Source organism: Nuphar pumila, chromosome 10 (genome assembly GCF_984573655.1).
Source record: "Nuphar pumila chromosome 10, dmNupPumi1.hap1.1, whole genome shotgun sequence".
NCBI lineage: Eukaryota > Viridiplantae > Streptophyta > Magnoliopsida > Nymphaeales > Nymphaeaceae > Nuphar > Nuphar pumila.
Window position 1 is genome coordinate 75,360,120 of NC_143258.1, and position 144,179 is coordinate 75,504,298.

Sequence of the window (144,179 nt, forward strand, 5' to 3'; positions counted from 1 at the left end):
TCAGAACATGAAAAATCTTTTTGAGCTAGTCTTTTTTCTTTTTATAATGAGTTGTACTAGTTTGTAGCATCTGTTGATGCATTATGTGTTGTTTTTGCGCCCCATCATCAACATGACACCTCCAAGCCTGCAATGAGTTATACTAGTTTGGAATTTCCTTTTGTTCGACCCGATATCCTATATAATTTGCTTTAGTGAAGTTCAAATTGGGTAACAAGGACCAAGATTTATGAAGTTGATAGCACGCCGAATATTTAACATTCAAATATACGGAACTTCAATGTATTCAGTGAGTAAATAATTGAATTTAATTGGACAGGTCCTTCAGAACTTGTGCTAGTTTAAGAAACCGTTGATGCCGGCTTGCACGTTAATGGAGCTTCACCAGAGCTTGCATCTTCTGAACTTGACAAATTCCCGTCAAGAGCGATCTACTAAAATTCCACAAATTTGCCATCTACTGTGAATTTTCTTATCCATCTGTTAACAGTTGTTGTCACTATGGCAATTACTGAGCCAACTGTTTGAGCCACATCCTCTGCTGGTTAGTTCATCACGGGGTGAATCACAAGATGTTGAACTGATCGTCTAGTCTTTGGATTAAATCCATTATCGATTGGAAATTAGAATAAATGATTGGCCTCTGTGTGTGTATAGAGAATCGCAAAGCAGGTTCTGCAAGTCACTCGGAAAGAACTACATCTGATATTAGTACAGCATATTCACACCATTCAGATTAGCTGTTTGCAAATCAGACTGGCTGGCCAACAACACATGACAAGAGCTGAAACCGGTGGGCAGAAAAAAAAAAAAGACAAAAGAGAAAAGATGGACCACCAACAATACACACACATTACACCCAAGCACAGGCTACCATGCTAACCCCAAACAAAAGACCTGACCCAAAAACATGCCGATCTTGAGCCGCCTCCACTTCTTTAACACCGGGCAGACGTGAGCTAGCGAGTATGACCAATTAGAGGAAAAATAAAGAAATAATTACGTAAGAATGAAACAGGGCAACCATACCGGCCGGCCGAGCCAGGATTGAGCCACAGCAAGGCTGATTGGTTACGTATTTCGTGTGCTCCTGTTCACAAAAAATATATATATACATATTACTCAGGCATTACATCTTAACAAGAGTCGGGAAAAAAACAGTACAGCACAAACATATCCAAACTGTTCATGATAGGTTGAGAAATGGGTTCCCACCCGATCATTGGGTTTAATCTTCTAGACACTAATTTTTCAGTTAAATGGTTATCGCATCTTCCACACAAAAATTTGGTGCTTAGGTTAAAAAAAGAAGAAAAAACATGGCTGTAGCAATGAACAAATAAAGCACAGAGAACAGTGCTCAGTGCTGTGGACATGGTGTCAGGGTCTGCTAAATGAGCTCACACAGCAATTTATTGCAAACTAGTACTGCGCTGACACAGAATAGAACTCATAACTCCAGCTTCCATCATGTGGGGCTGCCAATTGTAGAAAATCAGAAGTAAAACTTGGAGATGCAGAGAAAACCATTAGATGATTTTACAGGTAGCAGAAGGCAACTGTCCATACTTCAAAATGTCATTTTCCTCTAGTATGTGGTACAAACTCTATTAACAGTCATACAACCAAATCGGGTATGACGTACTCTTTATGGTTGGAAGCAAATGGGGTTTCCAAGACCTTCATTGGCTACAGCCCTTATTCTCTTGCGATTCCGCTATTTTATCTAAGCTTTCTGTTGAGCTCTTGTCAACCTTTGCTCATGTATGATCTACCCTTACTGAGTCTTTTAATGAAACGTTTTCCTTTCCCTCAAAAAAAAAGTCATACGGCCAAAGGTACAGCTCCACTTGAGAAAACGATGATATGCATTTGGAACATTAGCAGGTGAGGCACCATTCTGGTTTAATTTAACCAATGAACTTAAACACTAAAATCTTTATTTACACATCTTTTCAGTTTCACAGACAAAATGGAACTCCTGAAAATTGTTAAAAGTCCTAAACATTAAATCATGCTTTTGGAAAATTCTTTAAAACGTTTCTAACAGACAATACAAATTTGTATGTTTTCCATAACCACCACCTGACAAACCTAAAAGTAGAAAATCCGTTAAGGAACCAAAAACGAGAAGAGAGAAAAAAAGGGGGGAAGAAGGAAAGAGAAAAACTACCTGGGTGAACCAAATCATAAATGTGTTCACTACTCACTAGACCTTTTCAGGTGAAAATCAGAAAAGTTGTATGTTTCCGTAACACTGAAATGTTAAGGGCCTTACAGTGACAAAGCAAAAGGTCGACATCAAAAGAAAGAGCAAATGCTCAAACAGAGCAAAAACAAACAAGCAAGAAAAGTCAAAGACTCCTCAAAGCCCAGCATAAGGAACTAAGGATCAGACAGGATAGCCATACATATGCAATAAACTTGCAGGTGAAATGTAAGTGTCAGTTGACTCGGTTCACTAGGTACCTACACCCTGTTCAACTATATAAAGACTCCACCACCCAACTTATTTATCCATCGACATGATTGCTAACATTGTGTTATGGAATTCCTAAAGAAGGACAACTATGTCCTTTTCTCATACAACTTCAAGAAGGGGTAACCAGCAATTAAGACAGGGCTACACAAGGCCAGGTCCTGATGGAGGCATTTTTCTCAACTCTAGGCACCATCAACCATAAAATTGGGCCCACCTGATGTCATTTCTCTATCAAGCTACTGATGCTGGAGGGAGCAGTCAGTTGTCCATCTCCAACCTAATGACATCTACGCAGAGTCAATAATTTAAGAGTCAATAATTTAAAAGGATGTTAAATAAGTAACAGCAGACCTCTATCATGTACAGGTAGCGAGGATCTCCAACCTGCCTCTAGCTGCTTTAATGGAATGGAAAGAATAGGCTTTAAGATCTAGTTCAGAGCCTCTAAATTTGACCTGGATCAACTACGGTAAGTTGGTTTTAAAGATAAACAAGTTTCCTGATCCTGAAGTAAATTGTGTTTGGACAATACTAATTGGATGGATAGCTTTTAGGAGTCATTTTACAGCATGTCTTAGATCCTGGTGGATAAGCACCATGATATCCTAAACAAAGTAGCTTGTTCAGGAACTGATTAGATCCGACAGATGTCCAACATGATTTAAAGTACCTTGAAGAATTAAAGATGGTATGACATTTTAAGTATAACACAATTATCATGCCAATTCCAGAAAAATGGAGGGAAAAAGAAATAATACAAATAAAAGGTGGGAACATTAAATTTTAAAAATATATCCCTATATTTTGGAACTGAAGCATGAAGAGCACTTGAATGAAAAATGGCGCAACAGCAATATAAAAAGCTCAATCTGACATTCTGCAAACAAAAAGAGACAAGTTGACTGGCACCATCATCCAACAAATAATAAAATGTATGCTAAAAAAGCCAAGTATTTTTGTTACATAAACACAGCAATTCATAAAGAAAGCTACGACCTATAAAATGAGGTGAATACTTTTAGACCAGTTACCTGATGATTGCACATAAATAAGTGAATGAGTGGCTGCTTCTAAAACCCAATTGTCCAACTAGCAATCAATAGGATCACAGGTTTACACTAAATCTACTCATAAACATGGGGATAACTGGGGAATTCTACGGGATAAAATTTCTTAATTGGACCAAAAAGCCTATTATTACCATGAGAATGAAGGAATTCACGCATTTAACAAAGTGGATTCAATTATATGGCCAGCATGGTAGTAAATTGTACCTTCCAGGAAGCAGCTGGGAGCTCATTACAGGCCCTTTTGAACTACTAAGGCGCCTTGCCCTTAAATCATGTCCCTTCTCCACTCTCATTGCAGCCACTTCCTTTTCCATTGCAGCTACCTCTCTTCGCATTTTCTTGGCCTCAACCTCCATTGCTTTCGTCAAAGTCTCCACCTTTTTAGCTAACATCTGTTTGAAGATTATGTCCATAAAATTCAACTTCAGGACAAAGAAGATACACCAGATGGGGAAAAAATCCACGCAATAGAACCAAAATAATAACCTCAATAGCATCATCCTTGTCTTTAAGGCTTTGATCCTTCTCATGGCCAGCCTTCCTCAAAGCTATGACCTCTTTTTGCAGCATATCATACAGTAACCCAGATACATATTCATCAGAATCTGCTTTTGCAGTTTCACTTGGTTTACTGTCTGGGCTGTCCTCCCATGTGGTATGCGTCTCATTTTCTCTAACCCCATCAACCTTGTTCATTGAAGAGTTGGACCTTGTAGCATTTGCAAAAAGCTTGCTTTGGTCCAATGACCGACTACCACCATCAAACGACCTTGAAGAACCCTTAGCATGCTTCAATACCGTGCTGGCACTGTTTGAAGTTGCAGATCCATATTGTGGTGTAGGGGCTCTCCTTGATGAAAAGCCATTTGACGATGTTCTGGACAAATTGTCTGCTCCACCAAGTGACCGTCGTCGGAATGATCCATTACTTGCACTTCGTTTATCAGAGGATGTGCGGGCATTACCATTTGATGATGTTCTCAGGCTTTCTTCCAAAACTTTGAGTCGCAATAGATATTTCTCCTTAATAATCAACATAAAGAAGAAATAGTAAATAACCAGAGAAGCACATGCAGGAGACTATATAAATGCCACTTATTTGAAAAACAATTCTCACCTTCAGCTGGGCTTCAGATTTTGCAGTTCTTTCAACTATAGCAAGTTTGTCCCGAAGCTGCTGCATTTCTCCCTAAAGGCAAAGATAAATTTATAATTCACTTGAGAAAAAAATGAAACTTGCAGGAATTATCCTTCCTCAAGAGGGCAAAGAAAGTATTTAGAAGGGAAAGATTTTGAAGAAACCATTTTAGACCTGTATAAATCTCCTCTCTTGAAGCCATTGTTTCACAGGCATTACTTTGTCATTGGCATCTTTCCATTCATTTGCAACTACAACTGCTACCCGATTTGCTGTAACCTTTGCACGAGCTAATTCCCGGTCAATAGTTTTCCTCTCTTCCTGAAGAAACAGGAAAAAAAAAGAGAACCACTTAGGCATTCCAATTAACTTTTTGTATCATAATAAGAAGGGGCATTCATATGCATAACATTTCAAGAGTGATAAAAGTCAAAACATTCTTACACTCATCTCCTGCACTTTCCGTTGGTAATCACGCACAGCATTTGCAGCTGAGCCTCCAGCAAGAACAGCCTCCTCAAGCTCTCGAACAGTTTGACTCAGTTTTTCAACCTCCGAAACCTTCTGCCGGAGCATTTTATCCAGAATCTTGTTTTCCTCCTGGATCAAGGCAGGCCCAGAAGAAGCAACAATGTGCCACAGGTTCAATATAAATGGACTCTGCTAACCAAAGTGAATAAATTGATAGTCCATACATAAAAGGAGGTAAGACGAACACCTGGCATATCTCAATCTGCTTCATCAGCTCTTGGTTCTTGTTTTGCAAATCATCAACTAAAGAGGCCTTTGCTAATGCCAGCTGGACAGTTCTCTCTGCTTCGAGCAAAGCTGCTTCTTTTGTTTTTGTAAGTCGGTCCAATGCCCGATTGTCATCCTGCAGCTTGGCAGCCTGGAAAGACATAGTTAACCAATACATCAGAAAAAATCTTTTTGGGTGCCAGACTTGGTGTATCGAGAACATCACTGCGATGCGACCCACCTCCAACTTAGCAAGCCTAAGCTCCGCCTCCAGTGGTGTGATGATGGCCTCAATTGGAGGCATTTCATCATCTTTCTGAGCTGCATGAACTCTCCGAAGAGTTGCTTCTGCTGCAAACTGTGCTGCCAATGCTGCTTTCTTCTCATCATTTATCTTCTTAATCTCAAGGTTCTGCAAGAAATAAATGCATGCCATGTAGGTTTGCACATGAATTAAAATATTCACTCGAATAGTTAACATATAGTTTTCAACAAGAAACAAACAGAAACCAAAGATTACTTTATTTTCTAGAAGAGCTTCCGTTGTCTTCAGCTTGTCCTCCACTTTTTTTAGTTCATCTGTAAGCTATGTGCCAAACATGGACAAATAAAATGGTAAGTGTGACAAATATTCACAGTTAAAGATGGAAATAATGAATGAATCAAGATTCAAAAAGGAAAAACTGGACAACAATTACCTACAAAATAACCAAAAGTGTCTCTTCACTAAAGAAATGCAATTACCCACCATGCCCTTGCTCCTTACTAAAGAGAATTAATAGAATAAAAATATTCTGATCATAAAGTTCTCAAATAAAAGAGAGAAAAGGCAAAAAAATCCTTGAGCTTTACAAAGGTATTCGGGTGTATTCAGTCTTTCTCAAATATGATAAAGCAAGCAATAATCCCTGATAATCAATTACCATCTTCTGTGGCACTCTTTCAGATGCTAATGAAAAGTTCAATGGAATGGACAAAATCTGTGCTTCAATCACAATTTGCTAGTCTGATCCTATGCATTCATGGTAACAGACATGGTCCATCTCAAAAATTAACCAATAGATTAATTATTCAAAAAGATTGTTAATAGGTAATAAGATAACAATAGTAACAGGATTCTTCTTTTCTTTTCTCTCCTGGACAAAGAACAGTAACAGAAACAACTTGATTTTCCAAAAGAAATATAGATATCTCGAAAATTTAAAATTTTTAAAAAAATAGAGAAATTTATTGTTTTCTACTTCTACCTATAATTCTATTCTTCAGAAAAATGATAATACTAAAACAAAAGAAACAATCATGACAATAACGATGATAATGATAATGATAGTAATGGTAATTGTAGTCATTATACTAGCATCAGCATCAATCATAATAATGATAATCATGGTTGTGATAATAATAGAACCTACTTCTTCAACACCTTTTTCCTTTAGACGCTCTGATAATTTCAATGCCTTGATTTCTGCCTGGGCTTCTCCTAACTCTCTATCCTTATCTGCACAAGGAAAGCCCAAGACAACAATAAAATTAGGCGTGAAATACACATACACACAGTATGCGTGCATGTGTTAACAGCCCAAAATAACTGCAAACTATAAAGTGTAACAAAGAAAGACGATTAATGTTCATTATCAAAAGGGACAAAGGAAATTTTGATGACCCAGAGATCTTCATCTGGCAAGTTGATCCAAAATCTGTGGAATGTGACGCAGACCAAAATTTGAAATTTTAAAGACCAAGTGACCTTAATCCATGCGAGTTGATCCAAAATCTGGACAACCTGACAGGAGTGTCAGGTCCAAGAATACCAGTCTAACACAATGGACCACCAAACGCACCAGACATCTTAAAATAACATCTGTCTTAGTTTACAAAAGCAAGAAATAAGAAGCCAATTCACCCTTAACACAGGAACGTCATTTCACACATAACAAAAAGAAAACCAACCATGAGCTGACCTAACCAAAACTGCTTTCGAATCCATTCAGAATATCGGTTAAAATATATCTTTTGTAAGCCCATCTAATTAAGATAGAAACAGAAAGGGGGAATAACACAACACTAATGTATCATGAAAACTTTCTCGAAACTAGATGCCCAAAAACAATGATCAAATCATAAGTTAAATAAAGTTATTAATGTACCAAGTATAACTAATCCAGCTTGAATTTTTCTCAAGACAATACACATAACCAGCAAACCTCATTCTGAGATGAAAAGAGAGAGAAAGTAAAGAGAAACCTACAGATGTCAAGAACGGAACAACAGTCTAAAATTTTAAAAAGACTAAAAATAGCTATAATTCACTGAAATCTTCTACAAGTGTGAACCCTAGATATCCGGACTGTAAATGGGAAAAACAACAGCAAGCACGATTATAACCCAAAATAGCAATCCCCTCCGTCAAAATAGAAAAAACTAAAATGCAAAGCAAATAAAACGTAAAAAACTTGACTTTGACTCAAATTTCAGCTCGATGGAGCTGATTTCAGAAACCCTAAAATTTCGCTACTGACTGGCACTGAACCTCCTAACAAGGGGAAAAAGAGGCTGCATTTTGACGAAGATAAAACCCTCAAATCTAATCCATACAAAAACTGCATGAAAAAACGAATCCACAAGACATATTTCAATGTAACCAGGAAAATTAAAAGAACATTGAAATCCTTCAGAAGAAGAAAAAAAAATCCGATAGGATACGTGTGAAGCAAGAACACGACGAAAATCGCACCTTTAACTTCATTCTCGAGCCGATTGAGCTCCACCTTCACCGGATCCGAGCCGTGCAAGAGATTGATGAAGTCCTCCGTCTCCGAGCCGGATCTCAGATGCTGAACCTTCTTCTTGCTCCTACTCTCGCCCTTGAACGACGCAGAAACACCCAGGAACAACTTAGGCGTCTCGAAGCCCGTATCATCCCCGCCGTTCAGCAAATCCGCCATCGGGAAACCCACGCCGGACAACAAACAAATCCGAAAACCCCTCCAAACTCACGAGATAATCAAAACCGCGGAAAAAGAACCCGAAACCCAACAAATCGCAGCTAGACGAAGAACGCTACATCATCCACAGCCCCCGAACCGTCATCCTGATCCGCCGCAGCGCGGAACCCGACGAAAAAACCCGAAACTTCGAGAAACCGGCAGGAGAGCGACGAAGAAGGCGGTCGCGGAACACGAAACCCTAGACGATCAGGAATAAAGCCAAGAAGAATCCGGCAATCGGATTCCGCATTCCACCGGAGAAACGGAAACCCTAGAGAAGGATTCCGGCTCGCAGGTGAGAATGGCAAAATGCAGGATGGAGAAAAAAAAAAGTAGAAATTTGTCTTTTTTTTATTTTATTTTTCCTCTGCAAACGGAAGAGGGGGGAGAGAGAGAAAGGACGGGGAAGAAAAGGAAGGTGAGAGCGTGCGTTTAGTACTTAGCGGGGGAATTTGAGCGAGGTTTAAATTGGCGTTTTTTTCCTGCTTCTCCTCGTTTGTATTTATCTCGCTATGCGTTTACTTTTTCAGATCGCGCGCTTAATTCACTGTTTATTTTGTTTAAATGGTTTTAACTTGCGAAATAATTGTTGCGAGGGAATTCGCGGAACCCATGTGAAATGACAATGTTAGCCTTCTGTTCTTTTTTTGTTGGAAATTACGTAATTACCCTTTGACGGTAAGAAAGGACAAAAAAAGATTTCAATGGTTTTGGACGGCTGCGTTTGACTGGATCAGATTTGTGAACCGATGATTTTAGAACGATGGATCTCTGACCCGTCTCCCACAGTTCGAGTTGAATCTGGTTCTTGTCCGATTAAAAGTATATAAGATTAGTTTAGACTTAAATGGATCAACAGGTTTAGGTAGTACGATGGGTCAACAGGTTTATGAGAGCATGAATTGAATCGGGTCCTGTTCAAGTTGACTGTGGACTGGGTCGGGTCTACAATGTTTGGGTAAAACAGGTTTTGATCCATAAAGAGTTTGGATCTCATTTCGGTTGGGAACAAACGATTTGGTTCACTCCATAAAGGCATTTAGGGCCAAGTATAGTTCAATAGAAATATTAAAATTTTTATATAAGTAAACAAGTGACAAGAAAGGACTACCCCGTGTCCTCCCTTGAAAATCTCTATATTAAATATATTTTTTTGGCAAATTTACAAGGAATTTTTACAAGGTTCCAAAAATTTTCATGTTATACAAACTTAACTATAGATTAACCTTGTTTCAAGTTAATCCATATATTTTCAACAATGAAGATCACATTCATACTATCAGATTTACCAAAAAAAACATATTTAAGATTGAGATCTTAAAGAGCAGGACAAGGGGTAAACCATTTATTGGGTCAACAATTCGCCCTTCTCGCAAGCCGCATCATAAAGTTATCAAATAAAAAGCTCTCTCTCTCTCTCTCTCTCTCTCTCTCTCTCTCTCTCTCTCTCTCTCTCTATATATATATATATATATATATATATATATATATATATATATATATATATATATATCTATATATATATATATATATATATATAAAGCGTATGATCTGGTTTAAAAAATCAACCGTTCAAAGCATCAAATATCAGTTTTTTCATATAAAAAACATTATCCTGATGTCAATTCCTAAAAAATTGACCTTGCAAGCACATCTATGGGGTTGGAGTTGAAAAAAAAAGATCAAAAAAACTAAAAACACCATTTGGCATTTTTTATCATTGATATATATAGAGAGAGAAAAAAAAAAAGAAAGACATACATGATCGAGTTAAAAAAATCAATAGTCTAAAATTTTTGCAAACGTCTGAAACTTCACCACCATTCTTTTAATCAAAACACATAGTAAATTGTTTGTGTCAAACACATCTATGGGGTTGGAATTGGGAAAAAAAATTATGTTCACATCACTAGTATGACTGCCAAACACTTCTATAGGGATGTGATCGTGAAAAAAAGAATAAAAAAATGAAAAATGATTGTATTTTTATTGTAAAAATGATCATGTTTTTTTTTAAAAACCATACAATTTGTCAAAATTCATCCGATAACCCAAACTGCAAATAGCCAACTTTATTAAGACCTTTTTACCCTTCACATATGTGCAACTCACGAAGTTTACATGATATATCATTGCGCTCTCGTAAACTTTCATTTAAAAGGAGGACCACACTTTTTTTTTTTGCGAAACACATAAAGTTCACATAATAAAATTTGTGAACATCCTTTTAAACTCAAACCTCGAAACTTTTTAAATACCTAATTAAGTGAGCATATATATGGAACTTCAAATATGTGAAATTCTTCACAAATATGTGAAGTTCCTCCTAGATATACGAGTTTTCTCTCAAATATGTGAATTTTCTAAGAAATCTTTAAATACAAATCTATCTACCAAATTTTTTGCATGCCAACCTCCATAACTTTGCATGCTTTGTTAAATCATATATAAAATTATTTGTGTTCATTTTGTTTTTTTTGTGTTTATTTTTTAAAGAACTGTAACTTTTTTTTCTCTAAAATCCTAAGCATTTTTTCTCTTCCTTGTGGCAAGTCCCTTAAAAAAATTTTACTACATTCCATTGAGGTTGCAGTATCATCATTCTCATTGACTTCCCTGGTTAAGTCAAAACTTGAGTTCCATACGAACTATATATATTGTTATATTTTATTATGAACTTTTTTCTCTTTTTGTAGATATAAGCATTTAATAGCCTCATGTATATTTGTGTTTGGTTGTTGTTGCGTATATTTTTTGTATTTTATTTAATATTTATTATCAAATTTATTGCTTAGGGTTAGTTATGTTTAGGGTTTTCATATATACATATATATGTTTGCGTTGTACCTGATTTATGTTTGTTTACTTGTTCTTTAGTTAATATTCAATGTTTTTGTGTTGGTTTACTGTACACAACCATTCAATAGGGGTTATTGTAGGTAGTTGATTTTCATAATGAATGAAATGAATGTAATGTATGAGCATATTTATTTTTAAATGAATGGATCAATGAATGCAATGTATGAGCAATTTCATTTTTTTTTGTAAATGAATTAAATGAATGCATTGTATGAGCATGTTTATTTTTTTGTATGAATGCAACGTATGAGAAGGTTAATTTTTTGAATGAATGCAATATATGAGTAGGTTCAATTTTGAATGAATGCAATGTATGATCATATTTTTTTAATGAATGAAATGAATGAGCAGTTTTATTTATTTTTTTAATGAATGAAATAAATGCAATGTATGAGCATGTTCATTTTTTTGAATAAAGGCAATGTATGAGTAGATTCATTTTTTGAATGAACACAATATATGAGCAGATTCAATTTTGAATGAATGCAATGTATGACCAGATTCAGTTTTGAATAAATGAAATGAATGCAATGTATAAGCAAGTTTATTTTTTTTAATAAATGAAATGAATTCAATGTGTGAACATATTCATTTTTTTAAACAAATGTAATGTATGAGCAAATTCAGTTTTGAATGAAGGGAATGAATGCAATGTATGAGCAAGTTCTTTTTTTTAATGAATGGAATGAATGCAATATATGAGCAAGTTCATTTTTTTAATGAATATAATGTGCGAACGTTTTTTTTTAATGAATACAATGTATGAGCAGATTTAGTTAAACTTGCGAGAATAAGAATGTTTGCATAAAATATAGGCAAATAATGATCAATATTTATAAAGATAAGAAAGTCTGCATAAAATATAGGCGAATAATGAATAGTATTTGAGAGAATGAGAAAGTCTGTGAGGTGTATGCAAACTTTGTCTAGTATTTGCATAAAATATATACAAACTTTGTCTGCTATCTACGATGTTACGTGGTTTAGTTTAACTTCACATATATTTTCACAAAATTCTCATATATAGAACGAGGTTCTCACAAATGTATCTGCAAACTTTTTGTAACTGAGACATATCAAAACTTTGCAAATAGTGCACAAGAGATTCATAAATTTAATAAAAACTTAAATGTGAACCTCCTCATATTTTTGTGAAAGTTCTTACTAGCACTAATTATGATGTTTTAATTTTTACAATTATGCTTCGATAGTAAAAAAATGATGGTTCACATTTTTGGGTTTGTTTTTGCCTTTAAAAAATTACAGTGAAGACAATTTTGGAACAAGGAGAGGATGTCATGATTGAGGTGGACAAGATTTTTGATAATGTAAAAGGTAAAGAAGCTAAGGTGGTAAATGATGTAGATGGTCCTCAGCAAAATGAGTTGGCCCTGATTGTAGAAAGTGCGTAGAGAAAATAGTTTCACCTTAATCATTTGCTCGAGAGAATAGAGAGTCTACGAACAAAGACAGTAAATAGATTGGCATTAAGAAGTCAAAGACTAAACCTTCAATATGGAGCTATGTATGATTCAAAATGCTCCGGGTCAAATTACAGATGAGGCAGTTTCACCTCAATCATTTGTTGGAGAGAAGAGAGGGTCTAAGTACTAAAACAATAACTCGACTGACATTAAAAAGCTAATTAATGACCCCCTGATATTGAGTATTTCCCTATTTTATCAATTAATGATCATGTGCGACGTAGTTCATTGAACCCTATAACGTTGAGCTATATACTGTGAATATTTATAACATGTTTATTTTTCAATGAATATAATGAATATATATATATATTGTAACGCCCCAACTTTTTATAGTAAAAATTTTGGAGTATTTTTTTTTTTGAAATAGCGGAAGTGACAAGTCCAAGCGTCGAGCGAGTTACAGGTAAGCCAGAGAGGTACCGAAATCATTTCATTCATTTATTAAAGCATTAAGTACATTTTATACATGGAAATACAAATCTAACTATTCAGAGTTTAAACAGGAAACACTGAAAAATTGAGATCTCTTGACTACTTCCAAATACGATGCCACGATGCTCCAATTATGCTTTACCTGAAAAATTTTAATGCAGAAGGGTCAGACTCCCTTGTCTGCGTAAGAAATATTATATTTATATGTTGTGCTCAGTGTCCTGTGTACAAATATGTGCAACATTTGCAAATATAATAATTGTAAAGTTTCAGGCAATATAACTTGCTAAGAAGGAAAATTCTACTGGAATAGGCATGTTTTCTACTTTGCTATGAAACTAGAAAATACCAGGTGTGTGTTCATTCTTACATGCACTATGTGTTTTCATCATTTACAAGATCCACTACAAGGATTATAACATTTATTCATAAACATCTACGAGAACAATGTAAACTTTTTATGTTTATCTTTCCATTACCCTATGGGTACGCATAAGCATTCGACATCGTATCTGACCCTCTCCAAGGTAGATCATGGGTCCGGTAACATACACCGTTCTCTCAGGTGTACCCAGAGCCCGAAGAATCCAGTAACATACACCTTCTTCCAGGTGTACCCAGAATCTCAAAGGTTTTTATATTTATGTATACATTTAACATTTCTTTAAAACCAGGTGCGAGTCATCGCACAACGAGGGGTCCAGTAACATACATCGTCTTTCAGGTATACCCAGAGCCTCACGAACCTCATGTTTGTGAATGCATTTGATTTCTCAATTGTTTTTCTGTGCGAGTCATCGCACCACTGAGGATTCTCAAATTCTCGAACCCGACTTGGGGTTCACACACATAGTATGCATTTTTGAGCCAGAGTGCCATAAGTACCATCAAGGTAGCATTTCTCATAACATGGCTTGACTCGGAGCCCATATTTTTAAATATTTGTTCCCGAGTTATGGCGTACACATTCGTACCCACTAATTTTGCCATCCATGTGGCATATTGTCTCGATCCCTTACCATATATATATATATATATATATATATATATATATATATATATATATATATATATATATATATATATATATATATATATATATATTGAAAGGCTCCCACATGGTTTGGTGAACCGTAGGCACTCCCTCGGTTCAATGGGCTCTTAACTTGACATGGCCCCAACATTGCCACCACGTAGGTACGCAACCCGCAACAAGTGACCTCCTAGTCGCCCCCGTTTTGGGTGGAGCTGGACCACTTTGTCAGGTTCATTACTCTCACACGTGTGAGACTCCAACAACCACTCTGAGAGGAGTCGAGTTTTGTTGGATGCATTGCCCCCAGGCTGTTTGGCATCCCCACGTAGTCTTTCTTGGCCACAACAGATCCTTATTGGTCTGCTGCCATGTTCCAGTTAGTGGCTTGCGACATAGTTGCAACACCCGCACCTTGACCACCTTCCCTAGCCGACAGTCGTGCACCCAGATCGTACTGGAGCAGCAAGGTAAACCCCCAGCATTCAGCAGGGAACGAGGGCAGCAGGTTGCTGCCAGCCTACCATACGCACCATGGTTCCAACCCAGCAGAGCCCACAATGCTGCTAGCATAAGTGATGTCTGACGGCTCCCATGGAGAATCTCTCCATGTGTTACTGTGTGATCTGTGTTACAACCCATTGTTTTGTTCAATTCATTTTAACATTGATTATCCCATTGTTTTCTTCATGAAGTGTGCATTCAACAAGAGCTACAACTTTGTTTGTTTTTTTTTTTGTTTTTTTATATACATCTGGATTCAGTCATCAACATCTACAATCCCTATGACTTAAATGAACAAAGATGTGTATGATCTGTCAAACTAGTTCTACAACACACCGCTTATTTCATTGTTCAAACAATTAGTACACCAAAACTCAACAAGCAATATTTTTTTTTTTACAAGTCATGCTCTATGAACGTGTGCCAACCCATCTTTATATGCCCATTACGGTTCTCATGTATGACACATTAAACATGACCAAGGGTGTTTAACAATACTGCAGATGTTACTTCAAACCACAATCTAATGTGATATTTTTTTTTTTTGGCATTATAGCTACCATACCCAAAAGGGCTAACATCATTTTCCAACATTTTTGAACATACAACAACAATAAAATCTAATGTTTGCCTTGGCATTTCTGTACACTAACATGTTGCATGTGTACCAGGCTCACACTAGCATTAAATCTAGTCCTATAGTGGCATGCTATATACGTTTTCTTTTCTCTTATCTTTCTTATCCAAATTTCTCAAGACATTATGAAATAACAACAATTCAAAATTTATTTCAAGTCATACAGCATGCTCCCAATGTTAGTTCCAGTTATGACACAGTAAGACAACATGAGTAGTAACAGGTTGACAACGTTCAATGGCCAAAACACATACTTCATCAAACGACCAAAGACGTGTAATACGTTTGGGTATTCGGCTGAGTGGTGGACTTAGAATCCAATAAATTTTTTTTTAAGCAATATACCCATCGTATCTCCACCATGAACATCATAGTGGTGCTTTACAGCCCAGCACTAGCCTGCGTGCTTGCTCAAAAGAAAATGTCATGGTGGCCTTGCGTCTGCCATGGAAAAATCCATTGGCTAAACTTTTCGTATAACCATCTCAACAACTAGAAGGTTCAACCCCTAAATGTGTGGGCCTCAGGACCCCAACACCCACACCAATAGATGGTGCAAACGCGGTAGAGTCGATGCTACAGTAGGGTTGTGCTACGGGACATCGAACACCTACATACAAAAGTAATACTCCTTACCTCTATGGAGCTTCTTGTTGGTGGCCCTCTTTCTTTCACGTTGGAGCAACACACCACTTCGGCGATGGAGGTTCACACGTCCAGCAAGGAGATCGATCACCACAGTGGTAGAGAAGAATAAGAGAGAAACGTTGGGAGAGAGAAAGAGAGTGAGAGTAGGGAAGTCCAGCCGTTTCCCCCTCTCATCCTAATTTAATTTCCTTCCCCACTTAGGGGAGTTTTGATTTTCAAAACCCTAACCTCCAGCCCACGTTTTTAGTGGGTGTTTAGAATTTTCCAAAATCGCCCTCATCTTCTCTTTAGCAAAATTATCTCAACTTTCCAATTTTTTTTCTTTTGATGGTACCCTCTTTCCATGTCACATGGGATTCCCTTTATTCTTTGAAAAAGCTAAGTGGAAAAGCCTAAACTTTAGGCTTGTCCAACTCCCATGTTTTTGCCTTCTTTTTTTATTTTATTTTATTTTTTTTCCACTAAAGTAAAAATTGTAACATTTGTGTGTAAAAAAAAAATTTGTGCACATGGGGTTTTGAACTAGGGTTTTCAACCTAAGGGGTAACAAGCCTCACCAATTGTGCTACATTGCTTTTCGTTGCAAAGTGTGTGGATTAAATTATATTTAACCCTTTCAGTTTCGTTCCGGATTTCATGAAAAAACAATGTTTTTCATTTCTATGTGGGCACTCCAGGCTTTGAACTTGGGATGTGGCTCCACACGATCGTGCGTCCTACCACAACACCACACCATCACTTGGTGTTTACTTTTGCAAGAAAATCCTTTTTATGTCATATTTGGACATTTTTCCTTGTTGATGGATTTCTTCCATTTTCAAGTAGATTTTCACCCGTTTGTTTTAAACTTGCACTCTCTCACCATAAACGTGCTTCGGATCTCACGCTATCATCTCTAAACCATCGGATTTCTCCACTTGGCCTCGTGAACCAGGTCAGATTATCAGATCTCGCTAAAGTTCGGATCCAAGTACCGTTTCTAGTATTCATTACCGGGTTCGCTCTACTGGCTCTCAAGTCTCAAAATCATATTGAATATTTCATAAACTATATTATTTCACATAAACACACATTTTTATTTCATTGAAAATTCCTTAAAATTCATGGGTTTTACATATATATATGACCATATTTAGTTTGAATGAATTAAATGAAATTGTATTGCACCCTCTAACCAAAGTGCACGAAGTTAGCATAAAATATAGGCAAAATGACCAATATTTGAGTGGATGAGCAAGTTCGTATAAAATATATGCAAGGATGAGGAAGTCTACATATATTTTATATGAATTTTCTCATCCTCTCAAATATTAGTCATTTTTTGCTTATATTTTATGCGAACTTCATGAGATCTTCTTGATAAAATATATGTAAAATTCTTCATTCTCACATAAAATATATGCAAACTTGTTTGCATTTATTTTATTGTTTCACAAAATGCAGACACTCATACATTGCATTCATTCTATTTTTTCATAAAATGAAGTTGATCATACATTTTATTCATCTTATTCTTTCACAAAATGAAGCTGCTCATATGTTTCAATCATTTCATTATTTCACAAAATAAAGTTGCTCATACAATGCATTCATGTCATTCTTTCACAAAATAAATAAATAGTAATGCATTGCATTTATTTTATTCTTTCACAAAATGAAGTTGCTCATACATTACATTTATTTTGTTCTTTAACAAGAATGTTGCTTCTCACTGCCTTTTTTATGAAGAAAAAATATAGTATGTGCAAATGTACTTTCATCTCTTAGGCTTCATAAATGTTGCATATCACCACTTCATATCCCATTCATACCATTTGATCGAACGTTGATTGTGAGATATATCGACTCTGTGTTGATAGAGAGAAAATACAATATACTATCGATTTTACATCGTTATCATTCACGTTTTATATGATAAGAATGAATTGTTGATTTTATTTTTTATTCCACTCATGCCATAAGATGCCTTTATCGAAAAAACTTGTCATTGATGATTTTTCACCAATGAAGTGTCATCAATCTTCTCATTGCTAATGCTTGACCTTGAAAAAATGACCATAATTTTTCATTAGTTGGAGACCACATAAACCATAGTTTCTGTGAACACTATCTTTGCTTTTATACTATTCTCGTATACAAATACATATATTTTATAAGAAGATCACATATCTAATTATGCAGAGAGACGCAAATATGTCACGTCCCAAAAATTTTTTATGTTCGCAACACAAAATAAGTGTTTTTCTCATAAAAATCACATTATATAAGTGTCAAATATATGCGATTTTGCTAAAGTAATTGTGAGGTTACAATCATAAAGATATTCACAAGACTTATTTTTGCACGCTTCGTGAAGACCACAAAAAAATATGTGCACACATACATTTAAGTGAGGGTTAAAGAAATGAAAAATGAGGTTTGCTTGGTATCTCTTGATTTTGGTACAAAATATGCAATTTTACTATGGTATTTATGATTTTACGATGTATGTAAACAAAATGTGCAGGCTTCCATTTAAGTGGGAGTTTGTGATACTCGATGAGCGGAGCGATATAATGCATGAAATTCATGAGTTTCACATATGTGAAGAGTAAAAAAGTCTTAACAAAGTTGACTATTTGTGATTTTGGTCATCAAGCGGATTTAGCAAATTATGTGGTTTTTAAGAAAAACACGTCATTTTTTATACCCCATAGAACAATCATAAACAAACCATTTAGCATGTTTGCATCACTCATGCAGTGTTGATATTTTATGTTTCAAACCATGTGTGAAAAATCTACAACTGCAGTCTGTAGATGTATTTAGAAAACTCCATTTGGATAGGAATCTATTTTTGATGAAAAATATGACTTTTTTGTCTTTAAATTTATAAAAATCTTACCTGCTCACATGTCATAATAAGATTGTCCAAAAGCCTATCTATACTAAACAGATCATGCATATTGTATCGATATATAGAGAGAGAATCATATTAATGTTAGCAAAGTTCAACTAATTAAAATGACTAAAATATCTTCAATAGTGACAAATTTGAAAGTCTAGACCAACCCCAATCCATTTACACCCAAACCTTGGTTTGGTTCTAGAAGAGCTTTGAAAGCTACCAACATCAGTAATCATCATCAACATGCTTGTCTCATTTAAAGTTAATCTACTTACTAATTCTCCATCTTAAAAAAGGTCGTATGAAAAAAGAACTATAGTTCACATTGATCCTTTGCTCCAAGAGAAAATGAATAAGTATTTCATCCATATTAGGAACTCAGCAAGACCAATTTGTCTTGTTTGCAACGTTAGCGATGGGGTTTATACTCACACTATCTTGATTGAGTGGCTCCTCCTCGAATTCCTTGTTTTTTTTTTTTAGCTTTTTTTTTTCTTTTTTATTTATCAAGGGAAGCCTCGGTTGAGGTGGTGGAGCTTGAGAGTTGGGAGAGATCGACACTTTGATATATGGCCAACTCTTAAATGGTTAAAACCAATGTTGTCAATATCCGAATCGGACCTGTATGGGCCGATACCTATTCTCAAGTAAATCCTTCTGAATCGACCAAAAAATAACTAAAAAATATTACGTGTCAATCATAATGCATGTGACACGTGTTAAAACTATTAAGATATCATAAAAATCAATTTTAAGTTGTTTTTTATATTTATTAAAATAATAATCAATTCAGGTTAGTATCATATCGATTTTCTGCCAATACAATACGAATCAGCCGATTCAGCCCAATTCGCACCGATACTGATAACATTGGTTAAAACCCCTGGACTGCCCTCTTTGCCCACCAAGAAGCCTGCTGCTTTAGCAATAATGCAAAACACACACACTCTAGATAAATCCGTTTTCATGACTAGGAACCCTCATCGAGAACCAGGTCACTTAATGGACTCGCTCTTTTGTGAAGAAACCTTAGGTAAGGTCGCCGACACCCAAGCCCTAACAGAGTCCAGCAATTAAAGGCACTCGCAGACCTGGTGGGAGTAAACTTATGATGAAAGGGTCAACACCTTCTCTCTAGGCTCGCTACCACTCGACCCGGGGGAGTGTATGCTTGCACAAATCTTATAAAAGAAGAAAGGAAAACAAAGTTTCTGCGATCCATGGATAACATAAGAGCCACATTCAGTGTGGTTTAGCGTTTCAAAGTGCACGTAGAGGAGGCGCATACGTCGATTGGTTTTAGGGCCTGTTTGGGATCTGCAGCTGGGATGGGTGTTTATGGAGTTTAGGCATTTCAAGAAGTGGCAGCTACCAAATCCATGATTTAGTGTAAATACAAATGAGAAAGGGCCTCACTTTCCATCCCAAATGCATAAACGCCAATCCCAGTGCCGAGATTCCAAACAGGCCCTTAACCTTCTACATGAAGTGACTCAAACTTGCACCTTTGCATAACAACACAAGCATGTTACTGTTGCATCATAGATCAAACAATGGCCCTTAGCCTTTGAGTGGCATGTGTAAATATTTGATAATGTCATTTTAAATAGTTTTTTTTTTTATGACAAGGAACCCTCATCAAGCATCGAGTCACTTAATGAGCCTACCCCTGCGAGGTAAAACCCAAGTGGGGTCACCGACATCCAAGCCCTTATGAAACCCACCAGTTAAAGACACCCGCACTTGCATCTGGTGGGAGTCGAACATGGCACGAAAGGGTCAGCACCTTCTCCCCATTCCTGATGCCACTCGTGCAACGCAGGCAGGCGTTTTTGAGAGGCTTGTGTTATTCATCCAAAAGCGAGGGGGGCTTGTGTTTAAGGTTGCACACTTGAGCTGTTTAAACTCAATTGAAACAAAATATATCTTCCAGCTAAGCTTGAGTCAAGCATGAGCAAGCCTGAGTCATGATGGCATCAGATCAAGCTTATTAACTTGTAAAAAGAAAAAGACATTTTTTTTAAAAGGCAAAGCTGGGGTTAGGCAGACCCCCACCACACCAGTTCTTATTCAACCAACCATTGGGTTTGAACCTGCAACGTCCCACCACAAGGAGAATTGCACTGACAGCTCCTACCAACCACGTGGAGCCCCGCCCCCTCCCCCTTATAAAAATTTTTAAAAATATTATAAAAAGAAAAAAGAAAAGACAACTAAATGCTTTCGAAGAGACGCGATTAAAAACTGCGACCTCTTTCAAAGATCTTATACTGATAATTAGAACTTTTTTTTGTTTTTTTTTTCAAAAAAAAACTTTATGAACTAACAAATCAATGTATACATTTAAAATATATATATATATATATATATATATATATTGAAGACTAAAGGAACTTTAATGGATCAAAGGTCCGGGGCGTCTAAGTGAGTCTTAGACAAAGGCTCAAGCTCACCTGTTTATCAAGCAAATGAGCCGAACCAAGCTCGAGCTGCTCGGCTCATTCTACACCATTCTATTGGTCAATATGAGAGAGGGATATGTTCGCCATTTTTCGTTACACAAGGGTAGCACATGAGAGAGAGAGAGAGGGAAAGCCCCCCGTACAGTGTCATACGAGTCAGGGAAGCTTAGGATGCCGTTATATGCGGGGCCCACTTGATCCGCCTGGATCGCACCTGCAATCACTGTGAGACAGCCATCACACCTAATATCGCAAAATTAAGTTTTATTCGCTTTATTTTTAATAGTAAATTTGATTGTAAATTTAACACAAACAAGTATATAAATATATATATTTTTCTAAAAAAAGTATAAATATAAAATCCAATATTCCGTTTTTAAGGGCACTTCTATGGCGGTACACACTTGATTTACATATATCTAACTGTTTGATCATGTTTTGTGTGTTCTAATTATTATTATTTTTATGTGTTAAAGTTGATTCAAATATGATATAAAAGTATAGTTTTAAAACCATCCTTATTTTCATGGATTTTGAGCCGTTAATTTTCACCTGGTCAAAAATAACATCTTAAGGTGTATTAAATATGATAAAACCTTATATGACATCAATAAACTATGTTAAACCAATGTTGCCAATATGGGAATGGAACCTGTATCGTTTGGCCAATGATTTAGGAGAATCGTCATTTTGAATCGACTAAAAAATAATTAAAAAATATTACATGTCAATCAAATCGTGACACATGTTAAAGTTATCAAAATAAAATTTAAAAAATACCGTATCAATTTTCTGGCGATACGATACTTATCGGGCCATTAAGACCGATACGGACCAATACTAACAACACTATGCTAAACATATATGAACGGTTAGATCTACCAATTGATGGTTAGATCTATGCATGCAAACAAGAGTGTCTACCACAGCATAATATCATGATACTATATAACCACCATATATTTTCACTCTTCTTATTTGTATTTTATTCTATGTACTATATACACACACACAAAAAAAAAAAAGAGTGGGAAAGTACACAAAGGAGGTATCGGAAATGAAAATATCAGGTTAAAAGGTAGAATTTTTCCAACAATAGACACTTTTTCCCATTTCTAGAGAAAAGAGTGACAGGAGAAAACGGAATGAACTTTAAATCAAGATCCCGTTTCTTGTGCTGCCACCTGTAGGATTAGTTTCCGATTTTTTTTAAAAAGGGATATGGGGATTTTGGGGAAAGACCACACATCTTCTGAACCACAGAAAATTGCCATCGTGACTTAATTTTTGAAATCACTTGCGGGTTACAGAGCATTTTCCTGCACAAAGGCGCGGATCCGATGAGGTGCATAGCTGGCAAATTCCTGCCACAACTGATAAAGGGGTCTCGAGTTCAAACTTTTGTTGTCAGTATAGGTATCGGCCCACCGATTCAGCTGTATCGGCCCGATACCGATACTCATGTGAATCATTTTGTATCGACCCAAAAATAATAAAAAATTATTATATGTCAATCATAACGTGAGACATGTTAAAATTATTAAAATATTTTTAAAATAATGTTGATTTTTTTTTAATTTTTGATTTTTTTTTATATTTATTAAAAATAACCGGATTCAGGCTTGCAGCGTATCAATTTTCTGCTGAGACAATGCATATCGGCCGATAAGCACCGACAGGGATAACATTGGTTCAAACCTTGGGAAGGCAAGTAGTTAAAGATAGTGTTAACGTGAAAGCCAACCAATGTTTTTAGAATCAGTTTCAAATCTGAATTGATTTTCAAAACAATGCAGACTCGGCCAATTGGGATTAAGCATAATTCATCAATTTTATATTTCTTAAAATATAAAAAATTATAGATCAAAACATACAAAATATATTAAAGAAAAGGGCCGATTCAGCCCCGAATTGAGGTGAATCCGAGTGGAATCTGCCAATTTTTTAAGGGCGCCGAATCAGCTATTTTATTGAATCGATTTTGACCGATTCGTTACGATTATTATGACAAGATTGGGGTTAATGATAGACATTTTTACTTCCACCCACCTGTCCTCCCCTTCAAAATTCTCACGTAGGTATGATGTTGAGAAGATCTGACCGTACGGATGTGATATGAAAACCTACACATAGGGTATTGGATCAAAATTTTTGATGTAAATTTTGGAACCATTGATTTTTAGATCTTTGTAAAATCCTATCTACACATAAAAAAGGCAAGGTTTGATCAAAGATATTATTTGTAGGTTTTCAGTCATGAAGATCAACATCCATGCGGTCAGATTTGCCAAGAAACTGATCTACATACAAATTTTGAAGAAAATGACAGGGGGAAAGATCAGCCCCTTTCTCATATATATATATATAGTCACTAGAATATGAGAACTAACGTGTGAACCACAATCCATGAATGTTTTTGTTCTTTTCTCTTGAATCTAATCGTGATCTGCATGCTTGGTTTTATAAGAACATATTCTTGAAATCATCCGATTTTGATGCACAAACAAGATTTTTTTTAAGGCTTTAAAGTCAATGGCTTATAATCTTCATAAATATTCAAGCATTCAAAAATCATTTTTTTTCATCAAAAATACGTGATCCAATGGTTGATTCCTAGCAAATTCACCGTACAAAAAAAGAGGTGGGAATGCCCATATTTTTAGTTCTCATATTCTAGTGACTCTCTCTCTCTCTCTCTCTATATATATATATATATAAACAAACTGTTGTAAACGCTTGTAAAAAAAAAATAACTGCACCCATGCATGTGTGCGTGGGATAATCGAATGAGTTCAAAACTCAGATTTGGCATAAGGCCCACATCCAAGGATATTTGCAAACATGGATCCTTAACACCCTTGTATTCATGTATCTTTGGGAGGGGTTTGGGCCAGAGATACTTTAACATGAGGTTCACGTCTCTCTCTCTCTCTCTCTCTCTGGGCAACCAATTCAATAAATTATTTGCTCAAGTACCTTAACACTGTAAAACAGTAGGAGCAGCAAGCTCCAAGGGACTTAGCTTGGGTCCACTAAACCCCTACACCCACCCCACCCCACCGACCATTTGGCAAATGTCGGTGATAATTTGGAAAGCAAAAACCAATTTCCAAAGAAATATTTTATCAGCCTTTTGACATTTTAAGAATCACAATTGCACTATTGAATTGACAAATATCATGGTTTCATCACAAGATTTTGCTCAGATTATATATATTTCTCTGCATTTCTAATTATTTTATTTTTCCAAGACTTTTATGACATACGAAAAAACATATTAGGCCTCATTTATCGTTCTGCCCTTTAGGTTTTAAGTGTTATACGATAGATCTGAACCGTTAGATGTGTTTAGCATGATCAATTTAGTGGGAATCAGCTCTTGGATCATGTTTTTTCGATCAAAAATATGTTTTTATGAGCCGGAAAAAGCTGGTTCTTTCATAGCCATTGATTTTGAATCATCGAAAAACCTGTATACGGGTAAGATTCCGGCAATCCAAAAGCTTGTTCCCACTAAACAAAATCTATAGATCACATGTACGGTATTAGACATGAGAAAAAATAATTAAAACTATGGTTTTTGAAGGGGCCTAACGAAAAAAGAGGCCTAAGAAACACATAAAACACACACACACACACACACACATATATATATATATATATGAAAAATATGTGCGGCAGTTACAAATGTTTTTTTTCTTTTCCTTTTCCTTGGTTGTTTTTCATGAAACCAACCTTACACTTGTTTTCAACTTGCACCATAGAGTTTATACCAAAAAAACTTTTGTAACAATTTTCCATGTATACAATGAAGCCTGAAATGGATCATACCCGATTAGACATGGAGCCCGACTGACAGAGACCTCACAACGAGTTGAATCCAAAATTGTTTGGTAGGGACTCAAAATTCACGGCTTTCAATCATCACAAACCCCACTTAGTAGAACCATCTTTTTCCTTTTTTCAGCTTTTCATAAAGGAAGTGCAGGGAGTGACCTCTTGGTCGAGATTACACGTGTAAAAACCAGTGAGCCGTGGGCTAAGGTAGAGACAACTCCCACTGATCCAGGCAATCCAGCTATCAAATTGGACTAGGTCTGGTAAATGAGCTCATTCTTCTGGCGAGCCAAGCTGAGTTCAAGCTCACAATGAACCTGAGTTAAACGAGCCAAGTTCGAGCTGACTTGCTTATAGAAAAAATGCATTGGTTTAGAGCTGGAAGAAATAGGATTAAAAATGTACATGTGAAATATATTTTTTACTACTTAACTTGCTCATACTAGCCAAGCTGAGCCAATTGCCAAGCGTTCATATTCAGCTTACCGAGCCTACTTTACGAATTCGACCCATGGCCAATTGTCCATTATACCGAGGCCCTGGGTGAAGAGGAACATAAACTTCCAACGGTTAAGACACCCAATATTTTCAAATACAGGACTGCATCACTGCAAATAACAGTGGTCCAACTCCGAGAGAGCCTGTCATGCTCTGTCCATCAAGGGTGTGTCATATTCTTACCTCTTTCAAAAGAAAACACTCAACACTAAAGATAAAGCAATCAGAGGACATTTTTGTCTTACTGGAAACAGTTGGAAAGTACTGCACCATCCTTGAAGTCACCCAACTTTAGAAAGGATAAAAAGCAGGCAATCCATTACTTTCAAATTTTCAAATGTGCTTCCAAGATGATGAAAGATACCCTTCAACAAGGCAATTCATAGTTCTCATCCAAGGTTTTTTTTTTTTCCGTTTCTTTACCTTTTCTGTGGAAGCACGTTGCTTCTCCAAGAAAGTTTTTTGGGACAGTGCTTTAATGGGTAATAGGTAAATGACTACATCCAAAGGAGTTATACATTGACTTCAGGCTAGATTGAATCCAAGTACACTGTCACACCATGCCAAGATTTACATCTCACCACACTCCGCTATGACACAGGCAAGCTTTGGTCGGTTGTTGGGACCTGTTGAGACGTTCTCAATCTTCCTGACAACCAATAAACCTTCCCCAAGCACTCTCTGCATGAGGCACAGATTAATAAAATTTGGTATGCAGGCAAACGATACCATGTGCAACCAGGCAAAAGTTCAGAGAGAGAGAAAAAGAAAGTACCCCGAAAACGACATGCTTGTTATCTAGCCAGTCACATTTAGCGCATGTTATGAAAAACTGCACGAGACAAAACAAGGTTTATTAAGCTTACCCCCAAAAGCAACATGCTCAACCAATCACATATAAAATACAGTAACAGGTGAAAGAGTAGTAGTTAAGGTTCAAGCAAAATAACCATGATATACTTGTGGAGTTAACTTTAAACCCAACAAGAATTATATGAAGAAAAGCACCACACCCTTTAAAACTTTATTGCAATGCATCATATCTAGGATTAAAGAGAATAAACAAGTTAACTTGAGAAACACCTCATGAGACAAGAAGTACTTGCTAAATAAAAGCTAAAAAGTAAACAAATAAATGACATTTATTTTTATGAGGCAAAAAAACAATGGCATTTATTTATTTAGTTGACACTTATTTAGCTTGAAATAAAAGCTACTACATGTTTGTAAAACAGGAAATATAAAATGACAAAACAATTTCATTTAGTTCAAATGGGACAGGATTATCACAATTTTGAAGATGCTTATGATTCTCAAAGTACACATGAGCAGAGTTCCTTGATTTTTATAAGACATTGGGAAACAAGACGCTATGTGGTTTCAAAACAAATCCAGAATGGAATTTCAAGAGGGTACTCTCAAGTCTATGCTGAACAATGTGTGCTTAGTGCATAGAATGTCAAATGAAGCAAACGTGATGGTTCAAGTGATTCTTGAAAAAGCACACATTCTGCAATTTCAGAAGCAATTCTTGCATGCATTATTAATCCAATAGCAAACAAAACAGCTGAAAGAACTGGACCCACTTAATGTACCCAGGCCCAAATTGAGGCTTGGGATGTTTTACCCAATTCATATTTGTCTGGATTCAAGCAGCCTGACAAAATTAAGCAATTATTCAAGAGGGAAATCTTCTTGCCAAGGGAGGCTCAGCACAGAAATTAAATGAAAGAAGCTTTTGTTTCAAATAACAAAAACATGAGAAGAAATGCATGATGGTGATACAAAACAAATATTAAATAAATTTTGTCTTGCAAATTGGGTTTTTTTGTATGTTTCTGGTGTTAATTTTCTATCTGCAAAGATTGCCGAGTACTTGGAGATCTTTTATTTTCTAAGTCATAGCCATTAAATTGCATGTCAAAGGTCTACATCCAAATACCAAGAATAATCCAAATTTAAACTTTAGACTCTGAAGCAAACTCTCGTAATTAAAAGAGTACCTGACATCCATTTGTGTTAGGTCCACTGTTTGCCTGAGGGAGAAAAAAAAAGAGACCTTAATCTTTGCATGCAAATACAGGCAAAACACACAAAAACATGATTGTTTTGCTGAGAACGTGCATGTTGCATATCAACATCTTCAAAATAAATAATGCAGCACACAATGTACAGGAGGAAGAAAAAACATCTAATGAAAATAAATGCATTATTATGTTCAATGTAAGATAAAAGCATGAATTCTGGTCAGGATAATATAGCCAAATACATCATTATTTTCACCAGAAAAAAACATGGCAAAAGAAAAACAGTTTATCAGCATAAGCCGCACAAGTAATTTTAGAACAAGAAATCCAGCTATGGTTTGTTCTCTGTCGTTATATCATGTTTTTATATGACCATCATGAGGATGCTAATTCGCCTCTTTGATCACTATAATTATCATAGTGCTATTTAAGAGCATGGATCCAACGCAACTCTTTCTCCAGACGCATCTTTATCCTACATTCATCACTTTCTCAACCTCTTAGATCTTTAGTTTCATTACTGTTGATAAACAACAATGTTCTTTCTGGTCTTTCTGCCTTTTACCACAAGCACTATAAGCAATTGCATAGAGGATACACTTTTCCTTTATTGAAAAGGTATTCTAATAGTCAGTTACCTTTTTTCAAAAAAATAGTTAGTGACCAGCATGTAAAATATTGACCAATCAATGGTTGAATCAAAATGACAGATTTCAAGATGTGGTTAAGCAGAAAGGTTGCTTTATCCAGTTTCTAACAAATAATGATTGTGTACTCTGTGTTTTTTTATCAGGAAATTCACTGATAAAGCTAGACCAATTTATTTTGAATCTGTAGACTTATTCCAACAGGTTGACACGATCACTAATGTACATGGATGGATTTGTGGAAAAAGGGAAACCAATGAAAAAGACACTAATGGCATTACATTGCTAAGCCACAGAGATACATAAAAAGATGGTAAACATTCAAATATGACACATAAACACTGTAAAATGAAAAGTATTTAGTGTTACGACAATGAAGCCGTACACGATACTTCAAGTACAAGGTTTTGATGATGAACAAGTGAATCAACTGCATTTTAGCTAAGACAATGAAGAAGACAAAAATTGAAGAATTCGATGAAGAATCTATGAAGACTAGTGTGCAAATGTAAAATTCATTAAATGTCTTAGATTCTTGTAAGAGCCTTACTTAGAGTACATATTTCGATTGCATTTCACGTAAAAAGTCTTTAAAAACACTTTTCTAAAAGAACCCTTCATGAAAATCATTTTAGAAAACTCTTAAATTAATTTTTCATGTTTATTAGTCGACCAATAAACTCACCAGTCGACAAACTTTTTTGCGTCAAATTTTCAAAGTAAAAACATCAAATTTTTGAATTAGTCGACTGAAGGTTTTATCAGTCAACCGAACAGAATGTCTGTTTTCTGGAAACTTTAGCAGCAGTCGACTGAAGGTTTTATTAGTCCACCGGACAGAACGTGTGTTTTCAGAAAAATTTAGCAGCAGTCGACTGAAAGATTTTTCAGTCTACTGATGATATTATCAGTCGACTAACTTTTTCTTTAGTCGACTAAGTTTCAAAACTTCAGATTTTCAAACGGCTACGATAAACACATTAGTCGACCGACGATAACTGTCAGTCTGCTAATATTTGATTTCAGTCGACTAACTACTGTTCCAGTCGACTAATTTTGTTGTTTTTCATGAAACTTTTAAAAGGCGTGTCTTTTCATTTTTCAAATGTTTTGATCGTTCAAAATGAACTATTTTGACACTCTTTCATATCCTCAATGTATGAAATCTTTCAACTATAAATATGAGTGTATTCCACACCCAAAAACATCGAATCATATCGAATTACAAAGATAAAATTCTTTGCTTTTCACTCATATTCATTCAAGTATTTGTTTTCTCACTCACTTGATATTTTCGCTCCAGTTTTTCACTCAAATTCTTTTGTAGAGACAGTGAATTCGTGAGTTGAGTATTTCAACAACCTCAAAAGCCAATTGCATTCCATTTACATTCATAAGAAAGACTCGTAAGTTGATTGTAAGTTGATTATTTTATTTTTCTATAAAAGGAAATGACTCGTTGGTTTAAAGGAATTGTTTGCTTTCAGTATGATTGTTACTGAAAGTGGGACCGGATTTGATCGGTATGTTCTTATGGTTACAGAAGGTTGATAGTGAAAATCTCAAGCGGGTTTTGCTTGGGGACTGGATGTAGGTTTGAAAGACCGAACCATGATAAACTATTGTGTTCTTTGTGTGATTGCTTTGCGAATCTCAAAATCCTTCAAAATTTCAAATACGATATTTAAAAGCACTATTCACCCCCCCCCTCTAGTGCTCGTTGCCTCGATCTTATAGCACTTTCATTTAGGGCCTCAGAAGGCACATTCAACATACATTTGTCTTGGCTTTACATTGCATGCATAATTTGCCATAAAATATATACAAATTTAAGGGTTAATAGCGCTCAATAAAATATGGCTGAATAATAAGATATATAACATTCACATACCATTGATAAAAGACCAGGACCTGTATGCTTCGCGACAAAGTTTTCATCATCAAATTTGCTTCCATAGATGGATACACATCCACTACCATCACCCTAGAAAGCACAAACATTGGAATGAGAATGAATCATAACAGCTTAAAAAGGAGCACAGTGTAAAATAGTTATTATAAAAACAGTTCAAAACCAATGAATGGTAAGCTAACACTTGCATCAAATAAGCTTCTACAAAATAATGCATGCTTTTAAGAAAAAAACTATGGAAATAAAACACTTCCTGCTAAAATGCTTGGATTGAACCATGCGATTGTAATACTCAAGACAATTTGCAGTTTTGCACCATTATGACAAACTCAAATGTCAAAGTTAGATTTCACAATTGCGATGTATGAGCATGCCAAAAGAGCATCAAAATTTTGGGCCAGAAGAAAATGCAGTTTGTGAGAAAGATCATGGCCAAGAAAGAACACTTATAAAACTAAATAAATGGTAAATTCAAATATAAGGACAAGCACTGACCTTCACGAAATCTCCTGCTTGAATCATAAATTCCTTAATAACCCTATGAAACTGGCAACCCTTATAACCTACTGGAATTCCTGCCTTCCTGTAAGGTAAGACAAAACAGAAAAATAGATGTGTAGCGATAGCCCATGATTAAAGAGAAACAATATTCAGAATGCATTTCCTAGCATATGTGAGCTAAATTAAGTACATAAAAGTTTTGCAGTTAATTTTAAGTAGTAAAACATAATGGGTAAAAAACACTGTGCAACCTCAAATAACAAATCATGCATGTTTTCTGTCTTTAATAAGGACAACAGCTATAGCATTACAGATGCCTGGTGGTCTTTTACATTCCTAAGGTTAATCTCTAGTTAGTCAAAAAAAGATCAGGATATGTATGTTTAATGAAATCTAGACAACTGTTCCTATTACAATAGGTCTTCAGATAACATATCCTTTTAGCTAGTTGTTTGCATGTCTAGAACATGATTATTGTCAAATGATAACAGCGTGCAAGTACATTGCCAGTCATTTTATGTCTTCCTATTCAATAGAGAAACCGACTTTAAGACACAGGAAGCGCTGAAAGTCTAGTTTTCTTGTCATCAACATTCTGACTAATTCTAGACAAAATAGAGCACTTGATGGAGGGCATCCAAATTCTGAGATGATTCAAACAGTATCATTTGCACAAGTTGCAAAGCCCTGCCAAATCTGGAACTCAACCCATATAGAGCTGGATTGAGATGCCTGAGTTGCCTTGACAAGATAAAAAATCTTGATCATGGATCTCTACAAATGTTAATGCGTTATACGAGCGCATTATTTTAGAAGGAACTACTCTCCATGAAACTATTGTACACTTACAGCTTGCAGCCAAAAAGAAAAGTCTGCTACTGACCTGTATTCACCAGTGCAGAAGTGCCTGTCACATCACAGAAATAAGGCTTTAGACATGTACATATTGAGGTTATGAAATACAAAAAATAATAAGATATTCTAAAATTATCCTTATATATGATAACATAATATAACTGGAGGAGATAAGTTTCTTACACAAAACCAGAAGAAGAACTACTACTACTACACTATTCTACGAGCATCATTCTATACGGAGTGCTATTGTTGGAGTTCCCGTCGACAAGTATTCAACACAATAAATGTTTCTTTTTCTTGAACATATTTGTGTGTGTGTGCATGTGTTCACATGTATTTATGTATTTTGGAATCTATCTTATTGAATAACATCAAGTGCCTTTCATCAATATCGTCTCCTTCCAATTACTGTACCCTCTGGTCATGATCAACGAATATAAGTTACTTTATGCATCTTTGGGCCAATTCACCTTTCATTTTCTTTTTTAAACTGTTGTCTCCAATTTTCAGAGTCTATATATGTTAATTTCTGCTATTAGCATCAATCTTAACCCACAAAATCCTTAAAAACTCAGAAAACCTTGAGAATCTAGGGCCAACCTTTGATTTTCATTTTGAGTTGCATTTCAGCAGATCTTTATCTTCCTTTGAGAAAATGAGAACCCAAGATTTTGTAGTCACTGTATGGTCTTTATCTGCATCTGATCTTTCTCAATCCTATGTCACTGATGATATGGTTTCTTTTCAATTTTTTATTGATGTCTCCTCAATCCATACCAGTTCAATGTAATATTGATGCAAGAGTGGAGCAGAAGACCCAGGTCCATAAAGGATCCGCTTGGATCCATTTTAGATTTTAGGTGTTTTTTTGGGATCTTTGTGCTTAAATATTGGATCATTATGTCTGATCCATATTGTTAGGATAAGTTTTATCTTTTTTGGAACTTATCTGAATAGGTTAATTAATTTGATTTAATTAGAAAACTCTCATCTATAAAAAGACAAGAGATTTAGGAGGTTATTCAGTTTTTAGGAAGAGATAAATCCCAGTTAATTTTCAGTTATTTTAATTTCATGTTATTTTTTCTTTTTCCAGCTTTTCTTAGATATATGGTAGAGATACTTGTAGTTTGGTAGCTTTCTTCGTAAATCCAGCAACATATTTACATTAGTTGGTAACAAAGTAAGGATTTTTTCTTTGATTCATTTGAGGCATGATCTAGTTCGACCCTCCAAGCATTCAACTCAGGGAGGAGATCGTTAAAATGATATTATTTACAACAATCCAATAGATTTTCCAAGTCGGCATTACCTAGTTTCATTGTCAGGCCAGTTCTCTGGCAATACTTCATGGTCGTGCACACGATTGGTTCAACAATCTGAGTCGACCACCAACCTTCACTACAGCATGATGCCACCATCGCTTGGGCTATGTCCGGCGACCATTCGCTGAATAAGTCCAGCAGTCGGGACCCCTTCCCACCCCTATCCAAGAGAGCCCGAGGCCACTCGGAAGCTGAGAGGTGACCGTGTTGGTCATACATGACCGTGAATGACCATATTCACGCATGGGTTCATGCATTGAGGAGAGAGGTGGGCCTACTCTCTCTCCAACGCATGAACTGCCCAGTAGTGGGGCCTATACAAATGAGGCACATTCAAATGTGCTTCTTTTGGATAGACATGGAGTGGGTCAATTATCGATTTTCTTTCTTTAGAGGGAAAATCGATAAATCTCCTATTTTGATGGGTAACGGCTACCCAGGGGTGCGATAATACCAACAACTCTTCTTTATTAAAGGAGAGGTTCTCACTCAAGCAAATCAATCCCCCCCAAAAAAACACAAGTGAGATATCCCCCCTAATGAAGGCCTTTTACAAATTTTTACCTCTATGCTCCTTTCTCGGTCTTCATCTGTGCATATGTGGTTCGTCGATCCCTACTGTGGTATCAGAGCCCAAGTTCCTGTTGTGTGCAGTTCCCAAGTTCCTGTTGTGTGCAGTTCTGCCCCCAACTCGCTTTTCGAAGTTGCCCGATCACCAAAAATAGACACAAGGAAATAGCGATCACGGTTAGTACATTTTTTTTGTGTAGGGGTTGTCAAAACCGGAGGGGCCTAACCGCGTCTGAACCGGTGACCCCTTATCCCCTGTCACTGGATTTCCAACAACAGTCGGTGGAAATCCGACAACCGGAGAATAGAATAAAAAAATAATATATACATAAAACATAGAAAGGAATAAGGGCATCATTTTTTTTTAGATTAAGGGGTCATTTTTTGTTAAAATATGTGTACCCGTACACACATATGTGTATATATATATATATGTATATATATATGTGTGTGTGTGTGTGTAATACCCGATAGGGGTATTTCTATCATTTTGTATTAGCTACATAGTTGTTTTTAGAAAACAACTATTTATTTGCTTTTAGAATTAATTTATATATTTTTTTATTTCACGCAAGTGGGAGCCCCACATAGATTCGTTGGGGCCTCCAACGGTCACATATGTGACCGTTGGGAGCTCCCAACATCTCTATGGGGAGCCCCTTTTGGCCTCTCATTTTCCTCTCTTCTTTGTGCATAAATAGGGGTTGCTCCCCTTGTATTCTCCATGGCCTTTTCGGCCCTCATTCAATAAAGTTTATGTAACTTATGTCTCTTCGTAGGCTTCTTGTGGTGTCCCTTAGTGAACCATTGTGTTATTCCCCATTATGGGGTTGTGTTTGTCCAATGTTGGACCTTATGAATGCATTATGCATTCTTGTAATTCATTTTCGCATACTTTCTAACATGGTATCAGAGCAAGGTTGTGACCGAGTTGCTCTTTGGTGCATCGGAAAGCGTGTTATTCAAGAAATATTAAGAAAAATGGTGAAGTTTTCTTATTCTCTCTCTTTTCTTTCTTAAAGTTATTTGGTATGTATTCTTTTTTGTTTCATATCATGCATTATAAAGAAATATCTACTTCCTTAATAATCTATATGTATGTATTTTTTGTTTTTTTTGTACTTGTGTTCTTCGGTTCTTTATTGAGTCTTTGCTTTTGTGTATATCACATTTTTAAAATCTCTTAAAAGATAATTAGTTAAATCGGTGAACTTGTTTGTCATTGCTTAAAACTTCCTTTAATAGGGTCGTTAATCGTGCTTATCTTTCAAGCATAAGTTGATGTCAATCTTGAACTCGTGTGTATGATTTTAGGAGTCTTTGTGATCTTATTCTTCTTTTTCACATCCTACATATGATTTAAAAGCTTTGTATTGATGGACATCTTTGACTCCTTGAATTTAAATTTTTATCAAATAACTTCGGTACTTTGAAGTTATCTCTTGCATGTTTGCTTAAAAGCATGAATTATATATGTGTGGGAAGTTTTTTTAAAGAAAAATTGAGTTGAGATTGAAATTCTTTAACATATAAAAGCTTGTGATAATTCACATTCTTTTCTACACACTTGCTATCATATATTATGAGTAGTGATGTTTATTCGAGATTTCTCATGTAGTGATATTTTTTAAGAATCTCAAAAATGATTTCAAATCATGTGTCTTAGTGCATTTTTTTTAAATTAGAGATTCCTCATGTAGTGATGTATGAATACCTCTAGTAACTCTTGAAGTATGGTTTTTCTTCCATTTGGAGTTAAGTTTCTTCTTCTTTGCTTTACATACTTGTTTTTTAGTGTAGTGTGGTTCTTATTGGTGAATACTATGTGTGAGACTTCCACAGTTCTTGTAAGAAGAGTGTTTGTTCTTGTGAAAATCCTTCAAAGTTTCGGTCTTAAAAGGATTATTCTTTTGGGAAGTTTTGTTGTGGGCATTTGAAGGTCTAATTGTAGAAGTCCAGTTCTTTCTACAAGTTTGGTCCTTTAGTTTTTGATTTTCTACAAATATTGCAAGTTTTATTAACTTGTTCTTTTTGTGAATTTTTTCGCATGAGTTTTTCCAAATTTTACCGCATCTATTAAATAATGCCCATATTAAACTAAATTTGTTATATTGTCATTCGACATCTTATATTACATAAAAATTGCATCTATTATCATTTAGTGTGCATATAATTACACTTTATATCTATCATGGTTAAAGCTTGTGGGATTATAGCCCAAGCTCTGTTAGTGTAACTTATGACCTTTGGGTTCGCATTTACGAGTTTGTATTGTGCTCTTTGTGCACAAGTGTTCTTTTTGTGCATGTGTGCTCACATTTGTTTCCAAGAATATTGTAATATTGTTCTTGGTATCTTATTGAAGATACTTTTACATGAGTAGTTAAGGTTTTATTTGACTCTTGGGTTATTCCAAATCAATTCTTGCACATGATGTTGCTTAATATTTCATGTTGTATTTGTTGTATAATAAACCTTTTTGGTATAAATAACTTCTTTGAGGAATTGATCATGATAAAACATAATTCGTGTTTATGCATAATCGTTGTTATAAAGCATATTGTTGTGATTGATTATATTGGACCTTTGATTTGATTTTTTCAAATCAACCCTCTTTATAAAATCACCTATTTGGAAATTGATTGCCTTTTTATGGCATTTATATTTATCCATCACAGGTTAGTTATTTAATGCATCATTTATATGGCCTTGTTATTGTGATATTAGAGATATTTGTTGAGGTGAGTTATGTGCACCTTGTGTTATGTCATTTTAGATTGTCAATTTGTAGTTTGACTCTAAAATGACTTGTTATGTGATCTCTAATTATGAGTGCGACACTCGTTTACTTTTTGGCCATTGATTTTATGGATGCTCTTTATTATGTGTACCTGTGATGAATGTATGAAGTTTGAAACCTTAAATGTTTTAAGGTAAATTAATGTTTTATTTGTTAAATGTTTGTCATTACAAGTCTTATTGTCTCAAAAGTCTTCTCCTTTTTATACCTCTTATCTAAGTGTCATCATATGTAGACAAGACATATTATTACACCTTTGTGTGTTGGTAGCCCTTTGTTGGCTTTGTTCTCTTGGTCTAGTAGCTGAACACACTTGTCTTGAGTGTTATTATATGTAGACAAAGTACGTTGATTCACACCATGGTGTGTGATTTTAGTCCATGTTGGCATTTGTGTCCTTGTTCTAGTCGCTGAGATGTATGCCCATGGTGGGCTTCTTTCACTCATTTCAAGTACCATTTTATGTAGATAAGAGATGTATTTGTTTTAGCCCATGGTTGGCTTGATACTTTTGTTCTAGTAGCTGAACATACTTGATTTTGAGTGAATTTTTACGTAGACAAGAGATGCTTTTGGTCCATGTTGACGTGTATTCTCTTGTTCTTGTCGTTGATGCACTCATTTTAAGTATTATTACATGTAGACAAGAGGTATTTTTACACACCTTTGTGTGTGTCTTTGGCCTTTAATGACATTATATTTATGTTCTTGATCTAGTAGCTTATACACTTGATTTGTGGGTTTTGGAGGACTAATGAGGCAGTTGCTTGTAGTAGATGAACTATTGTTGAAATTTATGAAATTTCATTTATATTTTGAATCATATCTTTGATATGCATATTTTAAAATCAAATTGAGATTTTGGCATATTAAGTGCTTATGGTTTTTCGGCCACTTTTGTATTTGATATGCAAAATGAGTTTTTTGTCATTTGAGTGAGATTTTCTTAAATATGTAAGGTTCTCTACTCAAATAACATTCATTCTTGAATCTTGGGTGGATGTTTTTAATAAACTTAGTCAAATCATGTTTTTTATATGACATTTGTTTGACATAGATCTTCTTCTTCCTAAAAATGTAAAAAACGCTATTGTTGATCTATACATGTTAAATATGCTTTTATAAAGCCTCTCTCATTGAAGTTCATATTCGTCATGCCTTTGGGCATTTGTATTCGTGTTCTTTTGTGCACACACTTCTTACTTCCAAGTATTGACAAATTTCTTTGAGTACTTATTGGGCCTTTGTGCAAAACGATTTGTGGAAGTTGGTGCACTTCATATGCATTGTCTCTTTGAAGACATTATACATTGTTTTTCTTAAAGACTTTTTCACATAGTATTGAAATGATTAAGTAGTTTTTTAATTATCCTATTATGATCTGCCATTTAGATATCCTTTTTTTTTGGGATTTGTTTGAAATGTCTCTTAATAGACATATTTCATCTTAGTAAATCATGATTTACTATCATCCTTAAGGAATGTTGCCTCTTATCTAATGATTTGAAAAGTTGTTACTATCTTGTTTAAAAACACTCTTGTTTTTCAATATATTATTGTTGCAATTCTTGGGTTAGAATATTTTATTTTTCTTGTATACTTTGAGTCTTCTCTTGGTTTGTTCTTTCTCTATAGGATCGTTAAGATGTGATGCCTTAGATACATCATGGATTCGATCTATGGAGGAACTATGGGGATGATCGCCAATAAAGACATTTTTTGAAGACTTACATTTGAAAGCATTTGTTGAGATGTCATAAAGATGGAGATTTCCCTTGAAGACTTTTGAAGAATTGGACTTCTTTTCAAGACTCTTTTTGTATTTCCAAACTTTTGGGTTTTTTTCCCCCGCAAAGTTTGAGGGGGGGTGTTAAAATATGTGTACTCGTACACACATATGTATATATATATATATATATATATATATATATATATATATATACATACATATGTGTGCAATACCCGATAGGGGTATTTCTATCATTTTGTATTAGCTACATAGCTGTTTTTAGAAAACAATTATTTATTTGTTTTTAGAATTAGTTTATATTTTTTATTTTTTGTTTTTATTTCACGCAAGTGGGGGGCCCACATAGATTCGTTGGGGCCTCCAACGGTCACAAATGTGACCGTTGGGGGCTCCCTACGTCTCTATGGGGAGCCCCTTTTGGCCACTCCTTTTCCTCTCTTCTTTGTGCATAAATAGGGGTTGCTCCCCTTGTATTCTCCATGGCTTTTTCGGCCCTCATTCAATAAAGTTTATGTAACTTATGCCTCTTCGTAGGCTTTTTGTGGTGTCCCTTAGTGGACTATTGTGTTATTCCCTATTATGGGGTTGTGTTTGTCCAATGTTGGACCTTATGAATGCATTATGCATTCTTGTAATTCATTTACGTATACTTTCTAATATTTTTTTTCATAAGACAGTAACTGGTAGGTCGTCGGATTCTAACAACCTCAGTCTCTGAATCTAAACAAAAAAAATGAAGAGGGAGGAAGCAAAACCCTCTCTGTGAAGGAAAAAGAAGACCCTGAATCGGATCTGTCCATAATTAAAAAAAAGGAAATTTTTTTGTTGAAACCCTTCTGGATTTTTTTTCTTAGAGGGAGGAGTACCCGAAACCCCATCTATTCATTTTTCCAAGCAAGGGAAAACCCCTCTTTCAATTTGGGGTTCCATTTAAAAAAAAACACAGACCCCGAATCAGGGTTTGCGTCCAGCCACAAGGAGGTCACCAGTTTTCGGTGACCTCTAAAACAAAAAAAATATATTAAGGAACATTTTTTTGCTGTCAGTGGGAGAAACAAAAAAATAATAAAAACCCTTCATCAATTTTTTTTTTGAAGAGGCACACCCAAATCACGGTCTGCATCTACCTTCAAGCAGCCGCCGGATTCCATTGACCTTGGTCACCGGGATCAGACGATCGATTCTTATAAAAAAAAACAAAATAAAAAAGAGGAGGAAGAAGATCACCTATATTGTTTTTTTCTTCCTCTGTCGACGGTGCAACCCCCTTCTCCGACGGAAATCACCGCACCGATGTCTGTTAGTGGCAGACAACCTCCTTCCTGCCTCCCTTCAACAGAATAATCACCGGACCCACAGGGGAAGGCGGTGGAATCGGCGAAAAATGAGGCGGGAGGAAGAGACAATTGGAAAAATCACTGGACCCATAGGGAATGGCGGTGGAATCGGTGGAGGTTGCGACGAAAGAGAGAGGAAACACATATTGCTTTAAGATTAGGGTTTTGAAAGTCGATTTTTTGGTTTTATACCCTCTTATGATTTGAATTACTTTTATGCCCCTGTTCTTCCTAATTTGTCCATTCTCGGTTAAAGTTAATTAATGATATTTCTTTTTTTAAGTTAAAATAGTTCATCAATTTTTTTACATAACTAGCCTTTGTTTTTTGGTAAATTCCTATTACATACTAATATCACAGAATTACATGTGTACCCCTATTTTTTTTTTGTTAATTACCTTCGTGTCTTCTGTTTTATAAAACAGGGGCCCCATTTTATGGTAAATTTCAGAAAGAGACTTGTACACAAAATAATACCTAAGGCAGTCTTTTAATTTTCTCAAAATTACAGAAAGACTCATGAACTTTTTTTATTAACTCATAAAGTTTTGTTTATTACCTTAAGGGTTCTATTGTTTTCATTTTTATAGAACCACCTCTAACTTTTTTGAATTTACAGAAAAGTGTAGAGTTTGCAGTTTACCTCATAAAGCCTTTTTTTAATTGAAATAAGTTGGAAATTGAGTGTCTGCCACATTTTACTTTTATTTGCATGACAAATATGTGTAATATCATGAATTTACAGATTGTTAACATGATATTTTGTGAGTTCATGGCTAATGTTGTGATATTTATCTTCTTGTTGAATGTTGGACATATTTTTATCATATTTTGTCAACATAAAATATTTAAAACCGGAAAAATGTCTAGTAGAGTTTGTGTTACTGAGTTAGCCAAAACTAATAAATTGAATTAAAACAATTTTTATATTTGAAAGAGGAGGATTCCTCTTGTTTTGACCTTAGAGGGCATCGAGAATGCCCTGATTACTGAAATGAGAGACCCTGATGACAAAGCTCGTGAAGCAGATAAAAATGTTTATCCTAAATACAAAAAGGATAACATGTTAGCCAAAACTATCATACTCACCTACATGAAAGATGATCTCAGTGGGGTCTTCGAAGATTACCTTACTGCATAGTCAATGTTTGAAGTTATTTCGAAAAAATATTATACTACCTCAGAAACTCACATTCAATTGCTCTTGGAGCAATATAATTTATGTAGGATGCAAGAAAATGACAATGTAGTTGACCACGTGAATAAAATGTTAGTAATGGCAAAAGGCTTGGCAATCGTTGGGAATGTAATTCCTGATCGTGTACAATTCACTATTCTGTAGAGTCTCCCATCTTCATGGAAGATTGTTCAAACTACTCTTAGATTGAACTCTAAAAACTTGATACTAGAAGAGCTGCCAGCTCAATTTAAAATTGAGATATACAGCAAGACAAGAAGAGAAAATTACATTTCGCTAAAGATACTCTAAACAATAGTCATAGTCCTTCCAAGCACCCACATTTCAAAAGAAAGTTTTTTAAAGGTAATGGCAAATTTGATAAAAAAAAGGTTCAACATTCCGCAAGCCACAGACAACCGCCTCCCAAGTGAAGTGTTTGAAGTATGGAAAACCTACACACTTTAAGAAAGATCGCTGGAGTCGAACGAACAACAATAATAACAGAAACAACCAAAATGACAAGCAAAAGGAGATGTGTGATATAATCTACGTGATATCGGAATGCTCATATGCAGACCAAACACTTTCTTGATGGTGGGTGGACTCAGGGGCGATACGACATATATCAATTTGATCTCTTTTTACTTTAGAGCCATCTCATAACCCACATGGTGGGCTCATAACCCACATGGTGGAACAAAATTGGAAAAAGGGCAAGTAGGATCTAGACTTGAGGGCAAGTCTTCTCCAATCCGGGGAAAATGATGCAGGAGCGGAGCAGAAGACCCAGATCCATAAAGGATCTGTTTGCATCCATTTTAGATTTTAGATTTTTTTTATCTTTGTGCTTAAATATTGGATCATTATGTCCGATCCATATTGTTAAGATAAGTTTTATCTTTTTTTAAAGTTATTTGAATAGGTTAATTAATTTGATTTAATTAGGAAACTCTCATATATAAAAATACGAGAGATCTAGGAGGTTATTCAGATTTTGAGAAGAGATAAATCCTAGTTAATTTTCAGTTATTTCAATTTCCTGCTTTTCCCAGTTTTTATTAGATATATGATAGAGATAACTATAGTTTAGTAGCTTTCTTCGTAAATTCGGCAACAGATTTACATTAAATATCCTTTGACATTTATGAGCATATCTAAGGCCAAGAAACTTTACCATAGAGTATGAATACCCTATCAATGTGTAATACATGTTTTTGTTCTGAAATCTGGATGAAAGCTCTAACAATAGTAAGAACCATCCACTAGAAAACTACCTAACAACACGCAGCTTAAAATCTCAGAAATTTCAGAAAAAGGTTAGTTTCTTCTTGATACAGAAACCAACTTAAAAGGATATATGATAACCCCAGTTAGCTTGTACAACTGAAACACCAATACACAATGAAAACATAACCCATTCCCAACACTAGAAACAATATAGATGCACAGCACAAGCTGTTAAAAGAACTTATGTGTCCCAATTTACAAAGTAATCCTGCAACAACAAACCAGAGACTATCCATGTTTCTCTCCATCATTTTCAAGCAAAAAAGAATTCTTATTAGCAGTAATGTTGGGTTTGGTCCATCCTTATGTGGGTGGCCCCGACTCTTGGATTTTTCTTTCATGGCCGATCAACTATAAAGAGCCATGCATGTGGAGGTATATTTTTTCGACCATTTTTCAGTAGTGGGTATCAGAGACTTTACTCCTGTATTCTTTGCATAGATTTCTCTACGCGTTTCGTAAGAATGCCTGAAAACTATAGAAAGTGAGAAAAACCTAAGCTTAGTCTACCGCCGGAGAGCAACGAATAAGCATTCTAGCATGCATGGAAAGACAATCCCGAAAGTTGGAAGCTTGAGAAGAAGTCACTGTAGTTCTTTTTTTTTTAAATGGTGGTTTTCTTCAGTGGTCTCATTCTTTTTCCCTCTTCAACTGAATAGGGTTCTCCATGTAAAATCAGGGCGTTTTGCATTCGTTTTGCTTTCTTTTATTACTCTTTGAATTCCATTGCATGATTTAGACTGTAAGCTTCTAGTGGTTGAGACGGTTGCATAAGCTTTGATGGTAATGGAGATCATGCACTTGTGCCATCAAAGTGTTTGCTGAATTTCCTAAGAAGGCATTCACATAGAAGGGGAAACTTTCCGAATATTTTGATTTGTGCCCAACAAGCAGTTGGCATAAAAGGATCATATGAAACAAGCTAGAATGGGCTAACGGGAAACCCAACCTCTACAAAGAAACATAAACACAAAAAACCGCGCCTAAGTTATTCCCATCAAGAACCATATGCACCAACATGATTTTCAGCCATGATTATAATGCAAGGGAAAATTTTCTTTGCTACACCGAAAGCACAACATGAAGAAAAACACATGAAACAAAAGTTCCAGCATCACCCGTTAATGGGGTGTCGCTAATTACTCAAGAATAAGCCTAATAACTATTGGTTGGTCGATAAATTTCTGGTTTCCTTATTAGACAGAGAGAGGGATGGAGGGAGAAGAGAGTAACCTGAAGTTCTCTGCCGTTTTGGGGGTGATATCTGCGAAGAGCTCCATTTTGATCCTTCCGGCGGGTATAGTACCGATTGTGACATCGAAGAAGACGATCGGATTCTTGGGGTTTGGGGGCCTCAGGTGCCATTCCACCGCCGCACCTGCCCCTCCCCCACCACCCATCGCCATTTTTCTTTCCTCTGGACCAGCAACGAGAGCACCTCCCTGGTGGTATTGAAGTCTTACTCTATTTCATAAAGGGGCAGGGGCGCAAACGGGTCGGACTGGATCTTTCTGGATCCGAAACCGATTCCGGATTCGGATCAGATCCGAGAATGCAAGGTTGAATCCGAATCCGAATCCGAATCCGAAATACGTGTGGTAATACGGGATCCAGAAAAATAAAACAAAATTACAAAAACAATCCATTTACATGTGAAAAATGCAATCGAGTTAGATTTTGATTGGGGTGAACTCTAGATCCAACTTAAAATACTGATTTGGATCTGACCTGAATCCAAAAAGTGATTGTCTTGAATGTAAATTCGGAATTTACTTAAACAATCTGTATCCAGGAACAACATGTCAGACTTGGATCGAAAACCATTATATCCAATACATTTTCTGCCTTTTATGGGTGGCAATGGGTGAGTGTTAATCCACCCGGTCCTGTAATCAGGGACTGAGCCTGTCTATTACTAATTTTAGCAAAATTCTATACAATAACTAACTAGGGATGGCAGTGGACCGGGGTGGAGGCAAGGTACAATGTTTTCACACTCTTCAACTCAAAATTTCGCCTTTCATCCTCCTGCGGGTTTTGATTTTAACCTCCATCCCCGCCTCCATGTCTTCTATCTCCGGTCCAAACGGGGCGAGGCAGGGCACTGTTTTTCCTCGGTTCACTGTCATCTCTAAAGGGTACTATACCCGCCTCCATCCCCGTCTCATGTCCTCTATCCCTAGTCCAAACGGAGCGAGGTAGGGTGGGGCCCATTTCCCCGATCCACTGCCATCCCTAACAATAACCCAACTTGGTAATTTGAAATTGATGCTGCATTTCTTGGCCTCATTAAATTATCAAGGAAAATTTCATGACAAAATTCTAATTTTGCTTGAATTAAATTTTTTTTTTTGGAAAATATTGGTAGATACAAGAATGTACAAATATTACCGATGGAAGCTCTGCTTGTCTTGCAGGAGCAGTTAGTGCATGTCACCTTGTGTTGTTGGGACTCTGCAATTTAGAATCCCAATGGTAATGGTATGTGATTGCATAACTGCCTCAACTATGGCTTCCAAACAGAGCCTAAAAGTGGACTGATTTATAGGATAGAGTCAAAATTGATTGATTTTGGACAAAGGATCGAATCAACCCATGATTTGAATCGACCCGGTTTTGACAACATTGATTGATATTTCGCAAAAGGTGGTTAAACAACAAAGATTATTAAAAAAAATAAAAATGGCACGAGAGATTTTAGCAATAGGCATTAAGAACAAAGTAAATCATCATCTCTTTAGCTTGCAACTCGCATGTAAACATTACTCTCTCTCTCTCTCTCTCTCTCTCTCTCTGGAAGGAAAGTATAAGCGCAGTGTCTTTCTCTGTCGCTGGTTGCGTCTAAGGAGTAAGTTCCCCGGTAAGCGTATACCCTGACCCGGAACGTGAATTAGAGGTGGTCCGGGTCAGGGTGGGCACCACCTGGGCCCGACCCAAGGGCCTCAGGGTTGCTGCCTGTGCCCTGCGTCTGGCAATCCGTCGTTCGACAGTTTATCCGGTACGGTGGCAGTGGCACGCTTTCTTCTTGTGTGTGTGTGTTTTTCTTTCTTTTTCCTGGGGTTTATGGTTTTGTATTTTTTTTCAATTAGCATATAGAGTTTTGATCTTGGTTTTTAAAGTGAGATGAATGTTTATTTCTATGTTTTTTCTTTTCAACCAACATTAAACATTATTCCACGCTTGATTTTAGTTAGAAACTTAAAATTTTAGGTTTTTTTTTCAATTAGCATATATATGAAATTATGAATGATGTTTGTTAGGACTTAGGATTTAGGTTTTTTATTTACTTTTCTTAAATAGCATGAACACTTAATTAGGTTTTAGAGAATTTTGTGCTTTTTTTTCAATTAGAATTTTATTTTTTTTATTTTGATTTTTTGGTTCTTTTTTTTAATCAACGTTAGGCATGATTCCACATGCTTGGTTTTGGTTAGAAATTTAAGGGTTTTGTTAATCTTTTTGTTTCAACTAGTCTATATGAATCATGCTTGTTAGTATTGAGGTTTTTTATTTTATTTTTAATAGCATGAATATTTAACCAGGTTTTAGGGTTTCTCGAGTTTTTTTCCAATTAGCATTTGGATTTTTTATTTTGTTTTGACATAAGATGAATATTTAATTAGGTACTTCTGTTTTTTTAATTAACAACGTGATTGATTATTCCAGATGCTTGATGTTAGTTGGAATTTTAGGTTTGTTTTTTTTTGTTCAAGTAGCCCATGCATGAATGATGTTTGTTAGGATTTAAGGTTCTAGTTATAGTTTTATAGTTTTTCTATGTTTTTTTTTGTTTTTCAATTACCATTAGGCCTAAATCCATGAATCCATGAATAATCAGCAATGAATGCTTGATTTTTGGTTAAAATATTAATGGTTTTGTTTTTATCAATTAACATAAATGCATAATTTATGATGTTTGTGAGAATCAGGGTTTTGATTTGGTATTTTCTAAAATTACATGAATGTTGAATTATAGTTTTAGGGTTTTACGCACTTTTCTTTTTCAATTAGCATTCAACGTGAAACCATGAAGAATTAATACTTGATTTTGGTTAGAACTTTGAATATTAAGGGTTTTATTTGTTATTAGTATCGTTTATTAGGAGTTATTTGTTCTTTTCAATGTGCATTTGTGCCCACCCTAGTTTAGATTCTTGGATCTACCCCTGGCTCCCTTTAAGTAAATCATCTCTCTCTCTCTCTTGCTATTCAGAAGGGTCAGAAGTACTCTCAGAAGAGAACAATGGAGGGTTTGGGTCTTTAGAGTTCTTAGGGTTTTGAGAGATGGGGGTGTTGGAGGGAGAGCATTTCCCTGCCTTCATGATCAAGGACTCGTTGAGCATTCAATTGGGTTTTCATATTTTTTATCACTTCCTTTGCAACCTTTGGTCCAATGTCTCCTCTGGAAGATCCCAAGCTCGGTAAGTTTGTTACTCTTTCTCTCTCTCATTTTTCTTGTTGGGTTTTGATGGTTGAATTTGATTTGTTCTATTCTAGGGGATTGATGGTCATCACATTAGCACGAAAACCTACTTACTATTTCAACTTGTTGAAAAGGAGAGAGATTGATATGACACCCTCGGGGAGATGGTAATCTCAGAATACCATCACCACCATGAATAGTTCTGAAGCGTCTAACTGTATTTCTCATTGTTGTTGTTATTATAGTCATGAGTGGCATTTTGTTGTCGGATTCATAAGACTAAATTCCAAGCAAGGATCTGAAGTTATAGCGGGGATTGTTTTTGGAATCGATACCACATGGATTGGTTAGACTTTTGGTTGTCGCAAAATGCTAATATTTTGCATTCTCGGCTATTTTGACATCAAATAATCAAAATTTTATGAAGTTTCATTCGTGGTTACTTGCATAAAGTAGACAATTTATTTATTTATTTCTAATTTTCTTTTTCAAATTCAAAGCTTTGTTGTCTTGGTTTATGGATGTTGATAGATAGCTGGTGATATACCATTATCACATCTAGTTTGGAACTGCGTGGGTCAAGATGCCAACCCATTGTTCTTGATAATTTGTTGTAGCTTTGAGTGAAAAGAAGAGAATGCAGAATAAAGCAAGATTCGTTTTAACAATAGCAGCATATAGTAGAACATGTTCAGATTGGACTTATTCTGCCTTTATATCCTGTTTAGGCAGGTCATCCTACCTCCAATTAGTATCAGTAGTCCTAATGCTTCATAGGACCAAAGACATCTTATTATTATCATGCCATCTAAATTCTGTTGTTCATGTTATCTTGGTCATTCTTTTGCTATTTCCATTTAGGTAGAGTCTTGTAGTGCTTTATGGATTATAACAGGGTATTCTTGCTATCATTCTGTCCATGATTGAGGAGTTTGATTCTTTCAGGCATGTGGGTTGAGGATGGACGATTACTTTCAGAAACAATCAAACAACAATATATGGTTGCAATATATATGATATAGAGGAGCTATTGCACACTTCCTATTTGACATCTGAATGCTGTATATGAACTTCTGCCTATATATCAAATTATTCATTGGGATTTGAAGATGGCATCTCTTGATCAACATGGGCTATAATATTGTTCACCAATACAATAAAGTGATGCAAGAAAATAATTGAATTTCGACAGTTTGTATGAGTTCTCAGAGTTGTCTAAGACGTCTTAAAACCATCATGTATACAAAATTTCCTATTTTTTTGATAATAGGAAATGGCCCCTTGTATTTCCTACTGAGGCCTTTGTTTGCACCGTAGAAGGCTTTGTATTGTTGCCATAAATTCTTTGATAGTAACTAGTTTTGCAGCTGGAAACACTTGCTTTAACCAATATGACTTAACCATTCATTAAGGGGTAGATTACTGGAGGCTCCGCGTTCAAAGAAACTTGGTTGTTCATCTTTGTCCTAAAAGTAGTTCTGGACAGGTTGTTCATCTTCGTCCCAAAAGTAGTTCTGGACATAAAGCAAAAATGAACTTAGTTATTGATCTATGATAAAAAAAGTAGCTTGGCAAATCAAGAAAATTTATTCCACTTAATACTTGCTATTTTGGGATGGCTTCTCAAAGTGGCCTTGCACAAGCATTGATTGCACCAAAAGAAAAGTGCAATACTGTTAGGAACACCAACTTGAACAAAGATTTGACGTTTGAGCAGATGGTAAATGCTTGATATAAAAGCTGACTATTCATATCAATTGTTTATTGGAAGTTGACTCATACTCTAAGTTTATAAGTTGTAGATTGTTAATGCACACATGCTAGTGTTTATCCTCACCTTAATAGCTTTCATGACATTGATACCTACATATAAGAAGTGCTTCCATGTGGGGTTGAATGAGATAGCTGGATGGTTAGGTCACACTATCATAAACAAGGGATCTCGGGTTCAAATACCACGGGGGCCATTCCCCGGCTCAGGTATAGAAAAGAAAAAGAACGCTTCCATGTGTTTAAACCAAAAAATCCCCTAGGTTTTTGAACCGATAAGTCCTTTATGGATGTAGCCATGTAGGTGCAGTTGTGGAAAGATTTAAGCCACACAGTCTACAATGTCTCAAGTTTTCCATCGATTCTTTTTTTTTTTTCATTTATTTCTTGCCCTCTTTTCTTGTGGATAAAATTAATGGTTTTCTTCTAACCAATAAATCATTATCTGTTCCCTAACCCCTGGACCCCCCACTATTTAGTCTAGTTTCTAGATTATTAGGATTGATATATGCAGATGTCACCATTCTTGAGTTAAGATTTATTTTATATGAAATTGAGAAGCAAGAGGCTGTTTGTGTTTCCATTTGTTCTCCATCAAATGTAGTTAATTTAATTCATAACTTGGTGTTTTCATTGGAGGATATTTTATGCTTGTAATTGATCTTATTGGAGGATATTTTATGCTTGTAATTGATTTATGCTTTTTGATGGCTCAGGTTTCAGATTTTAGACTGCTATTCAGATCCTCTTGGCTGGAAGGACAGACTTTTGAATTGCACTCAAGAATATGTCAAGGACAATAGTGACTTGTCCCATCACTCCAATGTGTCCCTTTTTAAGGATATCACTAAATAAATTACTCTCTTCTATTATTGATCTTGGCAAAGGTATCCTTTTACTGGTCTGTTGTCTTGTTGATGTGCCATGACCTGCTTTGTGATTGATAAATTCCTAAATGCCATTTACATATACGGCTTATACAGAAACCATCGGACATGGGAAAGGTCGATTTTCAGTAGCAATTGATTTGGTAACTTTTTTCTTAATTCATTTTGCAATTATATTTGTATAATTATTTCAAGGTCATATCATCTAGTGTTTTGGTTTGTTTGACCTTGTACATTTGTTTAGATCTTTTTCTTACCTTCTAATAAACTGGTTGTGGTTTATTCTTACGTGCATATTTTGACATATTTGGCGAGAGATAATTTGTGCTTCCCGTAATATTATTCAGTACAATCACAAGTAATAGTATGTTAGCCTTTTATAATAGATGAAGTCAACACAAAACATGCCCAGAAAAATGAATTTAAATTCTATACTTCAATTATCTGGGCGATTTCTTGTCTTCACCTCTATTTCACGTATAGCAAAGTACAAGTTAATAAATAGTCTTACCAACTTGACCATTTTTTAGTGGATGGAATACGAGACTATCAATGTGTATTTAATAGCTACCACATTCCTAAACCCTTAAGTATACCAGCAGTCAAAAATGCAAATGATCAGTGATTGGTAATTGTCGTTTGCTTTATTTCTCAAGTATTGACCACTATGACTGCTAGCAACCACCATAAAAAATTGACCACTATGACTGCTAGCAACCACACGTCACTTTTCCTTCCCTTGTGTTATTTGTGCCTTTTTTTGCCCTAAATCTTCTCTCCCGATCGGACCCATTCCAACATCCAAGTTGAGCTTGCTGGTTAGATTTCCAGCAATGTGAAACAGATCTTGGCAAGCTACTCTCTCTTTCTCTCCCCCCAAACCATCAGCCATTTCTTTGATTCAGATGAACTTTTTCTACCAAAACCCCTTGTAATTTTGTTAAGTTTTCTCACTCCTTCAATCTTTCTCTTTTTTTGTTGTTTATTTAGATTTGAATGGGTGAGTTACTCGCAATTTTTTGATATTTTACGAGAAATAACGGTAAATTTAAGGCTAAAATATTAGTTGAAATTAAGATGAAAATTAAGTTATAATTCAAGCATTAATCATGATTCAAAATAAATTTCAAGTTGAGAATTCATTCTGAATCAGGATTTTAATTTTTAATCGGATTTAATTTGGATTTAAGCTGAACTTAATGAAATGAAATTTGAATTTCAATATTAGTTCGGTTTTGAATTTAGTGCGTATTTTAATTTGGAGTCTCATTATATTTCACTTTCAATTTCTAGAGTTTTATCAAATCTGGATTTTAATTTGGAAATTTGAATTTAGATCGGATTTGGATTTGAATTGGGATTTAATAAATATATTTCGAATATTATAATTAGATTTGGGCTTGAGTTTAACCTAAATTAAGATTTAATTGGATGTCAATTCAAGTTTGATTTATACAATAATTTGATTCTTCGTCGAAATTGAATTGAATTTAGATGTAGTACATGTGGTTCTCCATAGTATTTATAATTAATAAAGTTTTTTATGAGAAAAAATATAAAAATACAAATTAACTTAAGATAAATTATAAAAAATATCTAATGAAAAATTAAAGTTGATTTTAGTGAAATTCGCATTCATAATCAAATTTTTGAAAAAGATAGAATTTAATAAAATAATTGGTAAATTTTATCGAAATAAAATCAAATATGATTTCAGATGAATTTAGGATAATTTGATACGTGTGTAATGTAATTTCAATAATTTTGAATTTAGTTCATGAGTTTAAAATCCAATTTGCAAAAAAATAAAGTACTCAAAACGATAATGGGTCCTATCAACCCTAGTGAAAATCATCTTCAAAATATATTTTTAAGAAATTAGAATTGTGGTTAGAAAATAAATAACTAAACTATTTTAGTTTAGAGACATTTACATACATTTGAAAATAATTTGAATTTCATTTAAAACTTATTATAGTTTCGAAAGAATTGAAATCCAAAATACTAAATTAAATTAATTAAAAATAATTAATTAAAAACAATTAATTAAACAAAAAATGTAATTGAATTAAATTGAATAAGAGGGTAGGAGTCCATAGGTGGGCCGTCCCATCATATGTGGCACTTCCTTGTTAACTTAAAGAAAAAAAAGTTAAAGTTTTAAATTCACAAGAGTTTTAAAAGTTTTCAAACACAAAATGTTTTAAATCATAAAGTCAAAACTTATCAAATTGCTTAGGTAAGACCTCCCAAGGAGAGAGACATCTCGCTGAGTGCTAAAAAGAAAGGAAGTAAAAAAAAAAATGGGAATAAGGAAAGTGGAAGAAGGAAAGAAAGATGAAAAAAAAATTAATAATATACATAGTAACCTTTAGTCAATACCTTGCTATTCAAAGAAGAGTATTGACTTGTTTTAATGAAAAACTCTTTTAGTAAGTAGCCAAACAAAGGGGGGACGTCCAACCCATGTGGATCCCCTTTGCTTAATGTATATCATATGAATGACTATACTTAGGCTAAACCTAAATCTAGTTAAGTAGGAAATAAAACATAAAAACAAAATTATGAAATGCAAAAACAAAAGAAAAGAAAGGGAGAAACAAAGGAGAAAGAAAATTATTGGAAAATGAGGGGTTAGCCAGCTTATATAGGGGTTGGGGCGGGGCTCACGCCCCCCCTTATTGGTTTGGTTTTTTTTGGTTCTCTTGTTTCTCTCTCTCTCTCTTTTCTTGTTCTTTGAATTTTCTTTCTCCTCTTTCACTAAGGGGATTTAGACCCATGTTGAACGAAGGTTGAGCATAGGGCTGTAGCTACCGTACAAAAGGGAGAAGACAGATCGAGTAGAATAACCCGTCTTTTGGCAATCGGATTCATAATTTTTGTAAAAAGTAGGGAGTTTTATACTCTACACGTAAATCGGAACTCGTAGGCACGAGTTATTCCGATTTCTATTAAGAACAAACCCTATACCAAACCCCTCATGTGTGGGATTGGTGTTGGGGTTTGTCAAAAATTGAAAAGAGAGGGTTTTCGAAAGAAAGCCCTTCTCAAAATCGTGTTTTTGGAGTTCAAATTAATATATTGTAAAAAAGAAAAGCTTTCGAAAAGTCTAAATTGAATTCATGAAAAGGGGTGTTTCTGATTTCCCCAAGAAGAAATTGGTTCCTCTCCTAAAGTGATCGAATTACTGAAATTAAAAAAAAATGAACAAAAATTATGTAATGCATGTTATGGATTTATCATAAAAAAAATCGTAATTTCTTGAAATTAATGTAATGTTTATTGATTTCTTATAAAACTTTTAGTTAGAATTCATGGTTTAATGTTCATGTACATGTGATATGATGCTTAGTATGTTTTTGTTATTTTTGTCACGAAAAAATACACATTGTTATGCTTGTTATTGCAAAAATACCGAAACTATTTATGAGAAAATAGGGTTCGGAGAGACGGATCAATTTTTCGGCCTAACAGCTGAGAAAATAGGATTTGTTTATAGTAGATTATATAAAAATCATGTGATATTATTTTAGAATGCATATTGTCCGTTATTAGATATTTTCGGCCTGACACCCGACTGGTAAATCATTTGTATCTCCTTCGTCCTGAAGAGTTTTTATGACCGGTTTGTTGTGTTGGAAAACTAACAAAATTTCACACCTTTTGTGAAATTTTGAGCTTTTTTCTCGGATTGAGCATTGAGTGACATTCGGAACAAAAAAGTACAGGTGTGCACTAAATTGGTCGTATCTCCCTCGTTCAGATGAATTTTTACAAACGGTTTGTGGCATCAGAAAACTGACAAAATTATATGCAAAATATGAAAATTTTAACTCTGTATGCTAAATGCAATTTTTTTTGTAACTTCTGTAACAATCAGACATAATTGAGTCTTTACAAGTTTTAAACTAGTCCAAGATCCGTTTAGCGTATGCTTGCGAATTCTATGTGATTCATGTGTGCTTTTGCGAATGAACCTTGTACTGAATATGAACTGTTAAAAAATAGTTTATGCAGGGAACTAAGTGCCAATTATGAGGCATGAATTGAATAATGTGCTAATGCACTAGCTTGCCTTCATGGCCTTTCACTATTGAATGGGACGGAAGAGTACCTTTTGAATCAGATGCGAATGTTAATGAACCATGTATATTGTTTTTATATGACTGACATATACATGATGATAATGTTGATGATTGGATGCATTTAGTTGTAAAGGAAAATCATCGTTTTATTGTGCATATGTGCTTAAGTTTGAAATAAAAAGAAGCATGTGCATTGATATTGAATCATGTGTCTTCAAGGGTACATCCATGGGCTCTGAAGAGGCTGAATCTCATAAGGTTGTTGCTTCCCAACCATGGAGATGGGGGAAACCTTTGTATTATACTGCAACGTAGAGGATAAAAACTCACGAGTGAAAAACTGACGCATCGGGATGACGGCGTTAGGAGCGCCTTCTCGATACGCTCTTCCCTCACTCGTAAGACTGGTAAAAGGTGCTCGGCCAAGCCAAAGCCACATTTGTTTGAAAATACTGTCTGCGTCATGGCCCTGATCCAGGTTTAAGCCTGTATTAGTACTCACAGGGCTAGGAACTGTAACCTAAAGTGATTACGTATTAGATAGGCATGACATGCATCATATAAGAAAGAAAACCTAATTAAAGATAATAAATGACTTATGCATACAATCAACTTTTGCAATGATAAGTGCATGCATTTTTAGTTGTTCATGCATATTTAATTGTTCGTAGTTGAGTAGATGATTGATTTAAAGAATTTTTTTGATTGTATGCTTTAGTGACATGTTCAAAATCTATGTATGTAATTCTGATGTATTTAATCTTGTTTGAATGTATGAAAAATTGAATCAATTTCTGTCTACTTGTTTTAATTTATGTGTTTGAAATAACTCTACCCTGCTGAGACTTAGTTGTCTGACCCTATTGAATTTAAATGTTTTCAGGTATCGAATGAGTGCATAAGCGATGGTAAGAGGTTGCGATAGGGACCGAGCCAAGCCTTTTTCACTCCTTTGATTGTTTTGGATTGCGAGCATTTATAAATGCTTAAGTCTCTGATTTAAATTTTAAAATGAATTGTTATTATTAAATTTTAAATGTAATAGACATTTATTTAATTTATAGATGGTTAATTTTTAAGTTTAATATATATGTAAAAAATGATGCGATCATGAAGTAATACGCCAAAGTTTTTATCTCGTTTGAATTTTCGCTGCAAATTTATAAAACCGTTTCAAAAAAGAAAAATTTTACACGATTTTCGGGATAGAAAATTTGGGGTGTTACAGTTACGAGAGGGAACAAGAAATAGATGTAGCCAAATTTGGTTTAGAGGGTTAACTTTGTTGCTCGTTCGCTCTCACATCTATTCAAGTCAAATGAAAGTCTGATTTACTTTTACTTTTCGCAATATATTTTTTCTTTTCACATTTTCAGTATTCTTTCTTTGTTATTGGTTTTTACCTGAAAATTCTTTTTTTACAAAATAATTTGTAATAGACTCAAATTAGTTTGGTTTATCAAATCATTAGAAAATTGATTTATCCTTTGAACCAGTTTTTAATAACATAGCTGGATTGGAAGCTTTTCATGACAAATTGAATTTCTCTATGGTTCTTAGCTTGTCATTGTAAAATCCTTAGGTTTTCTTTTTTCTCTTATTTTGTATCTGTGTTGTTTCAGGTAAGTGAATTGATTAGACATTCATCACTGCAATTGGTATCTAGCCTCATAAACAATCTTCGTAGCCATGGTATGTTATCATATAGTTGAAAATATCCACCTTCTGATGTCCTATTATATTTTTCTTCAAGATTGAGAAAGAACTAAAGATGATAGCAGGATGTTTCATTATCTTCTGCAAAAGGTGTTGGCCAGGGTTGCTTTGCAAATATTAAGTTTTTCAATGGACATCACCTTACATATATTATGTTAGTGATATAATTCTATTGTGAATGTTATTGATTTTTTTTCCTTACATATAATGCTTTATCTTATGCAACCTTATTTCTACAAGTTGGAACTTGAAATCATAGAATGAGAAAAGTTAGTGAGGATCACATAATTATGATGTGGAAGCACCGGGCTAGAAAAGAGCACTTGCCTAGGCAGACAAACACACACATATAGGGTTTTTTACTAAGATGTACCTGGCCTCTTCAATGTTGAGTATTTCAAAAACATACCCTATTTTTCCTAGTGTTCAATCGATCATATAAAATAATTGGAGGAGAACTCCGATCTCGATCTAATGGGGGCTCCCGTCTTCCTCACGGGTGGTGGGTCAAAGCAAAAGTCATGAATGACGAGGGTGGCCTCTTCAATGTTGAGTATTTAAAAAATCTAACCTATTTTTCCTAGTCTTAACCAAATAAAATCTTCAAAAAACTTGCATTTTACACACAATTTCTTCTGATATCATTTCACTTTTTATAAGTGCAACAAGTTGACAATTTTGTCCTTTCTATGACAAAGCTGAAGAATATCTCCCTCCTTTCGTCTCTCATATTGTGATCAGGCTAATCTTCACCAATGCCTCTTTGATCTAGCAAAAATCTTTCCTGAATCACAATGCACACAGTCACACACACATGATTTAGGCATGGCATCTATTTTACATTTTTGTAGATCTTTCTGTATTCATTTTCTTTTTTCAAATTTTAATCAAGCCATTAACAATGTTATGTTCATGCTAGCACCTCAATGATGTTTCTTCATCATGCACAATAGGATGCAACTTCTTGCTTGTTATTTAAGGTTAGTAGTAATTCACAGCCATGTTGGCAATGATGCCATAGTGTTAATAATGGTGGATAAGTGATGGATAATGCATGCGAGAGAATATTAACTTCAGCTACTGGTGGATATAAAATGGAATAACAGAGGAAAAATGTTTCTATGTTATTGAAATAGGCAAAAACCTGGGTATAAGTTTGAAGGTTTTGAATGTCTAAAAAAACTAGGGATGTTTTGTAAATAACCATCAAATTTGGGTATGGATTTGAAGGTTTTGAATTGTCTAAAAGAATCCCTGATTTAGGAAAACTCCACTGTAGAGTTTGTTGAGATTATTAATTTTGGAATTAGATATAAATATTAATTTTGGAATTAGATATACACTAAAGCATTCTTTTGCGGGTTATGCTTTTTTGTATTGTTATAACTGTAGTTTTAACACTTAGAGTATGTTTGGTTGCATCTCATGTGATTTGGAATCACGTGATTTGAAGTCATATGATTTCAAATCACATATTCCACCATGTGATTTGGAATAACATGAGATTCACTTCAAATGTGATTTCAAATCACATTCCATTTCTCATTTGCATGAGATTCCAAATCACATGTTTGATTAGCCGTGCAAATGAGATTCATTTTCTTATTTGCATGAGATTCCAAATCACGTTTGAATGCAAGCAAACATACCCTAAATTTTTAGTTCTTTTATTTTTATTTTTATTTTATATTGAAAATGGATTCATGCATAAGGAGCCCCACATAGAGCCGTTGGGGCTCCCAACGTCTCTATGGGGAGCCCCCAATGGGTCCCCTTTTTTAACCCTCATTTTTTGTATAAATAGGGGGTTCCCCCCTCTTGTATTCTATGACCTTTTAGGCCCTCATTCAATAAAGCATATGTAACTTATGTCTCTTTGTAGGCTTATTGTGGTGTCCCTTAGAGGACCATTTTGTTATTTCCCATTATGGGGTTGTGTTTGTCCAATGTTGGACCTTATGAATGCATTATGTATTAAAATATGGATCAGATATGGATCTAGTAGGAGATCCATATGGATCGTGTATACTCTAATGTAATTTGTTTTACTAACACATGACAATTTTGTCCATGTAAAAATGCTCTAACCCTATTTATCTTAATGAAGTATTAGTGTAGTTGTACAGAAAAGTAAAGGCTGCCGATTTCACCAAAGAAGTCTCTCTCTCTCTCTCTCTCCTCGATTTTTACATCAAAACACGCCAGTTTTGACATGGTATCAGAGCAACGACAGTACTAGGAGTAAAACGAGTTCCATCAGAGACTTGAAAAGTTGCATCCTCATTCTCGTCAGGTCACGCTTCATTTCCAAAAAGGTGAGTTCTCCTCCTCGACAAGTCACGATATTCCTGTTTCTCCTTTTCCTTTAGGTTTCTCTCCTCGTTATTCCTGTTTCCTCTCGTTATTTCTGGAAAAGCTGATTCCACGTATTCTTTCACGTGAATCTAGCCTGGTCTCTCTCCTCACGTGAATCTGATCTGGACTGATCATTCACCCCAACCGAGTTCCTCTATTTACGAGTTTCCCCTGTTTCACGTGTCCTCTCACGTAAATCTGGTCTGTTCTGGACTGGTCACCCCAGTCGAGTTCCTCTGTTTCGAGTTTTTTTCTTTTTCTGTGTAGACTGGTCAATCCAGCCAAGCTCTCCCCTTTCTTTTGTGTGTGTTGTCCTTATTTCACAAGAATCTGCTCTGGTTACTCAGATCTGCTCATGGTCTGAGACAATACCCAGATCAACTGTCCAATACCCTGTTGTGACATTCTTTAAAATCCTGTCGTGACCTTCTCTGGTTCTTCTATCATAAAGCCGATTTTCGAGTCCTTTATGATATCAGTCTCATTTCAGCCAACCTTGATCTTTCTGTCATAAAGTCTATCTCTCATTTCAACCGACCTTGATCTTTCTGTCATAAAGTCTATCTCTGCCATAAATTTCTGCAAATGGATAGTTTAACAAACTCTGTTCTTTCTTCCAATTTCTTGGGGCAACTAGTTTCCGAAAAGTTAAACACAAACAACTACCTGACCTGGAAAAGGCAGATTACTCCCTTCATTCGTAGTCAAGACCTTTCAGGTCACTTGGATGGCTCCATTCCAATGCCTCCAGAATCTATCACACAACAAGCCAAAGAGGACGAAGGATTGCCAAACATCATTCGCAACCCTGCTTTTGTTGCTTGGATGAAGCGAGATCAGGCTCTCGTTGCGTACATAACTTCCACATTGTCGCAAGAAGTATTAGTTTCTATTCCTGATAATTGCACAACTAAAGTATTGTGGGAGACTCTAGCTCAGACCTACTCTCAGATATCAGAGGCTAAGGTGTTATTTCTCAAACGTGAATTCCAACTTTTGAAAAAGGGGGCAATGACCATTATTGAATTTTTAAATCAAGTCAAAAGTATCACAGATCAATTGGCCATTGTTGGATATCCAGTGTCAGACAAAGAAAAAGTGCAACAAACATTGAATGCCCTAAGATCAGAGTATCATGTTCTTGTCACTTCTTTATTGTGCTTGCCGACGTTGCCCAGTTTTGAAGATTTACGCGCTAAGCTATTCCAGTACGAGATGTCTTTAAAAGGCATGTCAGATGCTTCGGTCGGACAACCATCTACATATGATGTTCTTGCCACAGGGATGATTGCTGATCGTGCACGAGGAGGGTGCGGTAGAGGCAAGGGAGCACAACTCCAGGGTGGACGTGGGCTGCTACCTACACCAAATTTCACTGCCAGTTTTCAAAAACTTTTCCCACATGCTACCAGTGCAACAAACGTGGTCACATTGAAGCCAACTGTTGGTACAACCCCCAAAATCGTAATAGAATACAAAGCAATAGAAATGTTGGCACATCAGGAACTGCAGGTACCTTTCGGGTCAATGATGATGCTAAGGATCTCCTTTTGTCTGCTATGGCCAACTTGAACCTGAAACAGAATGCTGATGGGATATGGTATGTGGACTCTGGGGCAGCAACTCATGTCACTGGCAATGCAGGTAAGTTCTCTACTTTGATTCCCTATTTTGGTAAATATAATATTGTAACTGGAGATGAGACTCACCACCTTATTTCAAACGTAGGCAATGTTCTTATCCCTTTGTCCGAGTCTTCCTCCATTCCTTTATCTAATGTTGTTCATGCACCAAATATAAAGAAAAACATTATCTTTGTTTCTAAGCTTGTTGATTCTACTAATTCATCTGTGGAATTTACTCCTACTTCTGTCTTTGTCAAGGATCTTCAAACGAAGGAGATGTTCGCTAAAGGAGAGCGACGTGAAGACATGTATGTCTTCAATGAAGATCTAGCCTCCAATGTCCTGAAGCCCAAGTTTGATCATGTCTCTAAAAGTATCCTAAGTTTATCCAAACGTAATAAGCCAAATCTTTGGCATTCTCGTCTTGGTCATTATAGTCAAGTCTTTATTGAAAAGTTAGTGTCCAATGGTTTTCTTTCAGAGTCTGTTTCACCTTCATTAAAGGATAAAGTGTGTCCTAATTGTCAGATTTGCAAAAGTCATGTACTTCCTTTTCATCAAATAAATAAAAGAGCTTCCATAACTTTTGAGATATATGTTCTGATGTTTGGGGCCCAACCCCTAATCCATCCTCTTCTGGAAGTAAATATTATGTATCCTTTATTGACAGTTTCTCTCGCTTTACCTGGATATTCTTTATGAACACAAATCAGAGGTTTTTCTTATTTTCCGTTACTTTCATGCCTACGTTAAAACTCAATTCTCCAAAAATATTCAAATTCTCCAATGTGATGGAGGTGGTGAGTATTCCTTCAAAGAAATTTTAGATTTTCTCCAAGAAAATGGGATACATCGTAGAGTTTCTTGCCCGTACACTCCACAATAAAATGGGATTGTTGAACGTAAACACAGACATATTGTGGAAAGTGCAATGAGTATGATGCATGGTTGTAACTTGCCTATTAGTCTTTGGACAAAAGCTTTTCACACTGCCACTCATGTGATAAATCGTCTTCCTATGCCTATCCTTGAAGACCGGTCTCCCTATTATGTTCTTTTTGGTGTACAACCTGACTATGATGAGTTACGAGTTTTTGGATGCAAATGTTATGTACACATTGATAAATCGATGAGAACTAAATTTCAGGACAAAGCCTCTATCTGCCAATTTGTAGGTTATGCAGATGAACACAAGGGTTACAGGTGCTATGACCCCGCCAATAAGAAGATCAGAATTTCCAGAAATGTTGTCTTTGATGAAAATAATTTTCTAAAAAATAAAGCAGACCACAATCATGAACATATTGACGCAGCTGCTAATTGGTATGATCCATGGCTCAGTGCTGAACTTATTTCACATATTACAGAACATACCACTTTGGTTCCTGAAAGTGTACATGATAGACAGCTTCAGATAAGGCATTAGAAACATAATGTCCGAGATACAAATGCAATGTCTATACCAGGAGACCCAGAGAGCAAATAGATGTACCTGTTGGAGAACAAGAGGCATTGTCCAGTAATAAAGAGGCACCAAGAAGATCAGGCAGGATAAGGCATCCTATTGAAAAATGGGTGAGTTATGATAACTTCTTTATGGATTTTCAGATCTTTCTATCCCAGATTGAAAAGCACGAAGAACCACTTGGGTTTTGTCAAACTGTTCAATCTAACAAATGGATTGAAGCAATGAATGAAGAGATCGAGGCACTTCATGAGTGTCAAACATGGGAGATAGTTGGTCGTCCCCCCGATAAAAATGTTGTTGGCTCAAAATGGGTGTATAAGATTAAGTACAAACCAGATGGTAGCATTGAACGATACAAGGCACATCTTGTTGCCAAAGGTTTTACTCAAGAATACGATCAAGATTATGATGAGACGTTCAGCCCAGTAGTGAAAATGGGAACTATTCGTATGATTCTTGGCCTGACAATTGAACATGGGTGGCCCCTTAGTCAACTTGATGTTAAAAATGCATTCCTTCATGGGGATTTGAAATAAGAAGTTTACATGGAGCAGCCTCAAGGCTATGCAGAGGGAGACCCAAAAGAATATGTATGCAAATTAACCAGAGCATTGTATGGTTTAAAACAAGCCTCTAGGTCATGGTTTGAGAGCTTCTCCTTAGAGATTCAGAACCACGGTTTCATTTGTTCCCAACTAGATCATTCTCTATTCATATACGGTGATGAAACCACTATGGTTTTCTTACTCATATATGTTGATGATATAGTGATCACTGGTAATGCTCCAGATCATATTCAACGAGGTAAAACTTTACTAAGCATGCGGTTCAAAATGAAAGACCTTGGAGAACTGCGATATTTTCTTGGTGTAGAGGTGGACAGACAGGATGGAAAAATGTCATTAACTCAACATAAATATACTCTTGATCTTCTGGCCAAAGCAGGAATGACGGATTGCAAACCTGTGCCTACACCCAGTGTTGTCAATCAAAAGCTCAGTATTTGTGATGGTGAGTTATATCCTGATACAAGCAAGTATCGCAACTTAGTGGGCATGTTACAGTACCTTTTGCTAGACCAGACATTGTATATTTTGTAAATCAAGTATCTCAGTTCATGCATGAACCGAAGACTGGTCACATGGATGTTGTTAAATATATCCTTCGTTATCTAAAAGACACGGTGGGTGATGGACTCACATATGCTCAATCTCCTTTGGGGACACCAAAACATGACATATTGGCCTATACAGATGCAGACTGGGCAGGAGATCCAGATGAAAGAAGGTCTGTTTCAGGATACTGTGTTTTCATTTGAAGGAATCTTGTCTCATGGAGTAGCAGAAAACAAAAGGCTGTGGCAAGATCTAGCACAGAGGCAGAGTATAGATCTATGGCAGCTACCACAGCAGAAGTGACCTGGATTAGGCATCTACTTACAGAGATGCGAGAGGATATCTCAAGATCGACTCTTATGTGTGATAATAGAGGCGCTATACAAATTGCGTTAAATCCGGTTCATCACAGTCGGACTAAGCATATTGAGGTTGACCAACATTTTATCAGACAAAAGATAGCAGACAAAGAGATTGAGCCGGTTTATGTGCCTTCAGAAGACCAAGTCGCTGATATGTTCACTAAAGGTCTCACAAGTAACCGTTTTTGGTACCTGAAGAACAAGTTGCACATGGTTCACTCCCATGCACAACTTGAGGGAGGGTATTAGAATATGGATCCAGTAGGAGATCCATATGGATCATGTATACTCTAATGTAATTTGTTTTACTAACACAGGACAATTTTGTCCATGTAAAAATACTCTAACCCTATTTATCTTAATGAAGTATTAGTGCAACTGTACAAAAAAGTAAAGGCTGCCGATTTCACCAAAGAAGTCTCTCTCTCTCCTCTTCTTGATTTCTACATCAAAACACGCCAGTTTTGACATTATGCATTCTTGTAATTCATTTATGCATACTTTCTAGCATGGTATCAGAGCTCGGTTGGGATCGAGTTGTTCTTTGGTGCATCGGGAAACGTGTTATTCAAGAAAATTTAAAAGAAAAATGGTGAAGTATTCATTTCTCTCTCTTTTCTTTCTTAAAGTTATTCAGTATGCATTCTATTTCTTTAAGTGTCGTATGAAGAATTTGATATGTTTTTCATGTGTTCTCTTTGTCATTATGTCTTTTTATAAGAATTTGAGTTACTTGATACTCCATAGAATCTTTTTCGTATACATACTTTTAGATATGTTTTTCTTTGAAAGTTTTAAATGATAATTTCTAAAAACCGGTGAACTTGTTTTTTGAAAAATTAGATATATGATTGCTCAAAACTTGCTTTAATGGGCCGATAAAAATTTATGACCATTGGAGCTTTGAATTTATATTTTATGCCTAACTTTGTTTGTAAGAATACCTTTTATATGAATGGTAAGTCTTTAAAGAAAGTTATGTTAAGATTAAAATGTTTGTGAGATATGTAGTTTGATCACATACTCTTCTACTTTCTCATCATATTTGTTGTTTCGTATTGAAGGTATGTGTTTATCCACTAAAAGGTCTTATATATGGCTTCTTATAATATCGTGTTTTTTTTGAAAAAATGCTTGACATATATGAAAAATTCCTTATTAAGTTTTGATTCACTTACTTAATGTGTCCTTTTCATATGAGCAATATTTGATTAAAAAGGCTTTTTATAATACCGGTTGAATTAAGTTTTAAAATGGTCTTATGGAATATGGTGATTTTCTTTGTTATCTTTATACTCTTAAAGATTCTTCAATTTGATTTAAAGAGTTTATCTCATTGTAAAATTTATGGTCTTCATTAATGTTTGTTGCGTACTTATTGCATTAGGAGTTGGTAATAACCTATTAAGTCATATGTTTTTGATAAACTTATGAGTTTCGAATTTTTCCTCCGATTTTATAGATTTATGCCATAGTACAATCATATTTTGTTATAAGGTTTTTTAATAAATCTATTATTCTTCTTTGTTGGGATTTCTCCCACTTTAATGAAGTTTTCCCCCTCCTTTGGGAATTTTGTGTGTTTTTGTGTTTGATCTCTCTTTAAGGAGCCTTTCGGTCCTTACAATCTTCTTGTGGGTATATACTCTTTTGTGAGGATTTCATGGTTGTTGTGAAGAAGATTGTTTGTGAGTATCTTTCTCTTGCGTAATATCCTTCAAAGATTCATTAATACTTGTAAACCTTTGTGAATCTTTTGAGATTGGTTGTGAGCATCATTTTTAAGTTACAATAGTGGATTTCATAAGATTTTCAAACTTCATAATCTTACCATCTTTATGAATGCCTATATTGGCCTAAATTTGTTATTTGTTCATTCAAGATTATTGTCATTCAACATCTTGTATTGCATAAAAGTGCATCTATTATCATTTGGTGTGCATATAATTGCACTTTATATCTATTATAGTTAAGGCTTGTTTTGACTCTTTGATTATTCCAAATCGGTTCTTACACATGATGTTGCTTAATATTTCATGATTGTTTGTTGCATGATAAGCCTTTTTGGTATAAATGACTTCTTTTGAAGAATTGATCATGATTAAGCATAATTCGTGTTTATGCAAAATTGTTGTTATAAGGCATATTGCTGTGATTGATTATATTGGACCTTTGATTTGATTTTTTTCAAATCGGCCCTCTTCGTAAAATCACTTATTTGGAAAATGATTTCCTTATGTGTTCATTACCTTTTTATGACATTTATATTTATCCACCAGAGGTTGTTATATGATGCATCAATTCTTTTTGGCCTTGTTATTGTTATATTAGAGATGTTTGTTGAGGTGAGTTATGGGTGTCTCGTGCTATGTCATTTTAGGTTGTCAACTTGTAGTTTGACTTTAAAATGACTTCTTATGTGATCTCTAATTATGAGTGTGTCACTCATTTGTTTGTGGTCGTTGTTTTTATGGATGCTTTTAATTATGTATACTTGTGATGGATGTCTAAAGTTTGAAACCTTAGTGTTTTAAGGTATATTGAGAAATTGATGTTCTTTAATTGTATTTTCATTACAAGCTTTCTTGCCTCTAATGTCTTCTCATTTTATGCCTCTTATCTAAGTGTCAGCATATGTAGACAAAACATATTGTTCACACCTTTGTGTGTGTTGGTAGCCCTTTGTTGGCTTTGTTCTCTTGGTCTAGTAGCTGAACACACTTGTCTTGAGTGTTATTATATGTAGACAAGACACGTTGATTCACACCATTGTGTGTGATTTTTAGTCTATGTTGGCATTTGCGTCTTTGTTCTAGTCGCTGAGATGTATGCCCATGGTTGACTTCTTTCACTCAATTCAAGTGTTATTTTATGTAGACAAGAGATGTATTGTCACACCTTCGTGTGTGTATTCTCTTGTTCTTGTCGTGGATACACTCATTTCAAGTATTATTACATGTAGACAAGAGGTATTTTTACACACATTTGTGTGTGTCTTTGGCCTTTAATGACATTATATTTATGTTTTTGTTCTAGTAGCTTATACACTTGATTTATGGGTATTAGAGGACTAATGAGGTAGTTGTTTGTAGTGGATGAACTATTATTGAAATTTGCAAAATTTCATTCATAATTTAATTTTTTTTAAGAAATACAAGTGGATCATATCATTGTATACATATTTTGAAATCAATTTGATATTTTGGCATTTAATCTATGTATTAAGTGCTTATGGTTTTTCGGCCACCTTTGTATTTGATATACATAATGAGCTTTTGTATTTGCAATCATTTGAGTGAGATTTTCCTAAATGTGTAAGGTCCTCTACTCAAATAACATTCATTCTTGACTCTTGGGTGGATGTTTTTAATATACTTAGATTATGTTTTTCATATGACATATGTTTGACATAGAACTTCTCTCTAAAGATGTGAAAGACCCTATTGTTGACTTATGTGTGTTAAATATGCTTTTGTAAAGCCCCATCTTGGGATCTCATATATTGAAGTCCATATTCGTCATGCCTTTGTGCATTTGTATCAGTGTCTTTGTGCACTTATGAGTGTTCTCCTTTGTGCCTTTATGCACTCTTTGTTTTTCTTGATTTTTGTTACACAAAGTTTCTTTTTATAGAAAATTTTCTTATACCTTTGTATACTTTTATTCAAGTGTGTCTTTGTACACGTTTTTCTTTGTGGTGTTGGTACTTGTAGTGCACATCTTTGAAGACTTTTTCACATTTAGTAATGTTCTCTTCTTAGTGTGGCCTTTGTGCCCATATCCTTCTTCAAGAACATAGTGTGTTTTATCAATAGAGTATTTAAGTTTAAATCATTTTTGCATAATACTCAATTGAAATGCATGAAATATCTTTTGAATAGTTGTTGTGATAAAAACATATGGTCAATCTTATTTGATATCTTTTATTTGATTAAGATATAAAGATATTTTTACTTGGAGTTCTTTTGGCTTGTTCTACAGGATCACCAAGATGAGATGAAGGAAATATCTATGATACATCATGGAAGGAACTTGAGGATGATCATTAAAGACAGTTTAAGACTGACATTTGCAAAGTTCTTTCATGTGCTCTAAAGATGATGACTGTCATTGAAGATTCTTTGAAGACTTAAAACCCTCTTTTTTGTATCTTCAAACTTTTTGTTATCCCCACGTGAAGTTTGAGGGGGGGTGTTAAATTATATGTGTGTGTGTGTGTGTGAAATACCCGATAGGGGCATTTTGGTTATTTTACATAGTTGTTTTTAGAAACAACTATTTTATGTAATTAATTATTTTTAGTTCTTTTATTTTTATTTTATATTGAAAAGGGATTCACGCATAAAGGGCCCCACATAGAGCCGTTGGGGCCCCAACGGTCAATGTGACCGTTGGAGCTCTCAACGTCTCTATGGGGATCCCCCAATAGCTCCCCTTTGTGACCGTTGGGGCTCCCAACGTCTCTATGGGGAGCCCCTAATAGGTCTCCTTTTTCAGCCCTCATTTTTTGTATAAATAGGGGGGTCCCCCCTCTTGTATTCTATGGCCTTTTAGGCCCTCATTCAATAAAGCATATTTAACTTATGTCTCTTCGTAGGCTTATTGTGGTGTCTCTTAGTGGACCATTTTGTTATTCCCCGTTGTGGGGTTGTGTTTGTCCAATGTTGGACCTTATGAATGCATTATGCATTCTTGTAATTCATTTCCGCATACTTTCTAACACATTAAACTATCATTCTTGAAAAGTTCAGCAGAAATTTTCATTGGCTTATGGTGGCACTGGACTAATTGACTGTGGTAAGGACTGCTAAGACCATTAAGCATAACTGATTTGAGAGAAATTCACAACAAAGTTGGTATTTTGGTAAAGAGGAATTCATGTAAACTTCCCCATAGTCATATTAATACCCCTTTGCAGAAGTATTTTTGTCATATGAAACTAGTGTTAGAAGACTATTGCCAAAATGACAGGACATAAATTGGAACTGTATTTGCTGCTGGAAGTGAAAAGGGAATAATCTCAGCAAAGGGCTTCAGCCAGCCTTGTGCAACTTGGTGAAGTACTCATGGAGACGATCCTAGCAGAATTTTTTTAGGTTATTAGCTATGAATGTATGATATTTTTGCATGCAACCATTCCTGTAAGTGAAAAACATGGTGTGGATATTTGGATCTTGACATTTCATGTTGGTGCTTGACCAGGGTTACCGGAAATTCTACTTACATGTGTTCTGGGAAACCGTTTCCAAAACTGAAAACCATGTGTTTCCGAAACTTGTGGGAAACTTCTAAAAAAGCTGGGGAAACCCTTTCACATCACATGGGAAACCTACTTGTTTTATATGAAAAACTCATATCCCTTGTTTGGGAAACATGTTTCCATACATTTTTTCAAGTTTTTTCTTAAATACTTTTTTCAATGTAATCATATATATTATAAATTTTTTTATTAATCCTTACTATTTATCATAATATTATTAAAAAAGTAAACTTGTAATATTCTTCATCCATATTGTTGACATTTGCACTTTTTCTCCACCCCCCCCCCCCCCACCACCACACACACACTATATATATATATATATTTATTTATTTTTATTTATATAATGTTTCCCGTTCTGTTTCCCTCGTTTCCATTTTTCTTCCTGCCAACCTTGTGCTTGACCAACCATCATAACCTTGTGCCAAGGTAGATCTTACAGAACAATGTAGTAGAGAAATGGTCAGTCTAACTGAATGCCATGGTGCATCAAGAAATTGTTATTAAAAATAATCAGGAAACCCTTGGCAAATATTGCAATAGACAGTTCATATAAAATGCTCTTCTAACATGCTATAAGTATTCTACTATCTATGAAAATCTTTAAGTATTTGCATTCTTAAAATGTCATTCTAGCCAGCTTGTTGAATTGAAGGCTACAAAACCTTGTTATCATATGTAGCCACCTTGCTAAATTGAAGTCTATAATGCATTGTAACATCCTTCATTGAATTATGTCCTGATAGTGCTCCTTTGTTACAGAAAAACATGCATCTTCTCTGATTTCCCTTTTGCTTTCAATTCATGATCTTCCAGCTGAGTTGCACACTTGCACATGGTTGGTGCCATTGACCTGCTGATCAGGTGGCTGGGCATCAACTTGGGAGTTTCAATGTGAATATTTTAATTTGATCTTGAATCATCTAATTGTCAGCAACAATTTGGGTCCGGTAGAGGCCTGTGATTTGAAACTTTGATATTTGGCTTTTGGTTAATAGGTGATAAGTATTGTCTTCTAGTTATCAACTTTTGTATTCAAAATTGTTTTCTATGCAGTGTAATTCAAGCATTTATGGTTCACTGTAACTTGTTTTGTGCTGCAGATCAAGTTTCATCTCTCCTATGGTTAATGCATTCAGACCTCCACAAGCCTAGGATGGTTGCAGCTCTTGAATATCTGTCCAGTATGGTTGCAGGTTTGGAGCTAATGGCTCACATACCTATAGTTGCACATAGTAGCAATGACAACTTATGTAGATTTGAACAGGACTCTAGGGGCAAATTACATTTATGGCGTTGAAACGGAAAAGTCAAAATTCTAGTAAGCTCTGTGTGTGTGTGAGAGAGAGTACATGCACACACACACAGATATATATATCCATACAAAATCAATGATAGTGTGAATAATTTTTTGTAGAACATGGAGGAGTTAAATTTGTACCAGTTTCTTCGCGGAATGGTGTTAACAGTGAAAGCAGTCTACCAAAGGTGAGTTATTCTATATAGGCAAGGACATCTATCTTTGTTAACATCTTGGTATTGAACTTAGAAATTTTGACACTAATACCATTTTAGACACATTCCATTCTGTGCACTTCATCTTCAATAGGTCCAGTTCAATCTCCAGCTTACAGAGAAGGAAAAAGTTGTACTTTCCTTTTGAACACCAAGGTGCAATTGATTCCCCAACTTTTCTCCATGCCATACTCTACTTGGCGGTCTCACCATGCTTAGTTTTAAGCTTTTTTTCCTTTGGGATTTTGTTGGGGGCTTGGGGGTGTTGGAATTTCAATGGCGGGGTTGGTTACATTTTTGGCTGTTTTGTTGAGACTAGTTTGCCATTTGTTCGGCATGGAGTAGTCTTGAAAGTTTCGAGGAAACATCTTTTATAAAATAGGAATTTTTGTGTGCTTAGATTTTGCTGTTCTCTGTCTGTTCCAGGAAACGACAAACATAGAGATATTTATGATGGGCGAAGATCAATTGCAGGTTCACGGAAAAATGACATATCCAGTTCTCTCACTAATGACCCTGTTTCTGCCATTGGTAAACTTAACTTGCAAAAAGATGATGATGGCAAGGGTCAGATACATTATATTCGTGATTCAGATGAATAGCCATTTGATTCTGATGAGGATCCAGATGATGATTTGGATATATAGTTGTATTTCTTGTTTATTGAATCACTACATTATGTATCATGTTTTAGAGGAGGAAAGAGGTTAACTTGTTCAATCATATAAAAGGATGACAATTTTGTACGGTTTTGGTAATTAAGCGCTGAATTTCCAAAGTGTCGCAATATGTCAATTTCATGTTTCATCGCACTTGCGACCCTCATGTCCCGTCATAAATCTCTTTCCCAGGATATCTTGCTATTTTGAAAAAGTGAGTGTTTTTTTTTTATGAAAAAATCTTGCAAAAAATAGTTATATATAAATATGTGATGATGATATTCTAATATTTTTTTTATAATATCATACATTCTTATATTTTTCAATAATAATATATTTACTATTATAATACTAAAACATTGCTTTTTTTATTGGTTAAAAAATAAAAATATTCCCTTGTGTCTTTTGTTTTTAGAAAAATAATTGAATTTGCAAGTGTCACGTGTCCTCATATCCACATATCTTTGTGACATAGCAGGCTGGAACCCAATCTGTTTTCTAATCGGATTGGGTCGGGCTTGAGTCCTATTGACTTAGCGAGCTTCGGTCTGTAAGCCTGTAAACCTCTCCTATCTCGCGTCAGGTAATCCAAATACCATCTGGTACTCAACCCGATATCTACCCCTAGTAACGCTGCACATGGTTTGGTTCATAGTGATAAATATCATGAGATTTATGAAAATCTGGCGATAATATCGTGAGAAATTGCCTGAAAGTTTAAAACGGCAATTTCTGGTGAGATTTTTAAAATACCACAATATCTACGTTTTAAACACAATATCTACATAAATACAGCAATTTAAACACAATATCTACCTTTTAAATGGCTATTTATCATGAAAAAACCATGTGTTTTTATTTTTAAATAACTTTTTGTAATATTTTCTTATAAAAATTAATTTTTTATTTATTTTTTATTGCCAAGATTTGGCCAAAAAAATACAAAATTTTTTGCAAGTTTTTGAAAAACAATATTTTTCTGCTTTTAACGTTTGTCACAATTGGTTAGGTTAGGGGTAGGGGTGGCAAAACCTGACACGACCCGCCAACCCGCCTCTTAGGCGGGTTCGGGTTGGGCTTAAGCCAACCCGTTTAATAAACGGGTCGACCCGCGTAACCCATTTATTAAACAGGTCGGGTTCGGGTTGGGGGTATGCCAACCCGGCTGACCCATTTAATAAACGGGTTAGGCGGGTGGGTCAACCCGCCAACCCGACCCACCAACCTGACCCGCGAACCTGAGAACCCGTTTACTCGACCCAACACATTTATTAAATGGGTTGGTGGGTTGTGTCGGGTTACCCGTTTATTAAACGGGTCAGGTTCGTGTTTGCCACAGCCGACCCGTTTAATAAACGGGTCGGGTTCGGGTTGAGGTATGCTGCCCGCCAACCCGACACGATTGCCACCCCTAGTTAGGGGTGTATCTGCGTCGGGTATACCTAACTCAACCCGACGTTACGTAACGATTATACCTGACCCGATTTTAGTAGATTCATGGGTTCGGGTTGGGAGTTCAAAATATAGACCTGTGACAAAAATTGCAATTAAAGACCCGACCTCGTTTGGATCCAACATGCTTTTTATACCTAACCCAATGGTTCTCTATATTGTAAAACTGAACCCCACCCAATTATGTAACTGAACCCGTTTTATTATTGAATCGACCCAAACTCGAACCCGCTTAGTATCCGAATTGACCCAAATCCCAACTGATTATGCCCCCAAACTCGCTTTATATGTGTACCGACATGAATGGAACCCAAACTTATGATACATTTTGCGTAAGATATCATTAATGTCTCTTTATTTCAACTTAAAATGATTGGTTTGTGTAGAAAATATTCCTTTTATATTTAGATTTTGGCATTATTTAAAATATATAACAGATTTCTCATTTGTTAGCATATAATGTTCTTAATGAATACTTCTTTTTTTTTATAAGCATTCTTAATGAATTGCTGATCTCAATAATTTACATATTTTCTCGTTGGCGTATAATTAGGTTTGTACCAATCATATCAAGACATGAGGTGAAACCTAAACTCGTTAATACATATAAGTTTACTTTTTTCAGCTATACTGAGACCCGAACCCGATTCAATACAAACACATATGGGCTCACAGTTTCTGGCTTCACCCCGAACCCGAACCTGAACTAGATCGGGTTAGGTTTCGGTCTTCCTTTTAGCTTGACCGGTTACACCTGACACGGTTGTTCCCATCGACACGAATCCACCTTTAGTTCTTTGAAAGATGATGAAAATGTCCATCATGGCATTAACTGCAACCCCGTTTACGAGGCGGTGGTCGAGAACGAGACGGAGACTGGTCTGCACCGCCTCTGCTGCGTTGCTGGAACGGCCTCAGGACTCTCCTCCCCATGTCCGCGCATAAAACCCCTAGCCCCTTCCTCCCAAGTAAGTGCATCATCACTCTCTCTCTCTCTGCATCCCTGAGGGAGGATACCCATTTTGCCCTTCTTCCACGCCTTAGGCGAGGGAGCGTCGCCGGTGAAGAGGCCGAGGAGGATGACGACGACGGCAGGCGCGGTCTCTGACATCAGGGACAGCTTCGAACAGTACGCTCGGTATCTCAACGATCTGGTACGTCCAACCCAACACCATCGACGACCGGACTCTTTCTCTCTCTCTCTCTCTCTCTGATTTGGTTCTAGGGTTTTTATGCGTGTTTCTATATTTGTTGTGAATCTCGTGGGGTAAATGGTGGAAAGCCGACTGGTTGTGGTGGAATGACTGGAACGGCCCTGGATTTTACGGGAGTGTACTCGGCGGTGAGTGTGACTTCCGATTTTTTTTACGGAATTCGCCTCCGCTTTCTACCAGAAGGGTGGGAATCTGGATTCTGTGTTTCATGTATAATTCTCGACGTGGAAATTGGCTTTCTGGGATTTGCGTAGGTAGCCTTGGTAGGTGTGGATTCTGATCTCCTCGCAATTTGCCTCCTTTTTCCACCAAAAGGTTGGGAATGTGGGTTCTATGTTTCATGTATTTGGGAAGTGGGAATCGTAGGGTATCTGACTGGTTGCGAGGAATCGAAGTTCTCCAAATCCTACTCGACTTGTTTGGGAGAAACGATTTGGTGGAATCTTGAATATTGAGTATCATTTTGCCATAATAAAACCAAAAGCAAAATAAAAAAATAATGTTTCAATGATGATATTCAATATTCATACTTGTAAAGTCTCCACCACGCCACCATAAACCTAAAAGCAAAAAAAAAAGTTAATTTCTTAAAAAATCAAATCATAAACAAAAAATATTCAAGGATCTTAATATTTAAGGATGAAATGTTACCAAAAACCAATTGACTACTTCTACCTTCCTACAAAATATCAACAACATATCAAGGTTAATGATATAACAAACTAAATATGTAACATCCTGAATTTCTGAAAATCCATATAAAGATGGGTGTTTTTACGTGTTATTTACGGTTTAATATTATAGAATATTAAATTCTGAAGAGATGGACCCTGAAATCGTGAAAATAGGGTTTAGATTGGATCCTATTTGATGTTGGAACAAAATCTTAATTTTTTAACAAGGGACGTGGCCAGAATTTTCAAAAACGGTGAAGGCTTAGTTTGGCAAGGGATAAATTAGGTAATTGATTAAAAGAATTTAATTTTATTGGGCAATGGCACTATTGTAAATAAATTGTCAAAAGGGGGCAAAACGAGAAAATGCAAGGGTAATTTGGCAGGGGCAACCCTCATATAAGAGGGCAGCTCAGCCCCCACCAACTTTGCTTAACTTAACATGTGTTTAGAGATATTTAAATTAAGTTTTAAAAGGTTCTTATTTTTAAACATAAGCTAATATACTTCTCACTCTCTCTTTTTCCTCACTCTCCTGCCCATCTTCTTCACCGAACTGCACATCATTTTCCCTTTGATCTCATTCCATTCTCTCTCTACCATTTCGTTTTAGTTGAGGAGAAGTGGCTGTGACTTATAGGAACATATTTGGGGTATCTGTTTTGGGGATTTTGTCTCGTAGGTGCTCGTTTACTCACTTGAGGATTTGTATTCAGTAGATTTCCTGTTTCTTCAGCAATTTCAAGGTGTGATCTTCCTACTACATGAATTCTAGGGGCATGTATTCATGTAGATGAAGTTGATCTCAAAACCATGCTCATTAGGTGAAATTGTCGCATGTTTAGCAAGTGTTTAACATGTAAATCATGTATGTTTCTGTGGGTATGAGGTTAAATGTAATTTTGATCCGGTTTTCTTGTAGAAATGCATGTTAGAATTGTTTGTTTCATATTTTAGAATGAGGATCCATGAATTTCTATTGAAAATTATTGTTTTGGAGAAAGGATTTTCGATTTGGCCTTGTTTAGGGTCGACTCCTGTTGGTCAGGAGTCGGCTCCTTCATGGATATGCTTGTTGCTCTATCTCCGAGGGTCGACACCTCATTTTCAGAACTTTGTTAGGCATTTTTGGAGACAGAGAGTCGACTCCTGCATGCATAGAGTCGACCCTTGGTATAAAAGAGTCGATTCATGCAGGCAGAGAATCAACCCTTGGGATAAAAAAGTTGACTCCCTGAATGTGTTTTTTTTTTTAATTTTGACTTCGGGTATGGGCTGTGAAGCTTGGGGTTCGATGTATCAGCCAAAGAATTGTTGTGTATGGACTGCAGTATCTATATTTAGTGTTTTTTAAGCCACTTTTGTACGGTGAGACACTTATGTGAGTGTGGGTGGTCCAAGAGGAACCCATTTAGTGCATTGATGCATATTGCATGTTGTGTGATGCATTTGGAATATGAAATCCTGCAGATTTCAGTTATCGGCATTTTTAAATTGAAAATTTCAAGGTAACTGAAAGGGATGTGTGTACGTGTTGTTTGTATTCTGGGGTAATGACCCTAAGGGTATCTTATTACAAAAGCATGCTTGGGTGTTGATCCAGAGTACTAGAGGGTACTGTATGATGCATAATGAATTAATATTTAATAACAAGCTACACTGAACGGTTGTTTATGCTCGTCGGGTTTTCTTGTGGCTTGAGTTTGCTTGTCAGATGTGAACAAGCCTGCACCAACCTCGTGAGAGAATTTTTGGGACAGTTGAGTTGAGCGAGCTCCTATCATGTGGATCTAAAGGATCCGTTCCCCACCACGAGGCATAGAAAACAAGGTAGAGCTGGTGCAATATTTCTAGTAGTGTACACTACGTTGACTATAGGGAGATGGATAAGGTCCCAGAATGTAGTTTATAGGGAAAAGAATGCCTTGGCGAAGGGTTCCAAACTTTGGTGCAAGCATCAAGTTTATCGTATCGGTTTTATAAATGAAATGAATGAATGAACATCCGTTGAATGGTCCGGTGATGCCCAAGGGGCTAGGGGAGTGGTTCCCTTTTGGATAAGGAGGATTAAATTAATAATTGTGTGTGGTGCATAGCATGTAATGCAACAATATTTAAATAAAAATATTTAATAATATATTCATGCATGCAGGTAGACATGGTATGAGTTTGTGTATTCAGTGCATGGCGCACCTGAGGGTCGAACCCTGAGTTGGGCAAGTTGACTCCTCTTAGCTTATATCGGTGTTGCATTTTGCATTGAGAGTCAACTTCTCTCTTGTTATATATTATGTCATATTTTGAGAGTCGACTCTTGGATGTATCATAGTCGACTTCTTAGTCGTTTATGATGGATGATTTTGTTGATATGAGAGTCGACTTCTAGATTGAGAGAGTCGACTCATCTTTTAGTTTTGAATATTATGTCAGATTTTTTAAAGTCGACTCTCAGATGTATATGAGTCAACTCCTCCTTGTTAGCTGAGGGTCGACCCTTGAGTTGAAAGAGTCTACTCCTCTTGAGTTATTCCTTGTATGTGTTCCTTTAGTCCCTGAGGTGGGGCGAGTCGACTCCTTTGTGTTTCTTCTCTTGAATGATAATTCTCTTGGAGGTCGACTTTTGGATGAGTAGTGAATTGACTTTTCCTGTTTAAAAAATAATAATTTTTAAGCATAGTGACCTTTTTCAACGAACTTGATCTCGTGCTACTATCTTGTGACGTTTGTGTGAGTAGTTGGTTCACACTGAGACTGATGTTTGTCTCACCCCGCAATTATTACTTTTTTTCAGGTACTCAGCAGTAGGCAGATGTGGCAACGGAGGACACGTGAGCCACTCAGGGACATTAGTGGACGTGGACCTGGAACTGCTTCTGTGGTTTTTAGGAACTTTGTACATTTTATAAATATAGATAACATTTTGTACAAGTTACATTTCGTGAAATAGAATGACCTTTATATTTTGCAAAAGTGTGCAATTGTCTTGTAAAATTTGGATCTTGGTTTGCAACTTAGATTTGAAAAGAGATTTTAAAGTAAGAACATTCTTTCACAGTGTATTAGCAAAACAGTATTTTATTAAAAAAAAACTTGGTAAAATTTGGGGTGTTACAAAATAGGTACACAAATTCTTGCACAACCATGAAAAAACATATCATTTTGCCATTTTTCACTCGAATAAAATCTAAAAGGTCAAAATATGCAAAATTGACTCTTACCTATTTATTCAACTCTAACTCTTAGTTGTCAAAAGCGGGTGTCTAGCTATGTCACATGGGTGCCGGTGCGGGGGTGCGGCAAAAAAAAATATAATAAATAAAATAAATATATATATATTGTGCAAGGGAGGGGTCGAGCCCCCTCTCTGCGCCCTCTTTGTGCAGAGGAGGGGTCGAGTTGATGAGTTGTGGAGTCTGATTTAGAGTTTTTGCCCTTGCAGAAAGGGGGGTCCGAGGGGCGGCGTCCCCCAAAACATTTTTTTTAATAAAAAAATTCGACACAAATTTTTTTTTAATAAAAAAGTTGGACACAAATGATCTTGGGTGCGGTCAACGCACCCAGGGTCGGGTTGACCGCAACCGATGCCGCACCCATACCCGCGTCGAGTCGCATCAACGCAGGTGCGGCACCCTGCTAGTTGAATCCTTGTGACATAGGTGTCTAGGCTTATGGGTCTAAGAAGTGTGTCCCTTCCTATGCAAGGACATGGTTGTTAATTTTTTTGTCTCTTTTCTTTTTTATCTTTTTTTTTTATTTCTCTCGTCCCAAAAGCTTTCTTTTTTGTTCTCACATTTTCTTCTGCTTTTCTTTTTTGCCTTAGTTTTTTTCTTCTTCTTCCTCCTTTCACCCTTCCACCCTCTTTTTCTTTCTCTTCCTATTCTTCTTCCTTTTTACCCTTTTCTTTGTTTCCCTTCCTTTTTTTTCTTTTTCTTCTTCTTCCTCCTCTGCCCCTCCACTATATTCTTTTTTTTTTTCATTCTTGTCCTTTTTTTATTTTCTTTTTTCTTTTTTCTTTTTGTTGTTTACTTGTATGCATGTGGTTTTTGACACACATACACAGAGATATATAAAATCTGTTTTTTCAGTTATATATATATATATATATATATATATATTTTTTTTTTTTTTTTTGTGTGTGTGTGTGTGTGTGTGAACGGGGCTCATCCTGTCTACTTTTTTTTTACATCACCGTAAAGACCCTTTAAATATCAAAGTTTTAGGTGTTTTATGCTCTATTTGAACCATTAGATGTGTTTATCAATACTTTTATTGAGAAACAAGCTGTTTCAAATTGATTTGATGTAAAAATGTGAACATTTTATCATGAAATTTTAGTACGATATCAACCGATGATTTTTTTACCTCTTAAAAATACACAGCTGAGCATTAAGATGCTTAATCAATGGCATGTTCTCTATTTAGCAACAATCATAAACATATATAATGGTTCAGATCTATGTCATACAGACTTTTCTAACAGAGCACCGCACCCGCGTCGCACCCAGGCGGGTGCAACACTTGGATGCAACTTCCTTTGTGTTTGGTGAAGTCCACCACACTGAGGTCCATTTCTATCCAAAAGTAGATTCACTTAGCCCTAATCAAGTCCATTTTTATCTATATTATATATATAAATACATAAATGCACACACATACACGTAGTGTTAACTTAAAACTGTTAAAATATATATATATATATCCTCCCCGCACCCAAGTTTTTTTAAAGTGCTGTGTCGCCGCATCTGCACCCGCACCTATGTGACATAGGTTCAGATCGAGCATAAACCATCAATGAACTATGATTTTTGGAGGGTCTTAATATTGACCTTATGAAATAGGGGTAGGATAATCTTCATTCTCTCTCTCTCTCTTTATATATATATATATATATATATATATATATATATATATATATATATATATATATATATATATATATATATATATATATATATATAGCGAGAGAGAGAGAGAGAGAGAGAGAGAGTAATCGGATGGTGTGTCCCAAGTTTTGGTCTATATTCATTATTATGCAATTTCATAAATTTCGCAACATGTTATTACTGAATTACACACTTCAACCATAGTTACAATCATATGTTTGTTATTAAATATAACTATTTGTTGTAATATTTTTGCTTTTCTTGATGGTTTATTTTTTTGGTTTCACCTAGGCCAACTAGTACTTTTAGGGATCTTCCGCCTACTCTCCGACTAGCGCTTTTGACAACTAAGCTCTGAATCATCATTGGAAGATTCCGATGAGCCACATGAGCAAAACAATGTTAGAAGAACATACTACAAAAATTAACAAGTATATTAGATAAATGGTTGATTGTTAAAAATAAATATGTTACCTTTCATGAGAAGTGTTGGTCTTATTGGAGGCTTCATTTCTCAAACAACTTTGAGTGTATAAAAATGCTTGAAGTGACTTTGGACTCATTGAACATCGAGTTGGATTGAGGAGTCACCCATCAGTTCTAAAAGCACATTCAGAAGCTACTAATGAAATTGGAATTGCTAAAACATCACATGCCATTTTAGAGACAATGGAGAATTTGTGTTGATTAGTTTTCCACTACTTTAGAACATTGAATTCTTTAATTGTGTTAATATCATCATCTTTTTGCAGCAAACGATCTTCCAAATAGATATCTAATTCTGACTTTGTAGATTGGTTAACACTAGTCTGCTTGCAATATTGGTAAAATCCTGTTACACAATCATTTCGGCCAACAACATCCGCAAGGGTGGAACTCTACTCCCCATGTGCCATGGAAGTATTAGAAAAAGCATACTCATATTCCTTGTATAATTCTCGGAGTGTCTTTTCAATAGATTGCACATGTATATCAGCATCATTTTTCTCATACATCATTTCAAAATAAAACTTGACAACTTCCAGCTTAAACTGAGGGTCTTTACAGCAATCGCCAAAATCTCATTCACCTCTTTCCAATACTTATCAATTTTTTCCTTCATTTTTTTGGCTCATTAGCTTAGTAAAGTAATCATCAGAGCTTCACGATCCAAGCCAATAAAGATATTGCATATTTCATGAAGGAACAAATTGGAAGTAGTATACTTAGATCCAGAGACAACAACTGTAGCATGATGAAATGTTTTCAAAAGTTTGCAAATCTTTTCAACTTTCTCCCATGTTTCCACAGATGGAAAATCTGTGACCTCTGAATAATCTTCATAATTTAACCACAAAAATACATCTTTATAATGCAATGCACGATCCAACATAAAATATGAAGAATTCCATCTAGTTTGAACATCAAGGCATAATTTTTTGTTCAAAAAATTCTTTATCTTTTTTGCAGCATTTTTAAATGATAGCCACCGCTTCTCTGACCCTCTCCAAAGTAAAGTGGTCAACTTATGGTGCACTGTAAGATGACAAAAATCCATAAAATGCCATCATTGACAAATGACCATAACATAATAGATGAGTTGTTGTATTAAAAAGTATAAAGTCATTTTAAAGCTCATTAAGTAGTACAGAATATGCGCTGATTTGCATTGTGGAAACTCATACTTTAGGATTAGTAGTTTTTGAAGAACAAATGCATGTTATATCGATGTAGTTGCTTGTTTTTTGGTTAGCCTGTTTATCTTGACCTTTTCAATGAAGAAGCATCCCTTCAGAAGATCACAATCGAGAGAACTAAATGTATCACTATTTTCTGTATGTGTTCTAGAATGAGAAGAGAGAGAGAGTAGTAAAAGCAAGTCGAGATGTGACCATTAACAGCAAGAAGGTTATATTTCAGGTGCACAGGTAACACGTCTGTTTTTTGTTGTTTAGTCTTTCATTAGTGCTTCCAAGTTTGAAGTTTACTGAATTTCCATAGTTATTAGATGTTTGGGCTTTCATTAATCAGGTGTTTGGATGCACCCATTTATCTAGAAATGGGGGATAAGTTGGGATATTGCATTGTGGATCATAATGCAACTTGCCAACTTGTGCCAGTTTTGTGGACAACATAACATCTCCTAAATGTTGCGCTCTTGTCCTTGAAATAGGATTAGTAAATATAATAAAGAAGAAGTTTTGGAGAAGGCTGAGAACAATCTTTCTTTTGTCACCGATCAATATATGGCACGATTGGTGAATGAATTACAAGGGAGTGACTTTTGGAAGCTGAGGCGAGCTTACTCTCCTGCAGTTAGCACCTTCAACTCATCCAATTTTTAGTTCATACATTTGCTGATGGACTTTTGAGTTTCATATGCTTTGCTTTGTTTCATGTAGCTCAGGTCCAAGAGTATGTGGAAGCTGCATCCCTTTGCAAGTTCTGCAAATATGGGACACTATTGACACTTTCTGAGGTCAACAAGAGTCTGTTGTATCTGAGTGATAAATTTGCTGAGCCATTGCAAATTAATATCCTTGACTATCTCCTAGGGGTGAGTCTTCTAGTTCCTTTTAAACAGAAGTAGCATTTTGAATCCATTACTGGGAGTAGTTACTTTGAATTCTTGTGTTAAGATCGCGGATTTGACTGGAGAGCTGATGAGACTAGCCATTGGCCGGATATCAGATGGTGAACTTGAATATGCTAAGACAATAGGTGGATTTGTACGCGATATATACAGGGAGCTGACCCTTCTTGTCCCTGATATGGATGACAACTCCGACATGAAGAAGAAGATGGAGACAATGCTTCAAAGTGTCATCAAAATTGAAAATGGTATTACATGCTTATTATGCTTCTAGTTTCTAAAATCTTTGTTAAATACAATTCTTGTTTTTGTCAATTTGTTCATTATACTGGTCAACAAGATGCACAAAGACATCGTAGTTGTTTGCATCTGTGGAATGCATGATCTATTAGCATTTTTCATTGCTTTGGTGTTTCCTTCCCTCCCTCCTTTTTAATATGTAGGGCCTTTTCTTGAAATCTGAAAATTATTATCCTTTCACGTCACCTACTGGGTTGCTGGTCTGGGTGGTTTCTCGAGTCTTTTTTTTTCTTTTGATCAGCAAGCTGGGGTGAAGCAGATCCCTACCAGAGAATACAGAATGCACTCCAAATGCATCAAAAGGTTACGTATTGTCCGGACTTGGCATCTGGTCCAGAGGTTTCTCAAGTCTTTACATTCTATGTTTGTTGCAGTATACGAAGTGTTTACAATAAATATGCAGGATATAGGGAGAACCTGCTATTTCATATAGAAAATTCATACAAAAATTGCATTAGGGTCACAATTACACATACATGTGCTCACATCTATTAAATGCCACTGATTGTCTGAAGTTGTAGCCCATGTTGATCCAAGGGTACGGCATTTCATAGTATCATTAGCTATGGGAACACTTTTTGAGTTTCCTTTTATTCAGAATGTGAAAGCTTGTTTTCTTCTTTGCGCAAATGCCTTGAAACAATAAACAAGTTGATGTTTTACAAAATTGTAGTAAGTGAAAGGGCAAAGTTCATGTAGCGAAGAGAGTGCTTAGGGACCAAGATGTAGCTTGCCAAGGAAGAGATGGATCTTGTTAGTGTACCTACTGACGGTGCAAAAGAATGCCCCATAGGTCTGTGTAGGACTCCTCTTCCATAGTCCTCTTTGCTCTGCTCCCTAAAAAAAGTGGAATAAGGGCTTGCCAGTCAAGCAAGAAGCATGCAGGATTAGAATCATTCCTGTTTCATTTTCCTCTGATTAGTAAACCCCTCTTTTCTCTATAGATATGACAATTCCAGTTTTTTCTTCTCCCCAAGAGTGACCATGGGGGCCATGGAGATGTAGTGTTCATTGATAATTTATCTGGTAAAATTTCTGAAATCTGCTACCAACTTCTGCATTTCAACATTTCTCAAGGTAAATGTTAATTACATTACTTTGACTACTTTCATAGGTAAACACCGAGTTATTAACTTTTTTTCTTTTCAATTCCAGTATGATCAACCATCTGACTATTTGTTCAAATACCGGGTTACCTTGCCAATGTTTCGTAGAATATATTACCTCCATCACCTTTAATTGCTATGCGCTAGTTGCATAGGTCTTGTGGACCTGTAGAGCTTTTACTTTGTTTCATGCAACTTTGGAGGTTGGAGGTGTAGCACATCACCGTACCAGCTAATGAAAATATGGGAATTATCAGATAAGTGAGAATTTGGAACCTCCATAAAGAAAGGGAAAAGTATTTCGTACAGTTTTTAACCCAGTCGTTGAGGGTTCACCCTTGGCAAGTTGTTTGTGCATAAAGCCAACTGGACTTATGGTGATCTGTCAGACTGTTAGCTCCTGCTATATGGCTGCACACTTCACAGTAGCAATTCCTCTCTCTAATTCCTGCTGTATGACTGGATGCTTCATGATGGAAGTACATCTTCCATGGATTTCTCGATTTACAAATAAAACATGATCATTAACAAGTCATTCTGGTGCACACCATAGGTGTATTCTTTATAGGTTATTTATGCTGATGTTGGTCGAAGCTTGGCCAGCATGCATTGAACTACAAATATGAGGTCAAAATCTTGACAGCACAAGGGAGGCAGGCACTAACTACTCTGACAATATACAACCCGTAGACATCAGTTCAGATAGCAGGCAGGCAGGCTTAGAGTGTAGAATTCCACTACTGTACATGGCCGCCTACACACACACACTGCATTTTGTTTAAGTTGTTGAGAGTGGTATTCCTTATCAAGGTCCTTATGTTTGCTTGTGGCTGGCTATCTTGCAGCATGCTTCAGTGTTCATGTTAGAGGATCAGAGTACATCCCTTTGCTTGGGTCGAGCGACCCCAATTTCTCCCTCTTTGGAACGTTAGACCTCGATCTGTGAAGAGTACGTCTCTTGGTAAAGATGGTTGTACTTCTTTCTGTCTCTTAAGCCAATAATAAAGGTCTTTTCCATTCCTGAACTCTAATGTGCACTTTTCTCATCTTTCTTGCAGGCAAACTTTTCAACCTTTTCCTGGTTGTGACCAAGTTAACTCATTCACAACAGCATGTCACACAGCTTAACCGATATTGGGGCCATTACCTTCTGCTCTAAAATCTTGAGAGTCGTGGGTTTGGTTCTTGCATTTTTGGTTGCAATTTGTTGGTCTCTGGTCAAGAGAATAGTTTTCTCTATGCACACAACATAGTTCGGGCATCATCTGTTCGGAGGATATAAACGTTGATCATTAGGAATCTTATGCTTTTGGTCCTCGCTAAGAGGAATGCAGATTGGATTGAGTCAGATTTTGGATCTAAACCTAACATTATTTTTCTCATGCAAATCTGAAAATGGTATCCAAATGTGTAATCCGATCATATATAACACTTTATGCAGTTGGACTTTTTTTGGCTTGTGATTTGGATTTGGATTGATATTCTCTTATCGGATTTATTTTCAAATTTGGAATTAAATGTGATCGGTTCATGATTTTTACATGTAAAAACGCTTGTTTCTAGCCTTTTTTTTTTTGGATAGGCAATCTGGGGTTTGGCCGACCCTTACCAGTTTATTGATATAATCAGGACTTCACGAAATTGTGAAAAACAAAATTAACATCCCTCAGTCTTATCCAAAATAATAAACTTCCCTCAGGTAAGGGACGCCAGTCAGGTGGATTATCCTTCCATGATTTACATTAACCCCTCTAGCCAAATTGGTTAGGTACCTGGCTAAAGAATTAGTATTCCCAAAAAAATCACTTGATTTGAATTCTATGAAACCTATACAAGAAATTGTTTCCAGCGATTTTTTCCGGATCTAAAGTTGCTATATAAATTCTATTCTATAAGCAGCTCTACTCATTAAGTTTTGTTTAACCCAGATTCCGATGGCTTATTGCTATAAATTCAAATTCATATTCATGTGGAGCCCTTTGTCATTGCTTTTGCATCATTGTTGACTTAACAAGCCAAATTTAGGCCTTTTTTAATTCGAGTCAGGCTAGACCTTGTGAGATTTTCTTTTTATGATTTATAACTTAAAGAATTCACACACGGCAAAAAGACATGGTCGTGCTGGCTCATCCTGTCATATCTCTTGTAAAATACTTCACTCAATGGTTTAGTCTATTGAGCTTGAAGCTTGTGTTATATGACTCACTTTAGATCAAGTCCTTAGTGCAACGTGTAATTATACTCTCAAGATGCAATTGAGCTTTCACCTTTTCATAAAGATTGAACTATGTCCTGCATTGGGTGAGATTGAGTAACTCACCGCGGACCACTTTGAATAACTTCTTTACTAGGTTAGGTCGACCTAAGTTTTACTATAGGTCATATTAGGTGTGGACCCCAAGCTCATATTAGGTATAGACCTTAGGTCCAGCTTGAGTAGCCCCCTTAGGCTTGTCTTAGGTGAAGCCTTGACTAAGTTAAGGTCTAGGCTTACTAGAGGAAGCACTAGAGACAACAAGCATGAGAAAAGAGTTGGCAAGCTCTTAAAGAGAGAGAGAGCAAAGCTCGTGAGAGCAAGAGAGAGGAGAAGAGAGCCGGAGTGGTGAGAAAAATGGGAGGGTTAGGGGTTTATAACAACCAACAAAGGTCTTTTAAGAGGCCTAAATGATTGACCATAATAGGCTTGGGCTGGCCAAATAGTCAATCATAAAGGCCCAAACGGCTAACCAAGGAGGGGCATTGAAAAAGATAGAAAAGGGCAAGGTTTAGGTCCAGAATGACCCTCCTACGGTCAAGACCATCAAAACACATGTCAAAAGTCAAAAACGGATCTGAATCAAGGTCAAAAAATATCCAAAGTGATTTAGGGTTAGGTGAATGTCCATTAATGATTTCAAAGGTTGCATTTAGCCTTGAAAATTAAATTCGTTCAAAGTATTGAAAAGATTGATAAAAAACCAAACTAGACTGAATCTAAATCCAAGATCCAAAATTCAAAGTTAAAAGTTCATGATAAAAAATTCAAAGTTTATTTGACAAGCCTAGGATTCAAGCCCCTTGAGGGTACCTCTATATAAAGACGAGCAAAACACTCACAACCTTCAATGTGGGACTAAAGTTGTAGGAAAGACTAAAAACTCACTTAGATAAATGTAGGAAAATGTATATGAAACTTAGGTAGTTTTGAACAATACCTGCAGTCATCGTGCTGGCGGTATAAAACTTCAAGGCTAAGACCCCTGGCCCTGGGGCCTACGCTGGGCATCCGCTTTGCTCATAAGGGGGGGGGGGGGGGGGAGATTCGAACCTGAGTGGTTGGTTATGATGGTGAGACCTACCCATTGAGTTATTTGATTTTGAACCCAAATTTGGGTCTCAAAAACCACTAACCAAAGGGGAGTGGATTGCTGCACTATTTTATGTGAGGGTTTCATGCGTCGTATTGGCAAAAGTTTTAAATGGTACTCGGTATCACGTGAGAAATAGGACAAAAAATATTTCTCGATATTTTGGCAAAATATTGGCTGAAATAAATTAATTAAAAGATAAGAGAAATATATGTAAAAGGAATACAATGATAAAAAGATTAAACCCTTTTTCCAATATAATAATCTCACAAAAAAATCGTGACATTTGAAAAAAAAAATGATATTGACCCTTTAAAATGGCTGGCAAAATAACTGTGAGATTTTGACGACATTTCTCAAAATCTCGTGATATTTGTCACTATGATGGGGTCTGCTAAGTGCTAATAGAAAAAAAAAAACAAACCATGCCTTTATCGTTAGCGCAACTTAGGTAAAATATTTAACAATTTCAGAAACTAAACGGGATTTCGATTCCATCTATCAACCGTTAATTAAGTTTCAATGTATTAAAGATCCTGTAAACCCTTAAAGAATGTTCTTTCATCGTCAATATCTGGGACAGACTATACAATTTTTTTTTTTAAAGGCAAGTTAGGGTTAGGCAGAGCGTACCACTGGGTTTTGAACCTGCACAGTCCCACCACAAAGAGACCTGCACTGACAGCTCCTACCAACCACGCAGAGCCCCTGTTGGTGGGACAAACTATACATTACTAAGGATATGTTTGGGAGCCATGCATTGGAATGCAAATATGGTTACCGTATTGTCAAAACCGTGCATTGAAACTTCATGGAGCTACAAACTTCATACCTTGTTTGAGAGCTCTCCTTTGTTTTCAATAGATTTTAGCATTTCAAAAGGTGGAACTTGTTTGGAGTCAAAAAAAGAAAAGAAATGAAAAAGAAAGAGGGTCACAACCGGCCATTTACCAGCCACCCACCAGCTGGGAAATGTCTGGGATGGTCACCCACACCCAGCGACACCATCCCGGCCAGTGGGTGGGTGGATGGGAAATGGCTGGTCACCCCAAAAAAAGAAAAAAAAGAGGCTCTCAGATTTTCCGGCCACCCACCAGCTGAGGAAGGGTCATTTCCCCCACACTGGGTGACACCATCCCAGCCATTTCCCAATCGGTTGTGCCCCGCATTATAAAAAAAATCTGGCCATTTCCTACCAACCATCAGCTGGAAGATGGCTGGGATATCATCACCCACGCCTCACATTGCAAAAAAAAATTATGGCAATTTCCAACCAGCCACCAGCCAGAAAATGACTGGGATGGCATCATCCACACAGGTGACACCATTCCGGCCATTTTCTTGCTGGTGGCCAGCCAAAAATTGAGGGGTAGGGGTGAGGTTGCAAAGAGAGAGTGTGAGGGCATCGAGGAGGGTGTTAGCAGGGAGACCATTCACAGAATCTACAAAACCCACCTCTCCAGGGGGGTGTCCAATCCCTGCAGTGGAGAGGGTTTTGGAGCTGCCAAAACCCTGCCCATCACCCATGTTTGGCCAAAACGGTCTTTACCAAACGCAGTGTTGCATTGGTGATTCCCAAAAACAATGCCCATGCATTCTAAAACTGGGTTCCAAAACATGGCCTAAGATGCAGCAGGGTGGTATGCATCGAAACAATGGGACTCTAACCCTAAAATTTTTTGGTATGTTGCGAATTGTTATTAACATTCAGTCACAAGTCCAAGATGAGGCGACCTGTTTGAGAACGTAGCTGATAAACTCACTTAGCATGTAGCACTAGTCGCATTAACCTTGTAACTAATCAATTAACAGACTCTGTTCCGTGTTTCACGAGAAAAAAAGGCCACATCATATCTCTGGTTAGCTGGCCAATTACCAGCTGAGGTAATGAAGTCATCCCTTCAAGGTCTGACTGCAATTATTCCACTAAAAATCACCAGTTCCTATCCAAGATCTCAGCATCACAATTCCATTTGTCTAAATTGCAGGGTAGAAACTTCAAGCTGGTTTCCAACAATCAAATCTGTTTGACCTAAACTTCAAATATGTTTGCATAGAAAAAAAGAAACAAAATGGTTTTAGACCAGACTGATGCCATCCTTTCAGCCAGAGTCAGTTCTTTCCAGCAGCAGCTTCCCGTTCTTTGCGACGCCTCTCCCTCTTAACACAATAACACCAAGGTTACTATTATGCCTTTAGAAGTTCAGCATAAGAAGGGTGAAATGAGAATAAAATTTATACACTCTACAATGTGCTCTTACTCATTGCTATACAAGAAAAAAAAAGTCAGATTTGATAAAGACTTGGCCATTGCATGATTGGCTTCCCTCTTTAAAGCAGTAACTACCACACACTGGATAGCTTTCATTAAAGAAAAGGGTACTAACGCAGGCGATGTTAAGATGATGTATGAATTTTAGCAATTAAAAACTTTTAAATATGGAGGTTGATTATTGATAGAACTTTGCAACCATAGGAAGGTGGCTACTGGCTTAATTAGAAAGGCAATACAATCAATTGGGAGATCAAAATAGCTATAACATTCTTCCATTATTCAAATCCATCTACATGCAATAACTAGGAACCATTTTGTCTATTCAAGTTCACACAAAAAGGGGATGAGAAAGGCCACACTTCAGAAGCCAAAGGTTCCAAACATCTGGCTATGTGGGTCAGCTAAGGCATTCAAGTTGAGAGACATTGCAAGTTTAATACCCATGATGTGTTCTTTGCTACAAGGTCAAAGCCAACAGAAAACTATCCCTGGTGGGCAGGGGGGAGTACTCGTGGAGTTTCACACCATGGACACCGAAACATGGCTATGGTCAATGTGGCACCTTTCAGTCTGTAATGGGACATCCGAACCATAACAATGTTTTGTCCTCATGAAAAAAAAGAGGTTACGCTAGACCTTTTTCTGGTCAAAGGGCAGATCTTAATGGAAGTATTTCCTGTCATCATTATGTGCATAAAGTTTATATCATGTGTGAGATGGGATCAAATGAGGCAGCCAGATAGCTAGTGTCTCACTATCATAAAACCAAAAGAAGAAGAAGCTTATATCATGTGTATTAGTTAGCAATCTTCCTTCAGTTAAACATGTGTAGCATTTTCATAATCTTTGTAAACTTGAACAAATTCTAGATCCTTAATATTGTTTTCCTCAAAGGATGGCTATGTTGCTTCAAAATCCTATATATGATAAAAGATCAACATTCAACAAGTTGTAAACAAACAAATAGTTAATGACTGAACACACCATGGATTCAAAAACTGTTTAGGAAGAGCAAAAAGAATGAGCAGATCTAGGAGAACAGAATATGGCTTACATAGGACTAATATAAGAAATTTAAAAATGATTGAAGCTAAGAGGAAAAAAAATGAAACATTAAACTTGAAACTCAGATGATACCCTTCTCTCCCAATAAGGATGGAAGCAAACAGAATCATAAACAGGAGTAATTGTAGACACCAAAGCAACATTCACTCCCAGAAATACCAAAAGCGCTGTCAGTGGTCTTGTCCTATGAGGCATTGTTATGCCAAGCTCAAAATACAGTCATGGTTGTGGCATAAAAAATCTGCACCAAAAAGAGCAAACCTGAATAGTAAGTAGACAGACAATGGAAAGCTGAAAACAGACAAGTGAGATGAAAATAAGACATTGCTTAATAGTCATACTTCCACTAATATAACTACCATTGTCTACAAAAGTTTAGGTAACTAAAGGTAGCAAATGTATTTTATAGTTCAGAAATTATTTTTGGACCTATTTCGTATTTAGAGGCAAGAGTTTAGGTAAACATGGAACACGTACACTGGAGCTCTACATGGTAGATAAATCAAGAGGGCAGAATAATTAGTAGGATTGAGGAAGGGATAAAATTTTCTATCCCTCAAAAAAGTAATTTTGATTAAACTGCACTGTAAAGCACCATATAGGACTGATCCTCATTGGTTGAAATCATTGATACACCATATGGTACTCAATAATTGCCTCAATTAGTGTCAGGCTGCCAGCCTTTCAATTCAGGGCCTCATTTAGTTTCAACCTTCATACATTTATTTCATAAACATAGAAGTTCGTTGCATTATGATGGCCTTGATAAATGGAGGAAATGGCACACTCAGTTAGAGATCTAGACTTTAATGTTATCATCATGTGGAAGTGTGGCATGACAATTTAATCATGGCACCGATGTTAGGTGGATCACATATCATCAGCACACTTCACATGCCAACTTTTAATTTTGTTACAAGTACACTAGTGTCCATTTGCTTCCCAATTAAATCCTACCTTAAACATCCAATATTAAAAGAGTTTTTGTCATCCAATATAAAGTCAAGATAGCCATAAACCAGCATTTGAATATAAAATAAATATAAATCTAACAGAAATACTGACAGTAAACATTGTCTCTTTCTCCAACTGCATGTACATGTTTCTTTATGTTAGTTAACCAATTTACTCGAACAGTTTGTGGACAACACAAGTTCACAATTGCACTAGTAAATTCACCCAAAAAATATCTGCATAAAACAAATGCATGACTTTATTAAGAAATTCAATCAAGACTTCCAAACCCCATGTCGATTCATAATTTTCTGATGATTCAATGAAAAAATGAATGGAGAATGAAGGCTCAGAAAGGCCAGCAATCCTTATTTGTCCATACAACCATGTAACCTATGGGGATTTGGAGTTCCAGCTTTAATTCCCTGGATAAAGCTTTTCTCAAAGTCCAACACAGAAAGTTGTCAGTGGTTCAGACCCAAGTCAGACGAGATGGCTCCCAGTACATTAGATATACATCACAAAAGGCCAATTATCATGGAAAAACAAGGACACAAACTCTTAGCATTTGATCTTTGCTGATATTATCAATTTATCAACATGCTCAGACACTCAAATGGGAACTCCCCTGTTTATTGCACGAAAAATCAGCACCGGTCTACGAGTACAATATGGACCATATATTGACTAATTATCATTACCTTCTTCCTGCTCAAACCTTTCTCTTCATATACTTTACATTACGCCAGAACCTTTTCAGCAGTCATTAATACAGTCTGGTCCACAAACTACAGTAATACACCAGAAATTTTTAAATCTCGGATTGTTCACCTTATTTATGTCAAAACATAAGCCAGGTTTCCTCAGCCATATATTAATTTTCCTGTTACCCAACACCACACTGAGTGGGAGCTTGGTCTGCAAAGCATCTGTGGGCAGTGATTGTCTTACAGGTATTACAGTCTATCTTTTTTAGGTATCCTCATCAAATTTTGAAGTGCAACATGGACTCAACACAAAGTACACATGACATTTAGTTTCACAACAATGATTAACGTACAGCAGTACATATAAAGGGAAACAGGCCCATCATGATCATTACAGAATGGACTGACAATAGAGGTTAGAAAATTGCATGACACACTACTTGGCATGGCATTGATCAACTAAACCTTTGAGGGAGAGAGAGAGAGAGAGTAGTTGATGAAAAATGGATGGTCTAATAACATACATCAAGAAACTAATTCGTCGCTCCACATACTAAATGCTATATCTTCTCTCATCTGATCCCATTCATCTCTTTCTTGTTGGGAATATGAACTAGCGAAAAAATTGATTGCATCAATATCGTCTTTTTCCTGCTCAATAACACCTGTATCTTCCTCAGCCTCCTCAAATTCCCTATCAATTGTGTCACCTCCCATGCTCCTGATAAAGTTGTGTAGTATACAGCAAGCTATCACTATCTTCACTTGTGTCTTAAGTTTATACTGTGGTGCTATGCTCAAGATGGGGAAACTACTTCAACAAATTGAGAGTCCGTTCAACTACACTGCATAATGATGAATGACGACAGTTGAAGAGCTCAAGGTCAGTTCGGGGGACCCTTTCCAATCTTGTATATTCATTCAGCTGGTATAGAATACCACGAAAAGGTGTCATGAAGCCAGGAACATTAGGATATCCATTATCGGCAACATAGTACTTCCCTGAATTCATAGTTGCCACTTATTAAAGAATGAAAGAAAAGCAGACATGCTACAAAACTGATCGGAGGGTAATATTAGTGGAGTTGATTACCAGGTGGTACTACTAGTCCCTCGTTCCTACTAAGTGCATCCTCCAAGACCCTTACATCACTTGCAGAACCTTCCCAACCAGCTAAAATATACTGGGCGCACACATCAAATGATACAACAACTATAACATTCTGTGTCGCGTTTCCCTTGCTGTTGCGCCATTGCGGAGCATCACATGAAGAAACATATGCCGGAATGTGTATACAATCAATGGCGCCAACACAGTCCTAAGTAACAAGCATTACGCGGTTCGATATCTATTCTGAAAGTTCGACAAGAGAACGCCATACAATTCATACAGATACCTTAAAATAGAGCAAATACTTCTGACTGGACTGGATCTCAAACGGGGTCTCGGGGGTGTCTCGTTTCACAAAATATGGGTGCAATTGCAAGATGGCATTGAGCGCCCTGTGAAAATGCCGACTAACGGTTTCGTCGGACCTCTTGAAACGGTGCCCGACAGCCCGGTTCCTAACATTGTGCCCCAAAGTGCCAACAACATCACCACCTGCTCTTCCATTGCCGACCTTCTCGTGTCGGCAAGCAACCCTTTATCGTGCAGGAGGCTGCAAAGGCGAAAGAACGCATTCTGGGTCATCCTAACCTGTTCGATATAGACCCTAGCTCTACGCCCAATTATGCCCTGTATGTACTTCTGCCTGCGCCTATCTCTGTTACGGGAAGGCTCCCTCGCTATGTACATTTGGGTGAGCCATTGCACAACCACCACCATAAACGTCGCCGCCAACATTATAACGTAGAGAATTATCTTCCTTTTGGTGTTTTCATCTAAGGGAGGCATCTGCTAAGCAACCCACAAGCAAATAGCTTAGCACTCACTTTAACCGAAATAATTTAAGCCGGATTTTTGTTCTTTTTTTCTGTTCCATTAGAATTTACACACAAATGTGATGAAAAAATCAACCAAACAAAGGAAAGAAAAAAAATGAAACCCATCTTCAGTATACAGCAACCAGCAATTAGGGGGCTACACCACATACCCATTTTGCTACATCGATAAATCTAACAGAAGCATATTAAAATTTTAAAAAATAAAATGATAAACATCATCAATGTGTGGAGAGAGAGAGAGAGAGAGAGAGAGAGAGAGAGAGTCCTACCTTGTCCAGGGAAGGATGGGCGTGCGCTAGAACCCTAAACCGTCTCCGATCAGATACACAAACAGAGAGAGATATAGAGAGAGAAAGAGAGCCGGAAAACGGCGTCGCCGACTGGTGGAGCGGACGATGCGGACGGGGAGGCGAAAGGGCGTCGAGAGGGTTTCTGTACTCCAATAGACAACGGAGCTAGGGCTCAGAATAGATCGGATCCGAAACCGGATCCATGACCCGTACAAGCACATCAGGGTGACTCATGCACGCCCAAACCTATGTCTCAAAAGTACGTGGACACAACGACCCTTGAAGCGCGTTTGACTTGTAAATTCCTGATTTTTTTGAGAAAATAGGACAGGAGGACACGATTTTTTTAATTTTTTAAGTAATAAAAACTGTTTTTTTGAAATCTTAATATTTACATATAATATTGTTAAAATAATATTAAAACATTGATTAAATGTGTCGTGTCAGTGTCCATTAGTTTTAACGTGTCTGGTCGTGTCATAAACAGCACCACGGCATCAAATGGTGTGTCGCTGCGGCATAGGCCCAAACTATGTCGTGTAAGGTCCAGAATGTGAAAAGCCAAAACACTTTGCAATATGTTTGAATCTTGATCAAAACAACACAATTGTAGGTGTTTTTTTTTAAGCCTCTAAATGTGTTTAAATGTTTATGATTGCTTATTTTCTAAAACTTTTTAGCTTTGCTTCAAATCAAGTTATACATGATTTTTTGACCGATGTTCACCAAGTTTTGTTAAACGACGATCAAAAGAGACGTTTCATCCCTTTGTGCCATCGGTGGTTGGAATAAAATTGAATTTGGGAGCATGTTTTAGATGTTGTGGTTCTTCTTGATGGTCCAACATTTGGAGATTGAGAAGTTGCACATCAACTGTTTGTTGAAATGCCTGAAAGGTATGGTACCTCATGAATTGATGTGTTTTTCTCTTGTATTCATTTTGACTGTTAGTACTTATTCCTTGCACTTATATCTATATTTTATTCCTTATTTGTGAGAAAAGTTCTGGCTCAGTGAGAAACCAGAATATCTTCGAAGCTGAGGTGTGATTTATATTTATGCAGAACAAGCACGTAAAATATTACAGAATAGATCTTTAAAAACATTGAGTTAGTTTGCTTCAGGATTTTGAGTCATCATTTGATGAAAATATCACAGAATTTTAATTCTTTTCCTTAACTTTGTTACATTCATTTCCTTGCTTATTTAGGTAAAATGCCCGTTTTGAGTTTGAGGATGAAATTCTGCTGGCTAGAGTAAGAAAGGGATTGTGGACAAAGGAGGCCGAGTTAACATCTTCAAACAGAGCTTGCTTCATCAGTTCTTTATGTGTGTCTGCGATTAGTGCAAATCAATGCATGAGTAAGTTCCTTTTGTCTGTCCAACTGCTGCCCATTCTTCAATTCCAGTTATTTGTAAGAAAAGATAGAATGTGGTTAGATATGATCAAACCATCGATTGGCCTGACCCAACCTACATCGAATTGGGTTCAGGTTAAGCTGGATGAGTTTAACTTATACCCGACCCAAACCCTACCTATTTTAGAAGGCTGAAGGTAATTTGGTCATTCACTACAAAAACATTGTTTTAGAAGGCCTTAACTAATGCGTTAAAACACACCATATTGTTTTAGAAATGAGGAGACCCATGCGGGGCCTCTAACCAGATATATCAGCATGGTTTGTTCACATTATCATAAACAAAAAGGATCTCGGAGCAGATCTAGTGTTTGGGCCCGAATACTTTCCAAGATACTCGAGCCACACAAAACACAAAGTCATTGTGTGTAGCGATTTTCTGTGTTTTGTGTGGTCCAGTTTCTTTGTAAATACTGTGACTCAGTCACCTAACCACACCCCCAAGGGATCATGGGTTCGAATCATACAGTGGATATCTCAACTTAACTATTCAATAGAAAAAAAAATGATAAAAAGGAATTATGCCACATGAACATGTTATTTGGGGCACTATATCCAGGCGACATGCCATGATACTTGGGCATGTCACGAGACATTTTATGACATATTCATGATTTTAATGGTTTTTATACTTCATAGTTAATAAGCATATTTTTGTATGATATAGCTATACTTTTTATACACCAAACATGAAAAGAGAAAAAAAATGACTTGGTGCGATGCTTTTCATAAAAATGAGGTATTTATATATTGAATCCATATCCATATCCATATGCTCATGTGAATTGTGACATAGGGAGTGACAAACGAAATAAAGGGGATAGAAGTTTATTGAGGGCCAGTCTTTTTGGTGAGGATTTTGAAATTTTGAAAATAGCAGGGGCATGTGGGCATTTAAGGTTGAAAGTAGGGAGGAAGAAGAAAACTAAAAGGCCAAGGGATGCTTTGGATTTTGTAAGTTTTAGACTCATTGACGCTTACGTAATGCTGTGATTAAGTGTAATATTATTGGATGAGTCATGATCGGGTGCAATCACATGGCACCATTTTTTTGCATTAAGCACCTGATCACCCTCTATCGTCCCACAACTGACAGGCCCTTTCTTAAAGATGGAGGGTGATCAGGTGCATAAGACACACATATTTATGCAATCTTAGTGCACTTGATCTTTTCACTTATCGGATAGGGTAACTGAAGTATGTAAACCAACAAAATACATAGACTGGTAAGCAACGAGATTTTCATAGTTTTTTTTTTTACTTTTTTCTAAAATTTCATGCGATCTAGATGCTTGATTTTATAGAAACAGCTTTCTAGATCATCCGATTACGATACATAAGAAGGATTTTGTAAAGCTTGAAAATCAACTGCTCAAAATTTTAGTAAATATTCAAGCATACAAAATCACATTTCTTGATCTGATTAGGATGATCCAATAGTGGATTCCAAGCAAATGAACCACACGAATGTATCTGTATGATTAAATTTGAAAAAAAAAACTATAAAAATCCAGATTCATACTAGTTTATATATTTTGCTGGTCTACATATTTCAGTTTCTCTTATTGGATATTAAAGATATGATAAAGAGGAAAATAGTAAGAGCAAAACAAATAACCGTAAACCTTACATGTGAACCCCGACTCGCCAGTGACTCACGGTTCGGGCCATGAAATGTATCGGATTCCTAGTCAGCCCTAGATATTGGCTAGTTAATCTTGCCTTTGCACTAACATAGGTTCACCTCCTTATGAACCTAGCCCAACTTGGATGGTGCAAAGTCAAGTATCGAACCACTCTAAACACTTATTGACTTATAAACATCTTGCTAATTGTCAGTGAGGCTATCTTAACTTAGGTTCAGCAGGATTTAGCCTATAGATGCGAAAGCTTCGACCTAAAGCACATGATAATCTTAGCCCCAATATAACAAAAAGAAACATGGACCTAAACCTGAGTTCGATTCTCTGACCGATCCGTACTCATGATAATCCCCAATTCCGATACGGTCCACCTATTGGGGGATATTAATTAAAAACTGATAGGAAGAAGAAAGAGAGGGTGGGCCCCACCGTCAACGTTTTGAGTTGCTCATCCCCTATTCTTTCTTCACCCAACGCCCAAACGGCCTCATGTGATGTGATCGCTCCCTTCCCTCTCCAAATTGGACATGTATGAAAGTGGATATTTCCCCCTTCTTCTTCCTTTCATTTTTGTTATTCCTTCCCCCCAATTGTTTGTTTCTATTTAGTTTTAATTCTGTGGTTGCAAGTTTCTACTTTGATCTCTCTCTCTCTCTCTCTCTTGATCGACCGACTAAGGGTTTTTTTTTATGATGGGCCAGGAGGGGAGATCTAGAGAATTGCATGACATACCTAATAGAAGATCATAGCTTCAAACGGGAACATGATTGAGGAAGAGAGCATAGGTAAGATTTGAGCACTAGGCCATACGATGGTGTTCTTATTATGTTATTCAATTTTTTTTCTTGGACTTTGTTTTTTGGTTGATTTTGAGTAGTTGGTGTGACGTAGAGGGGTGCAGAGAAGGAGAAAATTGTGGGATTTTGGAGATGGGTGTTAGGGGGTTGATGGTATCTTGAACCGATGGCTTGTGGGTGTTGATCGCTTGTCTGTATGTGGTTGTGCAGAGGGAGGAAGAGGGGGAATTTGAATGTGGGTCGTGTATTTTTTGGGGTTTTTCTTTTTCTCTTGAAGTCCTTTCCGAATAGTTGAGTGTTTCTGAATGGGGACACGAACCTTACTCTTATGCTTCATTGGAGACGATGAAATGTGTTTTACCCCTTCTAAGCCTTTGATCTATTAGAAATACCACTTACATTATTTGATCGTCTCTTTTGGTTGTTGCATGCGATCCGTGTATGCCATCTGGGAGCAATTTGTTTATGTCTTTGTTTTGGGGTTATAGTGGGTGGAAGGTTATGATAATCACGAATCTTGATGAAGAATTTAAGCAGGTTCAGAGTACTCTATTTGAATGCTATTCGAAATAGAGTACAAGGTTATGTGCATGTTTTAATGTTATTGAGGGCTATCCAGGTATTCGCACTATAGATTTTTAGTTATTAAAATTGGAAATTTACCATGTTATGTTGGTGCGGAAGTTCTCATCTGAGATCGTGAGAGATGCTTGTCCTAGTTATGATTTTTGGCATTTTTTGTTTTAATTCTTTCTATTCAATATATTAATTTCACAGGGACTCTTATTTTATATTTGGGTAATTTACTAATGAGTGATCTTGGTTTTTTCTTCCGGGGCTGATTTTGTTCCTACACCTGAATTTTTTTAAGGAATAGTTTCGGCAAAATGTTTTTATATTGCATAATTTAGGACTGGCACGTGTAACAATTAGTGTGTGAAAGTGCATGTTTATGATTGATGGAGCACTAATGAAGGATTCACAGTCGAAATGTTCCTCAAATTGCTTGGGATTTATGGGGAAGTGCATGTCCTGGATGATTTTCCTGCAACGGAGGTTGATGCAGGGGAAACATGATTTGCATTGCTCGGTTGCTTCCTGTTGCTAGAAAGAAGTAATTTTAGTAATACTATTTTGTTTCGATGAGAAACTTGTTTAGTGCACATCTTCCCTGGTAACTTTGTGAAGGGGATCTTTACTTGGAGGATCAGCTTCTATCAGGAGTAGTTTTATTCAGTAGGGGAGGGAGAATGGCAATGTACCATTTTGCTGGTTGTGAATTTAAATCAGTGGTGGGTATCCTTTTATCATTTTTTTTATAGTAGAACAGCATCTTGAGAAGGAGGTATTTGTTTTCGTCATACGATGGCTGGGTTTTTCTGTTGGAGTTGATATATTGTTAGGACTGCTGGTCGGGGACAATAATATTGCAAAGCCTGACTAGGTTTCCTGTCTTTGTGGAATTGGAGGCACGCCACATGTTCATTTGCTGCTTCAGTGATTGAATAACATGACGTTTGTTGACTTAAGAAAGTTGTGTTTTCCCCACAATCATGGGTGTTTGAATGTGCATCCCACACATCACATGGGACGTTGTCCCTGTCAAACTGCGTATGTGCAGACGCACATCCCACGGGATGTGTTTTTTCGTACCAACCATTCCCTGGAACGATGTGGACAGGGGGGGGTATTTAAAAAATAAATAAATAAATAAATAAATAAATAAGTCCCAGGGGACAGTGTGTCCTGGATAGTGTGTTCTGTCCAAGCTTGGACAAGCAGTCAAACACCCCTAAGTACCCATTTGGATCCATGGACATAGGAAGGATGTCGAGGCAGATTTTGCTATACTCTGTTTTTTGCTTTCTCTATTGTTGGTGTCCAATATAATGTGGTAGGTGTGAACAGTATAAATTTCCTCCTGCTCCTAGCAACCCAATTTTCTCTTGTGGATTGTTGGTAAACACACAAGCATAATATGTAATGAAATGAGAATCTTCCAACTAAGAACTTAGATCCACAAGAAATGGTGTCTAGAAAGACACAATAGCAAAAAACCCTTGAAAAGGGTATAATGGGAAACAAAAAGAAATAAAATATTCTTTTATTGAAGCAATATGAAATGCTTAAAAAGCATTACAAATGATAATATTACAAGAGAGGGGTTTACCCCTATTTATACAAGAGCTAAGGGGAGAGCTCATAAGGAGCTCTCCCTTCTAGTCGTTGGACTAGTCCAACGACTAGAAATCTAGCCGTTGGACTAGTTCCAACGACTAGATTTTGGTTAAATTCCAAGTGGAACTTAACCAAACTAGTATTATCTAGTTCCTATTGAACTAGATAATATTTGATATACAAAATAAAGAAAAAAATAAAAATAAAAATAAAAAAGAAAAAAATATATATAATAATAATAATATAATATTATATATATTTCATTTTAACATAATATATTTCTGTTTTTGTTATATCAGAGACACTCCAATCCCTTCTTGACGCTGCCTTAGGTTTTCCTCATAGTTGCTAGGGCAAGAAGTGGAAGTGGGAAGAAATGCAGGAAACAAGAGTGGAAAGTGACATTTAAATTTTAGGAGGATTCAGTAAATGGGAAGCAAAAATGAAATGATATGGGGAATTTTTTTGGAAGAGAAATAGGATTTGTGTGTGAAGTGATGGGGAAGTGAGAGGAGTAAAAAAACATTGTTTAACAAGTGGGGTATTATTTAAGCTATGTGCTCTAGGGGTTCCGATTACTCAATCCCACTAATCCTAATTATTGAATGCTACTGAAATTCTTGGCCCCTTCCTATTCATTTTAAAAGGATGCTGCTTTCTGTTCTCAATTTGGGTTTTCACCTAGGTGCTTCTTGTAACAAATATCCTTTGGATCCAAACATGCTTTAGGTCTAACCACTTGTTCCAAATATCCTCAACTCAGTGCTTTGTTCTCTTCATAAAATACAAATACGTTTGAAGACATTGTTCTTAGAATGCAAATATGTCAAACGATTTATCTACTTTTGTTGATAGTCGCTAGTTAAATATCCTTTTCAAGTGTTTATTTTGTTATGATATTTTTGAGGATGTTGCTTGCCCCATTGGACTTTTTCTTTTTATCTGACATTTTATAATGCTTAAGGGCTTGTATACTCGCCTAAGATGTGGCAATCTTACTCAGGACTGAGATTGGTATCAAATTCTATTCTGGTTCTGAGCTATGGTATGATATGGTGGATATGCACTCGTGTTTGAGTGGATCTAGCTACCAAATGTTGTATCTACTGTAAATGTGTTCAGGGTAGTTTCTTTACCATGTTAGTAGGTTTAATCATTTCTAACATGTCACAGTATTCACTTATCATAATAGTAAAAAATCTGTGGTCCACAATTCAAAAATGGCTCAAAACATCTTGTTGGATTCAACTTTAACACATGAATATAGTAAATAGAACAGATTTAGCTTTTGTATATTAGATCAATATAGACTAAGAATGTACTAACATAAGTTACGGTGGTTTTGTACCATAATAGATGTGTGTGTGTGTATAATGACAGAAGCATAAAATTCTGTGGGAAGCCATATTTGACGAAAGTCATATGTATGACTTACGGCTTGGAAGGAGATCTTTCATATCTTTCGAGATCCACCCTATGGCAACCACTTTCCTTAGGTGCTTGCTAACTTGAGAAGGCACAGCCTGGGAAAGTGATGGATGGTTGATGCCTACTTACCTAGAAAAGTGGGTCACAGGTCTGTCACTTTGACTGGCTTTTTCAAGAATGGAATTCTCACACATTCTCATATGGATAGCTGAGACAGTTGCAAACATATATATATGGTAATGATAGGGTGCTCCTGGAGTACCTACTCCCACCCTATGTGACAGATATCGCGAGATTTATAAAAATCTCACGGATATAAAACAAGACATTGCCTAAAAGTTTAAAACGGCAATTTCTCGCGAGATTTTCAAACCGTGACAAATATCTCGATATTTATATTTTTAAAAGATATTTATCATGAAAATCCTTAAGATTTTTATTTTTAAATGCGTTTTATTTATATTTTCTTATAAAAAATATTTTTTATATTTCTATATTTATTTTTTATTCCAGAGAATTTGCATAAAAATGCAAGATTTAGGAAAAATTTCAAAATCTCCCAAGTTTTTTTCATGCTGAGATTTTGCCGTTTTTGACTTTTGTCTGTCACTATGCTCCCACCTAATAAAATCTTTAGATTTTCAAATTTCTTAAACTTTTTTTTATTGATCAGACCCTATAGGTGTGATCTATAAGCAATTATTTAATAGATAACAAATTTTAAATCATGTGATTATAGCATATATGTATGTTTTTTAAGACCTTTAAAAATCAACGGTTTACAATGTATCAAACTTTCATGACTTAAAAAATCCGATTTTTATGTCAAAAAAACATGATCAAAAGCATGATTCCTATCAAATAAACTATGTTGAGTACATCCATAAGGTTTAATTGAGAAGATGTAACCTACAATCATGATTTCTAGTATGTGGGAGTAGTTACTTCTAGAGTACCGTATTATTACTCATATATATATATATATATATATATATATATATATATATATATATATATATATATATATATATATATATATATATATGATGCAGAGCACGTCCCATACCCAACAGCACACAGCCGTGTTTCGAGTTGGGTCCGGACCCGAGACCCGGATCCAACCAAACTCTTTTAAATAACCCAACTTAGGGTTGCGTGGAGAGATAGAGAATTCAGAATACTGCAGCAGCCTTTTTTCCTTTATGTTTTTTTTTCTCTGAGTTTCTTTCTTTAACGCACAGTCGGCAGCATTTGTCTTCTTTTTCTGATTTCTTTATTACTTTCCTGTGAGCCTTTCCATTACTTTAAAGATCTGTCAGCTGGGATTGCAGCATCCCTTACTTTTCTTTTGTTTATTTACTTTGTGATTTTCTCTGTCACGTTCAGCCTTCTACCACAGCTTTTGGATAGCTACATTAATGTTCTTTGTTTTGTTGCAGCAGCCTTTACTGTCATTCCTTCCTTTTCTTTACTTGGGTTTGGAGGTTTGATTATTATATTCCTTTTCAGCTTTGATTCAGCAGCAACCTTTCTTATTTTTTTTTCTTTATTTTTATCTTTTGCTAAGCTTTTCATTCCAGCTAGTTCGTTCCTTATTATTCTTTTATTTGCTCGTTTCTGTTTTTTGGTTAAACCTTGTAAACCCTTACCGATTTCATATTAAACCTTTGATCGGATTGATTCTCCTGTTGCCCTGCGTCATATTTCCATTGAGTATCTTGATGTTGCACGACTGTTTGTGCCTTGGAGAATTGGCATAACGTCAGCACCTTAGCCGACCACCGTCGATTCCTCCGCCGCAGCAAAGAGCGTTAACGTGGCATCCATTAACGTGACAACTTCAAATCCCTCACTGCATCCACGAGTTCATCATCAGTCCCCCGTGTGAAGGTGATGATTCCCATCTCGCTGCATCGATAAGGTTGAGGTTTTCCCCCTGTCATCACGTCTACCCATAGCGTGACAACATCGGTTTCTTCGTTGTTTGATGAGTAGCAACGTTGGCAACCTTATCGTGAAGTCTCGGTCTCTTTTTCGCTGCATCAAATGGTATCAGAGCCCAGCCCCTCCTCCTTCGTCAACGGCATGACGCAAGGGGCGAGGAACGGTTCTACAAACAGAAAGGCACGAGCGAAGATCATGAAGCGGATGCTCGACATGGTGACGGAGATGCAAGAAGATATGCTACGCCTAGAGAAAGAGGTAGCCGGTCTGTCGAAGCGTGTGGATGGATCTGAAGATCGGCTTGTTGTCCTAGAATCGACGGTGGACACGCACCCAACGTCCATGTTGAAAACAAGTGGTGGATTGGGCGTCGATGTGGTTGGCCACCCGAGTGCGGTGACAATCGACCCATGCCCAGCGAACCTCCAACTGTCGAGCGTGCCATCAGAGTCCATCGAAGCGAGCCTGCACAGGGATGCCCGATGTACGATACTCCAGCAAGAGGCATATGCAATGTTTGATAACCAGTTTGAGAGTCGCCTTTTGCATCAGAAATTGTTTCAACCATTCAGTGACCAGCAGCAACGACAATTGCAAGAGGACTCACCAGGAATTCTCCAAAATTCGAGACTTGACCCACCTGACCAAACATTTATGAAGGTTTACAAATCTGGCTGTGTTGGGCAATCACTAGATATTGCTCGGTTTAGCAGCTACCATGAGCTTTTGACTCCGTTTGGGATTGCTTTTGGGAACAAGATCCTGGATGGGTATTCCTCTATGAACGGTGAGCAGAGCCACTATGCATCCGGGGCAGATATAGTGAAGTTTTCAGAAGGTGGTCTGGTTTTTGGTAAGCATGCTTGTATTGTTGGTATTCTAGCCAAACCCTTAAGACCGCGTGCTGGAGGGACAGAAATTCAGCTTATGCTTCCATGGGGTGCCATAGCAGATGGTATAGACGGTTAATTTCAAAACCAATCTACAGGCTTTAATTTGGAATCGTTCAGGAATATCGCTACATGTTGCCTATCGTCAATGTCTCTGATTTATATGCATATTGTGGTGACAACAAGTCGTCAGAGCCGACTTCTTCTCAACCCGGGGAGAATGATGCAGAGCACGTCCTATACCCAACAGCACACAGCCGTGTTTCGAGTTGGGTCCGGACCCGAGACCCGGATCCAGCCAAACTCTTTTAAATAACCCAACTTAGGGTTGCGTGGAGAGATAGAGAATTCAGAATACTGCAGCAGCCTTTTTTCCTTTATGTTTTTTTTTCTCTGAGTTTCTTTCTTTAACGCACAGTCGGCAGCATTTGTCTTCTTTTTCTGATTTCTTTATTACTTTCCTGTGAGCCTTTCCATTACTTTAAAGATCTGTCAGCTGGGATTGCAGCATCCCTTACTTTTCTTTTGTTTATTTACTTTGTGATTTTCTCTGTCACGTTCAGCCTTCTACCACAGCTTTTGGATAGCTACATTAATGTTCTTTGTTTTGTTGCAGCAGCCTTTACTGTCATTCCTTCCTTTTCTTTACTTGGGTTTGGAGGTTTGATTATTATATTCCTTTTCAGCTTTGATTCAGCAGCAACCTTTCTTATTTTTTTTTCTTTATTTTTATCTTTTGCTAAGCTTTTCATTCCAGCCAGTTCGTTCCTTATTATTCTTTTATTTGCTTGTTTCTGTTTTTTGGTTAAACCTTGTAAACCCTTACCGAGTTCATATTAAACCTTTGATCGGATTGATTCTCCTGTTGCCCTGCGTCATATTTCCATTGAGTATCTTGATGTTGCACGACTGTTTGTGCCTTGGAGAATTGGCATAACGTCAGCACCTTAGCCGACCACCGTCGATTCCTCCGCCGCAGCAAAGAGCGTTAACGTGGCATCCATTAACGTGACAACTTCAAATCCCTCACTGCATCCACGAGTTCATCATCAGTCCCCTGTGTGAAGGTGATGATTCCCATCTCGCTGCATCGATAAGGTTGAGGTTTTCCCCCTGTCATCATGTCTACCCATAGCGTGACAACATCGGTTTCTTCGCTGTTTGATGAGTAGCAATGTTGGCAACCTTATCGTGAAGTCTCGGTCTCTTTTTCGCTGCATCAATATATATATATATATATATATATATATATAGAGAGAGAGAGAGAGAGAGAGAGAGAGAGAGAGAGAGAGAGAGAGAAAGAGAGAGAGAGAGAGAGAGAGAGAGAGAGAGAAGGGGGGGGGGGCATCCAACCAAAGGAAGGACCAAAATCTACAACCTATGATAATTGACAGTGTTGCTTATCTAACAATCAAGTTTTTCATCGATCGAACTTTACATATTTGATTTTTATCATTCATTTAGTGAGCAACATGTTTTGGATTATAAAAAACCAATATATGAGGTCCGATCGATGAGATGCTCAAGCATTGGAGAAGGGGAGCCGTTCGATCGTCATTGGTTGTAGATTTTAGACCTTCCTTTGGTTGGACGTTCCCCCTTTCCTATACACATATACACACACACACACACACACACACACACACACACACACACACACACCATCTTTAATGCATTCATGCACATCTGGATACACTTAAATTTTGCAGTATTTGTTATTTTCTGTAAGTCCACTGTGGAAAACCATGCTAGGGGAAGCTATGCGGGAACCATCTTATCATGAGCCGATCATTCTCGTAATATTTTGGGCATTCATTTATAAACATTGTCATATGGGAATCTGGATTTCCAGAAATTTCTTAGGTGCTTCTGCTGGATCTTCCTCACCTTGTAGGAGGTAATCTCAGGGATTGAATTCTCTCTTGGCATCCTGGTTCTTGATATGGAGAGTCAGTTATTTGATTGAGTTATGCATTTCCATCACTTGTTGACTTTGTTCCAAGATCTTTGTCAATTTTGTTGCTTTAGGCACTTTCTTCTCTGGGATTTCTTCCTTTCTCTCTTCTTGTTGTGCTCCTTTCCTTTCATAGGAAACTTCCATTTTCCTTTCTTCTTTCCTATGGGAGTCTCCTTCTCTCCTTTTCATGTACCCTTCCCTATGTTCTGAAGCCTTTCTTCCCTTGGGAACACACTCTGGCTTAGATTTAGAAGTAGCATCTTCATACTTGGGTTTCCTCCTGGGTATTCTTTCTGTGCTCTTTTCCTCTATGTTTCCATGGTACCTTAGCCTCTTGGGAACTTCATCCTCTTCTGAAGAGTAGTCATGGTACTTCCTGGGTATCCTCTTTTTTCGTATCTCATATATTTTTTCTAGGTCCTCTCTGGGTAGTATTCTTCATCTGAGGATATGTTCCCTCTCTTTCCTTAACCTTCTTTTGATTTCTCATCTTTTTTCTTCTCGGTAGGACCTTGAGTAAGATTTCTCCCTTCTTCAGTAGTAGTCTTCCTCACTTTCGGATGACTCTTGGTAACTCTTGTATTTCCTTGACTTTCGTCGCGCATATCCATTTCTCTTCAATTCTGGCATATTTGGCTATCTTTTTTGGATATTAGGTTATTTGTTAGGTGGAAATATTTGGGTAGAACCTAAATGTTTAAATGACATGTTATAATTATCCAGAAACCTCTTCTAAAGGTAGGACTGTAGGAGATAACATCTGATGTTTTTTTCTCCCCCTGTCATTGTCTTCGAAAACAAACTACTTGGCCCTCCTTAAAAGTAGGAAATCACCTCTCTCTCCATACACGTCCAAATATGTATAATATCACTATAATTAAGTATTAAATATTCTTACTTCGAGAACGACAAGATCACAATTTTCAAATATTGGTATATTCTTGTTCAGATAGCATCCAAGTGTACCCTAAAATTGCATATTATATGTTATGAAACAAATGAATGAGAGTGTGCCTTTTTTTTAGCATTAGGTATTTGAGGTGGTGTCTTTGACAGTGCACCATAACAGGGTGAGGAGGGGGGTCCTGCCCTTTACTTCTAGCAGTGTATCTTCACTCTCTTTGACCTGTCATTACTGATAGGAGGAAGTGTACCTTCTCTTTTTAATATTCATATTTTTTATGTAAGAAAAATCTCTTCTAGCCATGTTGATGTTAAAATGTAAAACATATAGATATAATAATAATATAAATATTATTATTATATCTATATTTTTCTGTAATTTTATTTTATTTTTCTGTATTTTTTCTGTATTTATTTTTGTGTTTTTTAGTGTCTAGTTCTAATAGAACTAGACTAACCTTATCTAGTTAAGTTCCACTTGAAACTTAACTAGAAAGGTAACTGTTGGAATGGTCCAACGGTTACATTTCTAACTGTTGGACCATTCCAATGGCTACAAGAAGAGCTCCTTAAGAGCTCTCCTCTTCTTCCCTTTTTCAAACTTGTATATATAGGGGTGCAGCCCCTCTTGTAAAAGTATTCCAATGCTTCTTAAGCATTAGGTTCTCCAGCTTCAATAAAGAATATATTTTATTCTTTTTTGTTTCCTTTTATACCCTTTTAAGGGTTATGCTTAAGTGTCCTTTTAAGACACTCTTTCTTATGGATCTTAGTTTGTGTTTTGAAGATCCTCATTTCATTTCATAGTATCAGAGCAAGGTTCATCTTACTTTTGAGAATTTCTTGCCTCGTTTTTCGTGTCAAGCTTACAAAGGTGTTTTATCACCTTGGTTGGGTTCTTTGAAGCTCCCTTTGAAGGAAGGAGAAAAGAGGAAGGCTCGTTGCATCAAAATCTTGTGTTTGTTCTCTCTTACCCTCTCTTCCTCTTTATTTCTTTTTCTTTCTCCTTTTATCACCTTTGTAAAAGATGGATGATCAAGATAAAATCACCCTCATACCCATGAAGCTAAACGATACATTATGTAATGTGGGCTTCAATAATGAAGCACGACATATGGGGAAAAGGATTATGGGGCATAGTAGATGGTTCCGATTCGGAACCTAAACTTGTCCTCACCAAAATGGAAGGTAATAAAGAAATTCTCTTAACCGAAGAGGAGAAAAGCAAAGCCTTAGCCAACTTTGAAAAAAGTTGGAAGGAATGGCGAATTGCGCATGCTAAAATTATGTCATGGCTAATTAATAGTGTTGACATAAAGAAATGCTCTAGTCTCGCCAAATTTGAGCATGCCGATAAGGCATGGGAATATCTCAAGAATATGTATTCCCTAAAAGATATGGCACATGTGTGCAATCTTCAAGAAAGAGTGAGATCAATGAACCAAGGTGATAAAACTATACGTGAATACTATAATGAACTATCAGAACTTTGGGGTGAATTGGTTATTTTAGAGCCAAAATGGCATTGTCCCGAGGACATTGAGCTCCGGCAAAAGCAACTTGACATGGAGCACTTTTATCAATTTGTAAATGGTCTAAGACCAGAATTCGAGTCGACTAAGTCGGCCCTTCTTCATCGGGGAAAAGTTCCCTCTATTGTCGATACTATAGAGGAATTAACTATGGAGGAAAACAGAATCAAGAATACTCCAAAGACTGAAGATGATTCTGTGCTAGCTGTATCTAGACCGGGGAATCATGTACGATCTTATAGACCTCCTCATTTTAACCGACAAAGTGGTAACTATGACAAGAAAAAGGTTATTTGCCATCATTGTCATGAACCTGAACACTACAGGCCATAATGTCCCAAGCTTAAGGAGTTGAGAGAGAAAAGAGCTGCGATTGCTGGATCGGAGTCCAAAGATCAGGATGCACCAGTTTCCGTGGCTCAACTAATGGATGTTCTCCAACTTCTCATCAAATGAGCCTCCTCTTCATCTGAAGCTTCAACTGGCGCAACTGCCTCATCTTTTTTCTATCCAAATAACTTGCCTTTGCTCTGACTCTGGTGCTTTTTTTCATATGACTCCAAATAATCAAAGTCTACCTGAATGTATTAAAAATAAAACAAGTGTGTCAAAAGTTTTTACAGCTGATGGAACTTCTCTTGAAATAGAAGGAATATGAAATTTTGAAAAAATTCATAAAACTAAAAAAATTTCTATCCCAGAAGTTAGATATATTCCCAAATTAAATTTAAATCTTTTATCTGTATCTCAAATATCTGATTATGGATGTAATATTTCCTTTTCTTCTCATGGTTGTTAGGTTTAGGATCGCCAGTCAGGAAAGCTAATTGGGGAAGACCATAGAGAAGGAGGACTCCATTACATGAATTTTTTAGAAATGTCGAAGAATGTCTTTTGCTATAACATTCAGAAAATTGAGTTGGAACTGTGGCATAAAAGACTTGGTCATCCACATATAGCCAAAATCCAACATTTTCCAAATTTAGGAAAATTTTGTAACTCTAAATAATTTGATTGTAAAGATTGTATTCTTGACAAAATGAAAAGAGTATCATTTCAGAACAGAACTTTTATCTCTTCAAGACCACTTGAATTAGTACACTCGGATGTTTGGGGTCCTGTACCAGTAATTTCTAAAGGAGGACTTGCTTATTACGTTATTTTTGTCGATGATTTTTCCCGACATACGTGGATTTACTTTCTTAAACATAAGTCTGAAGTATTTTCATACTTTCAAACATTTCATAATATGGTTAAAAACAAGTTTCAAAATGATATTACTATTTTTCGCACAGATTCAGGGAGAGAATTTTTATATACAGATTTTAAAAATTATCTTAATTTACATGACATCACACTTGGAACATAGGGTGTGTAACTGGTAAGTTGGTAGAGTTAGTAGATGTTATGTGTAGGAGAAAGATGGATATTTTATGTCTACGAGAGACCAAATGGGTATGTGAGAAAGCAAAAGTGATAGAACCTTGGGGATATAAGATTTGGTATACAGGAATAAATAGGAATAGGAATGAAGTAGGGATTGTTATTAGTCGTGAGTTTATAGATAATGTAGTTGAGGTCCGTAGGAAGGGTGATAGGATTTTACTTATTAAATTAGTATTAGGTACGGATATTATTAATATTATTAGTGTTTGTGCACCTCAAGTAGGTTTAGATGATTCCATTAAGCGTCAATTTTGGGAAGATTTAGATAGAGTAGTACAAGGGATATCTTATGGAGAAAAGCTTTTCATCGGCGGTAACCTTAATGGACATTAGTAGGGATGGATTTGAGAGTATCCATGGAGGCTATGGTATAGGAGAAAGAAATGAAAGTGGAGAAAGGATTTTAAATTTTGGTTTGTCCTATGATATGATCTTAGCAAACACTTGGTTTAGGAAGAGGGAGTCTCACCTAGTAACATTTAAAAGTGGGGTTAATACGAGTCAGATAAATTTTTTCCTACTTAGAAAGAGAGATAGGGGTTGTTGCATCGATTGTAAGGTTATACAGGGAGAAAGTGTAGCTACACAACATAGAGTCTTAATTTTAAATCTTAGATTTAGAAAATGCCACAAAAGGGATAAACATAGGATAGATCCTAGAATTAAGTGATGGACATTGAAAGGAGCTAAACAAGGAATGTTTGTAGAGCAGGTAGTTAAAGAAGTTGATTGGTGTCTCGAGGAGGATTCAGAATCAATATGGAATAAGATAGCGGGTGGCATGAGAAAGGTGGCTAAGGAGGTATTGGGTGAGTCTAAAGGCGGTGCAGTGCTAGGTAAGGATATATCATGGTGGAACGAGGATGTCAAATTAGCTATTAAGGTTAAAAGAGAGTGTTATAGAAATCTAAGAGTCGTGATAATGAGAATTTGGAGAAGTATGTGATAGCAAAGAAGGAAGCTAAAAAAGTAGTTCGAAACGCAAGGGATAAGGTATATAAGAAGGTTTATGACAAGTTGGATACCAAAGAGGGCGGGAATGATATTTATAGGCTTGCAAAGATGAGAGATAGAAAATCGAGGGATCTGGGTATGGTTAGATGTGTATCAAAGATGAAACACAAAGGGTTTTAGTCAAAGATGAGGAGATTAAGGAGAGATGAAAAGATTATTTTGATAAGCTATTTAATGGAAGTCATGCTCAGGATCTTGGAGACTTCTCCATTCCTTTTCATGAGATGAATCGTGACTTCATGCGCAAGATTCAAAAGAAAGAAATTGCAGAGGCTTTGAAGAAAATGAAATCAAGAAGGGCAGTTGGCCCAGATGGTATACCTATCGAGGCTTGGAAATGCTTGGATAAGAAAGGTTTAGAATGGTTGACAAATCTTTTTAACAAGATTTGGTGGACAAATAAGATGCCTAATGAGTGGAGGAAGAGTATTTTGGTGTCTCTATATAAGAATAAGGGTGATATACAAGATTGCACAAACTATCGTGGTATAAAACTCATGAGTCATACTATGAAGCTTTGGGAGAGGGTGATTGAGTATAGGTTGAGGAAGGCTGTCATGATATCGGAGAATCAATTTGGTTTTATGCCTGGAAGATCAACTATGGAAGCTATACATCTTCTTAGACAACTTATTGAAAGATATAGAGAGAGGAACAAAGATTTGCATATGGTTTTTATTGATTTGGAGAAGGCATACGATAGAGTACCTAGGGATGTTCTCTGGTGGACAATGATGAAGAAAGGTGTTTCTCTCAAGTACATTAGTATAATTAAAGATATGTACGAAGGAGTAGTTACCAATGTCCGCACTTGTGGAGGGGTGACAACCAATTTTCCTATAACAGTTGGGTTACATCAAGGATCTGCATTAAGCTCTTTCCTATTTGCTATAGTGATGGATGAGCTTACGAGATCAATTCAAGAAAATGTGCCGTGGTGTATGTTGTTTGCTGATAATATTTTTTTGATTGATGAGTCTAGAGTTGGGGTTAATGCTAAGTTAGAATTATGGAGATAAACATTGGAAGCAAGAGGTTTTAAGTTGAGTAAGAGTAAGACAAAATATATGGAATGTCGGTTTAGTAAGCAACGAAGTAGTGATGGGAGTGTAGTGAAGGTTGGTGAGCAAGAAATACCGGTGGATGACTGTTTCAAATATTTGAGATCTATCATTCAAAAGTATAGAGAAATTGATGGAGATGTAAATCATAGGATAAAGGTTGGGTGTATGAAATGGAAAAGTGCAACTGGAGTGTTGTGCAATCGTAGAATGCCATTGCGGTTGAAGGAAAAGATTTATAGGACGACAATTAGGCCCACTTTACTATATGGTACGGAATGTTGAGCTGCCAAGAGACATCATATTCAAAAAATGAGTGTAGCTGAGATGCGTATGCTTAGATGGATGTGTGGAAATATAATAAAAGATAAGATTCAAAACGAGGAGATACGTAAGAAGGTAGGTGTTGCATCCATTGAAAATAAGATGAGAGAGAATCGTTTACGGTGGTTTGGACATATTCGGCGAAGGCCTAATGATGCTCCGGTTAGAAGGATGGAGAAATGGGAAAATATATTAGTTAAAAAAGGTCAGAGTAGGCCTAAGAAGACTTGGATGGAGATGATAGGAAAGGATATGAATGCTTTGAACCTCACCGAGGACATGACATTGGATACAAATGAGTGGAGGAGAAGGATTTATGTGGAAGACCCAGAATGGTTTTCTTTTTTTGGTTCATATTGCCGACCCCAATTGTTTTGGGATGAAGGCGTAGTTGTTGTTGTTGTTGTTACATGGCATCACATCAAAAGTCATGTCCATACACACCTCAACAAAATGGGCTGGCAGAACGTAAACATCGCCATATTATGGAAACTACTAGGACTTTATTAATAGCAAATCAAGTCCCGAAAGAATTTTGGGCAGAAGCTGCCTTAATGTCACCTATCTGATTAATAGAATGTCATCCTCTTCTTTGCAAAATATAACTCCCGTTGAAAAACTTATGAACGTTTCTCTAGATTACTCTAGACTGAGAATATTTGGATGCAAGTGTTTCATATTTACCGACAAAAATGATAAACTTTCTCCTCATGCGATTCCCTATGCCTTTTTAGGGTATGCTGAAAATAAAAAAGGTTATAGGTGTTTTGACATAAAAAATAATAGATTATATGTGTCTAGAAATGTTTCCTTAATCGAAAAGGAGAGCTTCTTTGATTTTGAAAAACCAAAGGAAGTCATTGAGTACTCTTTTTTGTTAGATCTGACATCAAAATCTGATGAATATGATCTTGACTATAACTTTGATAATGATCAAGGAATTATTAATCTTGATCATAATGTTGACAATGAAGAAGTTCATAAAGACACTAGTATACAGTATTCCAGGCGACGAGAGCCTAATCTTCCATGTACACTTGAAAGATATTCTGACATTCCAACTAGACGGTCATCCCGAGTCTCGAGGCCTCCAGGAAAGTTTGTGTCATACGAGTCATTCTCACCTACGTATAGGGCAGTCATTGCATTAATTCACTCATATGAAGAACCATCTACATATCTTCAAGCAAAAAATGATGTCAAATGGATAAAAGCCATGAAAGTTGAATTAGATGCACTCGAAAAGGCTTTACATGGAATATTCAAGATCTTCCTCCAGGTAAGAAAACTATAGGATGTCGTTGGGTTTATAAAATTAAAACCAAGAATGATGGCACTCTTGAAAGATATAAAACCCGATTAGTAGCCAAAGGGTATGCCTAAGAATATGACATTGATTATGAATAAACCTTTGCCCCTGTAGCTCGTATGACAACAGTCAGAACCTTAATTGTCTTAGCCTCTATCAAGAAATGGTCCATCTTCCAAATGGATGTCAAAAATGCATTTCTAAATGGAAAGTTAGTTGAAGAAGTATACATGAAACTCCCTCCAGGTCTCAATATTCCTAAGGGTAAAGTCCTTCGCTTAGAAAAAACTCTTTATGGACTTAAACAAGCACCAAAAGTTTGGTATGATAGGTTTAGTCGTGTTATGATTGATATTGGGTTTTAATTTTGTTTAACTGACACTGCTTTGTTTATTAAGAATTCTGATGCAGGAATCATTGCGCTTCTTCTCTATGTGAATGATATGATCATCACCAGAAGCGATAAACAGGGAGTTGAAATGATCAAAACACTTTTAAATCTCACTTTAAATGACTGATTTAGGCTTATTGAGATATTTTTTAAGCATTGAAGTTGCTTATTCCCCTGGAGGATACTTATTGTCTCAAACTAAATTTGCTTTTGAGATTGTTTTCAGGTCTGGTATTACTGATGACAAGTAGACACTCTAGAAGTTGTCAATGTTAAAATGAAGGTTAATGATAAAAAACTTATTGCAGATCCTACCCCTTACAGACAGCTTGTCGGGGCACTTTCCTATCTATCAATTACCAGACCAGACATAGCACATGTTGTTCACACAACAAGTCAGTTTTAGCAAGCTCTCACCTCTGTTCATATGGGAGCAGTCATGTGTATTATCATATACATCCAGTCCTCTTTTTCACGGGGACTTTTCTTATCTTCCTCCTTCTCTCTTGATTTAATTGCATATAGTGATGGTGATTGAAGAGGTGATCCCAATAACAGACACTCAACCATTGGTTTTTGTGTCTTCTTAGGTGAATCATTAATCTCGTGGAGGTGCAAAATACAGCAGAAGGTCTCTCTGTCATCCACCGAAGCTGAATACAGAGCCATGACAACCACGACCATGAAAGTAGTTTGGCTTCGACGTCTACTTGCTTACATGGGAGTTGAAGCAACAAAAGCTTCACAAATGTGTTGTGACAACAAAAGTGCGATCTACATTGCAAGTAACAGAACATTCCACAAACGTATCAAACACATCGAAATGGATTGTCATTACGTCAGAGAGGAATATCTACATGGGACAATTGATCTATCATATGTTACTTCAAAATATCAGTTAGCAGATTTCTTTACAAAGCCTCTCGCTGCTCCTCGTTTTCACTTCCTCTTAGACAAACTTTCGCTCATTGTACCGTAAGTTTGAGGGGGAGTGTTAAAATGTAAATCATATAGATATAATAATAATATAAATATTATTATTATATCTATATTTTTCTGTATTTATTTTTGTGTTTTTTAGTGTCTAGTTCTAATAAAACTAGACTAACCTTATCTAGTTAAGTTCCACTTGAAACTTAACTAGAAAGGTAACTGTTGGAATGGTCCAACGGTTACATTTCTAACTATTGGACCATTCCAACGGCTACAAGGAGAGCTCCTTAAGAGCTCTCCTCTTCTTCCCTTTTTCAAACTTGTATATATAGGGGTGCAGCCCCTCTTGTAAAAGTATTCCAATGCTTCTTAAGCATTAGGTTCTCCAGCTTCAATAAAGAATATATTTTATTCTTTTTTTGTTTCCTTTTATACCCTTTTAGGGGTTATGCTTAAGTGTCCTTTTAAGACACTCTTTCTTACGGATCTTAGTTTGTGTTTTGAAGATCCTCATTTCATTTCAGTTGATTGACTCAGGGGCTCGATCTTGGGCTTGACCAGTTTGATAAGGATGTTAAGTTGGAAAATTTTATTTTGTTCCAAGAAACTTAGGTTGATTTGGATTGTGTAGGGTCTCTTGTTCAGTATAAGGGGCAGTCAATGTATTAATTGAAATACAAATGTTTCTGCAAAATATTGTATTAATTGTGTAACAATTTTGTTATATATTTTTTTCTCAGTGCAGGAAAAATGCAAAGGAGCCATGCAGCATTCTTATCAAGCCTGCAGAATAAGATATTTAACTGCAAACTGCAAGGCAGTGGCAATGCAGGCGAACTGCTGCCTGAACTTAAGGATGTACCAGCTGAAAAGTTATTAAGTAATGGGATTATTGCACCACCAAATGATGGCTATTGGAGACCTACGTACCAGCAAGATGTTTTTGCATGGTCAAACTTACAAAATGATTTTTCGAAGGTGCAACTGAACCAGTGGCATGCCTTCCATGAGAGCTACTTTTATCCATTCACTAGGGAATGCCCTTTTCCAATGGAAAGTAAAATAGAATATCTGCCTTACATGATGCATCCTCTAGGTTATCCACAGGAAGTTCAGTTTCAAGAATTTCAGTACTTTGTGGTCATTGATTTTGAGGCAACTTGTGACAAGGATAAAAGCCCTCATCCGCAAGAGATTATTGAGTTTCCTGCTGTTCTGCTGAACAGCTGCACTGGGCAGCTGGAAGGACATTTTCAAACATATGTTCGAACTGCTTATCATCAGCATCTGACAGATTTCTGCAAGGAGCTCACAGGCATCCAGCAGATTCAGGTTGTTTATTCTTCTCACAAATTTGTTTTTATTCTCATCTGAGGCCTTGCACTCTTTTCTCATTTTTGTTATTGCAGTCACCTGTTCTTGTGCTTTGTTGTCATACACGTTATGATACTATGCAGTTTTAGGTGTAAATATTAAAGCGATTTGTGTTCACAGTCACTTTTATGTGCATGCTCCAAATTTTCTTTCATGGCAGGATCTAACTGTATATGCATTTTGATGTGGAATACCTCCATTCTGAAATTTAGTGTTGCAGCTTATTTTCTTCCTTGTAGGAATCAATGTTGCTTTTAGTCCGATTCTTATTTTTTATAAAACAGGTTTTGTGATTATGATCAGAAGACTTTCAAAGACAAGGCATTGCATCATATAAAGGAGTTAGGGAAGGTCTCCACTTCGGCACTAACATGCATGTACATCATTTTCAAATAAAATACTTGGAAATTATTTGCTGGTATGATATATTTTTTGTGCCTTGTTTATTCTTCTTATGTTAGTGTTGGAAATTCAGTCCAGTAATTTTTTTTTCATAAAACTCATATTTGAACTAATGGTTTGCTTTCCTCCACTAGCTGTGCTCTAGCACGTCATGTGATTTTTTGTTCTAAGTAATGCCTGCTTTCTTCCACTAGCCTTGTATTGAGGTTTTCTTATGGTAGTTCTTTTTGTGGAAGTCAGTGATTCTCCTTTTCAATACTGAGGTTTTCTCATGGTAACTCTTTTTGTAAAAATCAGTGATTCTCCTTTGCAAATTATTACTGTATGTCTTCTGGAAAAATTCTCACAGATTGCTTACACATGCCAATGACGAGGTCTTAAAAGGTGCTTAATCATTTATAAGCATCTTGTCACCACACGGCAACAATCTGGCACTATGCAATTGTAGAATGGGTTCCTTTTATCCTTGAAAAACTGAAAGTGTTGGGAGGCAATGGTATAATTTGGAGTTCTCACTTCAGGCCAGGTGAAGGCATTACAGAGTGCTGTCCTAGTATCTACCTTATTCTTCTGTTTCTGTGTTTATACTTATGTTTTTTCTTTTAGCATTTTTCTTCTTGATTGGCTATTTTAAGTTTTTAACTGCTTCTTTTGAGGCTAATAAAGAAAATTTATTAGATTAACAAAATTTCCGGTGTCTGATCTCTTTATTTGCAATTGTGGCTATAGTTTCCTTTTATATGTATTTTTGTTCTGTTTGTTGTTCTGCCGCATAAGGATTACATTAACCAGACTTGGACCATATCCAGTAAAATAATAACTTTTATGTTTTTTACATTGAAAAAATTTGTGGATCTTAATCTGAACTCAGGTCAGACATGGGTCTGTTATGAAATTTCGTAAACCATACCCAACTCCATGTACTAATCAGATCCTGTGTGTCTAACCCAAATTCTTAACCAGACTACCTTCTTTATTACCAAACCTGGATCTTATAGGATCTGGTACAGGTTAGGTTTGGATCATACCCGGCTGATTACACCCCTACTTTGAATCTGAATGGCATCTTTAGTCATTGTTTGAGGATGTGTCTTCTCATGTTTGACTGTTTCTTCATGTGGATGTGGTTTTTGCTTTTTGTGTTTATGATAGCAAGTGGCATCTGACAAGGTCTCATTTCTTGGAGGGACTGAGGTAGGCTGAACTGAAGTGCATAATGACTGCAATCTTTCTTGCTGGATTTTCAATTTGATATAATCTTGGAAGTTTGACTTCATGATAAGAGTTTTTTGGTGTGTTTAGGCTTGTAAACCAGTTAAGCAATGCAGGTGTCTATTTTTTAGTGCTTTGTTGGAGAGTTAGGATATGCGGGGCCAAGTCAAAAATATGTGTACCGTTTTGTGCTTTTAAAGGTGACTTACCATTATTTCTTGCCTGTTCTATTGTTGCATACAGTTTTTAAAGGTGACTTATCGTTACTTCTTGCCTGTTCTATCATTTTATAGAGGTTTTCTGTTAAATTATATTCTTTAAAAATAGAATTTGCAGCCATTTTTTAACTTTGTATTTACAGTTATGTCTATTAGAACATTGGTCAATTTTTAATTTAACCAAAGTTTGTCATCAGGTGGATAGAGGTGTTCCTTTGAGTGAAGCACTACTTATGCATGATAAATGGCTGGAAGATCATGGAATTAAACATAGAAATTTTGCTATAGTGACATGGTCTAATTGGGACTGTCGGGTTATGTTAGAATCAGAATGCAGATTGAAAAGGATAAGGAAGCCTCCTTGTTTCAACAGGTGATGATGCTATATTTATGAATCACATCAGTAATCAATATTTGTTTGTTGCTGTTTACATTATGATTAGCTTTCCTCCTTTTATATTGAAAGATCTCCATCTTAATGCATTTGATTGTCATGCAAAACTAAATAATTGTTATTTTTCATCCGTGATGCTAAAAAATCTGGTAGATTCCTTGTCCTCACAGAAAAAAAACTTGTACCATTTCGATGCTCTATCGTTCGAGACTTTCCAAACTTGGGCAAATCTGTTTTACGTGTTGAACTGTTGGGAACTGTTGGTAATAACATTTATATCTTAACAAGTAGCCCCAATAAACATGCAAGGTACAAGATCTTTGTCAGCATTTTTTGGGAAAATCTACTCTAGTTGTATGGCTGGCATTAGATTGGGGCTTGATCTTAAGATGGTAATACGCTTCACACCGAGCATCTATTCCAAATGCTTGCGAGGCTAACTTAATTGATGGTCCTGCTGGATGCCTTTCAAGTAAAACTGCTATGCATTCAATGGGTTGTACCCATGATTTTAGCATTTGGGGGATACAATTTGATCCAAATCTTTGCTTAAACTGCTTGGGTCTTATGAACAGGTGGATCAATCTAAGGGTTCCATTCCATGAAGTGTTCGGTGATGTCCGCCGTGCACACTGCGGCCTGGATGATGCTAGGAGCACCGCCAAGTTGCTTGCCAATCTCATGAGGAGAGGGTTCAGGTTCTCAATAACAGACTCCCTGATGTGGCGAGCAGCTGATCATTCCCTGCAATGGCAGTCCCCCGAGCACTCAAGCCTGGGCTACCAGAAGATGAGACAAGCACCAGCCATCTTTCCGTTTCATCCTTCTGTTGACTTCAGCAAGGAGAAGTGCAAGTAATGCTACTGTGGTATGAAGACCACTAAGGGCATGATCAGGAAGCCTGGGTCGAAGCAAGGGAGTTTCTTCTTTGGGTGCACGAACTGGACTGCTACAAGAGGTGCTGCTTGTCCATACTTTGAGTGGGCTTCCTGAATATGATTAGTGGTGATTCACTACATGTAAAAATTTGCTAGGAAGGGAAATCAGTCATGCAATAATTTAAGTGCTGCAGGATGCTTAGATCCCCTGCTTAAGCTATGAGCTTGGTTTTCCTAGAGACTTCAGCTTCTAACCTGTAACTGACTTCTATTGACAGTTGAAGGTTAACAAACATACTTGCACATTATATATATATATACCCAGAGAAACCCCTCCAGGTGCAGAGACCTAGCTGTTCTGGTTCAGCTTGCCATACTTACAGTCTCTGTCCATGTCAGCGTAAAACTCCAAGGGCTTACCCCTCAACTGCAGGGAGTCGCCAAGCCCCTGCTTATGCAGGGGGGGGTGATGCCCATGGGATTTGAACCTAGGCTGCCCATCAAAAGGTCTAGCTCCATCCCACTACGCCAAACTCCTTGGGTCTTTGGTAATTCTATATTTATGGCAACTATGTGCAATTGGTACTTTCTATAATGATTCAATTGGAATCAAGTTTGTGTTTGCTCATGTACACATTTTTATGCATGTGCATGGAATCAACCCATTTTTGGAAGCAAGAAAAACTCATAGAAAAAGAAAATTTTACTTATGAAAAGTTTTGATATGATAATTTTTTTAAAATGAAAAAATTTCAGTGTTTAGGTAGCATGAGAAAAATAAAATGAAAAATCTTAGAAAAATGAGAGGATGAGGGGGTGGTGGAGCTTCTTCGGCATGGTTTTTTGAGAGGTGGGTAGTGATTGGACATTTTTTTAGGAGGTGGGTGGTGGTGGAGGAGCTTCTTCAGCACGGTTTTTTGGGAGATGAGTGATGGATGGTGTGGAGGGTGGTTTTTGGGAGGTGGTGGTGGTTGTGGTAGGGCTTCTTTGGCGTGTTTTTTTGGAAGGTGGGTAATGATGGGTGGTGTGAGGGGTGTTTTTTTAGAGGTGGGTGATGGTGATGATGAGATGATAGGTGGTGGAGAGTATAAATCACCATTTTCTCTTGGTAGAAAACATTCCTTGATTCTTCCGAGAGACAAGGCCAATCTTTTGACTAACATCCCATCTGTGATATAGCTTTTAGATTGCTGTTGCAATTAGTTTTGCTACAACCTCTGCTACTCTAGCTAATTATCCATCATTTTCAATTGTTATTTCTATGTTATGTATGACTGCCTCTAATGACTATGGGTGTCAATGAGATGGGTTTACCCGGACCCGAGTAGTACCAAACCCTATAGGGTCTAGCTATGGTGATAAATAAGAAGACCTGATTAAGACCCGAGTCCAGACCCAAAGGTCTAATTAATACATGGACTTTAGTATAGTTTGTGAAATTTTATACTAGACTTAGGCTTGACCCAAGTTTTGATTAAGACCTGCAATTTTTCAATGTAAAAATAGTAAAAAATAATGTTTTATCGAGTATGGCAGGGGTCTGATTCATGTAGTTCTTATTGGGTCCAGGTATGATTTCTCTTACGGTGGGTCCGATTAGACCCGAGTTTGGATGCTATACTATACCTGAAAATCAGGGCCAAGTCTAATTTCACTTAGGTTCTAACGAAACCTGTCCCGTTGACACCCCTAAGTATCGGTTGGAGTAGATTCTTATTTTTTATCAATAACAACCCATTTTCAAAGTGTACAAGCTTCTTCCAAGGGGTGTGGTCTAGGAACAACAAGAGAGGATCTAAGAGCACCCTCCCTCTTCTTTCCCATGCCTATTTCAGTCTTCTCTTAGCAGTCAACTATCGATGGAAAGGTTTACGAGTGTAGACTCTAGACTCTTCTCCTTCTCATCATGTCGAATTCACATTCAAGCTTTTCAGTTAAAACCACCCTTGACTGAGAGATGAGATTCATGTGAGAAAATATTAGTAAACAAGCTTCCAAAGAGAAAGGTACATGGACAACTTTTCTCTCTCAAATGTGTGCTAGATTGCTTTGATCCCTCACTTTATTTATCGGTAGCTTTGCTTCCTCACTCCTTCTCTCCCTGTGCAAGCTCCTCTTGATTCTCGGCTTCATGTTTTGCATGTCCCTTAACCAACTGACAAGTCTTGCACCCTATCATAAACTTCTCAACATCTTATCTCATCCCTGGCCAAGCCAGTGGTCATCTGCTCGGCCGTTTTGTCTTGTCCGACATGACCACCCTTGTGATCGCTCATCCCACCTGTGATCAAAGCAAACAAGCTCTAATAACTAGCCATGCACGTAATGAGAAAAGATATTTGCATACGTACTTGTGTATATCAATGATATATGGGATGTTAACTTGTGACTGTTATCACATGTTGTTGAGGTCCTTATGAAAAGTAGTGTTGGGAAAACATTACTCTGGCTTTATGAGGGGGGATTTTGGTTGTACGGAATTGCATACTATTTGGTGTATTTGCGGATGATGGAAAATGACAAGAAACTTTTGTTGATGTACTTTAAGTAGTTTGGAACATTTAGATTTGCGAGTGATGCTGCTGCTACCAGTGGGGTAATTAATAATTTATTTCATATATTTATTTACTTATATTTTTAATATTAAGTTGTTGAGAACTTTCTTTTTTCAAAAAACAAATTTTTATATTTATCACAAGTTTTGCCGCATTTATTTTGCTTGTTCGTGTAAAAGACCCCAGGCCGTCATTGCTTAGGCCCTTTTTGGATGACAGGAGGCAAAACCTGGTCAGGTTAACCTGTTTGGGTGACCAAAACCTGAAATTTAGGTCTTTTGGTTCTTAAAAACCTAAAAAAACAAAATAAAAAAATAACCAGCCATTTTCCAGCCAGCCACCGATCGGGATTGTGCCACACTCTGTGTTATCTCGGCCGTTTCCTGGGTTTGCACAAATTGGGTTTTCTTTGAAAACCAAGCTTGTTTATGTGGCATCTAAATGGTCCAAATAGCTACACTCAAAACCAGGTTTTAAACTTGGTTTTGAGTGTCATCCAAACGATACCTTAGTTATCAGAGTGTGCACCTAGTCCTAGCTTTGGTCTTTTAGTGAAGGATACATGCACTGGGTTTTAAGCTTGTGATGTCTACGGGTGCTAACGGGTCGGGTTTACCTGGACCCAACTCGTACCAAACCCTATAGGGTTCAGGTATGGTAATAAACCGATGAAGACCTGGGTTCTGACTTGAAGTTTCGATTAATACATGAATCCAGGTATAGTTTGTGAAATTTTATACCAGACACGGGCCCAACCCGAGTTCTGGTTAAGACCCACAAATTTTCAATGTAAAAATGATAAAAAAATGTTATTTAATGGGGTATGATTAAGGTATGGTTTTTCTTATGGTGGGTCTGATTAGACCCGGACTGATACTATACCCGAAAATCAGGGTCAGGTCTGGTTCCACCTGGGTCATAACCAGACCTAGTGATGTCTCTTTAGCTGAGTAATGTTCGAGTAATGAGCGGAGGGAAGCAGATGAGCATGAGCATTTTTGCTCATGCCGAAATTGTGGCCGTCTGTTTGCATTTTGGATGAATGCCACGATGTCGGCACGACCAAAAAATGAAATATTACTCTATTCATTATTCTTCAAATTCATCAAACTGTGTCAACGGTAGTTTGTTGGATAACCTTTGGCCCCTAAATTAAAAAATGGGTCACTTTTCCAAAACTTTAAGTATGGACCACACTTTTCTTGTAAACTTTTAGATGGAACCTAAGGTTAACATCTATCATCTTCAAAAAAACAAGAATTTCCCTTTTGGTTTCTTTTATTGTTTATTTAAAAATTGAAAAGTAAATACTAGTTGTCATAAAAAAGAAAAAGTAAACAATTTAAACTTTTAATGATGAAGGTTATTATTGTAATTTGACTTGTGATTTAAGTTGAGTTAAAAGACCATAATAAATGCAAGCTCTTGTTTGACAGTTTTAAAAATAAAAATTTATTTCAATTTTACCCATATTTAGAACCAGAGGCAAAAAGGTTAGCCCTAAATAACTTTTTTTTTTAATTATAAACACCTCACGCCATGTCAAATCAGAATCTCGGGTACCCTGTGGTAAAAAGATTTCTTGGGTTTGGGCTTCAAATTTTCAAGATTTGAATGTTTTTAGATGATCAAAACCTTAGAGGCATGATGTATTGATGAGGGAAAAACAAGTTTTAAATCATGTGATTATACCGTATATGTAGGTTTTTTAAGTTTTTGAAAAATCAACGGCTTACAATGTAATGAAATTTTTGCGACTTTAAAAATCCTGATGTGAAAAATTGTATTTGTTATCAAATAAATTCAGTTAAATATATTTATAAGGTCTAATTGATTGAGAAGACGCAACCTGCTATTGTTCTTGGCATTAATATATATATATATATATATATAGAGAGAGAGAGAGAGAGAGAGAGAGAGAGTTTCTTGGAGGAAGAGAGGTTTTATTGGGTAGAGAGAGACGGTGGTGATGGCAGCGACGATCAGCCTGCGCAAGGGCAACACTCGGCTGCCGCCGGAGGTGAACAGGGTGCTATACGTGAGGAACCTGCCCTTCAACATCTCGAGCGAGGAGATGTATGACATCTTCGGCAAGTACGGGGCCATCCGTCAGATCCGGGTGGGCACGAGCAAGGAGACGAGGGGGACGGCCTTCGTCGTCTACGAGGACATCTACGACGCCAAGACGGCCGTCGACCACCTCTCCGGCTTCAACGTCGCCAATCGCTACCTCATCGTTCTCTACTACCAGCCGGCCAAGATGTCTAAGAAAGTCGACCAAAAGAAGAAGGAGGACGACCTCGCCCGCCTACAGGAGAAGTATGGCATCTCCAAAGATAAATTATAATGATAGTAGCAACGACGCAGACAGAGAAACCATCATCATCATCATCGAAGAAGAAGAAGCAGAAATAAAGAAAGAAAGAATTGGTTGGTTTTACTTCTTCTCCTTCCTTGATTTGGGGAACTCTTTCCTGGTTTTCTTTTTATGGAGTGTATGGAATTAGGGATTTTCTTATCTTTAGTGAGGTTGGTGGGTTATGCTTTTGTTATATGATGCTGGGGTTTGCTATAATCTCGGTTTTCTGTTTTTTGGGCTGTCTTAGCCTATATGGGACCGTGATATAGAATTAAATCTTATCAAACGAAGGAAACGACCTTCTTCTTCTTCCTTTTTGATCGATTTTCCCATTTGGGGATCTCTTTTTTCTGGTTTTGTTTTGTGGGATGTGAAATTAGGGGTTTTGTTGATCTTTGATGAGGTTGGGTGGGGTTTGCTAAAATCTCTATTTTTCTGTTTTCCCTGTGTTACTAGGGTTCTCTTGACCTATATGGGACCTCGATGTATAGCATCAAATCATATCAACTAAAAGGTTCTCTTGGGTTTTTGTGTGTTGGATAATTTGCGTGTGATGCTGATTTCTGATTTGCAAATCAGGCTTCCGGATGGGTTATGGGCTTATGGTGCTGATTTATTAATTTTCTTTTATTTGGTGATCTTTTGGAGTGGAATTGAATAGCAAATTTGGGTATCGAGTCTAGGGTTTTTTCAAATTTGGGTATCCAGTCTAGGTGTTTTTTAGACAGTAGTACCTTGTTTTCAGGAATTCTGGGTTGGGGAATTGTCATGGTAATGATGATGAATTGCCATTATTTGGTGGTAAAACAATACAGAATGAAATTTGGACCTTTTGTGGCATGGGATGTAGATTGTTATGAATTCTACTCTTGGTTATTCAATTGTGTTTGTACTCAACTGTGTTCTGTTCTTCATTTCCTTTCTTGGTTCACCTTTAGGATTTCTCTTCCAAACCGCTTTATCTTTATCCAGTTCTAGCATTTGCACCCCCTCAGTTATCCTGATCAAATGGAAATGTTGGTTATTGGGTAATGCGCTAGAGAAGCTTGGAGATGATGTTATGGATTGTACCGTTTGTCTAGAGGTACAAGATCCCAATCTCATTTTAACTTTTGTTCAATGTGTTCTTGGTTGGATTTTTACCAGTCATTTGTCAGATAAAGTTGATGTTAATTCTGTATGAAGAGCTAGATGGAGTTGTTTTTCCAGCCAAGGTGTTGATTGTTCATCGAAGTTGCATGTGAGATGACGTTGTTACATATGGAAGTATCAAAATGTAATATTAGAGAGACCTTGGAAAGATAATGATCTGTGTGACTAATGCCATGGCACCATGGCGCAACTAGTTATTCTTTTTGGCTTATTTAGCTCTGATTCCAGTTGTGATGGTCTTTTTGCTGAAGACCGTGCGGCGCTTAGGATACTGACTAGGCAAGCAGCGTGTTGGAGCAAGGTGGTGCATCGAGAGTAACAAATGCCCAATCAGTGCTCACAGCACTTGAGAGGCACAATGAGGTTAAAGGCTGGTGGGCAAGCAGCCACAGAAGCAAGCGGTGTGGCAGGCAGGAGCAACCTGCAAGCAAACAAAGCAAGCACACAAGTTAGTGTGGCAAGGCACCAAGCAAGTCAAAGGAAAGGTCAAGGTCAAGTGTTTCTGGATTACACTTGGTTTGAAAGATGTCTAGGAGAAATATATGAAACCTTCTTTTAGTTGGTAGGAAAGTAAATGGTTCCTATTCTGATCAGATGTTGCCAATACCACATCTGATTAATGTTGGCTAAACGGATTCAAATTCGGATTCGGATAGTGAAAAGCTCATGCAAGATCACATTTGTTTTTTTACATGTAAACCAATTCGATATCTGTCAAATCCGGATATTTGTCAATAGCAAAAATCAAAAGCATATATGCCTCCAATTACAATCTGATGTGGTTTTGCTTACCAATTTCATCTAAATGGAATCAAATTTGGTCAGATGCTGGATAAAATCTGTTTCATTGACATCCCTATTAATTGGTTAGCTTGTGGTCAGATCTGGCCTCCTAATTGAAATTCTTACATGCACACGATATCTGGGTTAGACATCTTTATCAAGTGGCCACTCTCAAGACCCGGAACACACATTTTCACACTAACAGTTGAGGTACTTTACCATGGCACCCCTAATTGGTCCATATATCATGGGGTTCAATTCTTGTTTAGTTGGTAATTACCTTGGCATTGCTTTATGCTCGGCTTGGATTTGCTTGTCTAAGCAAACCAGTCAAATTTGGGCACAAGACCAAGCTTGTTTAGTTAAATGAGTCAAGTGTGAGCCCTTGTCAAGGCTCAGGTAGTGATTGAAAGTGTGAGCCCTTCTCAAGGCTCAGGCAATGGGGTTATTTCCGAGCAGTGGGGGGGGGGGGGGTGTTCTCCTCCTTGTCACGGCTGTCCTGGAGACTGACTGGGCACCAACCAGTCAAATTTGGGCACAAGACCAACCTTGTTTAGCTAAATTAGTGAAGTGTGAGCCCTTGAAGGCTCAGACGGTGGGGTTATTTCTGGAGCAGGGGATCCCTTTGTTCTCCTCCCTTGTCACGGCTGGTATGGAAACTCACTGGGCTCCAACCAGTCAAATTTGGGCACAAGACCAAGCTTGTTTAGTTAAATTAGTTAGGTGTGAGCCCTTGTCAAGGCTCAGGCAGTGGGGTTATTTCCGGAGCAGGAGGTCCCTTTGTTATCCTGCCTTGTCACGGCTGGCATGGAGACCAACTGGGCTCCAACCAGTCAAATTTGGGCACAAGACCAAGCTTGTTTAGTTAAATTAGTGAAGTGTGAGCCCTTGAAGGCTCAGACGGTGGGGTTATTTCTGGAGCAGGGGATCCCTTTGTTCTCCTCCCTTGTCACGGCTGGTATGGAAACTGACTGGGCTCCAACCAGTCAAATTTGGGCACAAGACCAAGCTTGTTTAGTTAAATTAGTCAGGTGTGAGCCCTTGTCAAGGCTCAGGCAGTGAGGGGTTATTTCCGGAGCAGGAGGTCCCTTTGTTATCCTGCCTTGTCACGGCTGGCATGGAGACCAACTGGGCTCCAACCAGTCAAATTTGGGCACAAGACCAAGCTTGTTTAGTTAAATTAGTCAGGTGTGAGCCCTTGTCAAGGCTCAGGCAGTGAGGGGTTATTTCCGGAGCAGGAGGTCCCTTTGTTATCCTGCCTTGTCACGGCTGGCATGGAGACCAACTGGGCTCCAACCAGTCAAATTTGGGCACAAGACCAAGCTTGTTTAGTTAAATTAGTCAGGTGTGAGCCCTTGTCAAGGCTCAGGCAGTGAGGGGTTATTTCCGGGGCAGGGGGTCCCTTTGTTCTCCTCCCTTGTCACGTCTGGCATGGAGATCAACTGGGCTCCAAGAGCTCTATTTCAAGAGATCAACTGTAGAGAGAGAGAGAGAGAGAGGTCATAAGCAATATAAGAATGAGAAGCACAATCTTATATCCCGCGTTGCCTACTCAGAGTCTGCTGGTAATTCATGTTATTGTACTAATTTTTGCACGAAGCACATACAATGTACCTGTCAGAGTTCCTACAAGCCATGATACAGACGAATTCAGCCATACCAATTCCAGCACAAGCGCCTCCAGCGAATAAGTGTGCAATTCTTGGCTGGGCATGGTTAAGAAAACTGTGTGGCGTGTGATGCATGCAACGAGTCAAAGTCACCACGTTCTCTGCCATCATTTTATGCTCTAATCCTTCCTGATCAATGAGGACTATATAGTAGGGCTAATCGTATCGATGAAATTACATATCGTTCACTTGGCAGACTTTGGCAGGATTATGTTACTCCTTAGGCCGTGCTAGCCACAAAGAACTGAGAGCTCGTAGCCGTGAAAAATAATCACTGATGGCAAGCAGGGCTCGTGCAGCCTGACGGGTTGTTAGTATCCTGTGCATCTGCTGCAATGTCTGCTGCCGCAGATGGTCAGCCTGGCAATGGAAGAGTGAAATGGTACTTAAATCACTACCACATAGACACTGAGGTTTTGTGTCTGATACGCAGGACGCACACTGCCACGGGAACAAAGCGGCCCCCACGGCAGTGCATCCCACGTTTGATACTGGTGAGTACCAGACAAACGCTGCATGTTTTGTCTGCATGGTGTTTGTCCGGTGTATCAAACATGACCTAAGTTCTATATCCAATTCCAGCCCAAGTCAGTTGGAATGAATATATATCTAGACTCAAACTGCCATCAGGTCAGCAGTTGCCTCACTCCTCTGTCGGGAACACAGAGCAAGCAGAAAACCATACATGTACCTGCTGGATGAAATTCTCAAGCGTCCCCAGTTTGCCCATGGCTGCAGCCATTTGGCCCATGTAGTTAGCCACATTGCCTGATGAACCGGGTGCACCAAGCGAACCTGAAGCAAGAGTTTCAGATAGCGATTGTTGCAGAGCTTCCATCCCTTGAGACAAGGCATCTTCAGCTTGTTGAGATGACTGTTGTAGGTTGCATATACCCATCAACTGCTGCTCTGTTAGAGGCTCTAGGTGTGTCAAGAGCAGCTGAAGGATACCACAAAAACAGAATTATCAGCAATCACTAAAAAAAACTAAGGACCTTAAAAAATTCTTGGGGATTTTTTTTATCAGAACACTTAAAGGACTGACGAGTTATCAGAACACTTAAAGTATGACTGACGAGAACCAACAGTAATGCAGAATGTGGAAACATATGCTAGTTACATAGTTCCAGTTCTGCTAAATCCAAAAATTCTTGGGATGTTGGCTTCTGCAAATATAGCATTTTGGCTATCTTCTGAATCCACTATTATCGCTTAGAACATAGACATCTTGTACAGGAATAGAAAGCCTTTGGTTGCTCACCTTGAGAAGTTCAGATGAACGGAACCCACCAAGCCACATGAAGCACCTCTCTGCTGGAGTTGACCACATGCCTGACAGCATATGAAAGACATCAGCCTTGGCAGCAATGCCCTTAAGCCTGAAAAGCTCATCATAATGAGCCATGATGCCATCAACGATTATCCGAAGCTCATTATCACCCGCATGTGAGTTCACAGCACCCCTTAGCTCATTGATCTGACGATTATGCTCTTCCAACCATCGGGCATATTCAATGTCAAAAGCCAAGGCACCTGTAGCGCATATGGTTCATGAGATAGAAGAACCACCGAACACACACACACACGCGCACACACACACACACACACACACACACACACACACATATATATATATATATATATATAGAGAGAGAGAGAGAGAGACTATCTCAGTACCATGTATGCATACCTATGTCACATGGGTGCGGGTGCGGGGATGCGGCACTTTAAAAAACCTTGGGTGCGGGGGTGCGGGAGGGCAAAAATATAAAAAATTATATATATATATATATATATATATATATATATATATATATATATATATAATTTTGAAGTTTTAACAGTTAGCAACCATAACACTAATGAAATAAAAAACAACATGCAGGTTAAAATGTTCAAAAAAGCAACATGCAGGTTAAAATGTTCAAAGTGTGGAGGATTGAAACTTTTAGGCCAATCAGAAGAAGCACAAATAACTCGTGAAGACAATTGAGAAATTTCTTAGGGATTCATCATTAGCAACTAACATCAAGCACAAATGTAAAAAGGGAAAAAGAAAACACAAGAAACTCAAAAAAGCAAAGGGAATCACTATGAAAGACCTCCACGGAGGAAGGAAATTGAGCAAAAGAGTCGTGTAAAAACAAGGATCCAAGTAAAATTTCTCTTATGGAAGAGTAAAACAGAGATCATGTAGACTGCAAGTTTCGATGAACATTAATAACTCGTGAGAAAAGCAATTCGGATCCTTAGGACATGTCTTGAGGCACTTTGCAAATGTGATTTTGAACCACTCTGAGAATCAGTCCCGACCCCGTGGCTCCCTTTCTCTCTAAGTTGGGGAATCATTTCTCACATTTGCAGTCACGTGAGAGAATGGGTCCCCTGGGAATCATCCTCTCAAAAATTGAGAGAATGATTTTCACAAGGGTGTATTGATGATGGTAGGGATGAAAGAAAAAAGAATTTCACGCCTAATTTCAGCGGGTCGGGAAAAAACGAGCATATACAAAATAATTCATAAATTCCCATCTCACACAAGAATTTTAATATTGCAGAGAATGGCAGATTTTGATGGGATTGATCAGTCAGTTTGAAGAGACTATGGAAAAGCATTGCAGGCTTCATCATTCATCTTCTTCATAATGTATGGAAATAGGCTATGAAATTTTTAAAAAGTGAGAAAGAGATCGAGTGAGAGTGAGAGTGAGAGACAGTGAGAGTGAGAGACGGAGAGCGAGTATGAGTGAGAGAGAGAGCGAGTGAGAGAGATAGAGAGAAGAGAGGCAGTGAGAGTGACGGAGAGCGAGTGAGAGAGAAGAGAGAGAGAGTGAGTACCCGAGGAATGAGGAGGAGAGGTCGGAAGGCGTCGGGAGAAAAACTCGGGAAGGAGGAAAATTAAGGCAAAAAAATTTGCCCTAATCTTCCTCCCCTAAGCCCTTTTCATCGGGCATTTGTTTTGTTTTTTGTCCAAAAATTGGACAAAAATTACCCTAGGTTCGTTGACCGCACCCAAGGTCCTGTTGACCGCACCGGGTGCCGCACGCTCACCCGTGTCACATCTCGTCGACGCGGGTGCGGCACCCGGTTGGCCGAGTCCCTGTGACATAGATGCATATATACAAAGGGGTGACAAAGAGGGAAAGCAGATTTTGGGGAGAAAAAAAAATACCACCTCTATCAAATGGAAGCAAACTTTTGTTTTTGCTGGTGTTTTTTCAAAACACTACATGGCAGTAGGTATTCATGCCACACATGCACAAACATTACATAATGACCAGTTCATGTATGAATATTAGCATCTAGCAATGTTAAGTGATGGAGACACCAAGGCAGTGACATGAAATAATAACATCTCAATTTTTTTTAACAAAAAATTCAACAGCTCCAGACAAACCAACTCTTCATCAGTCATGAAAATATCTCATTTTATGGGATATCAATTCTGAAATGAGATAAAAATGTCTGATAACAATATCCATTTACTATTCTTGGATGCCTTGTTGGAATGCCAGGGAATCAGGATGCAGCAGTACCATTTCCGCTCGTCGAATGACTTTGGTCTCCTGAGCTTGAAATGAATATTCCCTACAAAATGAGATCAAAATGGTTCAGATGCTACACATTCATAGAATTAGGAAGATGAATGTGAAAACCGGCCTAAGCCAAAAATGATCAAAACTATCTATTAGATAAACTCAGAAAAGCCACAAGCCGGATTAATTTATTAATGGAATATGACTTGGAAATCCCAGAAGTCAGAAGACAATTAAAAGATGAAGGTTATATAAAACACTTTAGGATTCTCCAAAGACATCTTTTGCTGGTCAGAACTAACAGATGACAAAGTGTTTAGTCAAATTTTATTTTCTAATAGGGGTTTGACTCAAGATACATGAGCTAGAGAATTAGAATATGAAAAAGAGCCCATCAAACAACTTTTACCTGTTGACGAGCACGTTGGAGCTCCTGCTCAAGCTGTGTCAGCTTCAGCCGGCTACTCTCCAGTTGTTGAACATAAACCTTTAAAGGGGAAAAAAGATCATGAGTATCCAACTACATATGCCCCTATAATTCTGAAGAACAACCAATCAAATGGATGGCAACTAAGATGAAGATAAACAGAAGAGGTGCACTCCAGATGCAGCACTATCTAAACCAGCAAAGCAAATGGAACACTTCCGAGTTTACTTTGCACTTTCAAAATTAGTTGAGTGCATAGTTGTTCATCTAGATGCAGAAACTAGAAAAGAGCAAAGGGAGAATGAATAAGATAAAAGATCATGTTAAACCAGTATAGTAACACAAGCAGTACAAAAATGCCTAGCAACAAGGAATGAAAAGGAAGAAATAACAAACAGGTGAGAGGTGACAAATTCCACAAAGTGCTCCTTAATTTGTTTACAGAAAAAAATTCCAAAATTAAAAAACAATGCATTGAATACTAGAACAGATAAAGTCAACAGATGAACACTACATTATAAAGGACTCATAAGTATTCACATATGACATACCAGCAGTTTTTCTGTGAACTAATTATAGCAACAGCACAAGGAATTATGCTTTAAGGGAGGATTGCTAAATTCACAAAGTTCCAACCACCAATCATGTCCATGATTGAAGCAACATTTGATAACATAAAGGCCTAATCTAGTTTGGGACAACACTTTTTACCTCAAAAAATATTCAGCGAAATGCAATGAAGAAATTGTTAATATATATATATATATATATATATATATATATATATATATATATATATATATATATATATATATATATATACTATTTCTTTGTTACCTATTGTAATGCCCACTAGGGGCAATTTAGTCATTTTCTATTTATGTAAATAGACATGTCCACTAGGGACATTTTTTACCTTTTTTATTTTTATTTTATTTCTTTTTCTTTTTTTCATTTGTGAAGGGGCAAAGGGGTCCAACCATAGAGTCGTTGGGACCCTCCCCAACGGTCACAAATGTATGGGGCTCCTCTTTGGCCCCATATTGTGTATAAATAGGGATTGAACCCCTCTCTTGTAAAATTATGCTTTTAAGCATTTCAATATATTGTTTTTTTCAAGCTCTCTCTCTCTCTCTCTCTCTCTCTCTCTCTCTCTCTCACACACACACACACACACATTGTGTGTTTGGTGCCTAGCCCTTTGTGGCTTATTGTATTTTGCCCATTAGTGGCTTCTTGTTTTTTGTACTAGTGCATTCGATGTAGTCACTTTGTGACATTGTTATTTGCACTAGTACTTCATTACAGAAATGACCTAGATTCCAAACATCAGATAAGCAGCAGTGATTATGCATTGTACTTCCTGCAAGTAGCGGTGCAAACATATGATGCTCCATTCCCTTTGCCATCTACCTGTCTTATAGGACCCTAGCAATGAAAAATCTGCACAAATCACCAACCTAGTGTATCACAGAAGCAGCATTGATATAATGCAGCCACAACTTCCAACTCAGAGAGACCTAGCCAAGTTCCCTGACGGGTCATGCTGCTTACATTTTTTGGTATATACATCATCACGTCAACATGCCATACATCATGGCATTCAGACAGCATTGTACTCAGTGCACCTGGTCAAAGTATGCATAACTATGGTGATGTACATATTTAAAACGAGACATCCGATCAACATATACAGTTGCCAACACCCGGGACCAAGTCCTCATTTTCAAATTGTCAATCATCCCTCAGGAATGGACAAACCAAATTTCATAACAAAGAGAGACACCCAGGCTGGGACTATAAACTAACAGCATGTGGTGGCACTATTAAAAACTAAACTAACTCCAATCAGGTTTACAAATAAGAGGTCTCAGTGACTCCACAATCTGACCAGCATGGACAGCTAAATTACAACCTTAAGGTTTCCCATTCACAAACCTAAAAATTGCAAGGAGTATGGAAATTTCAAGACAGTCATCTCAAAGAAAAAGTTTCAACAGCGAGCAGTAAGAAGACTTGTTTGCCCAAATCTGAAGCAGATCTATCCAATTCTAGATGGAACACAGATTAACAGGAAAAAGTGAAACCCTTGTTATTAAGCTGGCTATGCGGTGATAAGCCACAATGTAACTACATATGGAATAGCTATATCAACCAATGCACTGGAGGATTTTTCTTTTTCAAATTAATTAATGCAAGTATGAGATTTATATCAACTGCATTTTAATATCACAAGACCTCTTTTTCTTTTTGGTCAAGGACAGCTCAACCTGCAAATGAAACATGGCATAGCAGGATGAGAAAGGAGAAGAACGCCATCCGCTTCCTAGAAACCAAGTCTTAAGTCGTAAGACAACTTTGAATGAACAAGGAAATAGCAAAACTCCAAAAAGGATTCTAAACTTTAGTGAATATAATGGAAAATTAGATTGATTACATCAATTTTTAAATACTCCAAACTTCTAAACAATAAAACTATCCAATTATGAAAATTCTGACTACCCACATTTCAATCAAAAAGTTACTAGTCAAACGAAAATAAGAAACATCCTAATTGAGCTAAACTTCTAAAACTTGAGCTCTTCCCCTGAGCAAGACATTAAAAAACAACACTAATACTAAAAAAAATTCTGTTGATATTTTTGTGATCATAACCATCATAAATGATCATTCTGATGGTTTAGGATCTCATAATATCTAGAATAAGCTTTTAGTGGATACTAGCAGAATCAAATGTTATGCCTCTTTGGAATTAACCTTCTAGTCTAACCATTTTGCCCTTTTGTGATGTTCCATGTTGGCTAGGTATTATGACATGGAATAACTAAGTTAAATACACTGATATTGAGACCAGTAACAAGTACAATCATGATAACTTTGATAAACCTTCATCTTAACAATCACGTGCAGATCCATTCAACCTCTCTACTAGCTTGATCTTCTTCTCGCCAATGGATAGAAAAGTTAACTTCAGAGCAAAACATGATCAAGAGTATGATTAAAATGTCAAAACATAGCCGTGACCCTCCAGCTCAGAAGACATTGACAGCTTCAGGAATGAAGATTAATGCCAGCAAAAACAAAGAAAAACATCCAACAGGATACTAATAGCATGAACAATGAAGATCAACATGTCAGCTCCCAGGAAACACAGGCATTTGATATAACAGACAGGAATGAGCAATCAAAGCCTCACTTTTTTCCGCAACCGGCTTTTTCTTGCAGCTTCACGATTTTGAGCAAGCCTACGAAGTATCTGCAAAGAATATCAAATTACAACAAGGTAAAAGGTGAAGAATACCAAATTAGACAGCATCATGGAGTTACCTTTTGATCCCCTGTTTTCTCCTTTGATCTATCACTGGAATCAGAAGGCACAATAGAAGCAGACTGGCCAGCTTCAAACTGTTTTAAGAAACAAAATCCATGAATGATAACATTGAATCCATTGGGAATACGAGAAAAGAAAAAGACAAGAAAACTATATAAGGAAAGCCCCGACCCCCACTACACACACACACACACAAGACAAACTGGATATAGTAATATCACCCTTTGATTCTTCTCATCTGGGTCACCGTCGGTTGAGGTATCAGTTTGAGGACTAGCATCAGCCATTGTGGATTCTCCCCAATTGTCTAATTGCCCACTGGATACAGAACCCAGACTAGCTTGCCGTCTGTTTTGTGCAAACAAATGTTGAGATCCAACAGCAGCTGAGGAAGGAGGAATATTGGTTGAAGAAGATGTCTGATGTCATTAAATACCAAATTAACAAAGGCAGTGTAAGCTTTTCAAAAAAGTAGGTAATCTAGTTTGCAAAAAATTAAGAGCATATCTACTTTAAGGGAGTGTTTTTGCAGACCTTGTTTGAACTTCCAAATTGGTAAGATTCAGAAGCAATACTATGGCTGCTTGATTTTGGATTAAAAATAGTGTCTGCAGCAGTGAAATGGATAAAGGAAAACAAATAAATATAATAAGAAAACTGCTCCGTGTTTCTTTGGGTCATTCATTATACAACCAATGCATGACAAAAATAAGCATGGAATTCTCCTGACAGTATGACTTGTCCAGAGATATACACAAAGAACATAACCCCCTTCCCAGTTTTTGTCCCACCCCGTACTTATTTTAAACCTTTTATGTACATAAGATATCATTCCAGCATAAGTGTGGTTTGCAAAAACTACAAAGAACAATATAAACATAACATGGTTTGTGTCCCATCACATTATCTGTTTTATTTTTCTTCTTTACAAGATCCATCAAAGATGTGGCAAACTTAAAATCAGAAATGAGATTCAAATGCATACCTCTAGTTAGGTTAGCTACATCGTCATGACGAGATCCATTTGGTTGGTTGACAGTCACAACATCAGGAACTCGAGAGTGGCAATGGTTTCCCTCTGCACCACTGAGGCATGCAAATAGACCAAGTTAGCAAAGAATATGATATATGATCAAATTAACCAAGCATCTGAACTATAACCAACATCAAGCTACTGAACTCAAATGTTTAATTGCTATAGCACTTGAAGTGATTTGAAAAGGGGGTAAAGTTCTCCTTGTAAAGTTAAATTTGATACACTTGAAGAAGTTCAATCCACATGAACTTGCTCAAATATTGTGGAAAAAATAAAATGGCACATGTAGGAGGTGACAGGTCTAAGAAGGGCCTTGTTAGAAAATGCACGAAGCAACAATTGTCATTCATGTCCGTAGGAAGATCATACCATAACAAAGCCTTTAGTAGCATAGCCCCATGTCATTTGTAGAAATATATTCATACCAACTAAATGCTTGCTTCATGACCAAGTGGAAGAGGACGCAATTAACAATTACCATCATGAAATCACCAACCAAGAATAACACAATAGTCAGATACTTAAAGACAAACAAACAAATCGAGAGAAAATCTTAATTTTCTACGTTTTTTCTTAAAGTTTTTCTGTTTTTAAAAATCATATCGACGAAGTCTGAAACAAATTCAAGCATTAACCACAAAGTTACTAAAATCTTGAAAACCATCATGGAGAAGCAACAGAATAATAGACAAAAATCCAAAACTAGCAACAAAAGGGCAACCGAAATCATAGTTTTTTTTTCCTCCAAATAAAATGAAAAATAAAAAATTAAAAGTTTGGTATGAGGGATAATTACAATGAATATACTGAGCCCAAAGAAGGAACGAAGCTCTGCATTCCGAATGTCTCCCTTTTACCATCTTCAGCACTCACCTTCCCTCAACTACTACCCTTCCATCATCACCACACCGGCTCATAATAACATAACACCCACAGAAGAACTCAACCCCAAAGAACTCCAAGAACAAAATCTACAAACAGGAAAAAGATAAGAAATAGCTCAACACCCAAAGATAACAAGAACAAAATCACTTCAAAATCCAACTTTTAGGGCACTAAAACCCTACAAAGAGAAGCCAAAAACCCAAAAAGATCACACCCTTCACAAACACCAAAAAAATACCATACCCCAAAAGATCAACCTGATCCCATCAGCACCATCACCACAGTCAGTAATGCTAAGCCCAAGCAACCATACCACCGCATAACTGAAAACAAGGAACCCACTGACGCCAAAGTCTCTCTCTCTCACACACAAAGAGACGCTTACGTACAGAACACCCTTATGCTTGCAAGAACAACAACCAACCGTCTAGAAAACCAAACCCCAACGTCCAGAGGCTTCCAGAAACCCTAACAACATCCCCAAAAATCCCACTTTTTCACCACCACACTAAGAAACATCTGAATGAGAGAGAGACCTTTTTTACTCTTCTTGCATTTTTTATTTTTTATTCATTCTGTCTGGTTTTTTTAATCCGCCTTGTTAGATCATTTTCAGACAGTCCATGGATCTAAAGTCAGGCTGGGGTTAGGGTCGACCCTACCAATTATACAACGATACCATTGGGATTTGAACTTGCAATGTCCCAACACATAGTGACGTGTACTAGCTGCTCCTACCAGATAAGCGGATTCCTCATTGGTAGAAATTTATTAACTTATCAGTAAAATGTGAAAAATGTTTTATATAAGGCGACGTGGATACTTTCAAACTGTTTGTCTTCTTTTTTAGCTTTTTTTTGTCCTCTCCTTTTCCGACATAAGTATGTTTTCAATAGGTAAATCAATTACAATGATACACTCCAACATTATGTAACAACAGCAATAAACTAAGCTGACATGGATTTCTTTCCAACCCAGTTTAAAAACAGATTGGATTTATTAAATTGGATTCTAAATGCAAACCCAGTACGAATTAGTTGATATTATATTGTAGTTGAGTAAATTGCTCAGTCTATATTCAGCAGTGAACTGATGAAAAAATTGCAATACTTTTAAGATATCACCAAGATTTGTAGCTTCAAGTCACAACTGAATACAGATCAACCCACTTATCCAACTACAAGAGAGTTCAACATAGAACCAACTAATTGGTACTAGAAATGCACTTAAAATTCTCTCTCTCTGAGAGAGACTCTGGTACACACATCTATATGGTATAAATGAGTAGAAACTGATATTGCGAGTTGTTTTGACTAGATTTAACATTGTAAATGTGATCTAAATAATTGATTTAGTATGCATGAGCAAAGTAGAGCAGAACAGAACAGAAGACCTGGGTCCATAAAGATTCATTTGGATCCGATTCAAATTTTAGATTTTTATCATTTAGATCATTTTGTATTTTGGTTCATTTATAACAGATATTAGATTTATGTATTAGATTCAATATCCGCATTTTATTAGATTATGACAAGTTGTATCATTTTAAAGGGTTATCAAGGTAGGCAGTTTAGGAAAAATCTCATCTATTTATAGATGAGGGATCTTAGTAGATGGAGAGATAAATTGATTTGAGATATTGAATTCAATTAGTTCCTTAAGTTCTTGTTATTTTCCTGCTTTTCTTAGTTATTTTTTGTTTTCCTAGGTAAGCTTTGTTGGGTAGATTTTTTTGTGAAAATTGAGTTCTCTTCGATTTGCATCATTTAGTCAATATCTGCTTTTGGATCTTTTTGACAAAAAGATATATTTTCTTAAGCTGAAAAAATGGTAACCGTTGAATTTTTAAGTTATTATAAATGTATTTTTATAATTATAGCCGTTAAACAAATCAAGTATTAAATGGATTGATATTTATAATATCTGATTTGAAAGTAAGTCAGGCTTATTGATCAAGATTGAGATCCCGTCCCCTTTAATTTGTCTTGGGCCAGATCTAAAATATTCATAGTATATGTCATTGGCAAAGATGATCCCTCTCCATTAAATATCTAGGGGTCCCCATATTCACAGAGAGATTTAGAACAAATTTTTGCCACTCTTTGTTAAAAGCAGGGACAATACTGTTGATTATGGTGGTTTTGTCCTCTTTTCCAATTTATTGGATTACGAGTTTTAAGCTTTCAATTAAGGTCATCAATTAGATAGAGAAAATTATGAAATTTGGCATGTCGCCCCCAATAAGGAGGTTTGGGTATTAGAAGCTTACTGGAAATCAATATAGCCCTCCTCTCGAATACAAGAAGTGAGCAAAATTTGATTAAGAAAAAATACTTATATTTTAACTTGATGGGCTGGCCACATGTCCCTCATAAGTCTCCTGAAGAAAATACAAATCCTTACAAAATATTTTCATGCATTCCATTATTAGTGAGCATCATTACATTTTGCATTATTTATCATTGTTTGATGTGCTGGTTCAACAGAAATGTAGACAAATTACTTTAGTTGCTTCTGCTAAGATTACAATGGGACTCAAAATATGGGTTTGACTCAAGAGTCACATGGGCTTTTGTTAGAAAGAGATTGTGCATTTTTTGTCCATCATAATCTCATTTGAGTGAAAAACTATAGTTCAAAGAGCTGCACTAACCCAAGAAAAGCTGTGGAGGATGGGATTTCACATGTTGCCAGTATGTTATCTCTGTTGCAACGTGATGGAGACTTCAGACCAGCATTGCTATGAAAATCTGGTTAGCAGGGACTCAATTGCTATGATAAATTACTTTAGTTGCCAAATAATCTGAATTTCAGACGGATCGTTGCTTTTCAACTAGTGGTGCATAAAGTATCCAATATCAGAACGAGTCAAGGTCAACCCATTCAATTGCATACTTTCTTTTGTTCATACTGGGTTTAATCAAAAGAGCGACTTTGATGACAGACTCTTAGACCAAGGATGCATTTGTGTGGTGGACAGCTCGACCCGACCTTTCACTGTGTTAGCTTTTGACATGTTATCACTTTCAAACCTAATTAATCTCACGACTAGGATAACCCTTGAACTGAAGTTCTTCTAATGCTCAAAAAATTGGCATTGACTTGGAAGTAATGTTTCACTGAACTAAAGTGATTGAACCTTCCAAATTTAGTTGGCTCCTTGAGCATTAAGTGGTTTAACTTTGAACCACGAAAGCGCGCCATAGTACATGGAGAAGTGCGCTTTTCTGAAGTGTGTTTCGAAAGCATGAAACGTGACACTTTCCAAATGTGTAAAGAAGCGAAAAAAAAAATTCGGAAGTACACTTTTCATTTAGGGGAAGCACACTTTTCAATTTAAGGGAAGCTCACTTTCCTCTCGTTTTCCCTTATTTTTTTATATTTTTTCGCTTTCGAGACGATTCCTAATTCACTTCTAAGTCATCTCATGCTTTTCGTTTCTAAAATTTTAGAAGTACCTCGCTTCCTGCTTTTGCTTCTGGAATCACTTTTTGCTCCTGCTTCCCCAACTAACAACTCTGCTTTCAACCAAGCATTAGTTCGACCAAGCTTGGGTCAATTTTGGGATGATGGACTATATGAGTGTGTATGATTACCTCGACCTAAGATCCAAGGTATTTTAACCAAAGAACCTTGGATTAGATATCTGAGGTTCTCTAGTCCAACCCTCCCCTCATTGGATTTAAAATCGATAGACTTGGGGGATTTTGAACTAAAATGATTGAGATCCTCCATTTGCATGGAGGTAGGATCAAGGTGTGGGTTGCACACCTTGATCCACGAAACCTCGGTTCTCCTAGAAGATCTGAGGCAATCAAACACACCCTATGGATCAATGCAAGCACCATTCAACCTAAGACCACGAGTTATGTAAATTTCTAATGTAAATCGAAACTGTTTATTTAAATTATAGGCTTGAACTACATTAAAACTAAGAGATTTAGCAAGCCTATGGACTCGGTTATAAGTTTGACTAGGCCCTAAAGCTTCAGTTCATCGAGTGCTTGGGGACTTATTCATGAGAGATCATTGAGCTAGCTAGGTTTTGCCACTAAGCCAATTCCATGATAAATGGCTTAGTCAACTCAATCTTTAAAGAGTAATAGGTCCTCGGTTAAAAGACTCCTTCAATTAGAGGATTATGGTTCGATATGGTAGACTTGGTCAAGACTTGATTGACCTGACCAAGTCCCTAGAAGGTCAGTTGCAATGGAGCCACTATGCTCATAGACTTTTCAATCATTTATTTGGATAAACTCAGCTTGGTTCATTCAAGGGTTGGCTCATAGTCAAAATCAAGCGTGAGCCTTGATGATTGTCTCTCAAAAAGTTGCCTTTTACTCGGATATTTCCTTTTTGATAAACTTTCCTTTCTCTCTCTATAAAAAAAAATAAGTCACTCAAAAGAGTGACTCATTTAAGACAACATGATTAATCGTCACTTGAAAGCCTAAGGGCACGTTTGGAAGCGAGAATCATCCGGAAAAGGTGAGCCGAAGTAGGAAAACCGTACTGTTTTTTTTGACGTTTCCAAACAAGCAAAACATTTTCGCTGAGAAATGTTTTAAAAACCGTACGATTTTTTATACCCCTCTCTCATCCCTCCCTCTTCCGTTGTCGACTTCTCTCTCTCTCTCTCTCTCTCTCTCTCTCTCTCTCTCTCTCTCTCCCTTCCCTCTGCATCCATCAAGAGGCCATCCCTTCTCTCGTCGTTTTTGACCTCTCTTATCAGAACATAGAGGAAGCGTTAAGAGGAACATGAGGAGGCATATGGTTCAGTTGCTGAAAGGGTGGTAGCCGGAGGAGAGCACTGCCTGCAACTCTCTCTCCTTGACGAAATCTTTGTCCACCACCTGGAAGCACCTCACTCCTCTGGAGATGTCCCCGAAGGAAAATACCCACCACCAAAGCCCACAAGAGGAGCAGATGGGTAAGCTTGTTCATAGGAGTAAACCGGACCATACCCCACCTTGAACGGCCGAAGATGGGTATCCACAGTAATTGGTCGTCGGAGAGAAGATTTTATAGGATTGGGAGGGAAGAAGCAAGGGAGAAAGGGGAAAGGAAAGAAGAAGGAAGTGTTGGACATGTGAATCGGGTCTAACCTTTTGGGTGACCCCGTATGACATTAAAAGCATGGTGGAGTAGTGAGCTGCTTAGTGGAGGGTTGTTAATGCCATTGAAAGAGGAAGTTGCCTGAACGTGGATGTCCACATTCACTGTATCCCTTCTCTCTGGCCCCACTATATAAAGAGGAGCCTGGGCAACGTATGATGTGAGATATTGCCATTCAACCTTGCCTAATTCATCATCGTGGGTTCAAGGTCCTGCTTACCGTCGACTTTAGGCCTGGGCTCATCATGGGCATCGGCCGGATAAGGAGAACATTGAATACCTTGCACGCGCTCGATGACGAATATAGGTACGTTTTCTGTGTTTGTTTTATAGAAATCGCCAACAGTGGGTTATGGGCCCACAGATCCACATATTAAACTGGGTGCAAGTGCATGTAGGGACTTTCGGCTATTACGACTATTGTCGCTGCCAGGCGACTGTAACAGATTGAGCCTGTCTGGCTTGTCTGTATTCAGAAAAATAGTCATTGACGACTGTTGCCATGGGGCGACAATGTTTCCCGACATCCATCCACGAAAAACCTCTGTCATTGGGTGATGGGGTTCTTCGTCGATGAAGTCACCGTAGGGCAACAATCACTTATACACGACGATGGTCGTCCTGAGGCGACAAACATCATCGCCGTGGGGATGTCGTTGGTGGACAATTGTGGATGTTGGGTTGCAGGTAACCGACCGATCATTGCCGTGGGGCAATATGGTTCGACGGTTACAGGTCGATCCTCACCAGCAGAGGTAAACCCCCACATCTCCTATGGCCATTGGGCTGCAGAGGGGTTTACCCTCGCCGGTGTGCCTTCACCCATAGATGTCGTCAGTAGATGGAGAAAGGGGTTTAAAAAACTCTTTTCTCTGCTCCTTCGGTTGTTGGGTTGAGGTTTCGATCGGTGGTTTCTCGTCGAAAAGACGAGAACACCGTGAATGACGGCGGCCTTGCCGGCACCACTGGCTGCCTGGCGGCATCCTCGTTTTACCCGCAGCTCCGGTGACAGACATTAATAAATAAATAAAATGAAACCCCTTACCTGTCGCTGGGGTGTTGTCGAGGATGTCGTCGCCAGAGAAACATCACCGAAGGAGGTGATCGTTGCCGGCATCGATCGTCGTATGATGACGTGGGTCGCCGTGGGGCGACAAAGGAGAGAAACCCTTCGGTTTCTCAGTAAAACAAAAACAGAAACCCTCAGTTTCTGTTTTCATTTTAATGTTGTTAGTGGCAGATCGGGTCTGGGTCTGATCCATGTTGGACCCGGTTCCTTGTTTGGATCGGGTCCAACCTGGGTCCACTTTGGACCGGGTCAAACCCGGGTCCCTGTTCAGCCTGAGTCCACCGGGTCTAACCTGGCCACTTAGGATTGGGTCAGACCCGGGTCCCTTTTCGGACCAGGTCAGACCCAGGTCCCTTTTCGGACCGGGTCCACCTTGGACCGGGTCAGACCAGAGTCTATTTAGGATCGGGTCTGACCTGGGTCTATTTTGGACCGGTTCAGACCTGGGTCCAGTTCAGACTGGGTCAGACCCGGGTCCAGTTTGGACCGGTTTAGACCCATACCCTATTTGGACCGGACTGGATCCATACTTCTGCAGGATCCAGACACTATTTGGCTTGAACCGGATCATGTACTGATTCAATCATTTTTTAGACCAGTTCAGAGTTGTTTTTGATCGACTCCTTCTAGTTTTTCATCGGTTCTGAGATGCTAAGACCCTATTTTCATAAATATAAGGAGGTATATGGATTTTGGCATACGGTTATAAGGTTTTATGTACTTTTGTTCATATTTGGTACAGGTTCATAAGGTTCAGAACCGGTTCGGACCCTTAGATGACCGATTTAGGGCCATTTCAGACCGGTTCAGAGTGTTTTCAGACAGGTTCCTACTTGAGGACCTTGGGTTTTTACCCATATGAGCATGATTTTGTTATTTTTCATGCTTTATAAAGTGTTTATTTTAAAATAATACATAACTTATGCATGTTAATTCATGTATTTTGTATTGGTTAAGTTGTGCATGATGATTTTAAGCATGAATTGTAACTAAATTCATGACAGTTAGTTTATGTATATTAGTTGAAGTATGAACTTGTATTATGTCATGAATATACATGCATTAAAATGTGTGCATGGACGTGCTCCATAATACGAATAGGTTTTCAGTAAAAGTTCTTGATTGATCGATTTATGTAATCACAAAAGTGATCTGAGTCATGTTGATTAATGATTCTTTTGACCGTATTGAGATTCGTTATTACGATTGTGTGTGAATTTATGAAACATCGATTCTACCCAAAGGTAGGTTATTGTGTTACAAATTTACATAGGGTGTGAAGCATGTTCGTACCCAAAGGTACAATGTTGAATTACCTCTCGAAACATGATCTACTAGTTTCACCAACTGAAGTCAATTTCTTAAGAATTGAAGAGACGGAGCAACTATGAGTATTGTCGTTTCCACCAAAGTCAAACGATAATGGCTCAACTATGCTTGTCTTAGAAAATGTGAAAATAAAGGGTCTCACTTTTACCTTTTCAACACGAGCCTCGTTTGAGCAATAGTAGTGATGTCTTTCCATTTTTGTTCTTTGTTTTATCAGGTTCTTTCCTTATCGACGATTCTAGTAATATCCCCCTTTTAGATGGATCTAACTTTTTAGATTAGAAAGAAATCATGTTATTCACTTTGGGTTATATGGATTTAGATCTGGCCCTTAGAATTGATGAACCTTCTACTCTTACAAAACAGAGTACAACCGACCAGAAGACTGTCTCTGAGAAGTGGGAGCGCTCAAACAGAATTAGCCTGTTGCTTTTGCAATCTTGGGTGGCTAAGAATATTTGAAGTGTCACTTCTTACTGCAGGACAGTGAAAGAATTTTTGGGAGCCATTGAGGCTCAATTCGTCACTTCTAATAAGGCAAGGGCCAATACACTCATGTCTAAATTGGTGTTTATGAAATATGTTGATGACAGTCACATCCGACAGCATATTTTGGAAATGAAGAATATTGTGACTCAGTTGAATGACATGAAGTTCGCCATCTCTCACTCCTTGGTCCATCTGATCTTAACCTCATTACCTATTGAGTATGGACCCTTCAAAATCTCCTACAACACACATAATGATGAGTGGTTTTTTAATGACCTCTTGCCCAAGTGTGTTAGAGAAGAAAAGAGATCGAAGGATGAGAGATGTCGAGGCCAAAGAAAAGCTCCTTCAAAAAAAAGAATCAGAAAAAAGCCACTGGGGCGAGTTCAAACTCTTAGGCGAAAGCTAAATCTCAGTCAGGTGGCTCTTCTATAAAGTGTTTCTTTTGCAAGAAGAAGGAGCATAAGAAGGTGGATTGTTTGAAGTACAAGAAGTGACTAAAAAATAAAGATAATAAGTCATTCGTTTCTCATGAGTGCAATTTAATCCATGTTCCATTGCATAGTTGGTGGATTGATTCTGGTGTCACAATACACATTACCAACTCTTTGCAGGCATTTCTGAATAAGAGGTAACCAATAGAGCATGAGAGAAACATCTTTTCTGAAAATAGAATGCGTTCACATGTCAAGAATGTTGGGACCTGCAGAATTGTGTTGGAGTCAGGATTCATATTGGATTTGGTCGATACATTTTATGTTTCATCCTATAGTCGGAATCTGATTTCAATTTCAAAACTTGATAAGTTTGACTTTGTATTTAAATTTGAAAATTCCAAACTTATTATTATGAAAAATTCAATGAATATAGGTTATGCA

At 37.0% G+C, this 144,179-nt stretch overlaps 8 protein-coding genes and 1 pseudogene across 19 annotated transcripts; 5 read left to right on the forward strand and 4 right to left on the reverse strand.

Moving 5' to 3' along the window:
- Positions 1-270: 270 nt before the first annotated feature.
- On the reverse strand, positions 271-8,828 carry LOC149826846 (microtubule-associated protein 70-1-like). 6 transcript variants are annotated; one of them, XM_090018997.1, is made up of 11 exons: positions 8,163-8,822; positions 6,841-6,926; positions 5,949-6,014; positions 5,670-5,840; positions 5,409-5,579; positions 5,135-5,290; positions 4,865-5,011; positions 4,670-4,741; positions 4,039-4,575; positions 3,757-3,944; positions 271-675 (listed from the first exon to the last, which is right to left on the reverse strand). In XM_090018997.1, exons 1-11 carry the CDS (start codon positions 8,371-8,373, stop codon positions 624-626), a joined length of 1,857 nt encoding a protein of 618 aa, XP_089875123.1. In that variant the 5' UTR covers positions 8,374-8,822; the 3' UTR covers positions 271-623. The 6 variants fall into 6 exon arrangements, with proteins under 6 accessions (XP_089875123.1, XP_089875121.1, XP_089875124.1 ...); XM_090018995.1 differs by having other exon boundaries at positions 271-696; XM_090018998.1 differs by lacking the exon at positions 271-675 and adding an exon at positions 690-1,090 and having other exon boundaries at positions 8,163-8,828.
- Positions 8,829-25,989: 17,161 nt separating this feature from the next.
- LOC149826847 (Cyclophilin-like peptidyl-prolyl cis-trans isomerase family protein) lies at positions 25,990-43,331 on the reverse strand. The gene is made up of 7 exons (XM_090018989.1): positions 43,127-43,331; positions 31,670-31,693; positions 30,781-30,868; positions 30,265-30,357; positions 27,703-27,735; positions 26,475-26,531; positions 25,990-26,380 (listed from the first exon to the last, which is right to left on the reverse strand). Exons 1-7 carry the CDS (start codon positions 43,297-43,299, stop codon positions 26,270-26,272), a joined length of 579 nt encoding a protein of 192 aa, XP_089875115.1. The 5' UTR covers positions 43,300-43,331; the 3' UTR covers positions 25,990-26,269.
- Positions 43,332-46,177: 2,846 nt separating this feature from the next.
- On the forward strand, positions 46,178-68,259 carry LOC149826848 (elongator complex protein 5-like). Its single transcript, XM_090018388.1, has 7 exons — positions 46,178-46,314; positions 46,391-46,483; positions 48,803-48,876; positions 48,941-48,973; positions 49,070-49,116; positions 54,681-54,750; positions 68,063-68,259. The coding sequence occupies exons 1-7, from the start codon at positions 46,178-46,180 to the stop codon at positions 68,257-68,259; spliced, it is 651 nt and encodes a 216-aa protein (XP_089874514.1).
- On the forward strand, positions 68,065-69,232 carry LOC149826849 (elongator complex protein 5-like). Its single transcript, XM_090020141.1, has 4 exons — positions 68,065-68,155; positions 68,377-68,447; positions 68,569-68,630; positions 68,901-69,232. Exons 2-4 carry the CDS (start codon positions 68,380-68,382, stop codon positions 69,074-69,076), a joined length of 306 nt encoding a protein of 101 aa, XP_089876267.1. The 5' UTR covers positions 68,065-68,155; positions 68,377-68,379; the 3' UTR covers positions 69,077-69,232.
- A 2,207-nt stretch (positions 69,233-71,439) lies between these two features.
- On the forward strand, positions 71,440-82,778 carry LOC149826850 (uncharacterized). Its single transcript, XM_090018990.1, has 8 exons — positions 71,440-71,553; positions 71,630-71,739; positions 79,184-79,263; positions 79,509-79,650; positions 79,743-79,892; positions 79,975-80,176; positions 82,180-82,295; positions 82,393-82,778. The coding sequence occupies exons 1-7, from the start codon at positions 71,517-71,519 to the stop codon at positions 82,278-82,280; spliced, it is 822 nt and encodes a 273-aa protein (XP_089875116.1). The 5' UTR covers positions 71,440-71,516; the 3' UTR covers positions 82,281-82,295; positions 82,393-82,778.
- A 3,858-nt stretch (positions 82,779-86,636) lies between these two features.
- LOC149826851 (uncharacterized) lies at positions 86,637-92,036 on the reverse strand. The gene is made up of 3 exons (XM_090020142.1): positions 91,899-92,036; positions 88,094-88,262; positions 86,637-86,841 (listed from the first exon to the last, which is right to left on the reverse strand). Exons 2-3 carry the CDS (start codon positions 88,214-88,216, stop codon positions 86,794-86,796), a joined length of 171 nt encoding a protein of 56 aa, XP_089876268.1. The 5' UTR covers positions 88,217-88,262; positions 91,899-92,036; the 3' UTR covers positions 86,637-86,793.
- A 596-nt stretch (positions 92,037-92,632) lies between these two features.
- On the forward strand, positions 92,633-117,879 carry LOC149826852 (uncharacterized). Its single transcript, XM_090020143.1, has 6 exons — positions 92,633-92,815; positions 93,130-93,281; positions 95,682-95,765; positions 113,833-114,419; positions 116,491-116,666; positions 117,263-117,879. The coding sequence occupies exons 3-6, from the start codon at positions 95,744-95,746 to the stop codon at positions 117,543-117,545; spliced, it is 1,068 nt and encodes a 355-aa protein (XP_089876269.1). The 5' UTR covers positions 92,633-92,815; positions 93,130-93,281; positions 95,682-95,743; the 3' UTR covers positions 117,546-117,879.
- A 4,152-nt stretch (positions 117,880-122,031) lies between these two features.
- On the forward strand, positions 122,032-124,454 carry LOC149826853 (splicing factor 3B subunit 6-like protein pseudogene; annotated as a pseudogene). Its single transcript, XR_016434802.1, has one exon. The product of XR_016434802.1 is annotated as a splicing factor 3B subunit 6-like protein pseudogene (transcript).
- On the reverse strand, positions 122,890-135,817 carry LOC149826854 (transcription factor TGAL1-like). Of its 6 annotated transcripts, XR_016434801.1 has the most exons (13): positions 135,557-135,781; positions 135,211-135,385; positions 134,364-134,464; positions 133,913-133,986; positions 133,600-133,797; positions 133,375-133,452; positions 133,244-133,303; positions 130,030-130,107; positions 129,621-129,672; positions 127,346-127,617; positions 126,776-127,024; positions 126,029-126,444; positions 122,890-124,052 (listed from the first exon to the last, which is right to left on the reverse strand). XR_016434801.1 is itself a non-coding variant. In XM_090019001.1 (12 exons), exons 2-12 carry the CDS (start codon positions 135,249-135,251, stop codon positions 126,298-126,300), a joined length of 1,350 nt encoding a protein of 449 aa, XP_089875127.1. In that variant the 5' UTR covers positions 135,252-135,385; positions 135,557-135,781; the 3' UTR covers positions 125,975-126,297. The 6 variants fall into 6 exon arrangements, 5 of the variants coding, with proteins under 5 accessions (XP_089875127.1, XP_089875131.1, XP_089875128.1 ...); XM_090019001.1 differs by lacking the exon at positions 122,890-124,052 and having other exon boundaries at positions 125,975-126,444; XM_090019005.1 differs by lacking the exon at positions 122,890-124,052 and having other exon boundaries at positions 125,975-126,444; positions 133,600-133,763; positions 135,557-135,729.
- Positions 135,818-144,179: the final 8,362 nt, after the last annotated feature.

Coding starts and splice junctions, on each gene's coding strand:
- LOC149826850 (XM_090018990.1), top strand. CDS start 71,517: ATGTCCGCGCATAAAACCCCTAGCCCCTTCCTCCCAA. Junction 79,893..79,974: donor TCCTTGACTATCTCCTAGGG/GTGAGTCTTCTA, acceptor TCTTGTGTTAAG/ATCGCGGATTTGACTGGAGA. Junction 80,177..82,179: donor TGTCATCAAAATTGAAAATG/GTATTACATGCT, acceptor GCTATCTTGCAG/CATGCTTCAGTGTTCATGTT.
- LOC149826852 (XM_090020143.1), top strand. CDS start 95,744: ATGATTGAGGAAGAGAGCATAG. Junction 114,420..116,490: donor CAGGCATCCAGCAGATTCAG/GTTGTTTATTCT, acceptor GTTTGTCATCAG/GTGGATAGAGGTGTTCCTTT. Junction 116,667..117,262: donor AAGCCTCCTTGTTTCAACAG/GTGATGATGCTA, acceptor TCTTATGAACAG/GTGGATCAATCTAAGGGTTC.
- LOC149826854 (XM_090019001.1), bottom strand. CDS start 135,251: ATGCAGAGCTTCGTTCCTTCTTTGGGCTCAGTATATTCATT. Junction 133,304..133,374: donor AGAAAACAGGGGATCAAAAG/GTAACTCCATGA, acceptor TATTCTTTGCAG/ATACTTCGTAGGCTTGCTCA. Junction 129,673..130,029: donor TCCAACGTGCTCGTCAACAG/GTAAAAGTTGTT, acceptor CTCATTTTGTAG/GGAATATTCATTTCAAGCTC.
- LOC149826846 (XM_090018995.1), bottom strand. CDS start 8,373: ATGGCGGATTTGCTGAACGGCGGGGATGATACGGGCTTCGAGACGCCT. Junction 5,291..5,408: donor AGCAGATTGAGATATGCCAG/GTGTTCGTCTTA, acceptor GCCTTGATCCAG/GAGGAAAACAAGATTCTGGA. Junction 5,012..5,134: donor GGAAAGTGCAGGAGATGAGT/GTAAGAATGTTT, acceptor CTGTTTCTTCAG/GAAGAGAGGAAAACTATTGA.
- LOC149826847 (XM_090018989.1), bottom strand. CDS start 43,299: ATGGCGATGGGTGGTGGGGGAGGGGCAGGTGCGGCGGTGGAATGGCAC. Junction 27,736..30,264: donor GTCCTGGTCTTTTATCAATG/GTATGTGAATGT, acceptor TTTCTCCCTCAG/GCAAACAGTGGACCTAACAC. Junction 26,532..27,702: donor CTAACACAAATGGATGTCAG/GTACTCTTTTAA, acceptor TGTCTCGTGCAG/TTTTTCATAACATGCGCTAA.
- LOC149826848 (XM_090018388.1), top strand. CDS start 46,178: ATGGGGGTGTTGGAGGGAGAGCATTTCCCTGCCTTCATGATCAAGGAC. Junction 48,877..48,940: donor GAATTGCACTCAAGAATATG/TCAAGGACAATA, acceptor TATCACTAAATA/AATTACTCTCTTCTATTATT. Junction 48,974..49,069: donor TATTATTGATCTTGGCAAAG/GTATCCTTTTAC, acceptor CGGCTTATACAG/AAACCATCGGACATGGGAAA.
- LOC149826851 (XM_090020142.1), bottom strand. CDS start 88,216: ATGCCTCATAGGACAAGACCACTGACAGCGCTTTTGGTATTTCTGGGA. Junction 86,842..88,093: donor ATCCTTATTGGGAGAGAAGG/GTATCATCTGAG, acceptor TATTGTGTTAAG/AGGGAGAGGCGTCGCAAAGA.
- LOC149826849 (XM_090020141.1), top strand. CDS start 68,380: ATGGAGGAGTTAAATTTGTACCAGTTTCTTCGCGGAATGGTGTTAACA. Junction 68,448..68,568: donor GTGAAAGCAGTCTACCAAAG/GTGAGTTATTCT, acceptor CATCTTCAATAG/GTCCAGTTCAATCTCCAGCT. Junction 68,631..68,900: donor CTTTCCTTTTGAACACCAAG/GTGCAATTGATT, acceptor TGTCTGTTCCAG/GAAACGACAAACATAGAGAT.